Source organism: Rana temporaria, chromosome 11, assembly GCF_905171775.1.
Source record: "Rana temporaria chromosome 11, aRanTem1.1, whole genome shotgun sequence".
Classification (NCBI taxonomy): domain Eukaryota; kingdom Metazoa; phylum Chordata; class Amphibia; order Anura; family Ranidae; genus Rana; species Rana temporaria.
Genome location: NC_053499.1, coordinates 144127917 through 144228870, shown reverse-complemented (window position 1 = coordinate 144228870; position 100954 = coordinate 144127917). Strand labels below are relative to the sequence as shown.

Below are 100954 nucleotides of genomic sequence, written 5' to 3'. Positions count from 1 at the left end.
TTTAAAGGAATATTTCATTTTTATTGTTTCACTTTAAGCGTTATTAAAATCACTGCTCCTGAAAAAACAACCCTTTTTACAATTTTTTTTTTGCATTGATACATGTCCCCTGGGGCAGGACCCAGGTCCCCAAACACTTTTTATGGCAATAACTTGCATATAAGCCTTTAAAATTAGCACTTTTGGTTTTTCACGTTCGTGTCCCTTATGCCGCGTACACGCGATCATTTTTCGGCATGAAAAAAAACGTTGTTTTAAAAAAAATGTCATTTAAAATGATCGTGTGTGGGCTTCACATCATTTTTCGGGTTGTGAAAAACGTTTTTTTTTTTTTTTTCGAGCATGCTGCATTTTTTAACAATGTTTTAAAACTATGTCATTTTTCGGGTTGTAAAAAATGATCGTGTGTGGGCTAAAACGACATTAAAAACCTGTGCATGCTCAGAAGCAAGTTATGAGATGGGAGCGCTCGTTCTGGTAAACTACCGTTCATAGGTGTGTGCAGCCTTTGGCATTAGGGTGTGCACCCCAAAGCTCAAACACACACTACTGATCACTTATGATGTTCATTCAGAAAGGAAAGGGGCCGGTAAATGGCATATTTACTGGCCCCTTCCCCCATTCATCCTAAAACATCCACAGCAACAACCAGTGGGAGAGGAGGGAAGCCTACAGTGCTGTGGGGGGAAGGAAGGGGAGCCAGGTCAGTGGGGGAATATGTTCTGCACAGGGTGATTAGGGTGTGCCTGGGCACACCTGGCACACCCTGTGCGCACACCTATGCTACTGTTCATAATGGAGTAAGCACATTCATCACGCTGTAACAGACAGAAAAGCACGAATCGCTTTTACTAACACGGAATCAGCTAAAGCAGCCCCTAGGGTGGCGTCATCCGCATGGAACTTCCCCTTTATAGTGCCGTTGTACGTGTTGTACGTCACCGCGCTTTCCTATAGCATTTTTTTGTTTAAAACGATGGTGTGTGGACAACGTCGTTGATGATGAAGTTGGAAAAAACTTTTTTTTTTTCATGCCGAAAAATGATCGTGTGTACGCGGCATTAGACTTTAACAATGTTAAAGTGTTCGCACAAATGTTTTGCCTATTTGCATGTTCTAGAATGAACCGAATCGGGGGGGGGGTGTTCGGTTCAACCCTATTGTGTTCCTGTTGAAGACATTCCTGGATGACGTCCCTTCTGGTTCCTGATCTTGTCTGCTGCCTCTGACTACGCTGATGTCTGGCTTCCTAATTTCCTGGACTGTTATGACTACCCAAATTGGCTGCCGAAACCTGGCTATGTTTTGACTACGTTTACCAGTTGTACCATTTTTACTATTTTATTAAAAGGTTTGATTTTTACTGCATTTTCTGTCTCCTTCTGTTTCATGGTTCCTGACAATTCCCATACTAGGGAGAAGTAGCAGAATATGTTTTGGAATTGTAATTCCACATATACCCATAGCATGTGTGAGAAATATTTCATTAAATCGGGAGTTCACCCAATCAAGTTTTTTTTTCTCTTTTCCCCTTAGATTAATGCTCGTTTTGTCTAGGGGAATCGGCTAGTTGTTTTAAAATATGAGCCGTACTTACCGTTTTAGAGATGCATCTTCTCCGTCGCTTCCGGGTATGGGTCTTCGGGAGCGGGCGTTCCTTCTTGATTGATAGTCTTCCGAGAGGCTTCCGACGGTCGCATCCATCGCGTCACTAGTAGCCGAAAGAAGCCGAACGTCGGTGCGGCTCTATACTGCGCCTGCGCACTGACGTTTGGCTTCTTTCGGAAAATCGTGACGCGATGGATGCGACCGTCGGAAGCCTCTCGGAAGACTGTCAATCAACATAGGAACGCCCAGTCCCGCAGCCCATACCCGGAAGCGGCGGAGAAGATGCATCTCGTAAACGGGTAAGTACTGCTCATATTTTAAAACAACTAGCCGATTCCCCTAGACAAAACGAGCAGGAATCTAAGGGGAAAAAGTGTCATGTGCGGGTGAACCTCTGCTTTAAAGTGACAACTTTGTGTAAATAAAAGGAAACATTATTTTTAGTAATTTTCCAAAAACTTGTGAAAAAAAAAGCTTTCGTGGATTCGACATGCCTCTCAGCAAATACCTTAGGGTGTTTACTTTCCAAAAAAGGGTCATTTTGGGTGTCTTTATATTATCCCGGCATTTTAGGGCCTCTGAAAATGTGATAGGTAGTCAGGAAATCGAATGGATAATTAACACCCCTTGAAAGCCTGAAGGTGCTCATTGGATTTTGGGCCCTTGTACATAGCTAGGCTGCCAAGAAGTCTATCACATGTGGTATTCCCATACTCAGGAGAAGTAGCAGAATATGTTTTGTCATGTATTTCCACATATACCCATAGCATGTGTGAAGAATATCTCATCAAAGTGACAACTCACAATCAGTTTGGGAGATTTAGAACATTGCATGTTGCTAAAAATTGTGATTATTATCTGGGGAGATATTGTGTGTTCATCAGTGCAATGGGCCGGGGGTTAAAGGGGTTGTAAAGGATTTTTTTTCCCTAAATAGCTTCCTTTACCTTAGTGCAGTCCTCCTTCACTTACCTCATCCTTCGGTTTTGCTTTTAAATGTCCTTATTTCTTCTGAGAAATCCTCACTTCCTGTTCTTCTGTCTGTAACTCCACACAGTAATGCAAGGCTTTCTTCCAGGTGTGGAGAAAGCCTCTTGAGGGGGGAGGGGGCGAGCAGGAGTGTCAGGACACTCTCTACTTTGCAGATAGAGAAATTAGCTGTGTGTTAGTGGGCGTCCTGACACTCCTGCTCGCCCCCTCCTCCCTCAAGAGGCTTTCTCCACACCAGAGAGAAAGCCTTGCATTACTGTGTGGAGTTACAGACAGAAGAACAGGAAGTGAGGATTTCTCAGAAGAAATAAGGACATTTAAAAGCAAAATCGAAGGATGAGGTAAGTGAAGGAGGACTGCACTAAGGTAAAGGAAGCTTTTTAGGGATTTTTTTTTTCCTTTACAACCCCTTTAAGCCACAATCACAAGTTTGATTATTATATGTTTTTATTGCTGTTTGTGCTCCCATTAGAGTGATTCACCCTCTCTAGGTGTCCTGTTTGCCGTCATCATTGAAACTGAAAGAAAATCACAAATTATGGGTTGTCTCCAGAACATCAACACAGAAGTGCAACTGCATTTTGCAAAGTGCACAGTTTTTTTGCCTTTAGTAAATTAAGTAAATTAACCTCGACACAGAACTGAATTATCAGTCTTTAGTGACACTTGGTATTTTTCTGTGAAGAGTGTGGAGTGATCACTTCTGTTTTTCTGGGAATGTCTGGAAAGTTCTACAGTTCGGCATGCACTTCGTCCTCCTCCGACATCTTACGGATCTTCTCGGGGAGAACTTTGGTCCAGAAATTGTATTTTCTGTCCTTCAGTCTCTGCCCTGGTTTCTGCTGAATATCTATCTGAAGATAGTCTTCATCCTGGCTGTACTGTGGCCAGTGAGCCAGGCCAGGCCCGTTTGGGTCACTGCGGAGAGGGGGAGGAGATTATATATTTACTAAGCTTAGAAACACAGATGAGTGAGGACAAAAAATTACCAAAGATCCATCCAGTCTGCCACCTGCTGGTGTTCCCTTTAGAGATACAAAGATTTATATAGAGGAATCAGGACCTCCTTTCTGCTGGCAATCCCTCTAGTGATATAAAGGTCTATATAGAAGAATCAGGACCTCCTTCCTCCTGCTGGTGATAAATTGCAAGCTCGGCTCAGCCCAAACTTTAACTGCTTGCCGACCAGCCGCCGCAGTTATACGGCGGCAGGTCGGCTCTGCTGGGTGAGATCAGGTAGCTATACGTCATCTCGCCGAGCAGCCAATAGGGGCGCGCGCGCCCCACGCTCGCCCTTGACTCCTGCGCGTGTGCCCGGCGAGCACGATCGCCGCCAGGCACCCGCGATCGCTCGTTACAGAGTGAGAACCAGGAGCTGTGTGTGTGTAAACACACAGCTCCCGGTCCTGTCAGGGGAGAAATGCTGATCCTCTGTTCATACAATGTATGAACAGAAGATCAGTCATTTCCCCTAGTGAGTACCCCCCCCCCCCACAGTAAGAACACATCCAGGGAACATACTTAACCCCTTCCCCGCCCCCTAGTGTTAACCCCTTCCCTGCCAGTGGCATTTTTATAGTAATCCAATGCATTTTTATAGCACTGATCGCTATAAAAATGCCAATGGTCCCAAAAATGTGTCAAAACTGCTTGAAGTGTCCGCCATAATGTCGCAGTACCGGAAAAAAAAAAAACGCTGATCGCCGTCATTACTAGTAAAAAAAAATATTAATAAAAATGCCATAAAACTACCCTCTATTTTGTAAACGCTATAACTTTTGCGCAAACCAATCAATAAACGCTTATTGCGATTTTTTTTATGAAAAGTGTGTAGAAGAATACGTATCAGCCTAAACTGAGAAAAAAAAAATGTATATCATTTTTGGGGATATTTATTATAGAAAAAAGTAAAAAAAAAGGATTTTTGTACTCACCGTAAAATCCATTTCTCTGAGTTCATAGACGGACACAGCCTTCATTGACCTTAGGGTTATGCTTCTTCCTACCAGGAGAGTAGGAAGAAGCATAACCCTAAGGTCAATGAAGGCTGTGTCCGTCTATGAACGAAAGAGAAATATAATTTTTTTTCAAAATTGTCGTTCTATTTTTGTTTATAGCGCAAAAACTAAAAACCGCAGAGGTGATCAAATACCACCAAAAGAAAGCTCAATTTGTGGGGAAAAAAGGACGCCAATTTTGTTTGGGAGCCAGTTAAAACGACGCAATGCCAAATCGCAAAAAGTGCTCTGGTCTTTGACCAGCAATATAGTCCGGGGCTGAAGTGGTTAATGTTAACTTTGCATGGAGTGGAGTAGTGTTGGGTCCTCTATTAAATGTGTTACTGTATTATCAATGAGCAGAATTCACTGTTGTGTTATGGGGGGGAGAAGTCGTTGTGCCTTACCCCGTTCGAGCAAAGTTGGCCCAGTAGTTCATCATGGTTTTGCTGAGTTTCTTCTCCTCCTCTGGATAATTGTCTGAGAAATAAAAAAGAACAATTTAGTCGTGAGAGTAAAAGCGTTCTCCATCAACTATTCAATCACATACAGTATGCACCCGATGCCGCGTACACATGACCGTTTTCCGGGTTCTAAAAAATTACGTTTTTTTTTATATGTCATTAAAAACGATCGTGTGTGGGCTTCAGAGCATTTTTCATGATCTAAAAAAATGGGCAATTTTTTTTTCGAACATGCTCTATTTTTTCACATCGTCGTTTTTAAGGTCGTAAAAAATGGTCGTGTGTGGGCTTTAACGACATGAAAAACCAGCGCGTGCTCAGAAGCAAGTTATGAGACGGGAGCGCTCGTTCTGGTAAAACTACCATTCATAATGGAGTAAGCACATTCATCACGCTGTAACAGACAGAAAAGCGCGAATCGTCTTTTACTAACACGGAATCAGCTAAAGCAGCGAAAGGGTGGCGCCATCCGCATGGAACTTCCCCTTTATAGTGCCGTCGTACGTGTTGTACGTCACCGCGCTTTGCTAGAGCTTTTTTTTTTCACGATCGTGTGTATGCAAGGCCGTTTTAATGATCGGGTTGAAAAATACGTTGTTTTTTCTAGACCCTTAAAAACGTCATTCACAAAGCACCTGACTCCTAAGTTACGTTAGCGTAAATGGGCCGGCCTAATCGCGCCTAATTTAAATGTGGAACAGGGGGGCGTGTTTTATGTTAATGATTGGTGACCCGACGTGATTGACGTTTTTAACGAACTGCGCATGCGCCGTCCGTGGACATATCCCAGTGTGCATTGCTCAAAAGTACGCCGTTTCGACGTGAACGTAAATTACGTCCAGCCCGATTCGCGTACGACTTAGCAAACGATGTAAAAAGATAGGCCTGTTCCGCTGTCCATACCTTGCATGGGCTGCGCCACCTAGGGAGCAGCTTTATCTTTACGCCGGTGTATCTCTAACGTAAACGGCGTAACTAATTGCGACGGGCGCACGTACGTTTGTGAATCGGCGTATCTAGTCATTTGCATATTCTACGCCGAACTCAACGGAAGCGCCACCTAGCGGCCAGCGTAAATATACACCCTAAGATACGACGGCGTAGGAGACTTACGCCACTCGTATCTTAGCCTAATTTAAGCGTATATGGTTTCCAGAATACGCTTACATTTACGACGGCGTAGATTCAGAGTTACGACGGCGTATCTACTGATACGCCGGCGTAACTGTATCTGAATCTAGCTAATAGTATCTACTACCAAAAAAATTGTTCTTCTTTCTCCCAGCAATATTCTATTTTCTATTAACACTGTATGGAGCCTGCTCTGTGCAGTGTACACTGTAAGCTCATGGTCCAAGTGCAGGGATAATGAAGCGCCTATCAGCGGAGCCTGTCCTATTAGGGGTGCCCAGGCACCGCCCCCTCTCTCCAGGCCACCCCCAATATGCAATGGAGAGATTCATGCATAGCATGGATCTATCCGAGGCCGCCGCAGCCACCCCCTATTAATGTGTCCGACCACTTTCGTGGCACCGGGCGCATGATATACAGCTGCATTTTTTTTAAGCACCTGATTAGAGCAAGAGGCTCTAATAGGCTTCAAAATAGGGTGGTCTTGGCAGGGCCGATCCACCCTATAGGCTCACTATGCAAGCCACTTAGGGCCCCGCAAAATTGCGGAGGGCCCCCCCAAATTACTAGAGGCCCCGCCTGGTGCTGGTGAGAAGTCATTTTCGGCCCCTCACCCCGCTTCTCAACTTGCTGGCTGCATGGGAGAAGAGGTAAGAAGTCAGCACCCCCCGCTTCTCAACTTTAATGTGACATAATGTCATTTTGCTTAGGGCCCCACCCAGGGAGGTCAGGATCGGCACTGGGTCTTGGGTTGCAGAGAATGCGACCGGAAGCGGGTGTGAGACCTGTTTTCCGATTCGCCTGCAAACCGACCTGAACCAGCCGCTGTTTTGTCTCTCCAGTAAGAAAGCCCCCAAGGGCTTTCACACTGAAGCGGTGAGTTAGCAGCTAGCAGCATGGTTAAAGCGGTGTATACTGCTTCTCCGCCGCTCCTGCCCATTGAAATCAATGGGGCACCGCGGCTATACCGCCGGCAAAGCACCTCTGCAGAGGCGCTTTGCGGTGGTTTTTAACCCTTTCTCGGCCACTAGCGGGGGGGTAAAACCGCCCCGCTATCGGCCGAATAGTGCCGCGAAATTGACGGTAAAGTGGTGCTAAAAATAGCAGCGCTTTACCACCGACGCCACCCCTGCCCCAGTGTGAAAGGGGCCTAAAGCAAAAGTCCAAAGGTCCTGACAGGGGACTTCTGTTATGTTTTAGGAAATAAAAAGTAATTATCAGTCCGATCTACATGATTTATAGAGAATGCCGTCTCTCACGAAGGGACCTCCGAACACGAACGCCATTTCATCTGCGTGGTCGGCCTTCACCCACGGCGGTCTTCTGTCCCCATAGAAGGATGGGCGGCGCTGGAATTCATAGAAGTAGACTGGGGCTCCGGAATCTGAGAAGAAACAAAAAATAAGTTATATATAAATCACGTCTTTGGGTTTACAGGTAAAATAAAATGCGATATTTATTAAAGTTTAAGGGAATCAGATACATCCAAGTTATTGATCGGATTGATATTGCATGCTCTATACCAATCAATATAAAGGCCATAAAGAGGTATCTGAAGTCTCACACCTCTGTGAAGTTTTGCTATCTTCAGTGAAGGCATGACAAACATGACATCGCCCTGCAGGTCTAGAAAGTGATCTCGGTTTTCCAGGGGGTCGTCCGCGCTCCCGAAGTATTCATCCAGCAATGTGTAATCCAGACCGGAGATCTCACCCTGCACACACAGCAAACACCAAATCATATTCAGATTTTTGACTCCCAGTGGCGTAACCAGAGTTATGGGCGCCCGGGGCAAAAAAAAAATTTGCCCCCCCCCCTTATATAAACATCCACGTTTATATGTGCGTAAACGTGGGGGACTTTTGGAGCTTTTTTTTAAAACTTTTTTTATAGTTACTTATTTTTTTCTACTCTTTTTATGTTTTTTTTACACTTGATGTCATTGCTATTACATAGGGGGATAAAAATCCCCCTATGTAATAGCACAGGTACACTGACAGGTCCTCTTTATGGGGTCCCCATGTCACCTGGGGACCCCAAAAGAAGCTGATGAAGCACAGATCTGCTTCTTCTCTCTGGCTATAGCAGCCAGATGACTGACAGGTGAATGCAGATGTAATACACATCACTTCTGCATTCACAGCCTGGAGGGAGATCAGCAAGGAGGAAGATGCTGGTCTCCCTCCCATCTTACCTCCTGACACCCTCCCGAGCCGGTCCCGGGTCGCAGATGGGGCAGCGGATCCTGGGATTGAAGGTGAGGGGTCAGGAGGGAGGGCGGCGGCAGTACTGGAGGGGGGTAGGGGGGCACGCAGCCAGCACATATACACAATTGGCAGGCTATAGAGCCATCGATCGTGTATATGTGAAAGTTCAACCGGTAATGGCACTGACCCCCGACACCTACACTGACCCCTACACTGACCTGACCCCTACACTGACCTGACACCTGCACTGACCTGACACCTGCACTGACCTGACACCTGCACTGACCTGACACCTGCACTGACCTGACACCTACACTGACCTGACACCTACACTGACCTGACACCTGCACTGACCTGACACCTACACTGACCTGACACCTGCACTGACCTGACACCTACACTGACCTGACACCGACACCTACACTGACCTGACACTCTAGACCTGACACTAAAGACAATCTAAAGGAGACTGTACAATCAGATTGTAATGTGTGTGCTGAGTATTTTCCAAGCTGTCACCATGTATCTATGGGGCATTTTATTTTCTCAATGTAAGGATAAGGCATAGCTCCCAACTGTCCTTGATTTGGAGCAATGTCCCTCTGTCCCTCATTCCTCCTCACGTGTCCCTCATTTTGGTCTGATCTCTATAGTTGTTTATAAAATGCACTTTTTATCTTTCAAAAAGTGTTACCCAGTGCTAAACCTTTCATCCAATTTCTAAATTGCTGCATCTGTGGCAGGGGGTGTGCTCTATGACTACATACTTTTTCAAGTAGGTGTCATACTTACATCCATTTCAACCAATAAAAGGAAAAAAGAAAACAAAAATATGATACAATCCTATCTACACAATCCTATTCCTATAGTTGATCCATAGGAAGGCAAAAAAAAGCAGAGCATGATTCAATTTGCTCCAGCAGGATATTCCCTGGATCAACTTTACCTATAAATGTTAGTATCCAGTCATATTATGTACTTTTCAGAAAGAATCCAGTCCGACCTTTTTTAAATCTACTGAGTCGGAGAGAACCACCTTTGGAGGGAGTCTATTCTACATTTTCACAGCTCTTACTTTCCATATTTGGAGATAAAATCTATTTTCCTATAGATGTAAAGATCGCCCCCTTGTCCACAGGGCCGGATTAACAATGGGGCTGATGGAGCTGCAGCTCCAGGCCCCTTTCTCAAGATAGGCCCATTTGCCCAAAAAAAAAAAAAAAAAAAAAAATTTTTTTTTTTTTTTTTTTTTTTTAGAATTTTTTTTTAAGATCGAATTTGGGGGGTTGTAGCTCGATGACCAGAGGTCACAGAAACCCCACATTTGGGGGTAGGCATGGGAAGAGCTACCCCACAACTGGTTAAAATATGGGACGGCTATCATTAATGGTTCCGGAGATACGGGCCTGCTTGCACAGCCTGTCAGAAGCTACATTCAGAGCGGCCAATATAAATACAAGCTGACACACTGCAGCAGACTGATAGGATCACAGGGCTTATAATAATTATTTGTATATTACTCATGGTAATTAACCCCTTGCCACCCAGGCCAATTCTGACACTTCTCTACTACATGTAAAAATCATCATTGGTTTTTTGCTAGAAAATTACTCTATGGTGGTCTTTGCACTTTTTATGTTGCAGGGTATAGAGCTGCACGATTCTGGCTAAAATGAGAATTGCAATTTTTTTGCTTAGAAGATAGATCACGATTCTCTCACGATTGTTGCGGCGTAACATCATCTTTCACATTAAAACGAAAAAAAAAAAAAAAATGGGCTAACTTCACTGTTTTGTTTTTATGGTTTTTATTATTCATTGAAGTGGGAAAATGCAGTGGGACATAAAATATTGCAGCAATAGCCATTGTATTCCCTAGAGTCTCTGCTAAAATATATCTAATGTTTGGCGGCTCCAAGTAATTTTCTAGCAAATAATATTGCTTTCTAACTTAAGAAACAAGTGTTGGACTTTAAGTGGTTACATTTAGTTACAATGTTAGTTAGTTACAATGTTTCATTTTGTTTACAAACTTTGCAGACTGCCCAGATTTGTTCTTTACACACAGAAGTGTATCCCTTTGATCTAAGAAGGAAGTTTTAGTTACAATGTTTCCTGTTAAAAACTTGGCAGACTGCCGGGATATTTTCTTTTGATAGCTGAAAGTCTCTCCACTTGTTATATGAAAGAATCAGCAAACTCTGCATTGAAGATCATCAGGGGGGTTGAATCGAGATCACAATTTTTTTAACGATTAATTGTGCAGCTCTAGCACGGTATTTGCGCAGCAATTTTTCAAACATGTTTTTTTGGAAAAAAATGTTTCATTCATTAAAAAAACAGTTAGTTAGTTAAGTTAGCACGATTTTTTTTGGTATCCTAAGCGATGCTTTACATTTTTTTAGGTTACATGTTTAGAGTTACAGAGGAGGTCTAGTACTAGAATTATTGTTCTCGCTCTAACGATCATGGCGTATGTAACCTGTGTGTATCTGGCTCTGATACTACCAGTGCCTACCCAGCCACTGACTAGTATCTCTCCCCAGCCTGTCCCCACACACCCTCTCACCTGCTGACCTGTGGATGGGGGAATCACTCCTGCAGTGTTGTTGTGTTCTGCCAGTGCGTACAATGATCAGTGTTGCTAACTTTAGCTGGCAGCACTGATTGTTTTAAGAAAAAAAAAAACAGGCTGGTTGTACTCAAGTTGATTAATAGATTGACTTGTGTAAAACCAGCTAGCCCATACATAGATTGACTATGGCTGGTCTCTGCATAATTGGCGTAATTTCAATCCATGTATGACCCGCTTAACCACTACTCAGTCCCTAAATATCCTTCCACTCCTGTACATAGTGCTCACTGTCATACTCTCCACACTCCTCTCCTGTACATAGTGCCCACTGTCATACTCTCCACACTTCTCTCCTATACATAGTACCCACTGTCATACCCTACACACTCCTCTCCTGTACATAGTGCCCACTGTCATACCCTCCACACTCCTCTCCTATACATAGCGCCCACTGTCATACCCTTCACACTCCTCTCCTGTACATAGTGCCTGCTGTCATACACTTCTCTCCTATACATAGTGCCCACTGTCATACCCTCCACACTCCTCTCCTATACATAGTGTTCACTGTCATACCCTCCACACTCCTCTCCTATACATAGAGCCCACTATCATACCGTCTACATTCCTCTCCTGTACATACTGCCCACTGTCATACCCTCCACACTCCTCTCCTGTACATACTGCCCCATCATACCCTCCACACTTCTCTCTGGTACGTACTACCCTCTGTCATACCCCCTCACTCTTCCTGTACATACTGCCCATTGTCATACCCTTCACACTCCTCTCCTGTACATAGTGCTTTTTTCCGTACCCTTTGTACTCCTCTCCTATACATAGTGCCCACTGTTAGACCCTCCACATTCCTCTCCCTCACCTGCACATACTTCCCACTTATATACCGTCCATACTCCTCCCCTATGTCGCTTACCCACAAAAACAGTTCTTTAAAATTATACTGAATATCCTCAATGTTACCAGCTCTAGAATGGACACACTTTTGTTAGTTCAACTAAAGGAAATATCAGTTCTCATATTTGTTCTGCCCCATTATTAGTACTCATTTAATTTTGTGATTACTACTATGATGTATAGAGGAACATCGGGGATCTCAGCTACTCTAAATATAGCACTTATATAAAAAAGTGGCCCTGAAAATATTTTTTAAATGTTGGCAACTGTGCACTTAGGCACTGCCCAAGGGCCACCGTCCACCGGGTCAGTAGGGGGCCCCATGAGAGGCTCCTGGGATCCTGTGATAATAAAGCGGTAGTAAACTTTCCTGACATTACTACTTTTTAGAGGCCCTGGGGTAGGTTATGCCACAACGTACAAGTATGCACAGCATATTAGCACATTAGTGTACACTTACATTTTCAGACTGAGCCCTCCAGTGCTGCGATGAATCAGGCGGGGCCTGGACACTTCCATCTTCACCCGGTCTTCCTTCTGGGTTCTGTGCCTTTGGTCACTTGCCTTGGCTGGGCTGCGTTCATGTCATTCCCACGCATTTATTTATTATTTATTACACCCCATTCACACCTCCGTGACAAAACGCCCGACGCCGGCCGCTCGTGCCGCTGGAGGGGAGAATTCCCATTGCTGTCTATGAGATGGTTCACATCTCATAGACGCCGTACACCTGCGGCATGAAAAAAAGTCCCGGACCCTTTTTTTCAGGTGGCATTGGCGTTCGGCCATACAAAGCAATAGGAAGGATTTGTAAAAAAAAAGTTACACTATTTGCAGCAAAATACGCCGCGTACGCGGTGTTACTTGTCGCGGAGGTGTGAATGCAGCCTAAAAGGCCCCACCAAAATCCTCAGCACCAGGCCCATGATGTTCTTAATCTGGCCCTGCTTGTCCACTGTGATGAGCTTAAAGTGAATAACTCAACACGAAGTTCACTATATGGACCCCTTATGTATTTATATATGGTGATCACATCCCCCCTTAATCTCTTCTTCTCAAGAGTGAATAAATGCAGTTCCTCTAGACTTTCCTCATAGCTGAGCTCCTCCATGCCTCTTATCAGTTTGATTGCCCTTCTCTGCGCTTTCTCCAGTTCCACGATATCCTTTTTGAGAATTGGTGCCCAAAACTGAACTGCATATTCCCTCATTCCAATTTCAAAAAGTTGGGAGGTATGGGATTGGGAGAGATTTTACATTGAAGCATTATTTCACATAAACTAAGGGTGGAGCCTGGTGGGCCTTTAATATTCTATATTGACTACGGTGAAGAGATTTTATGCCAATAGTCCTTAGCCCTGCCCCTCCCTACCACCACCTCGCAATCACCAATACATTGGGTTTCTTGCAGCCCAGACACTGGGGGATAAAAGGATTCATGTATGTATATCTGGAGGAGAGAAATCCTTTTGCGCTCAATTACCACCCATTAGACATAAAAAATCTCCGAGGCCTTACCAGAAATGGAGAACGTCTCATCTCCGATTGGATTGATTCCTTCGGCAGTCCATTCAAGTAATCAGCTCCCATACCCTGTCCACAAACACATAGATTACCAAAGCTGCTTTTCACACCAGGAAATCTATTCTGCGCCTCTCCAGTGAACCCACTAACTGCTATCTTCGTAGAGAGAAAACCCCAAAAAACCTGAACCCTACTGACTGACATCTTACTTCTCGTTTCCAGCCACCTACGCTCCTCAGTATTATTATTATACAGGATGTAAAGTATATAGAGTCAACAGTTTGCGCAGTGCTTTACAACGTGAGGGCATACAGTCCAGTAACAATACAATTCAATACAGGAGAAATCAGAGGGCCCTGCTCGTTAGAGCTTACAATCTAAAAGGGAGGGTCAAGTGATACAAAAGGTAATAAGCGGAATAAAAGTACAGTTGTTAGGTGAGGGCAGGATAGGCTTCTCTGAAGAGAAACGTTTTCCCTAAAAGTGGATAGAGTAGGAGATATTCAGACAGATTGGGGTAGGGAATTCCAAGGGATGGGAGAGGCTCGGGAGAAGTCCTGGAGGTGAGCATGGGAGGAGGTGACAAGGGAAGAAAGGTCTTGGGAGGAACGAAGAGAACGATTTGGTCAGTATTTTGAGACTAGGTTAGTGATGTAGCTGGGGGCCAAGTTGTGGATGGCTTTGTAATTACTGTAAAGCCCCATACAAACTGTAGGACTTTTTGACAACAAACTTCAAAATGAGCAAGTTTTAAAAAAAAAAATCCTACCGTGTGTACGCTCCATCGGACAAATTTTTTCGGTTTTTATCGGACAAAAGTTCTCTCTGCAAACGGACAAACTTTTTCGGCAACAAAAGTCCTACGGTGCAAAGTCCTATCGTGTGTACAGAAATCCATTGGACTTTTGTCCGAAGTACAAACACGCATGACCACAACCAATGTTAAAATCAACCAACAATAGCAGAAGTTGACCAAAGGGTGGCGGTAAAGAGCAGAAAAGAGCAGAAAAACCACGTGATGTTGGGAAAGTTTTGGGAAAGTTTGCAGAAAAGTCCTACTGTGTGTATGCTATGGGTGTGACCGGCCAACTCCCTTTAATCATTTAAGTACCACCTCCTACAGATATACGTCGGCAGAATGGCACGGCTGGGCACAAGCACGTACCTGTACGTCCTCTTTAAGTTCCCAGCCGATGGACCCGCTGATCACACTGGAGTCCCGCGATCAGTCCCCAGAGCTGAAGAACGGGGAGAGCTGTGTGTAAACACAGCTTCCCCGTTCTTCACTGTGGTGCAGTCATTGATCGTGTGTTCCCCGATATAGGGAAACACGATCAATGACGGCACACGTCCAGCCCCGCCCCCCTACAGTTAGAAACACAGATGAGGTCACACTTAACCCCTTCAGCGCCCCCTAGTGGTTAACTCCCAAACTGCAATTGTCATTTTCACAGTAATCAGTGCATTTTTAATGCATTTTTTGCTGTGAAAATGACAATGGTCCCAAAAATTTGTCAAAATTGTCCGATGTGTCCGCCATAATGTCGCAGTCACGAAAAAAAATCGCTGATCGCCGCCATTAGTAGTAAAAATATTTTTTTAATAAAAATGCAATAAAACTATCCCCTATTTTGTAAACGCTATAAATTTTGCGCAAACCAATCGATAAACGCTTATTGCGATTTTTTTTTACCAAAAATAGGTAGAAGAATACGTATCGGCCTAAACTGAGGAAAAACATGTTTTTTTTATATATTTTGGGGATATTTATTATAGCAAAAAGTAAAAAATATTGTTTTTTTTTCAAAATTGTCGCTCTATTTTTGTTTATAGCGCAAAAAATAAAACGCAGAGGTGATCAAATACCACCAAAAGAAAGCTCTATTTGTGGGAAAAAAAGGACGCCAATTTTGTTTGGGAGCCACATCGCACGACCTCGCAATTGTCAGTTAAAGCGACACAGTGCCGAATCGCAAAAACTGGCCGGGTCCTTTACCTGCCTAAAGGTCTGGGTCCTAAGTTGTTAAACAAAAATCCACGGAAAAGTTTGTTTGAAGTCCGATCGTGTGTAAGAGATTTTTTTATATTGTTATTAGAAGCAGGTTGTTCCCTGGCAGCTCACCTTGATGGATTTCCTACCTGTGAGGCAATCCAGCCAAATTCCTGTACATTAATGCCGATGATAAATGGCACTTTGCTGTTTTCTTTGGCAGCCAATATCTCCTCTGCAGGTTTAGGCAGGAAAACTCCATCCACACAGGCTGGTATCGGTAAGAAATTCTGCAGAGGTGCAACAAATGAGAACATGGAGAACCTGTTACATAAAAACTAATCTCAGCAGTACTCGGTGTTCTATGAAGTCCTCTCAGGACAGGCTGGGAAGCAGTGTTCATTTTGGCAGCAAATTTCGAATTTGTTTTAGTCTTATGCCGCGTACACACGACCGTTTTTCGGGTTCTAAAAATTTGTTTATGTCATTAAAAAGATCGGGGCAGATTCACGTAGATCGGCGCATATATCCGCCGGGCGTAGCGTATCTAAGATACACTACGCCGCCGTAACTTATTTTTTTTTTTCGAATCCTCAAAGAATTTGTGCCGTAAGTTACGGCGGCGTAGTGTATCTTTGGCGGCGTAAGGGCGCGGAATTCAAATGGATGTGATGGGGGCGTGTTTTATGTAAATACGTCGTGACCCGACGTAAACAACGTTTTTTTTTAATGGCGCATGCGCCGTCCGTGGGGGTATCCCAGTGCGCATGCTCGAAAATAAACCGGAACAAGCCAATGCTTCCGACGGTGACGTCATTCTACGCAAATCCCTATTCGCGAACGACTTACGCAAATGACGTAAAAAATTCTAAATTTGACGCGGGATCGACGGCCATACTTAACATTGAGTACACCTCATAATAGCAGGGGTAACTATAAGCCGGAAAAATCCGAACGCAAAAAATGCGCCGGACGGTTGTACGTTCGTGCATCGCCGTAACTAGCTAATTTGCATACTCAACGCGGAATTCGACGGAAACGCCACCTAGCGCCCGGCGGAACAATGCATCTACGATCCGACGGCGTACTAAGACATAAGTCGGATCGATCCGAGATGCAGTCGTATCTTGGTTTGTAGATACAAAACAAAGATACGACGCGGGAAATTAAAAATTACGCGGCGTATCAATAGATACGCCGGCGTAATTGTTTTGTGGATCTGCCCCGATCGTGTGGGCTTCGGAGCATTTTTCACGATCTAAAAAATGGCCAAATTTTTTTTCGAACATGCTCTATTTTTTCACAACGTTTTTAATGTTGTCGTTTTTCAGGTTGTAAAAAATGGTCGTGTGTGGGCTTTAACGACGTGAAAAAAAAACACGCGTGCTCAGAAGCAAGTTATCAGACTCGTTCTGGTAAAAGTACCGTTCGTAATGGAGTAAGCACATTCATAACGCTGTAACAGACTGAAAAGCGCGAATCGTCTTTTACTAACACAAAATCAGCAAAAGCAGCCCCAAGGGTGGCGCCATCCGAATGGAACTTCCCCTTTATAGTGCCGTCGTACGTGTTGTACGTCACCGCGCTTTGCTAGAGCTTTTTTTTTCACGATCGTGTGTAGGCAAAGCCGTTTTAATGATCGGTTGAAAAAAAACGGCGGACCGTTTTCATCGGACTGTCCCCTCGTGTGTACAAGGCCTTAGTCGTATTTTAGTGGACTAAAATAGTATTCATTTAGTCGACTAAAATGTTTAAGTCGACTAAATTAACACTGCTGGGAAGGTTCAATCCCCCAAATGCCCTGCAGAGCAGAAATTCAGTTATAATAGAAAATAAAATGTGAAATTTGGAGAACATAACATACCGAGTTGGACATAATAGAAGAGATCTCTTGCTCCGACTTGATCCGTAGACAGTCCACCAGAGAGGACGGCTCACATCCCGACAAATTAGCCACAAACTACAAAAGGAAGCCCAGAGAATAGAAGGCGTCATTACATTTCTGTCCTCCATCTTTTATTATTACGACTGCTGCCATCTTGTCCTAGTGTCCTGCAAAAAGGTCACCAGTACCCTGTATCTTCTGAGCAGGACTGGAGCAACCACCAGGCGAAGGGATAAGGGTGGTCTATGTACTGAACACTTCCCAAAATGGCCAAGTAATATTTAGTTGTAGGGGGAGCCTGGTAGAGTGAGCCCCCCAACATTAGATGAAGGTTAGTGCACATATCCATTCCAGACCAGGTCTTTTCTGGCACTGTTTACAGTCCAGGGGTCTCAAACTGGCGGCCCTCCAGCTGTTGCGAAACTACTATCATGCCTCTGCCTGTGGGAGTCATGCTTGTAACTGTCAGCCTTGCAATGTCTCAGGGGACTTGTAGTTTCGCAACAGCTGGAGGGCAGGGGCGGACTGACCTTTTTAGAGCACTGCCCGAGGGCCCCATGCCACTAGGGGGCCCCATCAGGGTTGCCAGCCTCAGTAAAACCAGGGACAGTATGTAAAAATCTGTTTTTTTAAAATCCCAAGATTATAGCTGCCCCGCCTCTCCAGTACCTTTTCAGTGTGTGTATGTGTATTCTGTGTGTATACTGTGGGCCGGATTCAGATACGAGATACGACGGCGTATCTCCAGATACGCCGTCGTATCTCCAGATACGCCGTCGTATCTCTGAGTGCGGGCCGTCGTATCTATGCGCCTGATTCAGAGAATCAGTTACGCATAGATTTTCCTAAGATCCAACTGGCGTAAGTGTCTTACACCGTCGTATCTTAGGCTGCAGATTTACGCTGGCCGCTAGGTGGCGCTTCCGTATAGTTATGCAAGGAATATGCTAATTAGGTATTTACGCCGATTCAGAAACGTACGTTCGGCCGGCGCATTTTTTTACGTCGTTTACGTTAGGCTTTTTTCAGCGTAAAGTTACCCCTGCTATATGAGGCGTAGCTAATGTTAAGTATGGACGTCGTTCTCGCGCCGAGTTTTGAAATTGTTACGTCGTGTGCGTAAGTCGTTCGCGAATAGGGCTTTGCGTAAGTTACGTTCACTTCGAAACCAATGAGGCTTTGCGGCGTAATTTCGAGCATGCACTGTGGGATTTTTTCACGAACGGCGCATGCACCCTTTTGTAAAATACGTCAAATACGTGGGGTCGAAGTGAATTTGAATAAAACACGCCCACATCAAAAACATATGAATTAGGCGGGCTTACGCAGGACGACATACGTTATGCTGCCGTAACACAGGGCGCAAGTCCTTTCTGAATACAAAACTTTCGCCCTAATTTATGGCGGCGTAACGTATCGCAGATACGTTATGCCAGCAGATAGATACACAAATCTATTTAAATCCGGCCCTGTGTGTGTATACTGTGTGTCTGTGTGTGTATACTGTGTGTCTGTGTGTGTATACTGTGTGTCTGTGTGTGTATACTGTGTGTCTGTGTGTGTATACTGTGTGTCTGTGTGTGTATACTGTGTATGTATACTGTATGTGTGTGTGTATACTGTGTGGCCCCATAATCAATTGCCAGTGGGACGGGAGAGCCAGAGAAAAAAGGTAGCAGGAGGGGCCAGAGGTCCCTTCCTGATGCTTATAAAAGCAATTCAGCAGCTAGTTAGCCGCTAGGATTGCTTTTACAAGAGAGCTGGCCGCCAGCTCCAGAAAACGGTACTGGGATGATATCTACGGATACGTCGCTGGTCAGCAAGTGGATATTCTGCGTTGACATACGTGGCACTCAAGCAGCTCATTCACTTTGAATGGGCCCTAATCGTGTTTCTTTATATTGTATACGTTCGGCACAAAAGGGGGAATGACTTACATCTCTAAAGAAAATGACCTCCTTTGGCGAGCTGACCATGAACCCCTTCATTATGGCCACTCCGCTTTGTGCGATAGCGCGATGAAACAAACCCCGGGCCATGGGGGAGAGGACCTGAAATCATAAAAGTGGACAGGTGTTCATTTTTAAAATCTTCACATTTTTGCTCTTTTTATGCCAAACAAAAAAAAAAAGGGCACCTGACCATTAAGCCTATATGAGCTTGGTGGTCATCAAATTCCAAAACCATGACCATTAATTATTACTATCATTAGTATTATAATAATGCAGGATTGACAGTACATTATATAGCACCAACAATGTGGAGTTGTCCCTCTCCCATTGGCCATTAATATGGAACTGCCCCCCCCATGGACATTATTATTGAAGTTGTCCCTTTATGGCTAGAACATCCTCCACTCTTCTGGGAAGGCTTTCCTCAAGATTTTTGGAGTGTGTCTATGGGAATTTGTGTCCATTTGTGAGGCCCACAATGTGAAGACCTGGCTCACAATGGACGATCAAATTCATCCCAAAGGTTTTCAGTAGAGTAAAGGGCAGAACATTCCATTTCCTTCCCACCAAACTGGTCACGCAATCAGGGCCGGATTTGCTCTCCCTGCCGCCCCAAGGCCAGGTTCCGCAATGCACCTCCTCCCCGCCAACCGAACCCCCCCCCCCCAATCAACGGAGAATGGCAACTGGATGGCAGGGGCGGCACGGTTAGTTCACATTTTTTTTTTACTTTTTTATCACTTTTTTGCTTTTTATTTATTTGTAGCTTGTCGCTCACTTTTTTTTTATTTTTGTATAATTTTCTTATTATTTTTCTTATTTTTTACTTTTTAATTACTTTTTTATTTTATTAATTTAAACATTTATTTCTTATTATTTTTTTATTTTTTTATCAATTTTTTTTCACTTAACTTTTTTGCTATCACTATCAGCAATTGGAGGTGACAGGTTCTCTTTATTGACCCTGTCACCTCCAAAACAGGAGTCCTAGCACTGTGCTAGAACTCCTGTCACAGCTGAGATGGGAAGAGCACAGCTCTCCCCTCTCACTGTGTACATCGGCAGCAGGAACAAGAGACTCTGTGGCCGGGGGGAGGAGGGAGTCCCGAAGGCAGAGGCAGCAGAGAGAGGTATGTGGGGTGGGGGGAGAGGGGAGGACGGACGGGAGCACACATTTTACAAGTGATTTCGGCGACATCGCCGCAATCACTTGTTAACGAGCGAGTAGATTCCCCCATAACTTACCGCCCCTAACTGTATGTTCTGGGCGTCGGGGGACTCCATGCCACTGCGGCCCCTTGGCTCCCTGCCGCCCCAAGGCCTGGCCTCAGTGGCCTTGTGGGAAATCCGGGTCTGCACGCAATGACTTCATTGAGCTAGCAGTTGGCATTCCATTCATCCAAAGTTTTGGGAACTTCTCTTAGATAAAATAGCTCCTATCAAGGCCATGTCATTGACATTGATGTAAAGCAGCTGTCCAAAGTAAAGGAAAACATGGCCCGTTGGGGGTACTTGAGGACTGAGGTTGAGGACCACTGATTTATAGCACCCACCCTGACAAAAAATTTACGTCTGACAAATCGGAGGATTTGTCAGACGTTATCATTGCTGGTAACAGAAGAACGGAGCAGCAGAAAATCACAGGACTTAGTGCTTTGGAGAGAGATAAGTAAACACTACAGATATATGTGCTCAGGTCAAATTTCATAAATTGGGTTTACATCCACTTTAAATTTTTTGAAAATTTACTGCTACAAGATAACATTTTCTCAAATGGCCAGCTCCAAGGAAACAAAGCTCAATGTTAATACCTTGGGCTGGCCATACATACATTTTGTCTAGTTCCTAATGAACTGGCCAAAAAACTGCTCAGTGGGTGGCCCTGTTGTCCATCTCTGACCCAATATCCCTTAATTAAATATTAAGGTATTATTCAGGTATTTTTGACCGGGTCTGGTTACTGGTAACCTGATTGGCTGAAGGGTCATCGAGGGCGGGAGAAGACATCGAGGGACAGTGGAAGGAGAAAGGTAAGTGCCGGGCGGCGGGAGGGGGCAATCTATCAGCACTTTACAGGGCACAGTGGCAACAATTGGTGGGCACAGTGGCGACAATTGGTGGGCACAGTGGCGACAATTGATGGCATGGCACAGTGGCGACAATTGATGTGCACAGTGGCGACAATTGACGGGCACAGTGGTGACAATTGATGGGCACAGTGGTGACAATTGATGGGCACAGTGGCAACAATTGATGGGCACAGTGGCGACAATTGGTGGGCACAGTGGCGACAATTGATGTGCACAGTGGCGACAATTGATGGGCACAGTGGCGACAATTGATGGGCACAGACACAGTGGCTGCGTTTGGCATGGCACAGTGGTGACAATTGATGGGCACAGTGGTGACAATTGATGGGCACAGTGGCAACAATTGGTGGGCACAGTGGCTGCATTTGATGGCACAAGTGGCTGCGTTTGATGGGCACAGTAGCTGCATTTGATGGGCACAGTGGCTACGATTGATGGGCACAGTGGCTGCATTTGATGGGCACGGTGGCTGCGATTGATGGGCACAGTGGCTGCGTTTGATGGGCACGGTGAGGCTGCAATTGTTTTTTGTTTTTTTCGTTTTGTTTGCGCTCTCCCAAAAATTTTGAGCACCAGCCGCCACTGGTACAGTATGTATCTATGTTCTGGAGTGATTTCTATAGAACTGATCTACAGGAATTATGAATGTTTGATAAATTCCAGCAGTTACCAGAAGAACTTACCAGTGCAGAGACGCTGATTGCACCCGCTGACTCCCCGAATATAGTGACAGACCCGGGGTCACCCCCAAAATCCTTTATATTCCGCTGAATCCACTGCAGACCCGCTACCTGGTCCATTAGTCCGTAGTTTCCAGAGGCCTTCTGCCCATCTCCGGTGCTGGGGTACAGATGAAAATGAAACCATAATACAGTGGAACCTTGGTTTACGAGTAACGCGGTTAACGAATGTTTTGAATGACTCGGTTTGTCTCGCAACACGAGCAGAATTCAAGCTAATGGGGGGCTCTTATGCCCGCATATCTTAGGCTGCATTCTTGCGATGGCCGCTAGGTGGCGTTCCGGTTGTGCTCAGCGTATAGTATGCAAATTGCATACTAACGCCGATTCACAATGTTACGCGAGCCCTGCGTACGCAGTTTACGTCGTTTGCGTACGGTGGGTTTTCGCGTAAGGCTGCCCCTGCTATTAGCAGGGGCAGCCAATGTTACGTATACCCGTCGTTCCCGCGTCGCAAAATTTTAACTTTACGTAGTTTGCGTAAGTGAATCGTGAATGGCGCTGGACGCCATTCACGTTCACTTTGAAGCAAATGACGTCCTTGCGACGTCATTTGCCGCAATGCACGTCGGGAAAGTTTCCCGACGGAGCATGCGCTCTACCCTCGGCGCGGGAACGCGCCTAATTTAAATGATTCCCGCCCCCTGCGGGATCATTTAAATTGCGCGCGCTTACGCCGGGCATTTTGCCGGAGCGCCCACGCAATTTACGGAGCTACTGCTCCGTGAATCGCGGGTAGCGCAGAAAATTTGGTAGGGGCACGTAAGTTTGTGCGGGCGTAGCGTATGTTATTTACGCTACGCCGCCGCAATTTACAGAGGCAAGTGCAGTATTCACAAAGCACTTGCTCCGTAAGTTGCGGCGGCGTAGCGTAAATCTGCCGGCGTAAGCGCGCCGAATTCAAATTGTCAAGAGGTGGGCGTGTTTTATGTAAATAAAACATGACTCCACGTAAATGACGTTTCTCACGAATCGGCGCATGCGCCGGCCGTGAACGTATCCCAGTGCGCATGCTCCTAATCAAGTTGCAAATAGTCAATGCTTTCGACGTGAACGTAATTTCCGCAAAGCCCTATTCGCGAACGACTTACGCAAACAACGTAAAATTTTCAAAAATCGACGCGGGGAACGACGTCCATACTTAACATTGGCTATGCTTCATATAGCAGGAGCAACATTACGCCGTAAAAAGCCTTACGCAAACGACGTAAAAAAAATCCGCCGGGCGCACGTACGTTTCTGAATCGGCGTATTCAGCTCATTTGCATATTCTACGCTGAAAACGACGGATGCGCCACCTAAATATGCAACTAAGATACAACGGCGTAAGAGACTTACGCCAGTCGGATCTTAGCCTAATTGCGGCGTATCTTGCTTTCTGAATACAGAAAGAAGATACGCCGGCGCAGCTTTGAATTTACGCGGCGTATCAATAGATACGCCGGCGTAAATTCTTTCTGAATCTAGCCCACTCTATACAAATAAGTAAGTACATTGATTGATGTCCCATATACTGTGACCTACCTGAGGAATCCCAGAATTCCCAGTCTGTACTGGATCACCACTTGCACCACGTTTTCATAAGCGCTGATTGCGGAGCCATCATGCATAGCGGCGGTCCCCATTACCAGCCCCCCGCCATGTATGAACACCATGACCTGGAAGAAGGAGAGAGGAGATTGTCTTTTATCGATTTACCATTCCAGGGGACACTCTAATGCCGCGTACGCATGGTTGGAATTTCAGACAAGAAAAGTTAGATGTGAGCTTTTGGTCGGAAAATCTGACAGTGTGTAGGGTCTAACGGACTTTTTCTGTCGGAATTTCCGACAGCAAAAAATTTGAGAGCTGGTTCTCAATTTTTCCGACAAGAAAAGTTCTTCTGCATGCAATTCCGACGCACAAAAAAAACTGGGAATCAAGTCGACGCATGCTCGGAATCATTGAACTTAATTTTTCTCGGCTCGTCGTAGTGTTGTACGAATTTTGTGTGACCGTGGTGTATATCAGGGGTCGACAAATCCCAGTCGCCAGGTCGCCATGGCGACTAGAAATAGTGTCCTGGCGACTTTTTTGTGAGCTGGCGCCATCTGGTGGTGAGCCGTTGGTATTACAAGTTATTACCACCAGATGTGTGAGCTGGCGCCATCTGGTGGTGGCCGTTGGTATTACCACCAGATGTGTGAGCTGGCGCCATCTGGTGGTGGCCGTTGGTATTACAAGTTATACCACCAGATGTGTGAGCTGGCGCCATCTGGTGGTGGCCGTTGGTATTACAAGTTAAGCATTGCAAGTTAAACAGCAATTCTAATGTCATTTTTCACTATTTTCACTGCCATCTTCTTCCCTCTAATTAGAACCCCCAAACATTATATATATTTTTTATCCTAACACCCTAGAGAATAAAATGGCGATCGTTGCAATACTTTCTGTCACGCCGTATTTGCGCAGCCGTCTTACAAGCGCACTTTTTTGGGAAAAAATTACACTTTTTTTAATTAAAAAAATAAAACAGTAAAGTTATCCCCATTTCTTTTAATATTATGAAAGATAATGTTACGCCGAGTAAATTCATACCCAACATGTCACGCTTCAAAATTGCGTCCGCTCGTGGAATGCCGACAAACTTTTTTACCCCTTAAAATCTCCATAGGCGACGTTTAAAAAAATCTACAGGTTGCATGTTTTGAGTTACAGAGGAGGACTAGGGCTAGAATTATTGCTCTCGCTCTACCAATCGCGGCGATACCTCACGTGTGGTTTGAACACCGTTTACATATGTGGGCGCTGCTCACGTATGTGTTCGCTTCTGTGCGCAAGCTCGTCGGGACGGGGTGCGTTTTCTGGCTCCTAACTTTTTTAGCTGGCTCCTAGATTCCAAGCAAATTTGTCAAACCCTGGTGTATATGCAACGCAAGTTTGAGCCAACATTCCCGTCGGAAAGAAATCCACGGAATTTTCGATCGCGTGTACGCGGCATTAGGCTGTGGGAAACTGACCCCGGGGTACTTCCTTCGTCCTTAAGATTGAGGAGGAATCAGAGGGACTCATTTAACGTTATTGTAATAAAACCAGATCTGTAGATCTGGCGACCTTTTTAGTATTGTATTTAGAAACTATACACTAAAGAACCGATACAAAATAACAAAATAATAAAACCATTTATTATCACGTGTACATCTTCACCCCCACTGTAAGCAGTGGGACAGTATGCAGGGGCCGGGCAATAAGAAGCACACGGGGAACACCGGTGACACTTACAGGTAGCTTGGCGTTGTCACGTCGGTCTGATGGAGTGAAGACATTCAGGTACAGACAGTCCTCAGATGTGGGAGGAAGAGTCACCACCATATCGACGACTTTCAGCATTTGTTCAAAATGTTCTGCATTCTGGGGACACCTGAAAAGAGACGTCCCCGTCATCAGAAGAGGTACAGAGGATGCAACTGTCCCTGAGCCCATCATCTCAGTGAGCCCCATATAAATATACCGACAGATACAGAACTTCTCTCTGTATCTTTTCCTTCCCCTACCTGTTGTGTACAGATGACAGAACTCCGGGGAAGTGGGAGCCCCTCATAATGGGCACAACCATAGGCGTGTGCAGGGCCTCCATCAGAGGGGTACAGGCATTACACCTGTAGGGGCCAGTGGCCCCCCATTTTTTCTTTCCATCTGCCCCCCCCCCCCTTAGCAATTTGCGGCAGGGGTATGCCCCACCCCCCGATTTTTTATATTTTTTTTATTTTACATTTTTTTTCGTCTGACTTTAGCAACTCGCGGCAGGAGAGAGAAGAGAAGACTTCAGTTGACTTTGTTTTGTTCGTCAGCACCAAGCCCCCCCTTATCATCTTGCGGCAGGAGAGAGAGGAGAATGGATGACACTTTCGTAACCACAAACCCCCCCCCCCCTGTTCTCTGCTCCAGGGGGCCCCTGCCTACCTAAAGCTGTGTAAGGGGCCCCAAAACTTGTGATGGCTGCCCTGGACTTGTGCAGGGGGTGTGCCACACCTTAATCACTTTGTGCGGTTACAATTCCCCCTATTGCCTGGGCCTCCCCCTGTTGCCCCTCCTCCCCCACACCCCGCAGTGCTGCTGGTTTCCCTCCTCTCCTCTTGCCCCAATTGCTGTGGGGATTGTAACGGAATGACCCGTGACAAACAGAGACTTTGGAAGGATGAGGGGTACTCCTGTGCCAGCGTCACTAATCACTCTTGTGTCTAGGGTCACCCTGTGTCCCTTTTGGGCATAGGGTGACTGAGAAATATTAATTAGAAATTACATGAGATGGGACATTACTGATAGTTCATATTGCAGGATCTTGAGATATTGCAAGTTGTTGGTTAATGTTGACCCAACCGGTCAATAGTGACTCATCTCTCTGTGTAGACTGTTGACATGCTAAATGAGGCTGGCTCCTGAAAGACCTTTCATTGTGTGATAACACTGTTTAAAGCCTATTGATGATCAGGTGTGAATACCTTTCTATTGGAGACAGACCGTCTGTCTAAAGATGTGGATTGAGGGGAACTCATTGGGTGATGGTGTTTTGTTTGAATTCTATTGATAAAAGAATGTGATTGAAGCTCCCCATGGTGTGATGTGTGGGTGGAGAGTTCTGTGTCCCCGTGATTACTGAAACATGCCTTGTAACTGTATATAAGACTGAAAGTTACCATTAAAAGGGTTCCTACATTTTTAAACCATTAACAGAGAAAGTCTCGTTATTCTGGGAAATGGGATGTCTGATGTCTGTTGGAGGGTTGGAGTGTCAGATGAGCTGTCGTGACTGATGGAAGGGAAATCGTAAACGGTGGTGACCGTTACAGGGATGTTTCAGGATGGAGAGTGGGGTAAGGGGCTAGTAAATATGTAATTTACCCACACCTTCCCTTCCTAAATGAACACACTCACTCTCCTTCAGTTTGTGAATGAAGTCACTCAGCACAGAGCACTTCCCATTAACCACTTAAGCCCCGGACCAATATGCAGCCTAAAGACCCAAGGTGTTTTTACAGTTCGGGACTGCGTCACTTTAACAGACAATTGCGCGGTCGTGCGACGTGGCTCCCAAACAAAATTGGCGTCCTTTTTTTCCCCACAAATAGAGCTTTCTTTTGGTGGTATTTGATCACATCTGCGGTTTTTAGTTTTTGCGCTATAAACAAAAATAGAGCGACAATTTTGAAAAAAAAGCAATATTTTTTACTTTTTGCTGTAATAAATATCCCCCAAAAACATATATAAAAACATTTTTTTTCCTCAGTTTAGGCCGATACGTATTCTTCTACCTATTTTTAGTAAAAAAAATCGCAATAAGCGTTTATCGATTGGTTTGCGCAAAATTTATAGTGTTTACAAAATAGGGGATAGTTTTATTGCATTTTTATTTTTTATTTTTTTTTTACTACTAATGGCGGCGATCAGCAATTTTTTTCGTGACTGCGACATTATGGCGGACACTTCGGACAATTTTGACACATTTTTGGGACCATTGTCATTTTCACAGCAAAAAAATGCATTTAAATTGCATTCTTTATTGTGAAAATGACAGTTGCAGTTTGGGAGTTAACCACAGGTGGCGCTGTAGGAGTTAGGGTGCACCTAGTATGTGTTTACAACTGTTTGGGGGTGTGGCTGTAGGAATGACGTCATCGATCGTGTCTTCCCTATAAAGGGAATGACGCGATCGATGCGCCGCCATAGTGAAGGACGGGGAAGCCGTGTTTACACACGGCTCTCCTCGTTCTTCAGCTCCGGGGAGCGATCGCGACGGAGCGGCTATAAACAAATAGCCGCGCCGTGGTCCCGGATCGCTCCCCGAGCGGACCCGACCTCCGCATGTAGCGGGGGGGGTCCCGATCGGACCCCCCACCCGCTAATAGGCGAGGACGTACGTGTACGCCCATGTGCCTGTACGTGCCATATTGTGGACGTATATGTACATGCGGGGGTCGGGAAGTGGTTAATTCGCCGTCAAGTGCAGCTGAGGCTGCAGAGAAAAGTGTGTGTGTTTGAGCTTTGGGGTGCACACCCTAATGCGATTGGCTGTGCACACCTATGGGCACAACAAGTGTATAGATCCAGGAACTCAGTACAGGGATGGTGAGAACGTCTTATAATGGGCACATCAGGTGTACAGACCCGGGAACTCAGCACAGGAATGGTGGGACCCCTCATACTTGCAACATCAGGCATACAAACCTGGCATTCCAGTGCAGGGATGGTGGGAACCCCACAGAATAGGCACAATAGGTTTACAGACCCTGAAACTTTAGCGCAGGGATGGCGGGAACCCCGCATATTTCCATCAGCAGGTCTACAGACCCAGGAGTTGAGAATCTCTTAGGCCGGGTTCACACTAGTGCGAATTGGATGTGGCTTTCCCCAGAGATAGAAGAGACTTTCAGAGGATTTCTCATTCCAGCATCCACCAAACACTGAAATATCAGTTCTGCTTTATAATTTCAGGATGATGAACGGCACCGGTGAGATGGTGGCTCACATCCTGGGACTCACATGGGTGGGTTTTCTGTGGCTTCTCTCACTGACTCCCAGGGTTCAGGCGGTTCTGGTGCTGCAAACCGAAGCGGCCCCACCGGTGGCTTTGCAAAGGGGATTCCATAGAACGCGTCCACGGTTCTGTCCGTCTCTTTAACCTTGAGCGTTGTCCCCTTAAGTTTTCCATAACTTGTGTCCACCACAAGTCTACCGCCATCTGCTGGGAGAGCAAAACATATCAATAGATCCTCGTTATTTAACAAATACATTTGCAGGTAAAGGGTAAAAAATCATCAAAAAGATAAAAAATCATTATATTCTGTACATTTGGAACTTTCACAGAACTGACTGCTTAGGAGGGAATATCACTACAGTGTATCAGTGCTCCATTCACATTTCAAGCACAGATTGCTCTTCAGAGGGCACTGCAGGGCACAGTAAATCTGAACAAGCCTTTATAAAGATCCAGATTTACTGGTAAAGCATTAGAGAGACAAAAAAAGTGAATAAAGCACCTGAACCAGATGGCTTACACCCAAGGATCCTCAAAGAGCTGAGCTTTGTTATATCTAAACCATAGTTTCAAACTTTTAGGGACTTTTTAATAACTGGTACCACTGAATTGGTGTCTATATCTGAAAAGGGGTCAAAGCAGTAGCAGCCCAAAATGCAGGGCCACACGGGCGCCACTTCACCTATCCATGCGTCTGGCCCCTTTATCTACATGTGGGGTACCAGACACATGAATTTCAATGTTTTTTTTTGTAGAAGCACGTGATTAGAGCCAGAAGTTCTAATAGGCTTCAATACAGGGTGGGCTCGGGGCGCAGAGCCCTGTGCCCCGAGCCCACCCAGTTGTGTCACAATAGCAAATTAATATTCGCTATTGTCTTCCTGATTCTCCTCCCGGCCAATCAGGAAGAGGGTCCTGAGACCATCACCCAATTGACCGAGAGGAGAAGCGATCCTATTGGTTGCCGAGGTGGAGGAGGGAGAGGACGCAGGGGAAGCCACTGTGAAGCACCAGGAGGAAGAGGCGCCAGCCACCCAGGGGAAGCGCTGCCGAGACCTAGATGGGATAAGAGTGGGGGCTGGAGGGGGGGGGGGGGGTGTGGATGCCTGTGACCCGTCCGATGAGGGAGGGGGTGAAAGGGGGTGAATATGCCCAGTAGGAAAGTGGTTAATATATTTATAAATTATATAGAGTCTGGGATTAAAATGACCCTTTCAGTCTTTGTGGATGACACCAAGCTATGCAGTGGAATAACATCCTTACAGAATGTCTCCAATTTACAAACTGACCCCTCAGAGCTCTGTTTATTAATTAGGCAACTACAGTATGGGGCTTATTTACCAAAGGCAAGTTCACTTTGCACTACAAGTGCACCTGGGAACTCAGTACAGGGATGGTGGGAACCCCTCATAATGGGCACAGCGGGTGTACAGACCCAGGAACTCAGTACAGGGATGGTGGGAACCCCTCATGATGGGCACAGTAGGTGTACAGAGCCAGGAACTCAGCACAGGGATGGTGGAAACTCCTCATAATGGGCACAGCAGGTGTACAGACCCGGGAACTCAGCACAGGGATGGTGGGAACCACTCATAATGGGCACAGCAGGTGTACAGACCTGGGAACTCAGCACAGGGATGGCGGGAACCCCTCATAATGGGCACAGCAGGTGTACAGACCCAGGAACTCAGCACAGGGATGGTGGGAACCCCTCATAATGGGCACAGCAGGTGTACAGACCCGGGAACTCAGCACAGGGATGGTGGGAACTCCTTATAATGGGCACAGCAGGTGTACAGACCTGGGAACTCAGCACAGGGATGGTGAGAACCCCTTATAATGGGCACAGCAGGTGTACAGACCCGGGAACTCAGCACAGGGATGGTGGGAACTCCTCATAATGGGCACAGCAGGTGTACAGACCCAGGAACTCAGCACAGGGATGGTGGGAACCCCTCATAATGGGCACAGAAGGTGGACAGACCCAGGAACTCAGCACAGGGATGGTGGGAACCCCTCATAATGGGCACAGCAGGTGTACAGACCTGGGAACTCAGCACAGGGATGGTGGGAACTCCTCATAATGGGCACAGCAGGTGTACAGACCCAGGAACTCAGCACAGGGATGGTGGGAACTCCTCATAATGGGCACAGCGGGTGTACAGACCCGGGAACTCAGCACAGGGATGGTGAGAACCCCTTATAATGGGCACAGCAGGTGTACAGACCCGGGAACTCAGCACAGGGATGGTGGGAACTCCTCATAATGGGCACAGCAGGTGGACAGACCCGGGAACTCAGCACAGGGATGGTGGGAACCCCTCATAATGGGCACAGTAGATATTAAGAAATTCAGCACAGAGATCTCACCAATAAAATCTCAGGGGGACAGAAGACACTGTCAGAAGAACTAAACAAACAAATCACTAGTGATGCTGTAAATAGGCACTAAATGTAAATTCTTATGGCAGAATCTTACCTGTCCCACAAGTCACCTGGATGGAAGCGTACAGGAGGAGGACGGGGATCAGAGCTCCCATGGTTGTGTAAGTGTTGGGAGAAAGAGGCGTATGATGTACATGTAATACTGGCAGAGATCTGCACAACAGACATTACTGGCTGGCAGCTGTCCAGAATCGCTACAGATCTGTCAGGACATGAAAACCTGGAGTGTTCCCAGAATCCTCCCTGATAATACCTACTGTGGCTGCCTCCGAGGACAACGTCGGGTCAACCAGGGTGAGGAATGCAAGTACCAAAGTAACATGATTGTTGGCAGGAATCAGCATTGATAAGGAAATAAGGCTAAGGGCATTGATAAGGATAAGAAATATAAGAATAATTGTGCCACTTACTTTGACACAACACAATACCCTGTATTCATTTACTCCATGGTGGTGGGGGGATGGGTCACGTTTCCAATCCTGCCATCGGATGCCGCAAGGGGGCAACCTGAACCGGCTCCAGCAACAACTTGTACAGAGCTTATGAAATGTTTCCCTTATTATATTCAGTGCAACAAAAAAACGTTGCGTACCACCAGTAGATTTGGACCGTAACTGGAGAAAATTGGGAGCCGCCGGTAACGGCACAAAGACTAAAGCAACAGCACATAGGTGCCATTGCTTCTGGTGTGCCCCAGTGCCCATGTGCCGATGACTTTGGCACATGTAGACACAGGGGGACATCTCCTAAACCATGCAGGTTTAGGAGATATACTGGGTAGCTACAGGTAAGCCTTAATATAGACTTAGGGCCAGATTCTCGTAGAACTGCGGCGGCGTAACGTATCTCCTTTACGTTACACCGCCGTAAGTTTGACGGGCAAGTGCTTGATTCACAAGCGTACGTTCGTGAATCGGCGTAACTAGTCATTTGCTTATTCTACGCCAACCGCAATGGAAGCGCCACCTAGCGGTCAGCGTAGATATTGCAGCCTAAGATACAACGGCGCTGGCCGTCGTATCTTAGGCATGTTTAAGTGTATCTCAGTTTGAGAATACATTTAGACATACGACGGGCTTAGATTCGGAGTTACGTCGGAGTATCTGCTGATACGCCGGCGTAATTCTATGTGAATCTGCCCCTTAGAGCGTACAGGTGTGAGGGGGCTGAGAACGTACAGGTGTGAGGGGGGCTGACAGCATACAGGTGTGAGGGGGGCTGAGAGCGTACAGGTGTGAGGGGGGATGAGAGCGTACAGGTGTGAGGGGGATGAGAGCGTACAGGTGTGAGGGGGATGAGAACGTACAGGTGTGAGGGGGGCTGACAGCATACAGGTGTGAGGGGGGCTGAGTGCGTACAGGTGTGAGGAAGCTGAGAGCGTACAGGTGTGAGGGGCGCTGACAGCATACAGGTGTGAAGGGGGGCTGAGAGCGTACAGGTGTGGGGGGCTGAGAGCATACAGGTGTGAGGGGGATGAGAGTGTACAGGTGTGAGGGAGGCTGAGAGCGTACAGGTGTGAGGGAGGCTGAGAGTGTACAGGTGTGAGGGAGGCTGAGAGCGTACAGGTGTGAGGAGGGCTGAGAGCGTACAGGTGGGAGGGGGGCTGAGAGCATACAGGTGTGTGAGGGGGGCTGAGAGCGTACAGGTGTGAGGGAGGCTGAGAGCGTACAGGTGTGAGGGGGGCTGAGAGCGTACAGGTGGGAGGGGGGCTGAGAGCGTACAGGTGTGAGGGGGGCTGACAGTGTACAGGTGTGGGGGGGGCTGAGAGCGTACAGGTGTGAGGGAGGCTGAGAATGTACAGGTGTGAGGGAGGCTGAGAGCGTACAGGTGTGAGGGGGGCTGAGAGCGTACAGGTGTGAGGGGGATGAGAGCGTACAGGTGTGAGGGGGGCTGAGAGTGTACAGGTGTGAGGGGGGCTGAGAGCATACAGGTGTGAGGGGGGGCTGAGAGCGTACAGGTGTGAGGGAGGCTGAGAGCGTACAGGTGTGAGGGGGGCTGAGAGCATACAGGTGTGAGGGGGATGAGAGCGTACAGGTGTGAGGGAGGCTGAGAGCGTACAGGTGTGAGGGGGATGAGAGCGTACAGGTGTGAGGGGGATGAGAGCGTACAGGTGTGAGGGAGGCTGAGAGCATACAGGTGTGAGGGGGGCTGAGAGTGTACAGGTGTGAGGGGGGCTGAGAGTGTACAGGTGTGTGAGAGGGGATGAGAGCGTACAGGTGTGGGGGGCTGAGAGCATACAGGTGTGAGGGGGCTGAGAGCGTACAGGTGTGTGAGAGGGGATGAGAGCGTACAGGTGTGGGGGGGCTGAGAGCATACAGGTGTGAGGGGGGCTGAGAGTGTACAGGTGTGAGGGGGGCTGAGAGTGTACAGGTGTGAGGGGGGCTGAGAGCGTACAGGTGTGAGGGGGGCTGAGAGCGTACAGGTGTGAGGGAGGCTGAGAGCGTACAGGTGTGAGGGGGGCTGAGAGCGTACAGGTGTGAGGGAGGCTGAGAGCGTACAGGTGTGAGGGAGGCTGAGAGCGTACAGATGTGAGGAAGCTGAGAGCGTACAGGTGTGAGGGAGGCTGAGAGTGTACAGGTGTGAGGGGGGCTGAGAGTGTACAGGTGTGAGGGAGGCTGAGAGCGTACAGGTGTGAGGGGGGCTGAGAGCGTACAGGTGTGAGGGAGGCTGAGAGCGTACAGGTGTGAGGGAGGCTGAGAGCGTACAGGTGTGAGGAGGGCTGAGAGCGTACAGGTGGGAGGGGGGCTGAGAGCATACAGGTGTGTGAGGGGGGCTGAGAGCGTACAGGTGTGAGGGAGGCTGAGAGCGTACAGGTGTGAGGGGGGCTGAGAGCGTACAGGTGGGAGGGGGGCTGAGAGCGTACAGGTGTGAGGGGGGCTGACAGTGTACAGGTGTGGGGGGGCTGAGAGCGTACAGGTGTGAGGGAGGCTGAGAATGTACAGGTGTGAGGGAGGCTGAGAGCGTACAGGTGTGAGGGGGGCTGAGAGCGTACAGGTGTGAGGGGGATGAGAGCGTACAGGTGTGAGGGGGATGAGAGCGTACAGGTGTGAGGGGGATGAGAGCGTACAGGTGTGAGGGGGATGAGAGCGTACAGGTGTGAGAGGGGATGAGAGCGTACAGGTGTGAGGGGGATGAGAGCGTACAGGTGTGAGGGGCTGAGAGCATACAGGTGTGAGGGGGCTGAGAGCGTACAGGTGTGTGAGAGGGGATGAGAGCGTACAGGTGTGGGGGGGCTGAGAGCATACAGGTGTGAGGGGGGCTGAGAGTGTACAGGTGTGAGGGGGGCTGAGAGTGTACAGGTGTGAGGGGGGCTGAGAGCATACAGGTGTGAGGGGGGCTGAGAGCGTACAGGTGTGAGGGGGGCTGAGAGCATGCAGCTGCTGGATTGGGATGTCTCTTTTGGGCAAAATATAATTTCCTACTGTTAAACCTTGAAAGCACTAATGACTTATAATACATTGTTCATTTTCATATATGACGTTGTACATGTGTGCACTGAAGGACTTGGATAGCTAGTGGGCGTATTCGGTGGGATGACCAGTGGGCGGGCCCTGGGAAATGTTGGTGGTCAGGCCTGGGGGGGCCCAAGCCTCAAGCTGTCCAGGGGGCCCCACAATTTCTGATGGCTGCCCTGGGGGTGACCCTTCATGAGTTGGAGGCTATGAAGTGGCTGGGAAGACTCCAAGAGAGAACTCATCGTACAGATGTGCTGGCTCAACCTAAAGTAGGGTGATCAGACATTCACGGTTTCCGGGGACAGTCACGGGATTAAGGACACTGGGCCATATTCTCAGAGAAGTTACGATGGAGTATCTCAGGATACTCCATCGTAACTCCCTTTTTTGGCCCGTGTATCTATGCTCCTGATTCTCAGAATCATTTTTGCATAGATACACTTAAGGGCCCAGATTCACGAAGCAGATACGACGGTGTATCTCAGATACACCATCGTATCTCGGATTTTTTCTGGTCCTATCTATGCGCCTGATTCATAGAATCAGATACGCATAGATAGGGCTGAGATCCGACAGTGTCACACTGTGTTACACTGTCGGATCTTTTTTTTGAATTAAAAATGGCGCCGGGGGCGTTCCCGCTGATTTACACTGAATAATATGTAAATCAGCGAGATACGCGAAATTCACGACCGTACGCGGACCCGACGCGGTGTTCTTACGTCGTTTCCGTAGCGCGGTACCCGTCGTATACTTACCCCTGCTAAAAGCAGGGGTAAGTATTGTTAAGTATGGCCGTCGTTCCCGCGTCGATTTTGAAATTTCCTACGTCGTTTGCGTACGCCGATTCACGAACACGCGCGTCGCAAGTCTAGATCACGTCGCAACCACTGACGTCCTATTGACGTCAGTGGGAGCAATGCACGCCGGGAAATTCCCCGGACGACGCATGCGTATTTAAATCGGCGCGGGAGCGCGCCTGATTTAAATATGACACTCCCCTAGCCGCGGAATTTGAATTCCGCTGGGGGATTTAGGATCCGCCTTCGCAAGTTTGGAGGTAAGTGGTTTGTGAATTAGCCACTTGCCTCCTAAACTTGCGGGAGCGGATCTTAATTCACGTAGAACGAGCGGATCTATAGATCCGCTGATCTACGTGAATCTGGCCCAAGATCCGCCATCTGTAAGTCACTTACACTGGCGGATCTTAAATGCAATGACGCCGGCCGCCGCTAGATGGCATTTACATGAAGGAGTCATTTGCATATGCAAATGATCCTTCTACGCCGATTCCCGAACGAGTTCGCGTCGCGTAACCGTCGCTAACGTCGTTTGCGTAAGCGGAAACTTACCCCTGCTATATGAGGGGTAAGTTTCCGCAAGTCTCGCGTAGGCCATGTTACGGATGGCGTCGGGTCCCCGTCGTGTTTTTTCGTCGGGTACGTCGTTTACGTAAGTCGTTCTTGAATACGACTTTACGTCAATGACGCACACGTCGGCGTCATTGACGTTTTCCGCCGAGAACTGGAGCATGCGCACTGGGCTTTTTGCAGCCCGGCGCATGCCCAGTTCTTTTGCATCGGGGGCGCGCTTCATTTGAATAGAAGCCGCCCCCTTGGAGATCCGCCAGGCTACGCCGGGACACTTACACTCCGCTGTCCCAAGTTATGGAGCAAGTGTTTGGGGAATACAACACCTGCTCCAGTAAGTTGGGACAGCGGAGTGTAAGTGCCCTAAGCGAAGCAGGCGGAGATTCTTTCAGAATATGGCCCACTGTCACCGGTTTTGTCCCCGGATGGGATTTGAACAGGGGCTGGGGCAATTTCAAAGACAGTCAGTGCAGAATTAGAAAAAAAGATATCTGATTTACCCCCGCTCTGCCGCTCCTACTAGCTTAGGGGGGTTGTATTTTTTCCATTATCTGTGCCCCTTTCTGATGATCATGTGCTGGTCGGAGCCGAGGGAATATTTTTTCAGTTTCGGGTGTATGCCCATTCAGCTCCAATGGCATGTTCTTCTGCCTTGGCTCAAGTCCATGCCAGCCACCTGCCTATCTCCTTGACTTCCGTGGTGGACTGAACTTCCTCCGCTCCCCACCCAGTAGTAGCCGGGGCCCGGAGAGTGAGACTTGACAGGCTGTAAGGGCAGGCGGTGGCGGCGACGGCCAGAGAGTCACTGATTGCTGCCATTACTAGTAAAACTAGTACAGGGATGGTGGGAACCCCTCATAATGGGCACAGCAGATATTATATATTATCTAGTCTATCTTAGCTTGCAATGTTTCTGATGGCCGCTAGATGGCGCTTCCATTGCGGCCGGCGTAGATTATGTAAATGAGGGGATACGCCGATTCACGAACGTACGCCAGGCCTACACCGTCGCATTACGTCGTTTCCGTAAGGCCTTAGGCGGCCTAAAGTTATTCCACCTATGAGGTGGAATAACAATGTTAAAGTATGACCGCTGTTCCCGCCGCAAGGTTCAAAATGTTTGCGTCGTTTGCGTAAGTCGTCCGCGAATCGGGAGTTACGTTGTTTACGTCCACGTCGAAATCAATAGGTCCATACGGCCTACTTAGCCGCAATGCGCACTGGGAAATGTAGTTGCCCGGGGAATGCGCAGTGTCAAAAAACGTCAAAAAACGTGAGGTCAAGTCTCATTTCCATACAACACGCCCCCCTCCAAGTCATTTGAATTAGGCGCCCTTACGCTCGCTCGTTTTAGGCTACACCGCCGTAGATTAGCAGGTAAGTGGTTTGTGAAACACTACTAGCCTAACTAATTTACGGCGGTGTAGCCTAAACAGGCTAGGCTAGGCCGCCCTAAAGTTAGGGCAATGTTTGTGAATCTACCTATTAATGTAAATTCTTATGGCAGAATCTTACCTGTCCCACAAGTCACCTGGATGGAAGCGTACAGGAGGAGGACGGGGATCAGAGCTCCCATGGTTGTGTAAAGTGTTGGGAGAAAGAGGCGTATGATGTACATGTAATACTGGCAGAGATCTGCACAACAGACATTACTGGCTGGCAGCTGTCCAGAATCGCTACAGATCTGTCAGGACATGAAAACCTGGAGTGTTCCCAGAATCCTCCCTGATAATACCTACTGTGGCTGCCTCCGAGGACAACGTACTTGTCGGGTCAATGCAAGGACAAGTCTGATCATTGAAGGAGAACACACTGAGCTCCCAGCATAGCCAGAGAACGGACCACGGTGTGTTCTCCTGCTTAGCGTGGTCAGTTTTTAGTTGGAAAGCAGAGGGACTGGCAGGAACACCAGGGATTTCACATAAAGGAAGCAATACAAAGAGATCTGGATACTTTCTCATACAAGTACATGGCACTGCAGGAACATGAAATGTTGGGGGAACAAATGCTTTAAGGCAAATAGGCTGTCCACTTTGCAAAGTGCAGTTGCCCTCTGCAAATTCAGTTGCTCCAGAGCTTAGTAAATTAGGTAATGCTTCACTTAGCAAGGAAAAAAAATAGCATTTTTGCTTGCACATGATTGGAAGTCAGAAGAGCTTCTGCTCATTTACTAAGCTCTGGAACAACTGCACTTTGCAAAGTGCATAGGGCCATATTCTTGTACTTTTTAGGCGGGCGGCGCGTAAGCCATTTACACTCCGCCGCCCCAACCTACAGGAGCAAGTGCTGTATTCCCCAAACACTTGCTCCGTAGTTTGGGGCGGCGTAGTGTAATTGGCCCGGCGTATCCCCGCGTAAATCCAAGGGGGCGGCTTGTATTTAAATTAAGCGCGCCCCCGATTCGAACGAACTGCGCATGCGCCGGGCTTAAAATAGCCCAGTGCGCATTCTCCAGTTCTCGGCGTAAAACGTCAATGACGCCGACGTGTGCGTCATTGACGTAAAGTCGTATTCAAGAACGACTTAGGGAAAACGACATACCCGACGGGAAAAGACGACGCAGACCCGACGCCATACTTAACATGGCGTACGTGGGACTGGCGTAAGGTTACCCCTCATATAGCAGGGGTAACCTTATGCTTACGCAAACGACATTAGCGACGGTTACGCGACGCTAATTCGTTCGGGAATCGGCGTATCAGGCTCATTTGCATAAACAAATGAGACCTGAACGTAAACGCCACCTAGCGGCCGGCTGGGTAATTACATTTAAGATCCGACAGTGTAAGTGACTTACACATGTCGGATCTTAAGCGTATCTATGCGAAAATGATTCTAGGAATCACTCGCATAGATACGCGGGCCAAAAAAGAGAGATACGATGGAGTATCCTGAGATACTCCATCGTAACTATACTCAGAATATGGCCCATAGTCTTTTCGCTTTAGTAAATCAACCCCTAAGTATCTCCATTCTGCCCAATATCCCACCCTGACAGACATTTTGGCCCAGATTCACGTAGGAGTTACGACGGTGTATCTCCAGATACGTCGTCGTAACTCTGAGTGCGGGCCGTCGCAACTCGCGCCTGATTCATAGAATCAGATACGCCTCACAGTTGCCTAGATATGAGCGGCGTAAGTCTCCTACGCCGTCGTATCTTAGGGTGCATATTTACGCTGGCCGCAAGGTGGCGCTTCCGTAGATTTCCGCGTTGAATATGCAAATTAGCTAGATACGCTGATTCACAAACGTACGTGCGCCCGGCGTAGCAAAATACGTCGTTTACGTAAGACATACGCCGGTGTAAAGTTACCCCTCATAAAGCAGGGGTAAGTCATGTTAGGTATGGACGTCAGAAACGTACGAACAGCGTCGTATTTTACGTTGTTTGCGTAAGTCGTCCGTGAATGGGGCTGGACGTAAGTTACGTTCACGTCGAAACCATTGACTATTTGCGGCGTAATTTTGAGCATGCGCACTGGAATACGTTCACGGACGGCACATGCGCCGTTCGTTAAAAACGTCAATCACGTCGGGTCACGAATCATTAGCATAAAACACGCCCACACTAGCCTACTTTGAATTACGCGGGCTTACGCCGGCACAGTTACACTACGCCGCCGTAACTTTGGGTGCAAGTTCTCTGAGAATACGGGACCTGCCTCACTAAGTTACGGCGGCGTAGTGTATCTGAGATACGCTACGCCCGCCTATAGATAGGCGTGTCTACGAGAATCTGGGCCTTTATTTTTAAGAGTTTCATTCTGCTTTAACTTCAGCTCATAAATCCACATTGATATTTATAGTGTCATAACTTCCAGACCTACAAGTCGCCATTGTTGGAAAATTCATGAAAACGATTCTAATGCCGCGTACACACGATCATTTTTCAGCCTGAAAAAAAAACGTCATTTTTCAGCATGTCCAAAAAACGACGTTTTCCCAACTTCAACCCTAAAACGACGTTGCCCACACACCATCGTTTTTAAAAAATGATCTAGCAAAGCGCGGTGACGTACAACACGTACGACGGCACTATAAAGGGGAAGTTCCATTTGCCTTTGGGCTGCTTTAGCTGATTCCGTGTTAGTAAAAGACGATTTGCGCTTTTCTGTCTGTTACAGCGTGATGAATGTGCTTACTCCATTTACCAGAACGAGCGCTCCCGTCTCATAACTTGCTTCTGAGCATGCGCCATTTTTTTACGTCGTTTTAGCCCACACACGATCATTTTTTACAACCCGAAAAACGTTTAAAAATGCAGCATGTTAGAATTTTTTTTTTTTTTCAGAACCTGAAAAATTATGTGAAGCCCACACACCATGGGCCAGATTCACGTAGCCCGGGCGCAGCGTAACGTAACCGATTTACGTTACACCGCCGCAGATTTTCTGTCTGATCCACAAAGCACTTACCTGGAAATTTGCGGCGGTGTATCGTAAATCCGTCCGGCGCAAGGCGGGCCAATTCAAATGGGGCGGGTACCATTTAAATTAGGCGCGCTCCCGCGCCGGACGTACTGCGCATGCTCCCGTCGCAAATTTCCCGACGTGCTTTGCGCGAAATTACGACGCGCCGACGTTTTGTGAATCGCGACGTCAAAAAAGAGTTACGCCGGGAAAATGAAAAAATAATTCAAAAGCGACGCGGAAAAGACGGGCATACTTTAACATGGTGGAGTAATTTTCCACTTTGTTAAAGGTGCCCTATCTTTGCGACGGAAAACTAACACTCGCGGCGACGTAACGACGGGAAAAAGCTTTGTGGATCGCCGTAACTCCTAATTTGCATACCCGACGCTGGTTTACGACGCAAACTCCCCCCAGCGGCGGCCGCGGTACTGCATCCTAAGATCCGACAGTGTAAAACTATTACACCTGTCGGATCTTATGGCTATCTATGCGTAACTGATTCTATGAATCAGTCGCATAGACAGAACAACAGATACGACGGCGTATCAGGAGATACGCCGTCGTATCTGCTTTGTGAATCTGGCCCCATGATTTTAAATGAAGTTTTTGAAAAACAACGTTTTTTTCATGCTGAAAAACGATCGTGTGTACGCAGCATAAGAGGGATCAAGTCAGGAAATAATCAGACAAAATATATTTACGGTAAAAAACTAAAACATTTATTTGTTTGTTTTTTTACAGTATTTGGAGAATGGAATATTCCCCCCCGCTGGTTCACAGCGGCTCAGTGCTATTAAAGAGTGAGTCAGGGCGGAGCTCCCTTTTCACAGGGCCAATCCACACAAAACTGATATTTGAGTTATGGGTCAGAGCTGGCAGGATGAAATGTGATGTCCCGGTGTTCAGTGATTACTCACTCTCTGATTGGAATAAAACAATTCTGCAGCAGGAGAAAGACTCTGTGGTGGGGGGGCGGAGCTGGGAACACCATTACAGAGTCCCCCAGAGAGAAAAAAAAATACTAACAGCCAGTCTCCACCCACAACTGAATTATCAGCTTTGAGTCACTTTGGACTTTAATCGTCTTGCTGCAAAATGCTTTGGAATGGTGATTTACTATAAGATCCAGAGGGATCTAAAGCTCGCTGTGCTCCGCCTTCTCCTCTGATATCTTTTGGATTTTCTCTGGGAGTTTTTTGTACCAAAAGTCATATTTTGCGTCTTTCAGTCTCTGAGCGGCCTTCTGTTTCGGGTGAATATCAATCTGCAAATAATCTTCATCCTGGTCAAACCGCGGCCACTCAGCCAGGCCGGGTCCATTGGGGTTACTAAAATAAGATGAATAGAAAGATAAATCAACATAAAAAAGGAAGAGGGAAGGGGAAAGGTCTGCATAAGAGGAGCTTACACTCTAAAATCCACACACCATTATACATTTATATAGCTCTGACATATACCAAAGTGCTGTACGGGCAACACTGAGCCAGTCACATCAGTCTCTGCACCAGAAGAGCTTACACTCTATTGCCCCCTCCCTTCCCCCACAGTCATGGGCGTCCGCTCCATAGGGCAGGGGGGGGGCAATTGACCCCCCCCCCAGGAAAGTCTCGTGGCCGCGGGCTGTCTGAGCGGTCCCGGGTCGGATGTCACACAGACACAGCGAGCAGAGTGAAGCTGCCTCCCCCTCCAGTGTTTATGTGTACACAGGGGGAGGGAACCTGCTGTGACCCGGCCGTGCTGATGGCTGATCTGAGGTACTGAATGGGATGGGGGAGGGGAGGTCCCTCTGTGCTGAAGGGGTGGTCTGTGCTGAAGGGGTGGTCTGTGCGGAATGGGGGGGCTGTGCTGAAGGGGGGGTCCATCTGTGCTGAATGGAGGGGTCTGTGCTGAATGAAGGGGTCTGTGCTGAAGGGGGGGGGTCTATGCTGAAGGGTGGTCTGTACATTCTCTAGGCTATATTTATATGGACATAGAGTGAAGCTGAATTATCTCAAGAGCTATTTCACACTGCCAACTGGCCGCCTTATCATCGTTTTAGCTGCGCTATTGGGCCGCTAGCGGGGCGCTTTTAACCCCTGCTAGCGTTTAAAGAAAGGGTTAAATGTGTATCGCCGCTGCGGAAGCGCCCCTCCCTCCCCCCCCTGAAAAAATTTCAGCGGACGCCCATGCCCACAGTCACACAGTATTATTATACATGTATATAGTTCTGACACAGGCAAGACATACAATATATACTCCATATTGATACAATTAGGAATTTAATCCAAGGCCTTAACATTGCAAGAAAAAGAAAAAAAAATTACCCACCAAGGCACTATCCCCATGATAAAGCTCAGAGGGGTGGGGCGAAACACGTTGGGGGGTGTGGCCTGGTGGGAGTCCAGGCTGAGGTTGTCATTTCACTTCTTAATACCTACGTGGATGTGAAGCATCAGGGATTTCCTCCTCTCTCTCTCTAGCCACCAAGGCACTATGAAGGACATTTCCCCCCAGCTCTTGAGTGCGCGTGACATTAAGAAATAACAGAGCTGCGTATTTCTCTGCAAGGTCATAGAGAAGCCTTCACCATTTTTTTATAATTTATGACTATGTATTCACATTTTTGTACAGTAAAACCTTGGTTTGCGAGCATAATTCGTTCCAGAAACATGCTTGTAATCCAAAGCACTTGTATATCAAAGCATTTTTTTTTACAGGATATAAAAGAGAAGAGAGGCGCCTCTAAGTGTAGCAATAAGTTGCTAAATGTTGTACCTTCATTAAATGTAACCATATTGCTACACTTAGAGGCTCCTCTTCTTTTTTTATACTCAGTTGTGACATGACGCTACTCCAGGGTTCGACAAATCCCGGGCGCCAGGTCGCCATGGCGACTAGAAATGGTGATCTGGCGCCATCTGGTGGTGAGCCGTTGCTATTACAAGTTATTACCACCAGATGTGTGAGCTGGCGCCATCTGGTGGCGGCCGTTGGTATTACAAGTTAAGCATTACAAGTTAAACAGCCATTCTAATGTAATTTTTCACTATTTTTCACTATTTTCACTGCCATCTTCTTCCCTCTAATTAGAACCCCCAAACATTATATATATTTTTTATCCTAACACCCTAGAAAATAAAATGGCGATCGTTGCAATACTTTCTGTCATGCCGTATTTGCGCAGCGGTCTTACAAGCGCACTTTTTTGGGAAAATGTTTTATTTTTAATTAAAAAATAAGACAACAGTAAAGTTATCCCCATTTTTTTTTAATATTATGAAAGATAATGTTACGCCGAGTAAACTCATACCCAACATGTCACGCTTCAAAATTGCGTCCGCTCGTGGAATGCCGACAAACTTTTACCCTTTAAAATCTTCATAGGCGACGTTTAAAAAAAATCTACAGGTTGCATGTTTTGAGTTACAGAGGAGGTCTAGGGCTAGAATTATTGCTCTCGCTCTACCAATCGCGAGGATACCTCACATGTGTGGTGTATACACCGTTTACATATGCGGGCGCTATTCACGTATATGTGTTCGCTTCTGCGCGCAAGCTCGTCGGGACGGGGTGCGTTTTCTGGCTCCTAACTTTTTTAGCTGGCTCCTAGATTCCAAGCAAATTTGTCAAACCCTGCGCTACTCTTATATCAAGACATCGCTTGTATATCAAAGCAGAATTTATTAAAACATTTCTTGCAAAACGCTCTCAAACCAAGTTACTCTCAAACCAAGGTTTTACTGTATAAGCCCAACCATGATTGGCCTCTTTATTACTGGTCCAATAAGGTCAAGCCCAGCAGTGCAGCTTACTGAAGACCCAATTATTTGAGTCTTACCCGGTCCGAGCGAAGTTGGCCCAATATTTCATGACGTTTTTACTGAGGACCTTTTCGTCTTCCTCTGATTGGCCTGGTGGAGAAAAGAGAAGAAGTGACAATCTGGAAAATTCTACAGGTGCCGAGATACAACAAAGTGATAACCGGATTTCTGATGGTTCACAGATGACCGATCGCTGAATCAGCCTACGAAGTCTGTGGGCTAAATGGTAGAAGGTGCAGTAGTTGGGAAAGTGGATTTACCTGAAAATAGAATACCGTCACTGAGGAAGGGTCCTCCAATCACAAAGAAAACCTCATCGCCATGGTCGGCCTTCACAAAATCAGGCTTCATGTCTTTAAAGAGAGATGGACGACGGCGGAACTCGTAGAAGTAGACGGGATATCCAGAATCTGTGAGAAGAAAATAGATTACTATCAGAACTAGAATACATAGTTGAAAGGCATCTAAATTCGTAATGAACCCAAATCTAGGAAGAAGCGACTTCCCTTTTCTGCTGACCCATCAATTCATCCAATAGGTAGGAGTTTCCGATACTTACCTAGCAGCATCCCTGGGCTCCCCTCAACTGCCAGGATCCCTGAACTTCTTGTAGGTACCGGCATCCCGGGTTTTTTAGCTTTCAGCATCCCCAAGCTTCATTCAGGGTCAGGCCAGGGTCTCCAGGTTTTTCATTAACTGCCATCATCCCCAAACACCCTTCAGGTTCCAGCATTTCCAGGCTCCTATTAGCTACCAGCATTCCTTTGTTTTACTCAACTGCCAATCACCCCCAGGTTCCCTTTAATTGACTCAAGCCCTGGGATCCCTCCAGCTGCCAGCATCCCCAGACTCCCTCCAGCTGCCAGCATCCCCAGGCTCTCTCCAGCTGCCAGCATCCCCAGGCTCCCGCCAGCTGCCAGCATCCCCAGGTTCCCGCCAGCATCCCCAGGCTCCAGCCAGCTGCCAGCCTTCCCAAGGCTCCCGCCAGCTGCCAGCATTCCCAGGCTCCCGCCAGCTGCCAGCATCCCCAGGCTCCCGCCAGCAGCCCCAGGCTCCCGCCAGCTGCCAGCATCCCCAGGCTCCCGCCAGCTGCCAGCATCCCCAGGCTTCCACCAGCTGCCAGCATCCCCAGGCTCCCGCCAGCTGCCAGCATCCCCAGGCTCCCGCCAGCTGCCAGCATCCCCAGGCTCCCGCCAGCATCCCCAGGCTCCCGCCAGCTGCCAGAATCCCCAGGCTCCCGTCAGCTGCCAGCATCCCCAGGATCTCTTCAGCTGCCACTGCCCCTGGACTGCTATCAATTGCCAACATTCCTGAGCTCCATTCAACTGCCAGCATCCCTGGGCCCCCATCAGCTACCAAAGCAATGTAATGGGGGCAAGAAAAATAGCTATGTTCAGGCTATGTTCAGGCAGTCCACCATTTGTCTGGCATTATCATACCACCCACCACTGGTGATGGAAGGAAGGAATTGGGTGACACAGCAGTGGACAATGACTTGGGACTTTAGGGCATATACCCGATTTCTCGTATACACAATGTTAACATCCAAATCAAGTAGCAGTTATGTAGCCAACTACATAACAAGGTTTCTTTATCTGTAATAACGTCCAAACTATTGGCAGAAATTAACATTCACTATGGAACCAATAGCGTCCTGTCCTATTATAGGTTCAGAAAGTTGACAACTAGACGGAAAGCCAGCTCAGCGCAGTTAAATGTGTCTCTCCAGGGCAAGGAATGCATTTCATGGATTACCAGGACCAATGATCTCATAAAATGTTCGGCTACTGCAATGCAAAGATCTGCCGGATTTGTTTGGGTATTTTCATACAAATAGGAAATCAGGAATGTCCTGGACTCACCTCTGTGATATTTTGCAGTTTTCAGGGCCGGCATTACAAAAATGAGGTCTCCACACAGGTCCAGTATTCTGTTTCGGACTTCAACGGGATCTGCCTCACCCCCAACATATTCTTCGACCAGCAGCGGGATGGCGGCTCCTAATGATCCCTGCAATGACAGAGATTGGATACGATGTTCATCACCAACAGAAAGACCGCCATCCATAAAACCAATTCAAATAGGAACGCCCAGTCCCGTAGCTTATACCCGGAAGCGGCGGAGAAGATCTCTCTCTAAAACGGTAAGTACTGCTTCGATTTTAAAAAAACGCCCGATTCCCCTTGACAAAACGAGCCTCAATCTAATGTTAAAAATTGAGTTTTTGGGTGAACCTCCACTTTAAAGTGACACTAAAGTTTCACATTTTTTTTTTCTAAATTACAAACAAGTCATACTTACCTCCATGTCTTCTGGCGTCCCCTGGCGGCCCTCCGCGCTTCTGATAACCCCCTCTGGGAAGCGCTCTCCCAAGGGGGTTACCTTTCGGGCACGCTCCCGAGTCCTGTAGCTGCCGACTACAGGACTCGGCCCCACCCCCCACGTCTTCGGCCCCACCCCCCATTAAGGTGGGAAAAAAAAACATGAATCTTTACAACACCTTTAAAAAAAACTGTCTGCTGCTGCGGCAGCCATGGATAGATGTATGCATCTATCCATGATGCATATAGGGGGTGGCGAGGAGAGAGGGGGCGCCCCTAATGGATGGGCCACCACTGATCATCACCCTTATGGCCCGTACACATAATGGGGTAACGACTGTTTTCGTCCGATATTCGGATCGTGTGTACGGGCCAATAGTCTTATGCTATGTGCAGAGTCACAAGAGTAAGTGTGTTATGTTACACATTGTCTGGCAGGTAAAACAGCTCCTATATACAGTATGTGTTCTGCCTGTAAGTCTTGCGGACTGTCCCTTTAAAGGGGTTGTAAAGGTACAATTTTTTTTCCTAAATAGCTTCCTTTACCTTAGTGCCGTCCTCCTTCACTTACCTCATCCTTCCATTTTGCTTTTAAATGTCCTTATTTCTTCTGAGAAATCCTCACTTCCTGTTCTTCTGTCTGTAACTACACGCAGTAATGCAAGGCTTTCTCCCTGGTGTGGAGTGCCGTGCTCACCCCCTCCCTTGGACTACAGGAGAGTCAGGACACTCTCTCTACGTTGCAGATAGAGAAAGGAGCTGTGTGTTAGTGGGCGTCCTGACACTCCTGTAGTCCAAGGGAGGGGGCGAGCACGACACTCCACACCAGGGAGAAAGCCTTGCATTACTGTGTGGAGTTACAGACAGAAGAACAGGAAGTGAGGATTTCTCAGAAGAAATAAGGACATTTAAAAGCAAAATGGAAGGATGAGGTAAGTGAAGGAGGACTGCACTAAGGTAAAGGAAGCTATTTAGGGGGGAAAAAAAATTGTACCTTTACAACCCCTTTAATCCTCAGTTGTATTCAGTCAAGCTCCCTTGTCAGAGGATTAAAATGTTGCTAGCACAGATGTAAAGTGAAGCCATTAAACAATGTAAGCAATGATAATACACAGTGTGCATCGTAACAATGACAGGTGTGGACGCACACAGACAATCGTACCATGAAGGGGTTGCTCTGCATCCAGGAGGATGCAGTCTCTTTATCCATTCCTTCCAACAATTCAGTCATATTCATTGCCTGCAAGTGATGAGAAAATCAATAAGATGAATAAAATGATCAATAACTTCAATTACAAAGAAAACCTCAGATGCTTTGGGGTCACCTTGATTATTTTTAAGGTTGAATGGTTTTTAAATAGCTGATTTAGACATTTTTTCGTTAGCAAAATTACCGTATATAAAAATGTTGCTCCAATTAAAAAATGTTGCATCTTCTGCACTTTCTCATATATCATTGACAATGTGACAAACTCCATCACACTTTCCACACGTCAATGCTCAAGTATTTTTTTGTGCATCGAAATGACATGTAAATTCATTCTATGCAAATGAACAAAATTACTATGCGGATCGAGGATGTGTGAATAGGGCTAATACCACATTACAGCCACTAGATGGCACTCAATATCATAGGAAATAAGTATGATCCTCAGCTCCATCTAGTAGACAATTTACGTTCACGTCGAAAGCAATGACATTTTGCGGCGGATTTTCGAGCATGCGCACTGGGATGTTTTCACGAACGCCGCATGCGCCATTAAAAAAAAACTTAAAATACACGGGGTCAAGCAAAATTTAAATAAAACACGCCCCCCACATCCCCATTTGAATTAGGCGGGCTTACGCCGGCCCACATACGTTACACCGCCGTAACTTAGGGCGCAAGTTCTTTCTGAATACGGAACTTGCGCCCAAAGTTACAGCGGCGTAACGTATCTAGGATACGTTAAGCTGGCCGGACAGATACGCTCAGGTATCTGAATCCAGCCCATAAAGTAGTATTTTCCCCATTCACACTTTCTTTTTTCATCAATAAATATCCGGTCTGTGGTGAATATTTGATTTAGCACCCATTTCTACAGAACTAATTTACATGCCGTTATGGTTAAAGAGCAGCTATGTTAAACAAAACAAACGCACAGCATTTAATACCGGGTTTCCCCGAAAATAAGACCTAGAGTTATTTCCTAGGAGGGCTGCAATATAAGCCCTACCCCAAAAATAAGCCCTAGTTTGAAATGCTTGTAAAATCCTATAATCCACTCAATTACAGTATTATATAATGTACAATGTGTGTGTTTCTGTAATATAATTGCGGGGAAGAGAACTCTGGCGGGTCACAAAAGTGCAGAGCGGCGTAATAACAAAGGTATTTGGCACAAATGGGCGGCTGTACAAGGTCCCAGGGTAGGCTTTGCATACTATATGGCCCCTGTTAGGCCATGTGCAAGAAGCCATAGGATGCACCCAAGACACCAGACGTGAAAAACATTAGGTGGCAGAGTTCCCCTTTACGCACTCCTAGAGCCATCTGCAATCTATGATATCAGTGGAGTCGTATGGAGCATGTCTCTTACCGTCGGGAGAACCCAACCGCATTCCTGCTCCACCACACCAGTCATAAACTCAACCGGATTGTTCTCTTTTTCCGCCAAGATCTGCTCTGCGGGTTTTGGGAGGAAGACGCCATCAACAGTTACTGGGGGAGTCACAAATTTCTGCAGAAACAGAAAAGGGAAGTGTTTTACATGATAATCCTCCAATGCTTGATCATGCTGAAACTATCACTATCATCAGAGCTGGTGACTGAAGTCAATGGTAGGGGTCCACATACCAACAGTTTTTAAAATGCCTCGGAGTCAATAGGGAAGACCAATGGTTTTTGGTGGTTTATAAATTGGAAATTCTATAATTGTCTAAAGCAGTGGTTCTCAACCTGGGGGTCGGGACCCCCTCGGGGGTTGAATGATGATTTTCCAGGGGTCACCAAATCCTGGGCTGTTCCTGAAAACTGCGCTGCTCTCCCAGCCTTTTCACAGCCACCCAGCAGGGCTGTTCCTGAAGCCCGCAGCCGTCCAATCAGTTCACCGCATGGCTGGGGGGGCAGAGACTAGAGGTCAGCTGACTTGTGAGGAATGTGAAGTGGGAGGGTCTGGAAGAGACCCTATCTCCTGATTTCAGCATAGGTGTCACTGCTTCTAGACTCAACAAAGCCGGAGACACAGTGAGTAACACTACCTGTGATTATAGTTGCCATTATAAGTCCCCACTACAGTTCTCAGACAATCAGAACTCCCCCCAGCATTGCCACTCATCCCCCCCCCCCCACCAAGGAGTAAGAGAAGGAATACAAATAAAGAATACATGGAAGGGAGAGGAAAAGAGGGGACAGAGCAAAGAAATAGGAGATAAAGAACAAGAGAACAAAAAAAAAGACGGCTAGAGAAAGGGATGGGGGGGGGGGATTAAGATAGAGAGAGATAAAAAGGGAAAGAGTGGTACATCCTAAAATATACCATAAGAGGTTTAAATATTGTTGGAGTGGAAGGGACTCAGGGAGCGCTAGATGTCCGTGGGTTAGGGGGCAAATTACTTGCCTTGACTTGGGTACTCATAACCCAAGCTACGAAAATAATTTTACTGTTAGGGGTCCCCACAACTTGGGAAATTTTATCAAGGGGTCACGGCACTAGTAAGGTTGAGAACCACTGGTCTAAAGGAAGAGGGAGGTCTGGCTGTTCCTAATGTCACACGGTGGCAAATTAAAGGGGACGTACCTGTACACCCATCTGCCTGTCGGTGCCATTCTGTCGACTTCAAGGTGACTTCTAGGCAACTTGTACCCATAGATTTCAATGGAAGTTGCCTCCAAGTCGGATCTCCATTTATATTGAAGCGACTTTACAGGAAAAATTAAATAGTTTACCCAGGCAACCCCCTCTCTCCCACAGAGCCGATTATTCTGTGATTGGCAACAGTCAAAGTCGCCTGTCCCAGAGGCAACTTTTAGTTGCGTTCTAAGCTGCTCAAACCCAATATACAAACTTTGCTTTACATATCTGCCAAACGTATTTCTGCTGAAATGGATGACCACCTACACTAAAATACAATGGCCGATCCTCTGAATGAGAACCATTTGGATTGATAACACTTGCGGTAACCAGCTATGAAGGGGCATTATATAGGTGAATATACAAATACCATAGTAGAACTTATGGAGAGAATTTCCTCTTCAGATTTTGCTTTCAGACAATCCGCCAATGACGCCAGATCACAGCCGGAAATGTTGGCGATTATCTGCAACAACAAGATAGCGTCTGATTACAGGACAGTGGATACTCAGTCAGCTGTGATGTCATTTCTGAATAGATAGAAAATCTCATCCTAATGTGAAACAGTTTGTGCACCTTGACAGAATAGAATTCACCATATACCAAGTCCCTTCCCACTGCAAGACTCCCTTCCCTTATCTCCATCCTCTCTCCCCATCTCCGTCCTCTCATATTCTCTCATCTCCTCCTTCTCTATTCCATCCACTCATTCCTCCCCCACAGCTCTATCAGCTCTTCCCCTCTCTATCCTTCTCCATCCTTCTCATTTCTTTTTTTTTTTTTTAAATCCCCATAGACGACGCTTTTTTTTAAAAGTGTATTTTGTGCGTGTACTCGAGAGAGGAGCCGGACTGCAGGAGTTTGGAGTAGGCAGGCCTCCCCCAGAGGCAATCTGCCACCTTTCTCCATGCCCCGGGGTGACAATGGCGGGTGTGTAAGGGGGTCCTCCCACACAGCCCGCCCTACCTGCTCCGCTTTGAAGCCCAACGGGGCAGAGGGACTCCCTATAAGGGAGTGAGAGGATTTGCCCGCTCAACCAGCCCCGTTAGTCCTTCGCCTCTCTTTTTTAGAGACCGCATGGTCAAAGTACGTGCATGTTAACCCAATTTCGAGTGCGTGTAAGTGTGGTGGTTTTTGTGGGAGGGGGGTGGGCGTACTAAGCGCAGGCTTACCTCGCATAGCACACCCACCGGGAGCCGGGCTGAGACCACCAAACTCAATTCACATGTAGCCGAGACCGGGATCCGAACCCCTAGCTGCAGAGGTGAATGGCTTATCAGCACAGTGCCAATCACGTTGAGCCACCGCAGCTCCCTCATCCTTCTCATTTCCATCATCTCTTTCTCTGTCCTCTCTTCCCACCTTCTCTTTGAGGATTTCATTCCCTCAATCTGACACATACACTGAAGCAGGTAATACCACCACCCAGGTGTACTTCTGGTAATGCAGGATAACTTTTAGTGACCCCCGGATCCGTGAGAAATCAAATGAGACACGGAAACAGATTTGAGTGTGTTTATAAGATCTCTGACCTTTAGAGCCGGGTCACACAGGGGCGACTCGTCAGGCGACTCAGCAACCTGACAAGTCGCGTACATTCTATTACATACACGAACCTGTCGCACGCTCAGACATTTGACCTTATGACCTCCCCTAGTTATTTTTTCAGTAACAACCAGACAGGTCATTTCACCGCTCAGTGTGTACAGATTTCGCATATCTGCAATCAGCGCCGGGACTTACATTCCGCACAAAGATGGTCTCCTCGGCAGCCTTGGTGAACATCCCTGGAACAAGGGCCGTACCGCTCTCAGCGATGGCTCGGTGGAACAAGCCCTTGGCTAGTGGAGACAAGACCTGAATGAAGACGACAGGAAGAGATTAGCAACAATGTATCACATCCATGAGACTTGCCTGTAGTGAAGGCTCCAGGGCTGTCATCCTCATCCATGCTTTATTATGTTAAGGAAACTAGTACTGAGAAATATAGAGGCTGATAATGCTGACCTCCTTAGGATGCCAGCTTATTGGTTCTTTGTGGTTTTGATTCTTTGAGGTGCTGCCCAGGACCAGTAAGCAGATCATAAAATTGATTTCTTTATTTGTTCCAAGTCAAAGCCTTAGAAAGTACTGAAACCATTGGATCAGCATGACTGCAGCCAGAGATAGTGTTCTCATTAGAGGTCACTAGCTTGTTCCAGCTTGGTGGCTCACTAGGTATTGAAGGGAGGATGATGATTCTGGAGTTGGCACTTTTGAAAAAAAGTCAGATTTGGCAGCTCCCACAAATTTCACTTTTGTTATCTTATAGAAAAAAAAAGTTTTTTCTATAGTTACCAATGCAGAGACACTCATCCCACCAGCGGACTCTCCAAATATGGTGACAGAGTCTGGATTGCCCCCGAAATCTGCGATGTTCTCTTGTACCCAGTGCAGTGCCTCCACCTGATCCAGGAATCCATAATTTCCTGGAGCTTTGCTGTCCCCGGAGCTGAAAAAGAAAATGTTCCAGAGATCATGCGACAGTTCAATAAAATAATGGTCTTCTAGAATAAAGCCACGCTCCCTAATGGCGCCATTCACAGTCTCCTCTTCTGCTTCCAGTAGTCAGGCAGGTCGTATTCAAGTGAGGAAAAAAAATGGCTACGTTAGTTCTTTTCCTGTGCCACGTACCTCCTGAATCTCTGAGAGAATGAATATTACAGATTGTCAAAAAATTCAGCTGTTCTAGAGATAGAGGCATCTGAATTTATATGTAAATCTTGACTTTTTGTGCAAGTCAAGCCAGGCCCCACCCCCTACCACCTCCTGAGTCTCACTATTAGTCCTTTTATCGCTTGGCATCTTCAATCTACATTAATGTTGTCAGGCAGAGCTCCTTGTGGCACAAAACAATTAATCAGCATGGCTCCTGATTATGTCACAAATTTTCCACAAATTTCTCCAGCATATTTGAAAGTACATAAGTATGTAAAACAAAATTCATGAATTGTAAAAAAAAAAAGAAGAAGTTTCAAACAAAACTTTTGTAGTGTAGCATACTCTACCTTTAGGTGGGTGCTAAGTGCAGGTTTTATGTTAGCTGCCAGTGCAGGTAAATTTAAGCAGGCCTATGCTGCGAGCTAGGCCTGTTTGTTTTTGATATGAGGGCGAGGAGTGGTTTAGTGTAGCAGTATGTGACTGACATGTACTTCAGCTCTTGGGCGCCTCCCCTGTTTTTAGAGGAGAATGTTCTGGAAAGGGGGCAGGGCTGAGTACTGGAGTAGCATGGGGTGTATGTAGGAGCTTTGACCAATCCCCAACTAGGATTGGCAGTTGGTATATTCCCTCAGTCAGCCTGCTGGAGGGGGAGTTGTTGGCTGGGTGAACTGAAGGATGGAGTGCTATACTTTCGTGAAGGGAGGAGCAACCCCATCTGGGGGGGGGGGGTGACTCCAGCAGAGGATCTCGGGAGCCTCTCCTTACACTGTCATTGAGAGGTGTCCTGGAACACGAGCTGGAGAGACAGTTGGTCTGCATGTCCGGGATAAATCATTCAGGAAGGACTCGGGGCAGGTGTCGGTGAGGGAAGGCATAGTGGAGATCTGGAATAGGCATGCCAGGGTGAGCTGAGAGGGAGCCTTTCCTTACACAGTCACGGCAAGGTGTTCTAAAACAGTGTAGAGCCAGAGAAGAGACAGTGGAAATTGTGTCAAATCGATGTGGCCTGAGGGTGTAGGATTTGCAAGTCGGGCTTGCTAGGATCAGTAGTCCATCACCAAGAAATCCTTTAAAGTGACTGCTATGGCCATAAAAGGGATACTGCAAGCCCCCAGCCTATTCAAAACCATCAATTAACACTACTAGGTCTTATTCAGAGTGAGGCCTAGTCTAGGGTGACCAGATATCCCTGGTTTCTGGGAACAGTCCCCGGATTGAGGACACTGTCCCCAGACCAAGTCTGTCCCTGGTTTTGTCCCCGGATTGGATTTGAATAGGGGCTGGGGCAATTTCAAAGACAGTCAGTGCAGAATTTAGAAAAATAAAAACTTCTGATGGGGGTGTGCTGGTCCTACTAGCTTATGGGGGTGTATTTTTTTTCATTATCTATGCCCCTTTCTGATGATCATGTGCGGAGGGAATATTTCTTCAGTTTTGGGTGCATGCCCATTCAGCTTCGCCCATTCAGCTTGGCTCGCATCTTCTGCCTTGGCTCAAATCCCGACCAGCCGCCTGCCTGCTTATCTCCTTCCCTTCCCTAGGGGAGTGATCTTCCTCTGCTCCCCACCGTTTAGTAGCCAGAGCACACAGAGTAAGACTTGACAGGCTGTGAGGCGGGCGGCGGCAGGCAGAGAGTCGCTGATTGCCGCCATTACTAATAAAAAAAATATATATATATATATGTGTGTCCCCGGATTTCATTTTAAAAATATGGTCACCTTAGCTTAGTCAGTTCAAGATGGTGGGACAGGAAGACTGATCTGTGACAGGAAAGTGATGTGCAGGAGAAGAGTCCTGAGGTAAAATCTGCAAGGAGAGTGTAGAGGCGGGAAATGTTCTGAGGTGAAAAGTCTGTCAGGATTAGTTTCCACCATTTTGTCCCTTCTGAAGAAATATATTTCTTCAACCACTATAACAATTTTAAGTGTTATTCTATCCTATGGGCATCCCATGTCCCTACTCCCTATACAAGTTAAACCCCTAATAAAATGACAAAAACAAAAAAAAAGACTTTTCATTGACAGAGTGTGTCTAATGGATGTCTGGAGTGACAACCACCCACTACAGTATAAAAAAAAAATGCATACATTTTTTTTCACCATTTTAGACTATTAGCCCTCGTTCACATTGACTGCGGCTTTGAAATCATGCAACTTCATCTGAAATGGCACGTTTTTCAAAGCCGTATGTCAGTGCGACTTTGGTTGTGACTTCATGCACAGATGTCTATGCAAGTCGCACGCGAAATCGGCAAAAGTAGTGCAGGAACTACTTTGTCAAATCGATGCGGCACCACAAAGTCAGCGTCACACCGATTTGAACAGTGCGATTGCCGGAAATAGAATGCAACGTGTCATGCGATTTGACCTGTCCAATGTGAATGAGGGCTACGGAAACAAGAAAAAGAGCAGAGTAGAATAATTTTTTTGTTCTTAGTCTGTTAGTCAACTACTATAAAAAAAAAAAATGCAAGCAGATAAAATTAGCAATGCATTCTTCCCATTTTAGTCCATAAGGCAACTTATACAAAACCTTGAAGCAGAGAGAAACCATAAAAAAAACATTTTTTTTATCTATCAGGCAACTCTATGCAAAAAGAAACCCTATGAGCAGAGAAATATAAGACATTTTTTCCAAATTTTTAGTTTGTCAGTCACATATTTTTAATCTAAATTTAGTAAAGAAAAAAAAAATGCAAGCAGAGCAAAATAAATAAAAAACAAATGCATTTTTTTACAGGTGTGAAGTCATTTAAAAGAAAAGTTAGTCTGTTATGCATTAAAAAAAACACCCATATGGCCAGTGTAAAAAAAAAAAAAAAACCTACAATTTTTTTTTTACATTTTTGCGGCAGGAGGAGGCGGGGCCAAACTTGACTCTTAATGGAAAAAGTCAAAGATAGATCTTCCTAGAAATGTAGCTGCCAGAATCTGTGGACCAACTGATCGTTCTGAGAGATGAGATGTATATGGTGTGTTACCTGAAGAATCCCGTAATCCCCAGGCGGTACTGGATGGAAACAACAATGACATTTTCGTGGGCGCTCAGCGCAAAACCCTCACACATAAAGGCTCCTCCTATAGCTAATGCACCACCGTGAATGAACACCATCACCTGGAAAGAATCAATAAAAGACCAATGACCTTGTGTCCCCTCTGCAGATTCAGGTACTTCATCCTTAATACCAACATACGACTTCTTCTCACACATCCATACACATGTACTGCATGCCAGAGCTGTGATCTGCAAGCATGGCACATTAGTGGGAACCAACGGTGAGCTGGTCCCCAAAACCCCTAAATCAGGTGCACCATTGCATTGGTCTGCCTGTGCCATAATATGATCTGATCAGACTGGCAATGGCCCAATTTTTTAGAATGTATAAAATATATTTAATCTTATTTTGCATTAAAGAGCATGAGTTGGGAGGGGGTATGGGTGAAGAGGATTTGTGCTAGGAAAAGGTAATGTAATATGGTGGGGGGGTTTGTGCTAAGATCAGAATTCATTTTGGAGGAGGGGGGTTTATGTTAGTAAGGATGATTGGGGTATTTGAGCTGGGGGGGTATTTGTGATCAGAGGGGAAACTTGAGGGATAGTCAATTTGAGCTTGGGGGGGGAATATTTGTTCCAGGATGTATATATTTACTGGGAGGAAGGGGGGATTTATGCTTAGAGAAAAAAGATTAGTGCTTGATTTTTTTTGGAGGAGGGATTTTTGCTGCCACATAAATCATACAGCTTGGGGGGGGGGGGGGGGCACAATTTGGCATGCTTGCCCTGGGCTCTGGCTGACCTTGTCCCGGTACTGAAAAACCGTGCTGATATTAAATATCTGAAGGAAACGCACAGGCCCTTGTTTATAATCTCTAGGGCCTCGTACACACCACCGGATCTATCCGCTGGAATTGATCCGCGGATCAGTTCCAGCGGATAAATCCGGTCGTCTGTACGGCCTAGCGGATATTTATCCGCGGAGATTCCTCGGCCCGATCCATTTCAAGCGGATATAAATTTCTTAGCATGCTAAGAAATTTATCCGCTTCAATCGGGTCCAGCGGATTGATCCGGTGGTCTGTACAGACTCACCGGATCAATCCGTCCGCTCCCCTCCCTCGCATGCGTCGTAATGTTTCGACGCATGCGTGGAAGTACTTACATTCCAGCGTCGCGCGGCGCGACACGTCACCGCAGATGAATTCCGCGCGGATTTTGATCCGATGGTGAGTACAAGCCATCGGATCCAAATCCGGAGGAGGAATCTCCGCTGGAAACGGTCCGGCGGACTGTTTCCAGCGGAGATCCCCTCGTGTGAACGGGGCCTAGGGGTGCTTCATAAAACTGCAGCTTTGACAGTTTCATGTTTCAGGAGGTGGAAATGTGACCACATAGAGAGACGCCAGCCGGTTGCTATTAGTGTATTAGTGCCATGAACAAAGGAAATATCGTACAGGACTACTTGGGTCATCACAGCGATGTGATAAAACATTTCCCGACTACAATCCAGCATGATCTCCCATAATCTGCGGCCAGACTCACCGGTAGATTGGCGTCCTGTCCGCGGTCAGCCGGAGTGAAGATATTGAGGTACAAGCAATCCTCGGATGTGGCTGGGAGGGTAAGTTTGGCTTTGAACATTTCTATCATACTTTTTACGATATCCGTGCTCTGCAGACACCTGAAAAGAGAGAAAACATGGAAATCAGATCAGAGCGAGGCAAGAGAGGCCCCCCCCTAGGCTGCAACGTCATTTTTTATTAAACCTAATAGTAAACATTTATTATATTGCAGCTTACAATAAGATACAGTGGCTTCATTTGTTTTCTTTAGGCTTTCTATCTTTTATTTTCACCTGGTGATCCAGCCAGCAAGTCTGTTTTTTCAACAGAATGAGCTGTCCTGCAAGATGTAGCATTTAGAGGGTTGAGACATACCAATCTATTACCTCCGGGTGCCTGGCCAACCCCATAGAGAATCTGGGGGGTTATTGTCAAGAGGAAGATGAGATACCAGACAACCTGAAGGCTGCTATCAAAGCAACCCGGGCTTCCATAACACCTCAGGTTGATGTATTGAATACATACTATACTATACTATACATGGACATACTTTTCCGTAAAGCCAACATTTCTGTGTTAAAAAAATATATTTTTTTTTTATTGGTCTTATGTAATAATAACATTTTCTGAAATATTGAATTTTGGGTTGTCACTAGCTGTAATCCATAATCATTCAAATTAAAAGAAATTAAAAATGCTTGAAATGTATCACTCTGTGTGTAACGCATCTATATAAAATATATCTTTCACCATTTGAATAGAATTACTGAATATAACTTTTTGATGATATTCTAATTTTATGAGATGCACCTGTATTTTTTTACCATCTTTAAGTAGAGAACCAGTAACCATGAGCAGCACCTGGCCAATCAGCTCTTCTCTCCCCCCGGCCTACTTACATGGGTGGCTGTTCGGTGGCCTCTCTCACCCCATTCCAGGCTTTTGGGGGTCCTGACGCTGCAAAACGTAGCGGTCCCACCGGAGGCTCAGCGAAGGGGATCCCATAGAAGGCATGCACCGATCTGTCCGTTTCTTTGACCGTCACCGTTTTGCCGAGCAGTTTGCCGTACCGTGTACCCACCAGGGGCCTTCCATCCTCACCTCCTGCCATCAAAGCAAAGACAATATAGTGAGTGAATATAGTGAGTATAGTGAATATAGTGAGTGATATCGCTGTGCAAAGAAGGGAGCAGTTAAATGGCCAGGGCCGGATTTCAGACAAGGCCACCGAGGCCAGGCCTTGGGGCGGCAATGGCTGCAGGGGCAGCGCTGGCGTTGTGGCAACAGGGGGCAGGGATGGACTGGCTATCGGGACTACCGGGAGTTTCCCGGTGGGTCGGTTACAGCGGCAGCCTAATCTGCATCGGAGCTCCGCGGTAATCTACCCGTCAATCGCCGACGGGTAGATCGAGATTTAGCAAGCATGCAGAGTAGCGCAGGAAGCACGTGAAAGTGTCCACTAACTTCAGAAGGGGCTCGTAGGTTGCAGAATACAAAATCGTGTGACTTCATTTGTAAGACCCAAGTTCCCCAGCCATCCCTACACAGCTCTGTACACCTCCTGTACCCATCACGAGGGGTTCCCACCATCCCTGAGCCAAGTTCTGTGGTCTGTATACCTACTGTGTCCATTATGAGGGGTTCCCACCATCCCTGTGCTAAGTTCCCAGGTCTGTACACCTGCTGTGCCCATTATGAGGGGTACCCACCATCCCTGTGCTAACTTACCTGGTCTGTATACCTACTGTGCCCATTACGAGAGGTTCCCACCATCCCTGTGCTGACTTTCTGGGTCTGTACACCTGCTGTGCCTATTATGAGGCTGTGGTGGTGGTGGAGCTGAGAACACTATTACAAAATCTCCAAAAGAGATAAGAAATACAAACCAGCCTTTCTCCACCCTCAACTGAAGTATCAGCCTTTAGTCACATTGGACTTTACTCATATTGAAAAAGGCGATTTGCTTATATACTGCATGATCCAAGGGTTCTAAAGCTCACCATGCTCCGCTGCCTCCTGTGCCATCTTCTGGATTTTCTCTGGGAGAATTTTGTACCAAAATTCATATTTTGTGTCTTTCAGTCTCTGGGCGGCTTTCTGTTTCGGGTGAATATCAATCTGCAGATAATCTTCATCCTGGTCATACCGCGGCCACTCAGCCAGGCCGGGTCCATTGGGGTCACTAAAATATGACGACGAACAGAAACTATAATCAGTATAAAGGAAGAGGAAAACTCTGCACCAGAGGAGCTTACACTCTAAAATTTACACACCATTAGTATAAATTTATATAGCTCCGATACACAGTATATCGTAGTGCTGTACAGGAAACACTGAGCCAGTCACATCAGTGTCTACAGCAGAAGAGCTTACACTCTAGTACAGGGGTCTCCATACTTTTCAAACAAAGGGCCAGTTTATTGTCCTTCAGACTTTAGGAGGGCCAGATTGTGGCCAGCGGGGGTAGAAAATGTCCCGGGCCCAGCATTGGTGAGAATAAATATGGCCTCAGAGTTTGCAGTCAGTAGGAGGAGTAGTGCCCCTATTAGTAGGAGTAATTGTATCCCATCATTGGTATCAGTGAAATAAATTGTGCCCCCTTGTTGGTGTCAGTGGGAAAAATTGTGCCTCATATCAGTGGGAGGAATAAAGCCCCAAGGGCCGGATAAAGGCTAGCAAAGGGCCACATCTGGCCCTCGGGCCGCAGTTTGGAGACCCCTGCTCTAGTAGTACAGACTGGGAGATGTCCCAATGGCATTTGTGGATTATGGGAGGAAACATTATCACAGACAAGGCATACATACACTATAAGATATGGATAATGTTGGGAAAGGAAACAAAGACCCCAAAATTGCAAGCCAATAATGTGAACCACCAAGGCACTATGAAGGGCTCTCTCCCCCAGCTCCTGAGTGTGCACAACATTATTAAATAACAGAAGTGTGTATTTATTTACATGGTCATAAATAAGCCTTCACCATTTATAACTGGATATTCACATTCTTGTATAAGCCCAACCATGACTGGTTCTCTTTAATTCTAGTCCAATGAGGTCAGGCCCAGCATTGGTGTCTCCAATACTGCAGCCCCAATTATTGGAGTCTTACCCGGTCCGAGCGAAGTTGGCCCAATATTTCATGATGTTCTTACTGAGAACCTTTTCATCTTCCTCTGTCTGGCCTGGTGGAGAGAAGAGAAGTGACAAAATGGAAGCTTCTACAGGCGCCAAGATACAACACAAGTGATAAACAGGTATCTGATGATTCATAGATGACCAATCACCAAATCAGCCTAGAATTCTGTGGGGTGAAAGGTGGAAGGGGCATTTCCTGGGAAGTGCGATTTACCTGCAAAGAGTGTATCTTCAGGGAGGAAGGGTCCTCCAATCACAAAGAAAAGCTCATCGCCATGGTCGGCCTTCACATAATCCGGCTTAATATCTTTAAAGATAAATGGACGACGGCGCAACTCGTAGAAGTAGACGGGATATCCAGAATCTGTGAGAAGAATATGGTTTATGGTCCTGATACCGTATGTGAAATTAGGGTGCGAACATCAAATTCAAGCAGCAGTTGTGTATGTAACAAGGTTTTGTTTCTTCAGGAAATTCCAATACCTATAATTTAATTATAACTAACTATTCTGTGAAATTCAAAAGAACAAAAATTCAAATTTTCTCTTTTACAATAAAAAAAATAAAAATAAAAAAAAGTACGGATTTTTCGGCAGTGCACATGTCTAGTCTTTCACTCTTTGTGCATTTACAATGCATAAATTTGTCTTTATTCTATATATATATATATATATATATATATATATATATATATATATATATATATATATATATATATATATATATATTAAATTTTGTGGATATTGTTCAAAATCAATGCTGGACTCTCTTTATCTTTTATTAGTGAAAACCTTTAATTAAAAAAATATTGAAAAAAAAAAACCCCCAGAAAATTATGACTGCCCTGGACTCACCTCTGTGATATTTCGCAGTTTTTAGGGCCGGCATTACAAATACGAAGTCTCCACACAGGTCCAGGAAGCGGTTTCGGATCTCAGCGGGATCCGTCTCATCTCCCAAATATTCCTCAATCAGCAGCGGGATGATAGCGCCTAATGATCCCTGCAATGATGGAGATACAACGTTCATTGCCAACAGACAGACTGGCATCCATACAAACAATTAAGAGAAAACAAATTTCAGTCTATTGTTAGCAGTTTCAGTTTATTTGTAGCCATAAATTTGGCAGAAATCAATCAGAACCCAGTAAGACAATCTGATTGGCTAAAAGAGGATCTCCAATTGCCTGCTATGGTTTACTGAGTGTTCACCTTGTCCCCGCTCTCTCCTGCGGGTCCTCCCTCACTGTCAGCTGACAGCCTGCAAGAACTGGAGCATCAAAGTGGCATGAGTACCTCACGGAGTCACTGGCCCGGATTCAGAAAGCCCGGCGTAACTTTGTGCGGGCGTAGCGTATCTCAGATACGCTACGCCGCCGTAACTTAGTGAGGCAGATTCTGTATTCAGAAAGAACCTGCGCCCTAAGTTACGGCGGCGTAGCATATGTGGTCCGGCGTAAGCCCGCATAATACAAATTATCCAGGCAGTGGGCATGTTGTATGTTAATGAATGGTGACCGCACGTAAATTAAGTTTTTTACTTACAGCGAATGCGCCGTCCGTGGACGTATCCCAGTGCGCATGCTCCAAATTACGCCGCAAAGCCTCATTGGTTTCGACGTGAACGTAACTTACGCAAAGCCCTATTCGCGAACGACTTACGCAAACGACGCAAAATTTCGACGCTGGTCCGACGTCCATACTTAACATTGGCTACGCCTCATATAGCATGGGTAACTTTACGGCGGAAAAAGCCTTACGTAAACTACGTAAAAAAAATGCGCCAGGCGGACGTACGTTTCTGAATCGACGTATCTACCTAATTTACATATTCTACGCGTAAATCTCCGGAAGCGCCACCTAGCGGCCAGAGTAAATATGCAACTAAGATACGACGGCGTAAGAGACTTACGTCAGTCGTATCTTAGCCAAATTTCGGCGTATCTTGCTTTCTGAATACAGAAAGAAGATACGCCGGCGCATCCTAGAATTTACGCGGTGTATCAATAGATACGCCAACGTAAACTCTTTCTGAATCCGGGCCACTATATTTTTGTGGTCAGTCTGCAGTGAACATGAAGCCAATTTTTAGCTTACTTCTGTATCTTTACAATAATTAATCATTTTAAAATTTGCCTTAATTACCTGAAATAAATCTTTACATTGAATCAATAGACACCGGCTATAAGTCAGATCAGGCTTACAGTGGGAGTGGCTGCTCTCCAAGTTGATTGTTAAATAAGGAATCTACTCAGGTGGCCTTGCAGATTGGTGACAGCTCAAGGTGGGCGTCACAAGTAGTCTGAGAGCAGCCTAGAGGCGGGGCAGTGGCACAATGTCTGCAGAAGTGCAGGATTTAATGAGTCGCGTCACCCATCATAAGAGTGTGATGTCATATGCGGCGAGAGCAGTGGCACAATGCCTGCAGACGTGCAGGATCTGATAAGTATTGTCACCCATCCGCAGTGTGTGATGTCATGAGTAGTACGGGAACAGCCAGGAGGCGGGGCAGTGGCACAAATTCTGCAGGCGTGCAGGATCTGATGAGTGTCATCAACTATCACAAGAGTGTGATGTCATAAGCGGTCAAAGATCAGCCAGGAGGCATGGCAGTGGCACAAAGTATAGGAAGGGTGATGACACTCATCAGATCTTGCACTTCGAATGACAAAGTGGGGAGTTACAATACTAAGTGCATTATGTTACACATTATCTGGCAGGTTAAACAGTATAATATATGTATGCACACACACATACATACATATATACACACACACACACATACATACACACACACACACGTTCTGCTTAGTGGTGGCCCGTAATGCAGGGCGCTGGGGTGCCACCCCCTATCCCTATGCGTCTAACCCCCTAAGCTACATACAGGGCACCGGACGCATGGATTCCAATGTTTGTTTGTTTTTTGAAGCACGCGAGTAGTCTAAGGCCTCGTACACACGACAGAGAAACTCGACGTGCTTGGCACGTCGAGTTCCTCGTCTCGTTTTGGGATGAAGCCGCCGAAGAGCTCGGCGGGCCGCCTTCTCCTATAGAACAACGCGGCCAACGAGAAAATAGAGAACATGTTCTCTATTTTCTCGTCGAGCTCCTCGGCGGCTCCATCGAGCCAAAACTGTACAGACGACAGAGATTCTCGGCAGAATCCGGGTTTTGACCGAGTTTCTCGGCGAATTCTGCCGAGAATCTCTGTCGTGTGTACGAGGCCTGAGGCTTCAAAAGGCTTCAAAAAAGGGTGGGCTCCAAGCCCACCCAGTTGCGTGACAATAATGAATATTTGCTACTGTCACACTAATTGTCCTCCCGGTCAATCAGGAAGCACAATTGGACTGACCCATGGGGGGGGGGGGGGGTTGCTGTGATTGCATTTTTGCTGCCCCCCCTTCCCCTCAAAAAAAATGAAAAGCCGCCACTGGTTCTGCTGAATGTCCCTTTAAAGCGGAGGTCCCACAAAAAAAATTATATTATATTGTATATATATATATATATATATATGTATATATATATACACACACACACTGCAGCTTCTGACTTTTAATAAATGGACACTTACCTGTCCAGGGTGCCCGCGATGTCGGCATCCGAAGCCGAGCAATCGCTCGGCTCTCGGCTGCCCCCCGCCGCCATCCTAGGTGAGGGAATCAGGAAGTGAAGTGTTTTGCGGCTTCACTGCCCGGTTCCCTACTGCGCATGCGCGAGTCACTCTGCGCGTCTTCACTGGTCCCTGCTGTGTTCTGGGAGCTGTGTGTCTCCCAGAAGACAGCGAGGGTACAGAGTAGGCACCGGAAGTGGCGTAGATCACCAAGGTGATCTATGCCAGGAAGTGGGAGCAAATACCTGTATTAGACAGGTATCTGCTCCCCCCTCCCCCTGAAAGGTACCAAATGTGACACCGGAGGAGGGGGGGGGGGGATTCCAAAAAGTGGAAGTTCCTTTTTTAGGTGGAACTCCACTTTAAGTAACATGAGAAAAAGGACAGCCCCATGCTTCATTGTCAGTAATCAAGCTCTCTTTTCAGAGGATTACAGTTTTGCAGCACAGATTTAGAATGAGACAATAAAACAAACTAAGCAACGATGATTTACACAATGTGCATTGTGGACGCACACAGAGACAATCTTACCAGCATGGGGTTGCTTTGTAGCGCAATGGTTACCGTTTCTCTATTCATTCCTTCCTCCAATCCACTCATATCCATGCCCTGCAGAGGATAAGAAAAAAAAAAAAAATCACCCACACATCAATAAGAAGATAATTATAATGAATAATAACTTTGATTGAAGAAGAACTTTTGACTAATATTCCCAGACTTCATTTTCTGCAGGTCCAGAGTATGTGAATGGCAAAAATACTGTATTAGAGACACTAGGTGGCACGGTTCTATTGTACAAAATGAGTGCGATCCTCAGCTCAGCTCCATCTAGTGGCCACAATGCAGTATTTTCCCCCCAATCAAACTTTTTTTTTTTTTTTAACGAACATTCGATCTGCTGAGAATAGAAGATGAGAACATTTGATCTTGCCCCATTTGCACAGAACTCATTTACAAGCAGTTTTAATGAATGAACTTTTTTATAAATTCACCTCAAATGCCGCGTACACACCATCACTTTATGTGATGAAAAAAACCGACGTTTTTTTAAAAACGTCACTTTAATTGACCGTGTGTGGGGGAAAACGTTGTTTTATGTCTTGTAAAAAATGACCAAAAAAAATTGAAGCATGCTTCAATTTTATGTGTCGTTTTTCAAAACGTCGTTTTTTACTTCACAGAAATTGACCGTGTGTAGCAAAAAACGTCGTTTAAAAAGACGTTTTTACACCCGCGCATGCCCAGAAGCGAGCTTCAATGGAAAAAGTGGTGAGAACGTAACCTCGCTTTGCTAGAACATTGTGAGAAAAACGATGGTGTGTAGGCAACTTCGTCTTTGAAAATTGAAGTTTCAAAAACGTAATTTTTTACTTCACAGAAAATTTTGTTTTTTTTCATCACATAAAGTGATGGTGTGTACGGGGCATAAGTGATATCACAGTATATAATAATATGTAATTACACAATTACAATAGTACCAAGAAATTCAAATGCATCCAAAGTCCAGCAGAGAGTCCTTGTTTTAATCCGCTTTTCATATACCAGTATTCTTTAGAACATTTGTGCCCGGATTCATGTAGATGCGCGTAACTTTGTGCAGGCGTAACGTATCCTATTTACGCTACGCCTCCGCAACTTTTACAGGCAAGTGCCGTATTCTCAAAAGAAAGTTGCGGCGGCGTATCGTAAATAGGCCGGCGTAAGCCCGCCTAATTCAAATTGTGAAGAGGTGGGCATGTGTTATGTAAACTAACCATGACCCGACGTGATTGACGTTTTTAACGAACGGCGCATGCGCTGTCCGTGGACATATACCAGTGTGCATTGCTCCAAATACGCCACAAGGACGTATTGGTTTCGACGTGAACGTAAATAACGTCCAGCCCCATTCACGGACGACTTACGCAAACGATGAACATTTTTTTAAATTTGACGCGGGAACGACGTCCATACATTGGTACGCCGCATGTACGCCTCATATAGCAGAGGTAACTTTACGCCGGGAAAAGCCTAACGTAAACGGTGTATCTGTACTGCGTCGGCCAGGCGTACGTTTGTGAATTCGCGTATCTAGCTGATTTACATATTTCTAGGCGTAAATCAGCGTACATGCCCCTAGCGGCCAGCGTAAATATGCAGTTAAGATCCGACGGCGTAACAGACTTACGCCGGTCGGATCTAATAGAAATCTATGCGTAACTGATTCTAACAATCAGCCGCATAGATACGACCGCTCAGACTCAGAGATACGACGGCGTATCTGGAGATACGACGGCGTATCTCCTTTGAGAATCTGGGCCTTGATTTCCAATATGTCTAATTTTAAGTGAATTCACCACCTTAAACTGCAAACAAACTCATGAGATATTTTGCCTCTGTTACGGAAAGGCAAATAAGCTGTTAGGCCTTTTTCACACAGGCTTCTGCTTGCAGTGTGAATAGCAATCGTTGACAAAGCATTTGCAGAGCTTTCCGCAAACTTTGTTGAATCTTTTAAAGACCATTCAACTCCAGTTTGTTAAACACAGATCCTAATGGGAGCATGGGTTACATAGCATTATTATTTAACAACTAAACTAATAATTTAATATGGTGCACCCAGGACACTGGATTTGAAAAGCATTAAATGGAAGAGTTGCCCTTTACACACTCCTGGAGCCACCTATGATATCAGTGAAGCCGTACGGAGCGCGCCTCTTACCAAAGGGAGAATCCAGCCAAATTCCTGCTCCACCACGCCCGTTATAAACGGAACCGGATTGCTTTCTTTTGCAGCCAAGATCTGCTCTGCGGATTTTGGGAAGAAGACGCCATCCACGGTGGCTGGGGGAGACACAAATTTCTGTAGAGACGGAAAATGGAAGTTATATTCATGGGGTAACCCCAATCCCAGAGCATGCTGAAACAGGTCACTCACTATTGTTTTTTTTGGTGGTTTTTAATGGAGTAAAGGGCTTGAAATGTCTGTTGCGGGTTATGAAATTCCTCTCACCTCTCCTGGACCTAAACTTGTGCTAAATAAAAATGGCCCTTTATTATCTGGGGATATGACCACAGATATTGAGGAACCCCCAACCCTTTGTTTACCATAAACCACACTAGCAGCGGCTGCAGGAGGTGGAGGTGGGAGAGCTGGCCAGCAGCTGCATGGAGGGGGCGCCTTGCAATCAGGGAGGTGGGGGGCACTGAAGGGGGGTGCAGAGGAGCGGGGGGGGTCTATTTGGACAAACAGATGCCTCTGTGGATGCCCTGCAGCTCCCAAAGTTGGCGGGAGGGCAGAGGAGGGAAGCCGACAGCTGCAGGCCATCAGGTCTTGCATCAGGTTTGCGGATTGGGGGGGGGGGGGGGGGATCAGTGGCAGGGAGAGGGAGCCTGGGGGGCCCTGAAAATTGCTGTTTAAGGCAAGTGCCTTGTTTGCCTTACGGTAGATACGCCCCTGTATCCATCAGGTTTAGTAGGGGGGTTTCAGCCCGCAGATGAGCTGCATTTTTACAAGCAGTGCGTTTGCCCACATGCAATGGGGTTGCAGTGAGTTTCCAAAAGTAGTAGATGGACCACTTTTGCTGCGGCGTGCTACGATTTCAGCCCATTCAAAATGAATAGGCTGAAATTGGACTGCACAGAACTGCATGTGAACAACGCATTCCTGTGAGATTCCTGGTGTGAACCGATGATCTGCCGTGCTGGTTCCAGGTATCGTGGAAGTTCCAGCGCATGTGCAAACTGATGCGCTGAGATGGTTCCAGCTATCGGGAAAGTTCCTTCAAGGACTGCGCAGGTGCAAACTTGCTGACGGAAATCCCCGAACGGCGGCCGACATCCAGGGCGACGTGGATTTCGAGGTAAGTGGCCAGTCGGCCTCACGTCCTCGCTGCGCTCGGACGGCTCGCTTCGCTCGCTCGGCCTCGTGGCTCTTTTTTTAACATCCTCCAATCCACGGGGATGTTAAAGAATGAGCCTGGATGCCGGGCGAGGTTCGGAGATTTCCGTCGGGAAGTTTGCGCCTGCGCAGTCAGTGAAGGAACTTCCCCGTTATGGGAACATTGAGGACAAGTCACCGGCTCTTAACCATCTCTGAAAGCAACAAAGTGTCCACCCATGCGTGCCCCTGTGAATATAGTGTGAGCTGTAGAAGATTGTAGACTGATCAGAGCCAGCCGCACGAACATTGATTATTTGCAGTCAGTAAAACTGTTATGTGATGTAGTTAGTTGGTATGTTGTTCCCCTTCCCTCCTCGCATTGAGCATGCCATGAATTTAGGTTTGGTGACTTCTGCCCTACTTTCGCAAATTTCAAACACAGCCTGTTGCTGTAAGGTTCATCTGTGTTCTGCTTGTGACAAAGGCAGAGCGCCAGTAGCAGGCAAGAATCACTGAGCGAGGTGGAGAAATGTAATCTGAAGCAGTCTGAAAGAAGGAGGGAGAAGTGGGGGGGGGGGGGGGGGACCGCAGCAAGACACAGATTGCCCATGCTTCCAATCTAGCTGATAGCTGAACTGTACCTTGCATACTGCATAAGGGGCTGGGTTGAGAGGTGATCAGGGGGGTCAGTTCAGACCCCCCTGACCCCCCACCTTACCTACGCCCCTAGTATCTATCTATGAAGGGACATTATATAGGTGAATATACAATACCAAAGTAGCACTTATGGAAAGGATTTCCTCTTCAGATTTCGCCTTCATACAATCCACCAATGACGCCAGATCACAGCCAGAAATGTTTGCGATTATCTGCAACAACAAGATGGCATCCGATTACAGGACAGCGGAAAATCAGTCAGGTGTGATGTCATTTCTGAATAGATTAAAATTCTTATCTAAAATGTAGAACAGTTTTGGGACACGGAAAGCATAATATTCACCATCTTACCGACTGCTTTCCTGCAGCGAGTCTCTCTCTCTTATCATGGATCTCAGGGCAAAGTAATACTCTAGAGCCCCTACCAGCCTGGCCCAATTTACACATTGACTCGTGCAGTACAGGGGGAGTCAGGAGAGCACAATACTCTGACCAGGAGGGTCCTGGGACACAGACATCCTGGGACAGCTTAGTAAAAAAAGAGTGACTGTCCCAGAAAATATGGGACAGTTTACAAGTATGATGTAATGAAAGTTTATCATGAGGCACCCATGCACCTGCAGTGCCTGGGCAATGCACAGGGGTGCCCATGCATTAAGACAGCCCTGTCTCTATCCTCTCATCTATATCCTCTCTTTCCATACCCTCATCGCTATCCTGTTCCCTTCTTCCTTACACACACACACGTCTGGTAACATTGCATGCCTTCCTGAGATTATCCAGGCACGTACTCCTCCACTTGTAAAAATCTGACTATTTGTAGGTGGCGCTGTGTGTGACAGTTCTGTAATGCCTCGTACACACGATAATTTTTCTCGGCAGGAAAAAAAACCAAAGTTTTTCCCGAAGTGATTCCTCTTCAGCCTGACTTGCATACACACGTTCATGCAAAAAAACTTCCGACCAAAGCACGGCGTGTATAACATGTACGACGGGACTATAAAAGCGGAAGTTCCTTTCAAATAGCGCCACCCTTTGTGCTGCATACTTGATTCTGAGCATGCACGTTTTTTTTCCCCTCACAGAAGCATACACACGACCGTTTTTTCGCGACGAGAAGAAAAACTGACGGGAAACTTGACGAGAAAAAAAGAGAGCTGGCTTCAAATTTTTTGCGGGCAGTTTTTTCGACGAGAAAAACGCTAGGGAGCACGACCGGTTTTCGCGACCAATATAAAAAATGGCAGTTTTTTCGTCGTGAAAACCGGTCGTGTGTACAAGGCAAAAGAGTTCCAATCCAGCATTCTGAGGTGTACACTAAACTAATGTATACTCGGACATTTGTCACACTGCCGAGAGACAGACATCTGCAGAGTATCTATGATGCTCTCTAGGACTTCCCATAGTTGTCTTTCAATAACAACCAACCAAGGGGATTTCACAGCCAAGAAATGTTCTTTACAGAGATTGTGTATTCACCATCAACATTGGGACTTACATTCCGCACAAAGATGGTCTCATCAGCAGACTTGGTGATCAGCCCTGGAAGAAGGGCCGTACCGCTCTCAGCGATGGCTCGGTGGAACAAGCCCTTGGCTAGTGGGGACAAGACCTGTCAGGGAAAGGCAAGAAAATAATAGTTACAATGTATCACACTCAGGAAACAGTACATGCAAGAGCGCCTGTTAGAATAGAAATATGGAAAACCCAACATTGGTGACCTATCCCTAGCATAGGCTCCAGGGCTGTCATCTCATCCATGCTCCATTATGTGGAGAAATATGGAGGCTGTTGCTGACCTCCTTAATAAAAATGCTAGTTTCCTAGTTGTTTGTTCTCCCAATACTTAGAGAAGTTGCCTTGGGCCAGTATGAAGATCACAACATTGACATCAGAACTCATCTGCTTGTTCCAGGTCAAAGACTTAGAAAGTACTAAAGCCATTGGATGAGCATGACTGCAGCTAAGGATTATATTTTCAGAAAAGGTTACTGGCTTGTTCCAGCTTGGTGACTCACTAGGTAGTGAAGGGAGGATGAGGATCATGGTTTTGGAGCACATACTTTTTAAAGCAAGTCAGAAATGGAGGTGCCTACAAATTGTATTCCTTCTATACTTACCAATGCAGAGACACTGATCCCACCAGCAGACTCTCCAAATATGGTGACAGAGTCTGGGTCACCCCCGAAATCTGCGATGTTCTCTTGTACCCAGCGCAGCGCCTCCACCTGATCTAGGAATCCATAATTTCCTGGAGCTTGGCTGTCCCCGGAGCTAAGAGATGACAAACAGAGGTCATGTGACAAGTCTATAGAAAATGATCTCCAAGAGGAAAGCCACGCCCCCTAATGGTGCCAGTCTCTTCCTTTGCTTCCAGGTTGTACTCAAATGAGGAGTTGTGCTCCCTACACACGATTGGTTTTCCCGTGAAAATTAATTAAAACAAGTATACAAACATTAAAGGAGAAGTCCAGCCTGAGCTTTTTAGGCTAGGCTTCTCCTAAGGGTCACAGGAGTGCAATTAGTTTTGCACTCCTGTGACTAGTTTTTAGCGGAGAGTGGTTTGAAGTCCGCTCTCCGCTGTTGTCACTGCAGGCGAGGCAGCGTGTCATCCCGACTTAGGAAGTCTGGATCCGCCGGCTGCCTTGACTAATGGCGGTCTCAGCCACTCAGCGAGCCACTGAGACGGATGCTCTCCGCCCCTCAACAGCTAAGTGCTCCAATGAGCATGGAGGAGCAGAGAGGAGAGATGCTGACTGACAGGCAGCAGCTCCCCGCTCTGAGAGGTGAGAGAACCGAGCCATCGGCAATGTTCGGTGGCTCAGTTCTTGGTGCAGAGACGCCGGGGGACAGCTGCAGCGTCGGTTTTAATGCTGCATCCACCTAGGCATGTATGAATATCCCCAAAAAGAAAAACCCCATACTGCTCTTTTAAAATCTTAACAAAGTTAGAAGATTAGTTAGTCAAATTATTCAAGAGTTTGCACTAAAGTTGTGAAGTTAATCGATCTATAATACTAACGCTTTGGTCTGGGCACTGAGGCTTCAGTGAGATCCGACCACCAAGAAGTTAAGGTGATGCGGTACCTACAGGCCAACAGGCTTGGAGGGCAGGAGACAGCAGAGCCAAACTTGACTTAAAGGAAAGTTGAGATCTGCCTAGAACTTTTGCTGCCTTAAGCCTTATACACACGATCGGATTTTAATCGGACAAAGCGTAGGACTTTTGTGTGAAGGACGTTGGCCATGAACTTGTCTTGCATTCAAATGGCAAAGAACTGTCGGCCAAACACGAAACTACGGTATTTTTCAGCTCTTTAGCGCCACCCTTTGGGAAACTTCTGCCAATGTTGAGCATTGATTCTGAGCATGCGTGTTAGGACTTGTGTACAAACGATCGAATAATCCGACAACACACAATTTTAAAGCATGCTAGCCCACATTTGTCGGCGGAAAATCCAACAACAATTGTCTGATGGAGCATACAAACGATCGGATTTTCCGACAACAGCCTGTCATCACACAATTCCCGTCGGATAATCCAAACGCGTGTATGAGGCTTAAGTCTCTGGACCCAACAATTGTTTAGAAAGAGGTGTATGGTGCGTTACCTCAAGAATCCTAGAATCCCCAGGCGGTACTGGATGGATACGATGATGACATTTTCATAGGCACTCAGCGCAGAACCTTCAAACATTATGGCTCCTCCCATAATTAATCCGCCTCCATGAATAAACACCATCACCTGGAGAGAATCAATAAAGGATCAATAACCTTCATTCCTTCATGCAGGTCACCTTCCTTTCTACCAGTAAAGGACGGATTTCCACACCCCCGTACTGAGTGCCATAGCCGTGATCTTCAAATATGGTGACATTAGCGGAAACCAACAGTGAGATGGGCCTGAAAATCAAGTGCAGTGAAGCAGTGACCAGTCTGCGCCATCATAGTACGATCTACTCAGCTGGTAATGGAAGCCATTTTTAGAAATGTACATTATGTATATTATATATATATATATATATATATATATATATATATATATATATATGTTTTTCCATACAGACGAACGGAATTCCCGATAGAATTTTTTTCCATCGGAAAAAAAAAGAGAACATGTTCTATTTCCAAGTCCAACAGGATTTCCGATGGAAAAAGTCTGATGGGGCATACACACGGTCGGAATATCTGATGAAAAAATTCCATCTGACTTTTTTTACCGGAAATTCCGACCGTGTGTACACGGCATTACGCTATCCAAAAATGATACAAAAAAACACTGACATACAAAATACTTAATCATTGTTGTAATATATGTTGTAATATGTTGGCCGATTTATGTGGGATGTTATATAATATATATATATATATGTTGTAAGTCCAAAATTGACCAGGCCAGATTTCAGTCCAGGATAAGTCTATTTTACACATGAAACCTGTAATTACATGTTACACATCAAAAGACGCTTGTCTTTTGTCAATAGGCAAAGAGACAGGATGGGTCTATTTTACACATCAAACCAATCAAACCATTACTCAGGCCACATGTAATCGAATTACTTATTAGAGGGAGCTTATTAGTATGCAAGGATGTATACTAATTAGTGACTCTGGCTGGGGTCATTACCCGTCACTCTGAAAGACAGGATGTAGATCAAAGACGGCCAATCAAATTGCTCAGCTATTCAGTGAATAGGGAATATAATCCTGGAGTTCAGTCTTGTCTCTGAGAATATATTCCCTATGTATTCTCTGTATGAATATGGCACAGGTCTAGAAGTGATGAGAGTTTATCCTCTGTGTATTCTCTGGGTATGGCACAGGTCTAGGAAAAGATGAGACTTTGAATTATATGCTCTATTGGATTTTTTATAGTCTGTGGACATTGGACTTTGTTCGTTGTTGGAAGTTAGATAAAATGCATTCTCTAGAGAGCCTAGTGTGTTGCTGCGGGAAAACAAATTTATAGTCATCATACATCTAAATATCAATTATCTAATCGGACTCCACTATACACCTTGAGATCACTACAATCATGGCATTAGGGTTAACTTCCTGTAAACTTACATTTTCAGAGGGAGAACTACTCAGTGTTAATTTTGTAGACTAAAACATTTTAGTCGACTAAATGAATACTATTTTAGTAGACTAAAACTAAAAAACAATTGAGATAATTGACATTTTAGTCAAAAGACTAATGCCTCGTACACACGATCGACCGGTTTTCCTGTCGGAAAAAGATCGATGAGAGCTTTTGGTCCGGAATCCCAACCCGACATGCTCCATCGGACTTATTCCAACGGAAAAACTTCCGGAAAAAGATAGAGAGCAGGATCTCTATTTTCCCGTCTGGAAAAAATCCGATCGGAATTTCTGATTGTGTGTACAAATGCTAAATTCCGACGCATGCTTGGAAACAAATCAACGCATGCTCGGAAGCATAGAACTTAATTTTCTCGGCTTGTCGTAGTCTTTTACGTCACCGCGTTCTTGGCATTCACCTAACTTTTGTGTGACCGTGTGTATGCAAGGCAGGCTTGAGCAGAATTCCGTCTGAAAAGTTTTTCCCGACAGGAATTCTACTCATGTGTACGGGGCATAAGACTAAAACTGAATCGAAATTTGCTGCCAAAATTAACACTGCTCAATAGCAACCTCCCCATCTCTTTTATGACAGGTTCCCTTTAAACTGCCACTACTCTTTTTCACAACAGCTAAACTTTCATATCAGCCTGACAGCAAAAACTGCGCCTATGCCGGTTCCTGAAATATCAGAAGGAAAGGTAATCTCTAGGGGCTGTCTGTAAACTGCAGCTTTGACAGTTTCACGTTTCAGGTAGGGAGGTGGACATGTGACCACACAAAGAGTTATGAACAAAGAAAATATTGTACATGAGCCATCACAATGGCTTAATAAAATGTTTTCTGACTACTGACTATCCAGCAATATCTCCCATAATCTGCAGCACCTCTGGGACTTACCGGTAGTTTGGCCTTTTGTCCGCGGTCAGCCGGAGCGAAGACGTTGAGGTACAGGCAGTCCTCAGATGTGGGTGGGATCTGGAGTTTAGCTTTGACCATATCTTTAAGTTTTTCCATAATTTCCACGCTCTGCAGACACCTGAAAGTGACAAAATATGGAGATCCGATCAGAGCAAATTGAGGATCTCAGGGAGAGGGGACCCCACACATGCTTTTGTTTACTTATGTACCACCCTAGAGGTGCCACCACGCCAGGACCCGGGCACGATAGGCAGACACCTAAACTGCAATACGATAAAAAAATGTTTTTCTTGGATTTAGATACGCTTTAGGGATTTGACGCATGCCATTCCAGCCAAAGAGTTCAATCTTTGTTTCATCAGAACAGAGAATTTTGTTTCTCATGGTCTGAGAGTCCTTCAGGGGCCTTTTGGCAAACTCCAGGGGGCTGTCATGTGCCTGATACTGAGGAGAGGCTTCCGTCTGGTCACTCTACCATGAAGACCTGATTGGTGGAGTGCTGCAGAGATGGTTGTTCTTCTGGAAGGTTCTCCTCTCTCCGCAGAGAAAACACTGGAGCTCTGTCAGAGTGACCATCGGGTTCTTCCCGACTAAGGCCCTTCTCCTCCGATTGCTCAGTTTGGCCGGGCGGCCCGCTCTAGGAAGAGTCCCCCGTTTGGTTCCAAACCTCTTCCATTTACGGATGATGGAATTAGAATTATCGCTCTTGCTCTAATGTTCGCGGTGAGCTCCCTCTCCCTTCTCTAGACATGTGCGGTTCGTTTCGAATCAAAATTCGGACAAATTCGTCATTATTCAGAAATCCGGATGTATCCCAATTACCGAATGACAATAGGAATGAATTTAAATAAATCCAAAACAATGAAACAAAATTTCAGATGAAATTCTAATTCAAATCACATTTAAAGAAAAAAATAGAACAGAATAGAAAATAAAGGAATAAAAAAAGAATATAAAAAATTGATTAAAACAGAATTTTTTTTTAATAAAATAGAAAATAAGCGAATAGAATAAAAAAAAAAATAGAATTAGAAAGAATATAACCATCTTCTGAAACTTAAGATTGGGATAGAATTAAAAAAAAAAAGGGGGAGGAGGAGAATAGAAAGAATATAATCTTCTTCCAAAATTCCAATTTCTAATATAATACATTTGGATCCGTATAGAAAAATCTAGAAAAAAAAAAGGAGGAGCATAGAAAGAATGAATGAATATAACCGTTTCCCAAGATTCGAAAAGAAAATAGCATAGAATAAAATAGACAAATTATAACCATCTTTTGAAATTCAAATAGAATAAATTTGAATAAAATAGAAAATAAAATAGTAGAATTTAAAAGAATAGAAAAAAAAAAGAATAGAGAAGAATCTAACAATATAACCATCTTCTGAAATTCTAATAGAATACATTTGAAATCGAATAGAAAATAATATATTAGTATAGTATATAAAACAATAGAATAGAATGAAATAGAAAGAATGTAATTTGAATATACAAAATGAATTCTGAACACGAATTAAACGTTCGGTTCAAAAAATATATATATATTATATATGTTTTTTTTATATATAGATAGATAGGTAGATTCAGTAAGAGTTAGGCCGACTTATCAGTAGATAAGCCGGCCTAACTCAGAATCTACGCCAGCGTATGTTTAAGCGTATGCTCAAACAGAGATACGCTTAAACATATCTAAGATACGACGGCTTGCGTCGTCCTATCTCAGATTGCAATTTTTCGGATGGCCACTAGGTGGCGCTTCCATTGCGGTCGGCGTAGATTATGTAAATGAGTTTGTACGCTGATTCACGAACGTACGCCCGGCCGCCACAGTTCATTTACGCCGTTTCCGTAAGGCCTTAGGAGGCCTAAAGTTATTCCACCTATTAGGTGGAATAACAATGTTAAAGTATGGCCGCCGTTCCCGCCGCGAGATTAAAAATTTTAACGTTGTTTGCGTAAGTCGTCCGCGAATAGGGATTTACGTCGTTTACGTCCACGTCTAAATCAATAGGCCCGTGCGGCGTACGTAACCGCAATGCACACTGGGAAATGTAGTCGCCCGGCGCATGCGCAGTGACAAAAAAACGTCAAAAACGTGAGGTCAAGCCTCATTGCAATTAAACACGCCCCCCCCCCGAACCCATTTGAATTAGGCGCCCTTACGCCCGCCGCATTTACACTACGCCGCCCTAAGTAAGGTGGCAAGTACTTTGTGAATCATGTACTTGCCTCTCTTACTTAAGGCGGCGTAGTGTAAACACGCTAGGCTACGCCGACCTAGTTTTGCGCGCCCCTACCTGAATCTACCCAAGAGAGATTATATATTTGGCTAGCTTCACCTTTTTTTTTTCTTCATGAAAGTGTCCCCCCCCCACAAACCAATTGCATTTGAAAAACCACTGCGCAAACACCACATGACATAAAAAAATGCAACATCCACCATTTTATTCTATAGAGCCTCTGCTAAAAATATATAAGGTTTATGGGTTCTAAGTAATCTTCTAGGAAAAAAAAGTAGATTTTTACATGTCGAAACAAAGTGTCAGAATTGGCCCAGGTGGCAAGTGGTTAACACAGTTGGTGTGCCTGATCTGGCCAATCAGCTCCTGTCTCCTCTTCCCCCGGTGTACTTACATGGGTGGCTGTTCGGTGGCCTCTCTCACCCCATTCCATCTTTCTGGGGGTCCTGATGCTGCAAAACGTAGCGGTCCCACTGGAGGCTTAGCGAAAGGGACCCCATAGAAGGCATGAACCTGTCTGTCCGTTTCCTTGACTGTCACCGTTTTGCCATGCAGTTTGCCGTACCGCGTACCCACCAGAGGTCTTTCATCCACGCCTCCTGCTATGAAAGAAAAGACACAATTCACTGAGTGAGATCACTGTGCAAGGAAGGGAGAAGGAAATTGGTGTGCAGGTGGGGTGCAGCGAGGGCGGAGACAATAATTCACATAGTCAAGTGCAACAAAAGAAAAATTGTATTGAAGTGCAGCAACAATTCACAACCAACATGGTGGGGCCACTTCCCAGTTGGATACACTCACAGTACCAACGACGTGACGTAGTACTGACCGTGTCTATTGAGAGGGGATACAAGGCGGCCTGGCAGTCTTGTGCCCAATCAGGAAAGTATCCAAAATAAATGCGACCCTAAATGCGTCCCACAATCCAGCGGTGTACTCACCCCAGCTGGTTTCACTTGCGGTCTTCTTTCCTGGGCGCTGGCATCTTAATTGTGGGCACCCGGCTGTGACAGTTTGCAGCTTCACAGCCAGGTCCCCACTGTGGATGTAGGAGCAGCGCTGCACATTGTGTATGTCAAGTATCCCAGAAGACTGCGGGGGGAGGACTTGTGCTTCCTATCGCCTAGGTGGTTGGAGTGGGAGTGGGCACCTGTCAAAATCGGGTACCCGGTCCCCCATCCACCCCCGCTCCTCAAAAAAGTGCCAGTTCTGCGAGAGGAGTAGGGGAAAGAGTCCTTAAAGCAGAACTTCCCCTTTTGGGTGGAGCTCCTCTTTAAGATGCCGGAGCTGAGGAAAGAAAACAGCAGGTGAAACTGGCTAGGGTGAGGACTGCGCTGGATCGTGGGACAGGCGGGTGGCTGCTTTTGCTTTTAAAGGTCAGCAGGTACAGTTTTTACCTGTATGCACTCGGTCCCCTCCTTCCTCACACCTGTACGCACTCGGGCCCCCCCTTCCTCACACCTGTACGCACTCGGGCCCCCCCTTCATCACACCTGTATGCACTCAGGCCCCCCTTCCTCACACCTGTACGCACTCAGGCCCCCCTTCCTCACACCTGTACGCATTCGGCCCCCCTTCCTCACACCTGTACGCACTTGGCCCCCCTTCCTCACACCTGTACGCACTCGGACCCCCTTCCTCACACCTGTACGCACTCGGCCCCCCTTCCTCACACTTGTACGCACTCGGCCCCCCTTCCTCACACCTGTACGCACTCGGCCCCCCTTCCTCACACCTGTATGCACTCGGCACCCCTTCCTTACACCTGTATGCACTCGGCACCCCTTCCTCACACCTGTATGCACTCGGCCCCCCTTCCTCACACCTGTATGCACTCAGGCCCCCCTTCCTCACACCTGTACGCACTCGGCACCCCTTCCTTACACCTGTATGCACTCGGCCCCCTTCCTCACACCTGTACAAACTTGGGCCCCCCTTCCTCACACCTGTACGCATTTGGCCCCCCTTCCTCACACCTGTACGCACTCGGCCCCCCTTCCTTACACCTGTACGCACTCGGCCCCCTTCCTCACACCTGTACAAACTCGGGCCCCCCTTCCTCACACCTGTACGCACTCGACCCCCCATTCCTCACAACTGTACAAACTCGGCCCCCCGTTCCTCACACCTGTACGCACTCGGACCCCCTTCCTCACACCTGTACGCACTCGGACCCCCCTTCCTCACACCTGTACGCACTCGGACCCCTTTCCTCACACCTGTATGCACTCGGCTCCCCCTTCCTCACACCTACATACAGAATTTATAGGAATGTCAAATGAAAATTCTTATAAAAATCTTGATACTGTTAGAAATTTTTGTTTGTTCAAGAAAACATTTCCATCCTGATCCTTCCAATTTTCCTACCAATGCGGTTGAAAACAAATTTTCAATTTGTCCCGACTAACGATAAGAAAAAATGAAACTTTCTTAGCACACGTAGCTGCTGGCAGTTTGAGGATTTGAAGGTTTTAAATAGATTTTTTTGTATGCACAAAGTACTCAGTGGCATTCCTGCAGTGATTTGTGTACACACGCGGTGCTCACATGGTGTGCATGAGATCTCAGTGTTTGCGCTATATGGCCCATCCCGGCCTCACCTTTGGCCCGCTGCCTGGCTACATGTACATGTGGATAGAGCTCTGCAAATGTGTCAAAGGTCTGCGGTGCCATACAGGGGACAAAAAAAAGATTAGAAGCCGGCTACCAGGACAACCCTTGGCTCTGCTGAGCTTTGGCATGCATGTGAAGCTTGCACACACTTGCAAATGATGCTGAGTCACAAACGATCAGATATCTCTGACCCAACACCCCCAAGTCACATGACCAGCGAGCATTGTGCAAGACAATGAGGTCGCTGTTAATCCCTGGAAAACAATGAAATATTGCATACCCCACAGGGACCGTCACCCCTCACTGTGCAGAACAATCACCAGTTTGCAGCACATCAGCTCTGCAGGAGAATAGGACAACTTTATAATAATAACTATATGGCAGCAATAAAAGAATACATGAGGGGTTCTTACTAGCGAGCAACAAAACTAACTAATCTGGTTCAGCTACTTAGGGTAACAGATAGGTTTTCAATGTCATACAAATTGTATGACATTGAAAACCTCTCTTTTATCCTAAGTAGCTGAACCAGATAAGTTAGTTTAGTTGCTCGCTAGTAAGAACCCCTCCTGTATTCTTTTATTGCTGCCATATAGTTATAGCAAATACATTGCAATACAAAGAACTAACACTATATAATTCATAAGAAGTCATTGTATAGTGCCAGTCCACTCTGTATATAGAACCACTCAGGGTACCCATCTGTATATAGTGCCAGTCTCTAGAAGTCAGTGTGCTCCTCTGTACAGAGCGGCAGTCAGCGTGCCCCTCTGTACAGAGCGGCAGTCAGCGTGCCCCTCTGTACAGAGTGGCAGTTAGCGTGCCCCTCTGTACGTAGCGGCAGTCAGTGTGCCCCTCTGTACGTAGAGGCAGTCAGCGTGCCCCTCTGTACGGAGTGGCAGTCAGCGTGCCCCTCTGTACGGAGCGGCAGTGACTGTCAGCGTGCCCCTCTGTATGGAGTGACTGTCAGCGTGCCCCTCTGTACGGAGTGACTGTCAGCATGCCCCTCTGTATGGAGTGGCAGTCAGCATGCCCCTCTGTACGGAGTGACTGTCAGCGTGCCCCTCTGAATGGAGCGGCAGTCAGCGTGCCCCTCTGTACGGAGTGGCAGTCAGCGTGCCCCTCTGTATGGAGTGGCAGTCAGCGTGCCCCTCTGTACAGGGCGGCAGTCAGCGTGCCCCTCTAAACGGAGTGGCAGTCAGCATGCCCCTCTAAACGGAGTGGCAGTCAGCGTGCCCCTCTGTATTTCTAGATTGTAAGCTCTAACAAGCAGGGCCCTCTGATCCCTCCTGTATTGATTTGTATTGTGACTGTACTGTTTTCCCTGATGAAAAGTGCTGCGCAAACTGTTGGCGCTATATAAATCCTGTATAATAATAATAATAATAATAATAATGTAGTGACTGTCAGCGTGCCCCTCTGTACGGAGTGACTGTCAGTGTGCCCCTCTCTATGTAGTAGCAGTCAGTGTGCCCCTCTGTATGTAGTAGCAGTCAGTGTGCCCCACTGTATGTAGTGCCCCCCTATGTATTGCCCCTCTGTATGTAGTGCCCCCCTATGTATTGCCCCTCTGTATGTAGTGCCCCTCTGTATGTATTGCCCCTCTGTATATAGTGCCCTCACCTGCACACAGGCCGGCCAGCAGCAGGCAGCACAGCACAACTCCTTCACCCCTCATCTCCTCTCTGGAGTAAATGACAGATTCGCTGCAGAGAGTTACATGGGGGAAGGGGCTGGGCTGGGCTGTTCCTGGCTGCTGATTGGTTGCAGAGGCTTTTATTGAAGGATTCTCTGTCTATATGAGGAGATAATGAAAAGTTTTGTCATTGCTCAGCCTGGAGGAGGACCGGTCACTATCTGTGAGATCTCACTGCTGACCTGCTGAACACTGACATTCCTTTCTCACATATAATTCTGCACAGGGTGTGGGTGTAACCTATCCCTGGTACACTGAAGGTGTGAAAATACAATACTGTACATGCAAGAACCAAATATGGAATGAAGAGTATCAACATCAGGCACAGAGCTGTGCTGCAAATACACACCATGCTCTGTCACTGTGGCTGAGTGTCCTCTAACATCAGGAGGAACTTGTAGGTTGCAGAGAACAAAATCATGTGACTTCATTTTTTGGGATCTCAGTTTCCCGGGCATCCCTGCACAGCTCTACACACCTGCTGTGCCCATTATGAGGGGTTCCCGCCATCCCTGTGCTGAGTTCCCGGGTCTGTACACCTGCTGTGCCCATTATGAGGGGTTCCCGCCATCCCTGTGCTGAGTTCCCGGGTCTGTACACCTGCTGTGCCCATTATGAGGGGTTTCCGCCATCCCTGTGCTGAGTTCCCGGGTCTGTAACCTGCTGTGCCCATTATGAGGGGATCCCACCATCCCTGTGCTGAGTTCCTGGGTCTGTACACCTGCTGTGCCCATTATGAGGGGTTTCCGCCATCCCTGTGCTGAGTTCCCGGGTCTGTAACCTGCTGTGCCCATTATGAGGGGATCCCACCATCCCTGTGCTGAGTTCCTGGGTCTGTACACCCGCTGTGCCCATTATGAGGGGTTCCCGCCATCCCTGTGCTGAGTTCCCAGGTCTGTACACCTGCTGTGCCCATTATGAGGGGTTCCCGCCATCCCTGTGCTGAGTTCCCGGGTCTGTACACCTGCTGTGCCCATTATGAGGGGTTCCCGCCATCCCTGTGCTGAGTTCCCGGGTCTGTACACCTGCTGTGCCCATTATGAGGGGTTTCCGCCATCCCTGTGCTGAGTTCCCGGGTCTGTAACCTGCTGTGCCCATTATGAGGGGATCCCACCATCCCTGTGCTGAGTTCCAGGGTCTGTCCACCTGCTGTGCCCATTATGAGGGGTTCTCACCATCCCTGTGCTGAGTTCCCGGGTCTGTCCACCTGCTGTGCCCATTATGAGGGGTTCCCACCATCCCTGTGCTGAGTTCCCCGGTCTGTACACCTGCTGTGCCCATTATGAGGGGATCCCACCATCCCTGTACTGAGTTCCCGGGTCTGTACACCCGCTGTGCCCATTATGAGGAGTTCCCACCATTCCTGTGCTGAGTTCCCAGGTCTGTACACCTGATGTGCCCATTATGAGGGGTTCCCACCATCCCTGTGCTGAGTTCCCGGGTCTGTACACCTGCTGTGCCCATTATGAGGGGTTCCCGCCATCCCTGTGCTGAGTTCCCGGGTCTGTACATCTTAGGGTGACCACATTTTCAAACTTCCCAAAAATCAGCTTGTGGTGTAACGAATCACAGCACAGTGATTGGACACGAGGCAGGATTTATGATTTCTCCAATCACAAGCAGGGGGCGGGGATTGTGCTCCTACAGGCATTCCCGGCCAGGACAAGTACTGTCCGTGAGTAAATCGGTGATGTGGCGGCCTTTTTTGGGGGCATAAGATTGGCCCGGGTGGGTGGCTGTATCAGTTTAATTCCGGGACACTGTATGGTCCTGGAATGTGTGCCCGGGACAGACCTGCAATCCGGGACACGTGGTCACCCTAGTGGAGACACTAGTTCTGAGGGCCTTGGGATTCCCTAAATCTGCAAAGATTTCCTCCCACTTCCTGTTTGTCTATGGGGCAGGAAATGGACAGAAATAAACGGATGGCAAAAAAGAAGTAACAGGGGCTATAACCCTCCCTTACTCTATCCAAAGCAAAAAAAAAGAAATGTTGCCTATAGTTCTACTTTAACCACTTCAGCCCCGGAGGATTTGGCTGCCCAATGACTGGCCATTTCTTGCGATTCGGCAATGCGTCGCTTTAACTGACAATTGCGCGGTCGTGCGACGCTGTACCCAAACAAAATTGACGTCCTTTTTTTCCCGCAAATGGAGCTTTCTTTTGGTGGTATTTGATCACCTCTGCGGTTTTTATTTTTTGCGCTAAAAACAAAAAAAGACCTACAAATTTGAAAAAAAATCTATATTTTTTACTTTTTGCTATAATAAATATCCCCAAAAAATATATAAAAACACAAATTTCTTTCTCAGTTTAGGCCGATGCGTATTCTTCTACATGTTTTTGGTAAAAAATAAACGCAATAAGCGTATATTGATTGGTTTGCGCAAAAGTTATAGCGTCTACAAAATAGGGGAACGTTTTATGGCATTTTTTTTTTTTTACTAGTAATGGCGGCGATCTGCGATTTTTATCATGACTGAGACATTATGGCGGACACATGATTAAATAAAAGAGGAAGCAATTCAAATGTAAACATACCAATTCTTTATTGTGTGTTTATGAAAGTATAATTCTGGACCTATACATATTTTTTTCTTTTCCAACTATATATATATATATATATATACTCGGATTAAACCAAGAGTCCTTTGGTAAAATCAATTGGCCAGAAGTGAAGATCTAGTGATCGCCTCGCCCATTCGCTGACACACTTTTGACCAAGAGATTGCAAGCCTGCCCACCACGGCAAGGTAGACTCTTCTAGGGCAGGATCTACACTGACTACACTACGCTACACTACTGGATGCTAGTCATCCTTTCTCTAATTTTTGCAGTACGGCCTCATCTTATAATCTGTGTGTGCGATCTACTCTCTCCTAATTTGGTTGTGTGTGTGTGTGTACATCTATCTAAAGCATTGAGCGGTCAGTTTATTTACTTCTGGACATCCTGGCCACGTAAGTTCTACGATGCGCCGGCGTATCTTTGTTTTGTATTCACAAAACAAGATACGCCTGAATGTGGGCTAGATCCGACTGACGTACGTCTTAGTACGCCGTCGGATCTTAGGTGCATATTTATGCTGGCCGCTAGGTGGCGCTTCCGTTGATTTCCGCGTGGAGTATGCAAATTAGCTAGATACGCCGATTCTCAAACGTACATCCGCCCGGCGCATTTTTTTACGTCGTTTATGTTAGGCTTTTTCCGGCGTAAAGTTACCCCTGCTATATGAGGCGTACGCAATGTTATGTATGGACGTCGGGCCAGCATCAAATTTTTTACGTTTTACGTCGTTTGCGTAAGTCGTTCGCGAATAGGGCTGTGCGTAAGTTACGTTCACGTCTAAAGCATTGACGATTTGCGGCGTAATTTGGAGCATGCGCACTGGGATTCTTTCACAGACGGCGCATGCGCCGTTCGTAAGAAACGTCAAATACGTGGGGTCACGATTAGTTAGCATAGAACACGCCCCCAACCAGCCTCTTTTGAATTAGGCGGGCTTACGCCGCCCAATATACGCTACGCCGCCGTAACTAAAGGCTCAAATTTTTTGTGAATACAGTACTAGCCTTTCTAAGTTACGGCGGCGTAGCGTTTCTGAGATACACTACGCCCGCCTAAAGATAGGCGGGTCCCTGATTTTGAGGGACTGTCCCTGATTTGTCTTGCGGCCCAGTCTACCTCATAAGACTGGCGCTACACTGGGGCACTCACCTGAGAGCTAGACGCTACATCAGGATCATTGGTCCCCTTCTCAGTGGTGTCTGGGAAACTCACCTGAGAGCTAGACGCTACAATCAGGATCATTGGTCCTCTTCTCAGTGGTGTCTGGGAAACTCACCTGAGAGCAAGACGCTACAATCAGGATCATTGGTCCCCTTCTCAGTGGTGTCTGGGGAACGCACCTGAGAGCTAGACGCTACAATCAGGATCATTGGTCCCCTTCTCAGAGGTGTCTGGGGAACGCACCTGAGAGCTAGACGCTACAATCAGGATCATTCGTCCCCTTCTCAGTGGTATCTGGGAAACTCACCTGAGAGCTAGACGCTACAATCAGGATCATTGGTCCCCTTCTCAGTGGTGTCTGGGAAACTCACCTGAGAGCTAGACGCTACAATCAGGATCATTGGTCCCCTTCTCAGTGGTGTCTGGGAAACTCACCTGAGAGCTAGACGCTACAATCAGGATCATTGGTCCCCTTCTCAGTGGTGTCTGGGAAACTCACCTGAGAGCTAGACGCTACAATCAGGATCATTGGTCCCCTTCTCAGAGGTGTCTGGGGAACGCACCTGAGAGCTAGACGCTACAATCAGGATCATTCGTCCCCTTCTCAGTGGTGTCTGGGAAACTCACCTGAGAGCTAGACGATACAATCAGGATCATTGGTCCCCTTCTCAGTGGTGTCTGGGGAACGCACCTGAGAGCTAGACGATACAATCAGGATCATTGGTTCCCTTCTCAGTGGTGTCTGGGGAACGCACCTGAAAGCTAGACGCTACAATCAGGATCATTGGTCCCCTTCTCAGTGGTGTCTGGGAAACTCACCTGAGAGCTAGACGCTACAATCAGGATCATTGGCCCCCTTCTCAGTGGTGTCTGGGAAACTCACCTGAGAGCTAGACGCTACAATCAGGATCATTGGTCCCCTTCTCAGTGGTGTCTGGAAAACTCACCTGAGAGCTAGACGCTACAATCAGGATCATTGGTCCCCTTCTCAGTGGTGTCTGGGAAACTCACCTGAGAGCTAGACGCTACAATCAGGATCATTCGTCCCCTTCTCAGTGGTGTCTATTTTTTTTTTTTTTTTATCATTACCATTTCATTACCCTGAAAGTCTTTAAAACTCTTCAAGGTTAATGATCCATACATTACCATTTTGATCGACCTGAGTGTTGAACCTGTACCTGAGCCTCTCCTCCATGTTGGTGAGCCACATATTACCACTTCCATCAACCTCAATATCAAACCTGAACGCCATCAGCTCTTCCAAGTTAATGAACCAGGTAATACCATTTACATCATTGTAAAACTCAAACCTGTACATTAGCATCTCATTAATGTACCATGAATAACCATAATTATCAAACTCAGTTCCAGAACTTTCTTCGATCAAGTCGTCCATGTTGAACGGGATTCTGTGGTCCTGTTGGGGGATGGGAGCTCGGCACATTGGACAGGTTGCACTCTCCTCCATCCACCGTTGAATGCAGGCCGTGTGGTACTTGTGAGTGCAGGTGAGGATGGATGTTTCTTCTCCGACCTCATGACCTACAAGACATATAGCACAGGTTACCTGCTCCTCGCCACGCGGCTCCATGGCCGGCGGCGGTGCTGGGACATGTTCAATGGGCCTGACGCGATCTCTGGGCGAACGGCTCCTGGGTGGGGTCTCCTCTCGTCTCCGCCGACGTCGGGATCTGGATCTCCTCCGGTGGGCGCTTGGTGAGTCGCCGTCCCGACGTGATGGACGAGGCATTCTGGAGACCTGAAAAAGGCAAAAAAAAATCAAATCATATCAAATCAAATTTTAATAAGAATATTATAATAAGAGTTAGTAATAGTGATAAATATCAATAAAAATGATACAAGTCGCGGTTATTCGCCGTAAGTCGCTGAAAATCGCAGTGAAATACAGGAGATAGCTCTCTGAATGTCACTCCGGCAACTTACTAAGGAGAAGTGAGCTGAGAGGTCCTCAGACTGAAGTGATCAACAACCTGTGACCAATCACAGCGCCTCACACTGAAGTAAACCCCTCACACCAACAGTCATATAACACAAACCTTTATCAATTTTATATCATTTTATTGATTTTACTTATAATTAAACAGTATTGGGTGATTTTAATGGTATTATAGATGTCTCCTATCCCGAATGCTGTGTTTCTATGGTTTCATCATCAGCCATCGGCCATATTTATTACTGGATATCTCCATGAATTGTGAGGAGAGACTGTTACTGAGGGGGAGAGGAACGGTCCTGGGGGGCAGAAATGGCGGCCGGGGGGAGCAGAGCTGTGAAGGTGAGGAGGAGAGTCGGGGGGAGCAGGGGAGACCCCCAATCATCCCCCCAGGCCTTTAAGTGGCCAGCAGTGGGTCACACGCGCCGGCGGCGGTTCGCGAGCGACTCGGTCCGAATCTCCGTGACCACAGGACCCGATCGCTGCCAGTATCCCGCGATCGGGTCACAGGAGCTGAAGAACGGGGAGAGGTGAGCGTAACAAACCTTCCCCGTTCTTCTCTGTGGCTTGTCACTGATCGTCTGTTCCCTGTTATAGGGAACAGACGATCAGTGACGTCACACATCCAGCCACGCCCCCCTACAGTAAGAAACACACAATAGGACACACTTAACCCCTTTAGCACCCCCTAGTGGCTAACCCCTTCACTGCCATTGGCATTTTCACAGTAATCAGTGCATTTTTATAGCACTTTTCGCTGTGAAAATGACAATGGTCCCAAAAATGTGTCAACAGTGTCTGATGTGTCCGCCATAATGTCGCAGTCACAAAAAAAATCGCTGATCGCCGTCATTAATAGTACAAAAAAAAGATTAATAAAAATGCCATAAAACTATATTTTGTAACACTATAACTTTTGCGCAAACCAATCAATAAACGCTTATTGTGATTTTTTTTTTTACCAAAAATATGTAAAATACGTATCGGCCTAAACTGAGGAAAAAATGTATATATATATTTTGGGGATATTTATTATAGTAAAAATATAGAATTTTTTTCAAAATTGTCGCTCTATTTTTATATCGCAAAAAATAAAAACCGCAGAGGTGATCGAATACCACCAAAAGAAAGCTCTATTTGTGGGGGGGAAAAAGACGCCAATTTTGTTTGGGAGCCACGTCTCACGCAAAAAGGGGCCAGGTCCTTTACCTGCATAATGGTCCGGGTCTTAAGTGGTTAAAAGGGTTTACTGCAGGGCACATATTAACGCAAAAGGGGAAGCTGCCCCGGGCCCAGTTATTTTTGTGGGGTCCAAAGCAGCTGCCCCTTGAGCCCAGGGGTTGCTCATGGCTACAGGGGCCCATGCTGCCTCCCTATCATATCAGTGTAGCTGAGCGCTCTCCCCTCACACTGCTGCACAGACCACTACAGGTCTCGGGTTTGCTGTGCTATCACAGGGAAAAGGCGCAGCTGCAGGTTGTCTGTGTGCTCGCAACCTGCTGCCCCCTCCTGTCAGCAGCCAGCTCTGTCTAATCGCTGCTCGCTCGCTCTCCCCCCTCCCTCCAGCCAATGCTGTATCCTGGCCTAGGCCAACAAGGCCCAGGCCTAGGGCAGCACTTTGCAGGGGGGCAGCACGGAAAGAGTCCCTGCTGGCTTGCCCTACACTGTTCGTGTAACACAAGCTGCTTCTAATTCTGACTGTCCTCTCATCCTGGACCACATTCCTCACTGTGCTCTATGTTTTCTGCTGCACCATTGGCATAGTTATATCTTCTCAGTCCTCTCCATAAAATTATCAGAAATTTGTGCTGAATGTGGAACTATAGGCAACACTTTTTTTTTTCATTCTAGATAGAGTGGCGGGAGGGTTAGAGCCCCTGTCTGTTTATTTTTCACCATCCCTGTCCCATTGCAGAGATTTCCCTTCACTTCCTGCCCCATAGCCAAACAGGAAGTGATAGGAAATCTATGCAAATTAAGGGAATCCAATGCCCCACCCCCAGGCCCAAGAACTAGTGTCCCCACTCTTAAAGCGGTTGTAAACCGCATAAACTTTTTTTTTTTCCCCCCAAACCTGCAATGCAAAAGGCATAATAGGCTAGTATGCATCGCATACTAGCCTATTATGAAATACTTACCTCGGAACGAGGTGTGTACCACTTACCTGGTCCACGCCGAGCAGGATGTCATCTTGCTCCGGCGTGTCTTCCGGGTATCGCCGCTCCAGCGCTGTGATTGGCTGGAGCGGCGATGACGTCACTCCCGCGCGTGCGCGCGGGAGATTTAAAATCGGCAGGGTCCGGCGATGCCGGTCCTTCAGCCGTGGAGTCCCCCCTGCGCATGCGCCGCCCGCATTGCGGGGGGAATATCTCCTAAACCGTGCAGGTTTAGGAGATATTATCCTTACCTACAGGTAAGCCTTGATGTAGGCTTACCTGTAGGTAAAAGTCCAAATAGTGGGTTTACAACCACTTTAAACAGAAAGGGGTGTGGCCTTGACAGGAAGGGGTCGGTCATATTTAAATTAGGGGGTGCACGAGTTTAGTCAGGCCTAGGGCAGCACGAAACCTAAATACACCACTGCCTCCAGCTAAGCAGAACAAGCTGCCAATCAGAAGAGACTTGAGGGGCATGAATGGGACATGTAGTCTCAAGGAATGGCCTGTTCACAGAAGTCCATGTGGCCTGGACTCCATCCTTTTTGAGGAGGGAGCAAGATTCACCAGGACGGCGCAGTGTTATGGGAAGAGTTGGTGAATGGTACAGTTACAACCCCCCCTCCCCCGTGAGAGACTGAGCTGCTGAAAAACCACCAAGCGAGTACTATGTGGGGGAGACTGGAAGAGTGGGAGGACTGCCAGGATATAGACCTTGCTGCAGTGCCTACTGGAGATGCCACAGGCAACCGAGCAGTGAGCTGTAATGATGTGCTGTTTTCTCGAGCAACCATTGAGTGGTAATGATGCACAGTAACCTATAGCAACCAATCACTGACCGGTAATGTACAGGAACTTTTAGCAACTAAGCAGCCGTAATGTGTGCCGTTACATCTAGCAACCAGTTATTGAGTGGTAATGATGTGCTGTATCCTCTGGCAACCAATCTCAATTGCTGCCTGATCTGCTGTAGTAATCTGATTCTGAGTCTAGCTGCTCTCCTAGCAGGTGGGGAGCGAATTTGCAATTTGACTGTGGGGTAGGGTTGCCACCTGTTCAGGATTCACCCGGACAGTTGGGGTTTGGAATCATGGGTCCGGGTTTCACACTGTCTGAGACCCGGACACATTATTCAGACTGGACTAAGTCTCCCCCTTCTCTCGCCTGCCTCTAAGTAAGTAGGCCAAGGTAAATCAGGGTTCTTAGAGCACTCATTACATCAGAGTTCTCCCTTACATCAGAGTCCCCAGAGTTCTCCCTTACATCAGAATCCCCAGAGTTCTCCCTTACAGTGAAAGGGTAACTCTGGGGATTCAGATTTAAAGGGGTAACTCTGGGGACTCTGAAAAAAAAAAATTGACGTCCATTTTTCCCCACAAATAGAGCTTTCTTTTGGTGGTATTTGATCACCAATTTTGAAAAAAATGCAATATGTTTTACTTTTTGTGATAATAAATGTCCCCAAAAAGATATATAAAAACTTTGGGCCAAATCCACAAAGACCCGGCGTAACGGCGAATTTCTAATTTAAGTTACACTGCCTTAAAATTTCTACCTAAGTGCCCGATCCACAAAGCACTTACCTAGAAATTTCTGGCCGTGTAACTTAAATTCCACCGGCGCAAGGTGTTCCTCATTTCATGGGGGCGATTCCCATTTAAATGAGGCGCGCTCCCGCGCCGGCCGTACTGCGCATGCTCGTGACGTCATTTTCTCGACGCGCATAGAGCGAAATTACGTTACGTCAGGCTTTGTGGATTGCGACGGGTCAATAAAGTTGCGTCGGGAAAAAAAAAAGATACAGCGCGAAAAAAAAATTCAAATTCGAAAAAAAAACGCGTCGCGAGACAGAAGGGTCTGCTTTTACATGGTGTACTAACTTTACACCATGTAAAAGCAGCCCTAATTTTGCGTATGCAACTTAATACTTACGGAGAAAAAACTAAGCTGAAAAGCTTTGTGGATCTCCGTAAGTGCTAATTTGCATACCCGAGGCGGCATTTCGACACGAAATGCCCCCAGCGGCGGATGCGGTACTGCATCCTAAGATCCGGCAGTGTAATTCAATTACACATGTCGGATCTTCTCCCTAACTATGGAAAACTGATTCTGTGGATCAGTTCCATAGTTAGGAACAGGGATACGACGGAGTAACAGCAGTTACTCCGTCGTATCTCTTTTGAGGATTTGGCCCTTTATTTTTCCCTCAGTTTAGTCCGATACGTTTTCTTCTACATATTTTCGGTAAAAAAAATCGCAATAAGCGCTTATTGATCGGTTTGCGCAAAAGTTATAGCGTCTACAAAATAGGGGATAGTTTTATTCCATTTTTTTTATTAATAATTATTTTTTTTTTTACTAGTAATGGCTGCGATTTTTATCGTGACTGCGACATTATGGCGGACACATCGGACACTTTTGTCAAATTTTTGGGACAATTGTTATTTTTACAGCGAACAGTGCTATAAAAATGCACTGGTTACTGTGAAAATGACACTGGCAGTGAAGGGGTTAACCACTAGGTGGCGCTGTAGGGGTTAAGTGTTCCCTAAGGCGTGATTCTTACTGTAGGGGGCGTGGCTTGCTGTGACACATCACTGATCGCGTTCCCGATGACAGGGAACACGATCAGTGATCGTGTCAGCTAGGCAGAACGGGGAGATGTTGGGGCAGATCCACGAACGAATTACGCCGGCGTATCTATATACACCGCGTAATTTTAAAGTTTCCGCGTCGTATCTTTGTTTTGTATCCACAAAACAAGATACAACGGCATCTGGGATCGATCCGACAGGCGTACGTCTTAGTACGCCGTCGGATCTTAGCTGCATTTTTTCGGCGGCCGCTAGGTGTCGTTTCCGTAGATTTCCGCGTTGAGTATGCAAATTAGCTCGTTACGGCGATCCGCGAACGTATGTCCGGCCGGCGCATTTTTTCATGTAGTTTGCGTTCGGCTTTTTATGGCGTATAGTTACCCCTGCTATATGGTGGCGTACTCAATGTTAAGTATGGCCATTGTTCCCGCCTCGCATTTTGAATTTTTTACGTTGTTTGCGTAAGTCGTTCGCGAATAGGGATTTGCGTAGAATGACTTCACCGTCGTAAGCATTGGCTTGTTCCGGTTTAATTTCGAGCATGCGCACTGGGATACCCCCACAGACGGCGCATGCGGCGTTAAAAAGAAACGTTGTTTACGTCGGGTCACGACATATTTACATAAAACACGCCCCCATCAGATCGAATTGAATTGCGCGCCCTTACGCCACCAAAGATACACTACGCGCAAATTCTTTGAGGGTTCGGAAAAAAAACATAAGTTACGGTGGCGTAGTGTATCTTAGATACGCTACACCCGACGCAAATATGCGCCGAGGTACGTGAATCTCCCCTGAAGTGTTTACACTAACATCTCCCTGTTCTATGTCTCTGTGAGACGATCGCGGGTATGCCCACGGGCGCGCTCACGGAGATCGCGGCGCGCGCCCACAACAACTGCTTCTTAAAGGGGCCGTATAGGTACGTCCTTTTGCCTGCCCGTGACATGCTGCAGACGTATATCTGCGTGCAGCGGACGGCAAGCAGTTAAGGGTCAGTTCACACCAGACGCAGTTCCGTGTGTTTTTTTTTCTGCACAAAATGCATGCGCAGTGTTTTCCATGTATTCCAATGGCTGTGGTTGGCTCTAGTTCACACCATGGAGTCAGTTTCTGCACCGAAAACTGATTTCAATTGGCGGTGAGTGATAGGCGGCAGGGGGCGGGGTCTATTTAGGAAAGCTGCTTTTGGTCCAACCAGAAAGGATCACAGTGACTGCACATGCTCTATGCGGCCCCCTGTATCCTAGCAACGATAAACACTGGCCGGCCAGGAAATCTGTGACATAAGGACGCCGTCCGGTCCAATCCGGATACAAACACAGGATGGGAGACCCAATATAGATACCAGCCCAGGAGACTCTCATGGGGCCCCTACTGGTCCCGGGGCCCTCAGGTATGGTCAGTCCGCCCCTGGTTACATTCCATTTATTCATTTCATGTATAATAAAGTACATTTTGTATTTTTAGGTTATACTTTGTCATATATTGTGGGGCCTTGTTATTATGTCAGATTCTCAGATTCTCCTTCCTGCCGTCCCTTTTCTGTAGGGATTGGGGGGGGGGCAAATATTCAAACTGGGAGGAGGGGGGGCCCCTCCTCCTCCTCCTTCCTGCCGTCCCTTTTCTGTAGGGATTGGGGGGGGGGGGCAAATATTCGAACTGGGAGGAGGAGGGGGGGGGGCCCTGTCATGTAGGGTGGCCCCTGTGAAGTAGGTTGTTGGGGGCCCATGTCAGGTAAGGTGTTTGGGGCCCCTGTCAGACAGGGCCGCCATCAGGAATTATGGGGCCCCTTACACAGCTTCAGTCATGGGCCCCCTGGAGCAAGCAGAGAACCGGGGGGGGGAGGTGCTGCTGCCTCAAATTAAGAAGCGGGGGGGCTGCCGTGATTTGAGAAGCAGGGGGGTTCCACGAATTGGGGGGGGGGGGGTTGCCCTGTGGACCTCTAGGGGTAGCCCTCCGGGCCCTTTAAAAAAAAACATTTTTAAAAAGGGGGGTTGCCATCTGGGGCCCTTTAATAATAAAAAATAAATAAATGGGGACCTCCAGGCCCTTTAATAAAAAGAAAAAAGAAAAGAAAAAAGAAAAGAAAAAAGAAAAGAAAAAAGAAAGAAAAAAATATATAAAATAGGAAAAAAGGAGGGGGTTGCCATTCGGGGCCCTGGGGACCTCCGGGCTCTTTAATAAAAAGAAAAAAGAAATACAAAAAATATAAAAAATATATATATAAAAAATAAAAAGGGGGGGGGGTTGCCATCCGGGCCCCTGGGGACCTCTGCTCCCTTAAGGGTCCTTTCACACTAGCGGACCGTTCGTCCGTTCATTACAAGTCCGTTAACGGACTTGTAATGAATCCCTATGGGATCGCGTCCGTTATTGGATGGAGCATCCGCTAACGTCCGCTTCCGTCGGGATCCGCTTTTGCGAACGGAAGAAACCCTATTTTTCTTCTGTTCGGCGGAACGGATCGGATGCAGACGGACAGACGGTCCGTCGGCATCCGATCCCCCATAGGGGACAGCGGGGACCGCCCTATCCGCCGACAGCTCAGCGGGGATGACGGAGGATTCCCGCTGAGCTTTGGCGGACACACACGGAGCGGACACAGAAACTGTCCGCTCCGTGTGAAAGGACCCTTAATAAAAAAAAAAATATATATATATATATATAAAAAAAATATATAAAAAAAAAGGGGGGGGTTGCCATCCGGGGCCCTGGGGACCTCTGGGCCCCTTACAGGTGTACTGCCTGTACCCCCTGATGGCGGCCCTGCAGTCAGATAAGATGTTGGGGGGGGGGGCCTGGGATCTCTAATGACAGCTCCGATCCTGATTGTGAAAAGTGATTTCTCTTCCCTCAGACCAGAAAGAGGAGAGAAAACACTGACAGGTCACATTACACAACAAGCCGGCCCAGCTTTCTATCTCCCCCCCCCCCACCACCCCCCCCCCCCCCCTCACACACACACTGACATCACCGCTAATGAGACTTACTGTGTCACCGATGGATGTAGGATGATAAATCTGTCGAAGTAGTCTCCGATTAGTCCTCTGTGGGGCGCTGTACCGGTCCTGCGAGCAGAGCCTCCTTGATATCACTTCACACCATAGGAGTCTATGGAGCAAAATGGCGCCGATCCGCCGCCGCGTACAGGTATGAGTCACCGCCCCCGAGCCCCGCCCCTTGCGCGAGTCCTTTCCCCCGCGCGTCCGTGCAGTGGACGCGAGTCTCCAATGCACAGTACAGAGCTGATAGATAGCTGGAGAGAGGATTCAGATTCCTCCTCCCTCCAGCCTGAAGGTGGCAATAGAGAGCGCCGCTGTGCAGTGAATTAAGTCTGCCGTTCTGCCTCAGTCTCTCTCACATGACCGGAGGGAGGAAGAAAATGTTTCATACACAGTGTGTCTGTAAGTACAAGGGGGGGGGGGAGACAACTTACCTCACACCTTCCCTCTCTACTCCTCACACAACCCCCCCTCTTCCTCACCCCCCAGAAGACACCCCCCTCTCTTCCTCACCCCCCCAGACACCCCTCTCTTCCTCACCCCCCAGAAGACACCCCTCTCTTCCTCACCCCCCAGAAGACACCCCCCTCTCTTCCTCACCCCCCCCTCTTACTTACACCCCCAGACACCCCCCTCTCTTCCTCACCCCCCCTCTCTTACTTACACCCCCCAGACACCCCCCTCTCTTCCTCACCCCCCCTCTCTTACTTACACCCCCCAGACACCCCCCTCTCTTCCTCACCCCCCTCTCTTCCTCACACCCCCCCTCTCTTACTTACACCCCCAGACACCCCCCTCTCTTCCTCACACCCCCCCTCTCTTACTTACACCCCCAGACATCCCCCTCTCTTCCTCACCCCCCTCTCTTACTTACACCCCCCAGACACACCCCTCTCTTCCTCACCCCCCTCTCTTCTTTTTGACCCCCCCAGACACCCCCCTCTCCCTTGCACTGATGTGGCGGTGCGTCCATAGAGGGCTCAGGAGCGCCGCCCCTCTCTCTCCTGCCACTGATCAATAATACATAGATTTGTGCATTGCATGAATCTATGCATTGTTGCTGCCGCCCACGTTTCAGATGGCCGGTCCCCTGGTGAGCGCCGGCCATCTGAATAACAGCAGCTGGTTGGCTTTGGAAGTGCCTATCAGAGCCAGCGGCTCTGATGGGCTTCCAAATAGTTAACCAGGGGACGCATAGGGAGTGCGTTCCTTGGTTAACACTGACAGGCGTCTCAGCCAATCAGGTTCACCGGTTCTGGTTACCGGTAACCTGATTGGCTGAAGCATCATCGAGGGCGGGAGAAGACATCGAGGGACAGTGGAAGGAGGATGGCTGACCCCAGAAAAGTAAGTGCCGGCCGGAGGGGGGGGGGCAATCTGGCAGCATTTTACAGGGCACAGTGGCGACAATTGATGGGCACAGTGGCTGCATTTGATGGCATGGCACAGTGGCTGCGTTTGATGGCATGGCACAGTGGCTGCGTTTGCCATGGCACAGTGGTGACAATTGATGGGCACAGTGGTGACAATTGATGGGCACAGTGGCGACAATTGATGGCACAGTGGCTGCATTTTATGGCATGGCACAGTGGCGACAATTGATGGCATGGTACAGTGGCTGCGTTTGATGGCACAGTGGCTGCGTTTGATAGCATGGCACAGTGGCTGCGTTTGATGGCATGGCACAGTGGCTGCGTTTGATGGCATGGCACAGTGGCTGCGTTTGATGGCATGGCACAGTGGCAACAATTGATGGCATGGCACAGTGGCAACAATTGATGGGCACAGTGGCGATAATTGATGGGCACAGTGGGGACAACTGATGGCACAGTGGCTGCGTTTGATGGCATGGCACAGTGGTGACAATTGATGGGCACAGTGGCGATAAATGATGGCACAGTTGCTGCATTTGATGGCATGGCACAGTGGCTGCGTTTGATGGCATGGCACAGTGGCTGTGTTTGCCATGGCACAGTGGTGACAATTGATGGGCACAGTGGCGACAATTGATGGTACAGTGGCTGCGTTTGATGGCATGGCACAGTGATTGCATTTGGCATGGCACAGTGATTGCATTTGGCATGGCACAGTGGCTGCGTTTGATGGCACAGTGGCTGCGTTTAGCATGGCACAGTGGCGACAATTGATGGGCACAGTGGCGACAATTGATGGCACAGTGGCGACAATTGATGGCACAGTGGCGACATTTGATGGGCACAGTGGCGACAATTGATGGCACAATGGCTGCGTTTAATGGCATGGCACAGTGGTGACAATTGATGGGTACAGTGGCCATAAATGATGGCACAGTGATTGCGTTTAATGGCATGGCACAGTGGATGCATTTTCCATGGTACAGTGGCCATAAATGATGGCACAGTGATTGCGTTTAATGGCATGGCACAGTGGATGCATTTTCCATGGCACAGTGGCGACAATTAATGGCACAGTGGCGACAATTGATGGCACGGTGGCTGCGTTTGATGGCACAGTGGCTGCATTTGATGGCATGGCACAGTGATTGCGTTTGATGGCATGGCACAGTGGCTGCATTTTCCATGGCACAGTGGCGACGATTGATGGCACGGTGGCTGCGTTTGATGGCACAGTGGCTGCGTTTGATGGCATGGCACAGCGGTGACAATTGATGGGCACAGTGGCGATAAATGATGGGCACAGTGGCTGCATTTGATGGCACAGTGGCTGCATTTGATGGCATGGCACAGGACATGTGTGGTCACCTTGGCATTCTGTAAGCACAATATTCATGTATCATACAACATGCTTGGTGGATCATGTCACAGCACAACTCCTTGGGGCAAAGTTAGTGTCACAACGAAGGGCTCTGTCACGTGGGATTGCGGGTGCTGACACACGATCTCACCCGGGTCCGCAACCCTCAGATTCTGCCGACAGAGGAAAATCCTATTTCTCCTTCCGTCTGCAGATCGGGATCGGGTGAACACGGACTGACGGTCAGTGTTCATCCCCTCCCCCCCCCATAGGGGAGAGCGGAGATCTGACTGAATAGTATGCGGGGATCGCCCTGTCATCCGCCGGCTCAGCGGGAATCAGCGGAGGTTCACGGGGCGAATCATCACGGATTAGTTCGCCCGCGGCTGGGCACTTAAAGGGGACGTACAGGTACGTGCTTGTGCCCAGCCGTGTCATTCTGCCGACGTATATCGGCATTAGGAGGTCCTTAAGTGGTTAAAAAATAAAAACCCACAGGCCATGACCTAGGCAGGCAAAACGGAGTTCCTGGAGTAACTGATCAATAAGGGTCTTTGGGGTCCCTGAGCCACCTTGTCTCCCTATCCCTCCCATCACTGATCAATAACTGGTACATTATTTTCTGCAGACGGTCTATGCATTGGATTGCCCACTGGCAGCTGCTAAAGCCATTCAAGGTCTGCGTGCCGTGTGTGATGAGACCTATCCTGATCCTGTCCGTGTGGAGTCTGTGGGAATTCCTGTGGAGGACCTTCTGGCCGACCCCTCAAGTCCGGCTGGTTCAGTCACGTCAGTGGAGTTCTGTGGAGGAAGGTAAGTGGCTTTTGTGTCAGGCTGCCCTAACTCAGGATGGGACATTTCCAATATTCCTCTCAACCCCCCCCCCCCCACCCCCCACACGCATTTATAGGAAGCACAAAGGAACAATGAGTAACCAATCTAAATGTTTCAGTCCATATTTTAGACCCTGAGCACACAGCATGGAGTTCATGGGTTTGAGGTTCACAGGCCAATTTTTTTTTTTGAAGGATTAGGTCCCACCTAATATCTTGTAGTATTAAAGTGGAAGTAAACCCTAAAAAATAAATAAAAAAAAACCTGCAAGACAAAGCCATAATGAACTAGTATGACTAGCATACTAGCTCATTATGCATGTACTTACCTTAGAACGAAGCACCAGAAGCCGTCCTCGTGTCCCCCTCCGCTGCATCCATGATACCCGGAGGTTACTTCCGGGTATTGCCGCTCCGGCGCTGTGATTGGCCGGAGCGGCGATGATGTCACTCTGCGCATGCACGCGGGAGCCATCAAATTCGGCATGGCCGAATTTAGACCGGCTATTCTCAGTGCGCCTGCACGCATGCTAGGTTTACCTGTAGGTGTAACTTACAAAAGTGGGTTTACAACCACTTTAAGCACAGTTTATAAAAGTTGGCTCTTTTGAAATTTAGTGTTCTTGTACTCCCCTTGTACCTCCCTTTTCTTATGATGCCAATCTGTGCCCAGAAGCAGAGGTGGCTCTCTAATTAGGCGGTCGCCTTAAGCCTCACACTCCCAGGGACCTCGTAGCTGCCTAATTTGCCTGATGTGTGTGTGGGAGGAAATGTCCCCCAGTCGGTGTCCCCAGGACCGTCTCTCTGCCTGCAACTCCTGACCAAGGGTGCCCCAAACATCCCCGCTACCAGCTAACCCCACACACACAGCCCTGATGATATGTATGCCACCCAGCATATGATGTAATCTACAGACCCCCTGTCATCACCATTATCCTCCTAATCATCTCTCTGTGCCTGGCATCCCACCATGCCACCCCCTGTCATGTTCATACCCCCTGCACCCTTCTGTCAGCTTCCTACCACCCCGCCCGTCATCTTCATCCCTCCTGTACCCGTCTGCCAGTTTCCTACCACCCCATCCCCTGTCATCTTCATCCCCCCTGCCACCGTCTGCCAGCTTCCTACCACCCCGCCCATCATCTTAATCCCCCTTGCCACTGTCTACAGTTACCTACCACCTCTCCCCCTGTCATCTTCATCCCCCTGCACCCATATGCCAGGTTCATACCACTCCTCCCCCTGTCATCTTGATCCCCCTCCACCCATTTGCCAGCTTTCTTGCACCCTGCCCCCTGTCATCTTCATTCGCCTGCACCTGTCTGACAGCTTCCTACCACCCTGCCCCCTGTCATCTTCATCCCCCCTGCCACCGTCTACCAGCTTCCTACCACCCCACATCATCTTCATCCCCCCTGCACCTGTCTGCCAGCTTCCTAGCACCCTGCCCCCCATCATCTTCTTCCCCCCTGCACCCGTCTCCCAGCTACCTACCACCCCACACCCTGTCATCTTCATCCCCCCTGCACCCATCTGATAGCTTCCTACCACCTCACCCCTGTCATCTTCATCCTGCCTGCACCCGTCTGCCAGCTTTCTACCACCCGACCCTCGGTCATCCCTATCATCCTTCTGTACTCCACCTCTGGCATTACACCACCCTGTGATTATCATCCTCAGCCTACCCCCTATCATTATAGGGAGATATGATTCAGCCTTTTATACTAATGCTGCCAGCCACCATCACCCCAAACTGCATCCTGCCATCCAACCAACTGTACCCCAACAGTTGCATCACACAACACAATAGTGGGAGGTAATGATGTGCAGTAACCTCTAGCAACCAGTTGGTGAGCAGTAATGATGTGCAGTAACCTCTAGCAACCAATCAGTGAGTGGTTTTCATGTGCTGTAACCTAGCAACCAATCCGTGAGCCTGGAGCAATCAGTGAGTGTGAACTAGATCTTTATGTTTACATTATAAATGTTTTTTAGATAAATCCTTGGCCGTGTTTTTTTTTTGAGATGTTGGGGTGGAGAGCGAAATTGCTAGGGGTTGTGCCCCCCCCCCCCCCTGGCTCCTGTGCCAATGGCTCCCGCTGCTATGAATCTATCCAATGAGGACCCGAGACAGCGGCTGGTGCTGGTGTGATCGTCCCCATCGCTGGAACGAACAGGTTCAGGTAAGCAAAAGGGGGGTTCTGGGGGGGGGAGCTGTATCACAAAAGGTTTTCACCTTAACCACTTGCCAACTGCCTGCCTGTCGATTGACGGCGTCAGAATGGCACGCCTGCGCAAATTGCTGTAGCTGTACGGTGGAAGCTTTGAGTATAGAGGGGCGCGTGTCCCTAAGGAGCAGATGCTCGTACCCAGCGGCTGCTGTCTCTGCCGGGCACCAGCGATCGCTCCGACAGGGTTTTTTCATCTATTAAATCTTCTGCCCTTGTTTAACTTTGGATTGTAAAAAAAAAAAAATTCTGACAGTAAATACCTTAAAGGGCCAGATTCAGGTACATTGGCGTATCTTTGTGCCGGCGTAGCGCATCTCATATGCGCTACGCCGACGTAACATTGAGAGGCAAGCTGAGTATTCACAAAGCACTTGCTCCCATAGTTGCGCCTGCGTAACGTAAATATGCCGGCGTAAGCCCGCC

At 47.1% G+C, this 100954-nt stretch overlaps 1 protein-coding gene across 1 annotated transcript; it reads right to left on the bottom strand.

Annotated features, from left to right (window-relative positions):
* Window positions 1-3027: 3027 nt before the first annotated feature.
* Window positions 3028-81329, bottom strand: LOC120916837. Its single transcript, XM_040327781.1, has 38 exons — window positions 81223-81329; window positions 77381-77588; window positions 74723-74861; window positions 72352-72485; window positions 70861-71014; window positions 70239-70352; window positions 68857-68952; window positions 66923-67063; window positions 64753-64830; window positions 61467-61614; window positions 60827-60976; window positions 60587-60659; window positions 59480-59661; window positions 58379-58583; window positions 57460-57598; window positions 55901-56034; window positions 52558-52711; window positions 51964-52077; window positions 50591-50686; window positions 48967-49107; window positions 47550-47627; window positions 45929-46076; window positions 44327-44476; window positions 44084-44156; window positions 41409-41594; window positions 31061-31179; window positions 28587-28788; window positions 25329-25467; window positions 23592-23725; window positions 22011-22167; window positions 19223-19336; window positions 17265-17360; window positions 15550-15690; window positions 13405-13479; window positions 7757-7904; window positions 7422-7574; window positions 5003-5075; window positions 3028-3516 (listed from the first exon to the last, which is right to left on the bottom strand). The coding sequence occupies exons 1-38, from the start codon at window positions 81275-81277 to the stop codon at window positions 3330-3332; spliced, it is 5028 nt and encodes a 1675-aa protein (XP_040183715.1). The 5' UTR covers window positions 81278-81329; the 3' UTR covers window positions 3028-3329.
* Between the last annotated feature and the right edge of the window lie 19625 nt (window positions 81330-100954).

What these genes read in the sequence shown, in the direction of transcription:
- LOC120916837 (XM_040327781.1), bottom strand. Translation starts at nt 81,277, where the DNA reads ATGAGGGGTGAAGGAGTTGTGCTGTGCTGCCTGCTGCTGGCCGGCCTG. An exon ending in GCGGTTGGGTTCTCCCGACG is followed by an intron (nt 47,628 to 48,966) that starts GTAAGAGACATG and finishes CATCACTTGCAG; the next exon opens with GCAATGAATATGACTGAATT. An exon ending in GCCAACTTTGCTCGAACGGG is followed by an intron (nt 3,517 to 5,002) that starts GTAAGGCACAAC and finishes CCCTCTCCGCAG; the next exon opens with TGACCCAAACGGGCCTGGCC.